This window comes from Carettochelys insculpta, chromosome 9 (genome assembly GCF_033958435.1).
Source record: "Carettochelys insculpta isolate YL-2023 chromosome 9, ASM3395843v1, whole genome shotgun sequence".
NCBI classification, from domain to species: Eukaryota; Metazoa; Chordata; order Testudines; family Carettochelyidae; genus Carettochelys; species Carettochelys insculpta.
In genome coordinates, this window is record NC_134145.1 from 11,223,223 (window position 1) to 11,345,118 (window position 121,896).

The window sequence follows — 121,896 nt, forward strand, 5'->3', positions numbered from 1 at the left end:
TTGTTGGGGGGATGGTGTGCGGGTGGTGGGGGCAGTGGGGGCAGTGTGCAGGAGGCCCTCCAGGGAAGGCCAGGGAGGTGCTCAGGGGTCTCCCTGATCAAAATGGGCCCGCAGGGCCTCGCGGACTCATACCCCCTCGCAGTGGGCCTGGTGACTGGGTACGGTGGCTGGCTGGGGGAAGCCCATACCAACGTCGACTGCCCACCCCTGGACAAAGGCCTCCCCCTTGCTCTCAACAATGTTGTGGAGCGTGCAGCATGTGCCCACAACCTGGGGGATGTTCTGTAGGCCGACGTCAAGGCATGCAAGGAGGCACTGCCAGTGGCCCTTCAGCTGGCCGAAGGTCCTCTCCACCACCTGGTGGGTGTGGTTCAGTTGAGTGTTGAACTGCTCCCGGCTGGCTGTGAGGTGACTGGTGTATGGGCACATGAGCCAGGGCTGGAGGGGGTAGGCCGTGTCCGCCACAAGGCAGAGGGGCACGGTGGTGTCCCCCAGAGGAAGATCCCTCTGGGGGATGTAGGTCCCTGCCTCCAGCTGGCGGCACAAGTCCGAGTTCCTAAAAATGTGTGTATCGTGTGTACAGCCGGGCCAGCCCACGTAGACATCCTGGAAGCGGCCCCAGCTGTCCACCATGGCCTGCAGGACCATGGAGTGGTAGCCCCTCCGGTTGATGTATCATCCCCCACTGTGGTCCAGGACGTGAATGGGGATGTGGGTCCCGTGTAGGGCCCCGAAGCAGTTCGGGAACCCCATGGCAGCAAATCCAGCGACAGCTACGTCCAGGTCCCCAACTTGGACGAACCTCTGGAGCAGCATGGCATTGAGTGCATGGACCAGCTGTGGGGAGGGAACACAAGCACCCATGAGGGTGTGCAGGGTGCCTCAGGCCCCTCCCCGCATGTCCCCCTCCTGGGCACCTCCCCAGGCACCCACCCTCTCTCCCTGGCACCCCTCCCTTCCCAGCCCCACACCCGGCCCCCTCCCCCCACCCCCCACCTCCCAGTGGGTGCATCCCCAGGCCTCCTTACCTCCGTGACAATGGCCCTGACTGTGGCCTTTCCCACTCCAAACTGGTGGCCCACGGAGCGGTAGCTGTCTGGAGTGGCCAGCTTCCAGATAGCTATTGTGACCCTCTTCTCGACAGGGAAGGTGCACAGCATCCTGGTGCCTCAGTGCTGGGGTGAGCCACTGGCAGAGCTCCAGGAAGGTCTGCTGGTGCATGCAGAAGTTCCACAGCCACATGTCATCGTCCCACGCCCCCAAGACCAGCTGCTCCCACCACTCGGAGCTGGTGGGGTAGCTCCAGAGTTGACAGAGCACCCGGTGGGGGAGGAACAGGGGAGCACAGTGGTCAGGGGTGTCCCCATCTACCCCCTGGGAGGGGACCCCTACCAGGAGCTGCTGGGCGGCCTCCCATGCAGCACCTAGCAGGATGCTTGCTCCCTGGGTGACTACTTGGAAAGCTTCCAGGTGCTGCTGCTGCTGTTGCTGGGGGTCCATAGATGCTGTGTGTCGGTCTGTGAGAGTGTGGCTAGCCCTCTGCAGACCTCATGCTGTGCAGGCCAGGTGTGTCTGGGAGGGGCCTGTTAAAGGAGTGGCTTGCTGTTGGCCTGTAAGGGCTAGTCCAGCCTGTGGCCCTGTCTGCGGGCTTTCCTAGCCCCCTATTCCGACAGGGAGCGCTTGTGTGTGTGGACACTCCATGTTTCCTTCCAGGGCGGCTCCTTTTGATGTTCCCTGTCGCGACTTCAATGTTGAACGTCGACGGCAGCAGCCCCAGAGGATGTGTGGATGGTATGCGTCGAAGGAGCCTATTTCAATGTTACTTTGAAACAGGCTACTTCGATGTAGTGTCCTAGTGTAGACATAGTGTCTATGTCTGTCTGTTAGAAGGATTTTTAATGGACTGCTACGAAAGGAAGGCAGTTTCTGAGAGCAAGACTTAAATTCAGCCACTCTGCACAACTCTTAGGTTATGGGTGTTGGAATTGGATGCAAGAAGTTTAAGTGGACTTTTGCGTTTTCCTTTGCAATTAATTTTTGGAAGTTGACACGTATTTTCATAAGTATTTGGACTTTTGGAGAAAATATGTAAGGTGAGGAAAACAGAAAAGCCATTGGAAACCTGGTTCTATCAGAAGAATTCTCTGTCACTAGCATTTTCCTGTATACCAGATTCTGCCACTTTATTCACACTAAATCAGGGGTTCCCAACCTTTTCACTGGTGTGCACCTCCAATCACCCCAATAACTCCCTCAAATCATTCAGACCCCCATCAAAGCCAATTATAGCTACTATGTACATGTAATTAAATGGAAAACAAAACCAAAGAAGATTTTTCAGACAGCAATTAATAATATTAATATGGAATATATTTAAATTAAAAATAATAATTGATTGTAACTTTTTTTTAGCACAGACCACAGGGATCCGCATACCCCAGGTTGGGAATCACTGCACTACATAACATCTTAAATCCTGCCAAATGTTAGAATGGCAGAACTGGGCCCAGTATTGCTTTTTTTTCCTTTTTCCTTTTCAGTTAAGTGAGTTTCCAGAGCAAAAAAGACATTAAAAGTTCCCCTGAAATCAGAGGAAGGAACACAGAACATTTTTACATGCTCTCATTTATCGAGCTGTACAGATAAAAAAAAATGAAAACCAACTACTGGTTTGCAAGATTATCATAAATCTTGCTGTAGTTTAAGAGCAGAGAGGAGAAGTACTATTTGTCCTTGATAGTGTCACATACAGTTCTAGAAACAATTTTTTCAATAGGTAAAAGGAATGACAAGTTATTAGGTTTGTCCCAGAGAGACAGTCAATCAAACTGAACTTCACCTCCACTATCCCAAAACTTCAGCAAGAATTAATGCAATGTTTGAAGCATAAAACTATACAGGAGCCTATAATAATAGTGAATCTGCCAGATGAAAACTATTATGTCTAGAAGGATTTGATATCTGTTGAGTTGTTTAAAAATACTCTTACCCCTTTTGACCAAAGTGGCTAGCCAAAATTTGGGTTCTTTCCATGAGGGAGAGAAAATGAGGATGGAGTCAGGATACTTTGATGCAGCTGTTAATTTGCAAAGAGTCTATCAAGGCTTGGTTCCCTGAACCCTGCAAGAATCAAACAGGAGTGTCTTTCAGCATCTTTCAGTTAGCACTTGACCCAGAAAGTTCTCGCTCCATGCTTTTCTACAGGCCAGCCTTCCAGTTCTTGTTCAGGCAATGTCAAGTTTATTTTTAACTTCTCTCTCCCACACAGACATGCACTCTTCCATCAAACAATATTAGCAAAAACCTTCACCTGAAGAGTTCTAATTCCTGAGTGGGCACAGACGTGTCTCTCTTCTGGAGGGAAGGAGGATAATACGTATCTGTGTTTTAGCTTGAGGACCCTTTTTTTTCTGATATTTGTCCTCAAAAAGGGCAGCTGTTACATTCATCAGTTTCAAAAGGCTTATCCCAGCCTATAATAATGCTTATTCAACTTCTCTCCTGACTAGAGCCGTGTCTACATGTGCACGCTACTTCGAAGTAGCGGCACTAACTTCGAAATAGCGCCCGTCACGGCTACACGTGTTGGGCACTATTTCGATGTTAACATCGACGTTAGGCAGCGAGACGTCAAAGCCGCTAACCCCATGAGGGGATGTGAATAGCGCCCTACTTCGACGTTCAACGTCGAAGTAGGGACCGTGTAGTCGTTGCGCGTCCCGCAACTTCGAAATAGCGGGGTCCGCCATGGCGGCCATCAGCTGAGGGGTTGAGAGACGCTCTCTCTCCAGCCCCTGCGGGGCTCTATGGTCACTGTGTGCAGCAGCCCTTAGCCCAGGGCTTCTGGCTGCTGCTGCTGCAGCTGGGGATCCATGCTGCATGCACAGGGTCTGCAACCAGTTGTCGGCTCTGTGGATCTTGTGTTGTTTAGTGCAACTGTGTCTGGGAGGGGCCCTTTAAGGGAGCGGCTTGCTGTTGAGTCCGCCCTGTGACCCTGTCTGCAGCTGTGCCTGGCACCCTTATTTCGATGTGTGCTACTTTGGCGTGTAGACGTTCCCTTGCAGCACCTATTTCGATGTGGTGCTGCGCAACGTCGATGTTGAACATCAACGTTGCCAGCCCTGGAGGATGTGTAGATGTTATTCATCGAAATAGGCTATTTCGATGTCGCCACATTGAAATAGGCTACTTCGATGTAGGCTTCACGTGTAGACGTAGCCTATATGTGCTACTGGAGGGAAAAACTAAGCTTGAGAAACCTATTGCATATCGACTAAGAGAATAGAACTGACTCATGGCAATATTGCAAGGTCAGCTGTTCTTGTGAGATCTTTGCTGCCTCAGGTCAATTCCAACTGAAGGTGGAAAGTTAATTCATTAATGGTCTTAAAGTGTTTGGAGTGTTCCTCAGAGGGAAGTCACAATACTGGTTCCCACTCTTACATGATGAACTGCTTACTCATACACCTTTTTCAGGCCAACTCCTGTTAACGTGAATAAGTGCTTCACAATCTGGGTCATTTATTAATTATAAGGATATTGATTATTAATTAGTGACGAACTTGTAATATAAAGTCAGTTCTGAATATCCCTCATGTGGGAGATAAGGGGACTCCAAACTCAAACCCAAATTTCAATTGTTGTCACATAGCCATATGAAGTACTGAACCAAACCATGCCCCCATTTAAGTTTATCACCTGGCTTCAAGTTTTTCACTATATTCTTATCTGACAGATTGTTGTAACTGCCTGAAGCATTCCCAGAACCCATTAAAAGCTCAGGCACTTTGGGTTGAACACTGTCTGAGGTAAAGTGTTCTGAGTAGATAAAAGTTTAGAGGTAGCTGTACATGTTCAACAATACAGGCCAATTTTCTTTTGACCTTATAGTTCAGAAAGCCTTTTGTGTGCTGCCCTTTTGACATGCTGCTGTGCATTCTAATGGTTTTTCCTCACATGCAGCACATCAGGAGCATTGGCTCTGTCATTAGGCCGTGCTCCATTATATCTGGTTTATTTGGGCAGTCAGTTATAATAATTAACATAGAGACACCTGGTTTCAGTTCAACAACATAGCCCAGCCACCAGCACCGCTCACTGGCTGTTTCCCCTTAGGTTTGGCTGTGCAGCAACACCCTGCTCTACCTCCAAGCCAGTCAACAGCTCAGCAGGGCTGTCCCTAAGGCACTGTGGAGCTGGGGCAACCCTCTCTGCCCCGCTCTACCTCTGCCCTGCCCCCATTCCATCCCTGCCTCTAAACACCCACCCCCTCCCAAGTGCAATGATGCTGTAGGAGCCAGCAGAGCAGAGCATACTGGAGAAGTGTCACTTTGCTTCCTGACAGTGGGGTAACCCCTGCTGCCAGCACCAGGTTCCCTGCTAATCCTCTGGGCTCCATGTTTCCATGTTCCCCTGAAGCACAGGGCCCCTTCCCCTCCACCTAAAGCATGGTCCCAGTCGAGGACAGTTGCCAGAACAGCTCCACCTATTCCACCCCTTGTTCTGCCTGCTTCCTGCTTCCCTGCAAGCCCCGTTGTCCCCCTCACCCAGCTTCTACCCCATCCCACAGCCCTGAGCCCAGGCCCTCTATTAACCACCGGGAATTTTATGGGAATTATGGATTTGGGAAGACTCGCCAATCTGTCTTAAAAATTTAAAGATTAAAGGTTCACACCTTTACCTGGTTAACTTTATAGTCTGGGACAGAGTTTGCCCTGGGGTTGAGGTGAGTTTCTGGGAATCCCAGTGATTGCACAGGCAACACTTTTAGCAGCACTTATGGTTTGTTTATTCTGGCAGCATGATAGGATCAAAGCAGCAATTCACAGAAACAAACTGAAAGATGTCAAATACAGTCAATATCTGGTTACAGACAGAAATTTTTACTAGGCTACATCTACACTAGCACACTACGTCGAAGTAGCCTATTTCGAAGTAAGGACATTGAAATAGGCTACTTCGACGTGTATCGTCTACATGTCCTCCAGGGCTGGTGCCAGCGACGTTCCATGTCGAAGTAGCGATGGGGAACATCGAAAGGAGCTGCCCTGGAAGGAAATGTGGAGCGTCTACACACACAAGTGCTCCCCATCGAAATAAGGGGCCAGCAAGCCCCAAGCCACTCCCTTAAAGGGCCCCTCCCAGACACACTTGCCCTGCACAGCACTAGATCCACAGAGCCAACACTCAGTTGCAGACCCTGTGCATGCAGCATGGACCCCCCCAGCTGCAGCAGCAGCAGCCAGAAGCCCTGGGCTAAGGGCTGCTGCATGTGGTGACCATAGAGCCCCGCAGGGGCTGGACAGAGCATCTCTCAACCCCTCAGCTGATGGCCACCATGGAGGACCCCGCTATTTCGAAGTAGTGGGATGCAGATTGTCCACACGCCCTACTTCTATGTTGAACGTCGAAGTAGGGCACTATTCCCATCTTCGGATGGGAATAGTGATTTCAACGTCTCACCGCCTAATGTCAATTTCAACATCAAAATAGCACATGGCACGTGTAGATGCGACACATGCTATTTCGACATTGTGCCAGCTACTTCGAAGTAGCTGGCTAGTGTAGACGCATCCTTAATGTTATAACAGCTAATACAGTTCCCTTAACTAACTGCACTTATGGTCTAAACTTATGCTATACAAGCAGGGCACAATACTCACTGACTCCTCTGGACCGCCAAAAGCTGAGGCTTGTTCTCTTTGATCAGCGAAGAAGGTGTTATTGCAGTGGGTGGTATACAAAGTCAAAGCAGAGAAAACAGAGTCTGTTCGAAGAATCGCGATAGCAGAATATAATAGAGAAAGAGAGAGAGAGAGAGAGAGAGAGGGAGAGGTGCTCCAGCAAGGTGTAGACACACCTTGGACACGAGTTCTGCACTGCACACTCGCCACACACAGCATGGGACTCTTATACCTGTTTTACCTCACAGTGCTTAAATACTGTTGCTAAGGCTGCTTCTACAAGGAAGTGGCATGGTAATGAGGCAATTAGAAGCAAGCTAATGAAGCGCTAAAGTGCATATTCAGCTCCTCATTAGCATAATGGTGGCCAGATTGACAGTGTAGATGGTGGCAGCTTCAAAATAAATGCCCCACTTCTACATTCCCTTACTCCCACAAAACTAGATCGGAGTAAGGGAATGTCAAAGTGGGGCACTTATTTCGAAGCTGCCGCCATCTTCGCTTGGAATGCGCGATTCAAAGTCTGCATTTTGAAATCTGTGCGGCTGCCATTATGCTAATGAGGAGATGAATATGCCTGTTAGCACCTCATTAGCCTGATTTGAATTGCTTCATTACCATTTCACCTCCAATAGGAGGTGGCATGTGTAGAAGCAGTCTAAATTAAGCTCCAATTCCTTTGAATCCCCCAAAATACCCCAAGTTACTTGGCACTTAAAAGACTAACAAAATAATTTATTAGGTGATGAGCTTTCGGGGGACAAGACGTGGGTCTGTCCCACAAAAGCTCATCACCTAATAAGTTATTTTGTTAGTCTTTAAAGCGCTACTGGACTGCTTTTTTGTTTTGATAGTATATAGACTAGCACAGCTATCTCTCTGTTACTATCCAAGTTAATTAGTGACTTTAAATTGGGGTCTTCCCCTCTGACTATGCCCTATGCATTGGTCTTTTGGGACAAACTCTGGCAATGGTCAGGGAAAACACCATTATGTGACCTTTACTTGAATTAGGGTAAGGCTATGAAAACCTTTGCAGTCAGAGGTAGGTGGAGAAAGCTTGAACACTAGTTGATAGTGGAAAGTGACTTCAGGTAGACAAGATTGACGCAAATAACTCAAAGTTACTATTTTAACCTTAACGTTTCCTGTAAATGGGGGAAAAGGAAAAATTCTGCAAAAAAGTCCCTTGTCCCAGGTCTTATCAACAGACGACTTGCATTACTGTTAAAGAGAAAAACAGGCCTCCCCTTGGCCTAAGATAGCTGTTCTATAATGGCTTCTTGAAATGTACTTCTACGTAGCACGGCTGGTTTGGGCTCCTGGAAGGAACCCTTCTTGGTCAGTGGGCGGCCACTCTGTCCCACTGCCACAGGTACCCCCAAAAACCCTGAGTGCAAGGTGGGTCAGGCCCAGGCCCTGGTGCAAAGCCCCTGCCTTACTTCAGGCAGATGCTGGGGAAATTAGCTCAGAGTAAGGGCACTTCTAAGTTGTGTGGGTACTTCAAAGTGCCCACATCTACATGACATGCCAACACCTCAAAGTATGAAACTTCGAAGTTGCCTTGGGGAGAATTAGCCTAATGAAGTGCCACATATTCATCACAGCACTTCATTAGTATTCTCCGATCAGGGTGATTACATAGTGTAGACGTAGCCTCTGTGTATCAGGTCTAGCTGGTGTGTTTTGTTTATTTTGGATTAGCAATTTGCTATGATCTGTCTGTTTTCACTTGCAATCGTTTAAATCCTACCTTTTATCCTTCATAAAAACACTTGCACTTATTATCAAATCCAGTGTAAATAATTGTTACTGGGGTAAGCAACAGCTGTGCATAGTCCTCTTTCATTGATAAACGGGACACACCTTACGAGCTTGCTGTGTTTAAAACTTTTATACAGAGTAAGGTGAATTTATCTGGGGATTTGATTCTATTTGGGGCTCTGATTCTGGGTGCTGTCAAGTCCCCAGAGCTGAACCCTCCCAGAGCTGTTATGTGCATCTGTGCTACTCTGCAAGGGGAGAGAGCTTCTGGCCCAGTAGTACAGAGTGGTTGGGCACCCCTGAAGGTAGGTTGGTGGGCTCAATGATATGACTGGCACACTGGGTTACAGTCCCAAGGAGACCTCTGTGATCCAAACTGTCTCTCTCTCTCTCTCTCACACACAGCAGGGAGTAGGTATGCAGGTGCTTGAGCTGCATAGGGAATCACCAGGCCTACTGATGGGGGCAGGGGCAAAGGGGGCAATTGCCCCTGGGCCCAACATTCCAGAGGAGCTCCGGGCCCCTTTAAAATGCCATGCCAGCACGGCTCTGGCTGTGCATGGCTCCGACAGAGCCGGGGCGAGCCCTATAGTCTGGGTGGTGCTGAGATAACTGCCCTTGGTCTCACTCTTTCTCCTTTTGGTCCTGCCCCTTTCAGTGCACAGAGCTGGGCCCCGCTCCCACCTTGCCCTAGGGCCCATTGCAGCTATTAGTGCTGCTCGCCACCACAGATGGTCAGGATTGTTCTGGGGACTGGTGTGAGAACAGTGTGGTCACGTATGGACCCTGCCTACTTGTAGAAACCCCTTGGCAGCCAAAGTGCCAGAGCTGGGAACATCAACAATAAACACGTTTTTCTTTTTTAAACAGTAAGACAGCAGGGCCTCATGTTCTATTTTTGTCAAATGTTCCATGAGGCATCATTTCAAGAAAATCTTTTCAGAATGGCAATTGTTTGATCTGCTCTTTGCAGTCCTGCCATAGAGCCTGAGCCAGAGAGCATTTAAATGAATATTGCATTGATAAATTGAGTGCAGTTTGCTCTCAGTTGTCAAGCGTCTGCAGCAAAGTAATGTCATCCCACATTCAAGAAACACAACAAAGAGACCCTGATTCAGAGGGAAAGATGGGATTTACAATTTCTATGGAAACCTAAGAACGAGACGAAGGGATCAACACAAAAGCATGAGGACAGGTCTAGACACTGAGCAATCATTGCAGGATCTTGGGAGAATGCTTCAAGTTCATGGCAGAGCATTTGACAAGTTGACTGAATGTTGAAAGTTGGACCACTAATACCACACAGATTGCTCCTTGTTTGCACTGGTCAGCTCCCTAAGGGTGACCTAGATATTCTGTGGCACAGCAAGTCCAAGTAGTTACATCTGCTACAAGTATTTGAGAAAATTAGACATGATTTATAGCTAGAACATACTTACTATCTTGTGTTCTTTTTTCTTTAAATACTTTCAGCTGCTGCTTATCAGAGGGATATAAATGCTTGAATTTTCCTTCTCAAATTAGTTCAATTCTCCCCACAAGCCCTCCCCACTATGAAGTTCTAGAAAGATTGATATTTCTCCAGCCTTAAAGACCCAAGCCTGCATGATTTATAGATGACAAAGCCAGAAGGGACTATGGTGATAATCTAGTTGGATTCCTGCCTAATACAGACCTTAGGCCTTCCACCTGAATTTAATTCCTATTGGAACTAGAGCATACCTTTCAGAAAAAAAATCCAAGCTTGAGTTAAACATTTCCAGTCATGGATAATCCACCTCGATGGGTGACACATGGGGGCAGCACATGAAGTCATGTGGCACCCCAGATTTCTTGGGACGGCTCTGGAGGAAATGTCCAATGGCGAGGAGGTAGTGGCTCCCTCTGGCAGCAGTGCTCACCATGTGCCCATGCAGTATGGGGAGGGAAGAAGAAGCAGGGTGCCTGGCTGGCTGTGGACTGTGCTCTGCCATCTGGCTACCAGGGGCTACATCTCCTTCCTTGCTGATGGAGTCCCAGTATTTCCCATTTTGCAGACACTCCGCTGAGGTGAGCAAGGGGGCATCTTTGAGCCTGGGAAGAGGACCTGTGATGTGGTGCTCAGCATCATGCAGCTCAGTGGCACCCCATCCATCCCAAGAGCCCTGGGGTCAACTAAGGGAGATGGGTGGAGGAGGGGTAAGAAGTAGTGGGAGGGCAGAACTTGCAACTGTACTTCTAGGCTGTCATCAAGTCACCCCTTAATGTACACTGATAAACTAAACAGAGCGAACTCTTTGAGTCTGTCACTATACCATGCTTCCACTCCTTGAGCCTTCTCATGGCTCTTTGCTGAACCCTTTCCAGTTTATTAACATCTTCCTTGAACTGTGGATGCCAGAACTAGACACTGTATTCCAATAGCATCCACAGTCGTGCCAAAAATAGAGGTAATTTTACCACTCTACTCTTTTGTGATAGTTCCTGTCTATATATCCAAGGATCACATCTTCCTTTTTGCCCAAAATGTCACGGTTTTCCATGAAAAGCACAGAAGCACAGCCCCAAATAGGACCAAACTTCCAAATAAATCCAGCTTATTCTGCATAAAAAGTAGGATTTAAATTGTTGCAAGTGCAGACAGACAGATTAAAGCAAGCTGATAATCTAAAATAAATAAAGCAAACCACCTTAGCCTAGCACACTAAGAACTCATGTTTAGTTGATTACCCAGTGTAATCCCATCATTTTCAGTCACTGTTTCCAAGGATAGGTCCCACATCCTGTAAGTCTGGCCCTCATTCTTTGCTTCTGTACGTAAGACACTTCATTTGGTTGTATTTAAATGCACATTATTTGCTTATGTCCAGTTTACTAAGTGACCCAGATCACTTTGTGTCAGTGACCCGATTTCTTCATCATTTACAATTCCCCAGTCTTAGTGGCCCCTGAGAACAATCAGAAATGATTGTGTATTTTTTCCAGGTTACTGACAAAAATGTTAAAACAGCACAGGACTAAAACCCAATCCTTGTGCATTTCCATGAACAACACATTCATTCTCCATTTAATTACATCTTAAGATCTGTCAGTCACTTATTTAATATGTGCTGTGTTGATATTGAATGATTGTAGTTCCTTAACTGAAATATTGTGTGGTACCAAATAAAATATCTAATATATTGTACCAACACTGTTACTTTTCTAAAGCAAATTCATAATCTCAAGAAAAAAAAACCTGGTTCATTTTCCATAAACCCATGTTCACTGGCAATAATTATATCAGCCTTCTTTAATATATCAGTCAATTCCTCTTTTTTAAAAAATCTCTGCTTCTCTAAGTCCAGTCCCCAGGTGCTGGAATCCAGAACATGAAATCTACCATTTGTAACTTCATTGGCAAATTGATCAGAAGGATTGAAAACTGATGCTTTGGTCATGGAGAGAAAATTATTTTCTCAACTTCTAGATATGGTCTGTCCAGATTAGAGTTGAAGTCCACTGGGGCAAGGTTGGGTACATTTTATTGTCCCATACACAAATACCTCTATCCCATGCTCAGGCTGACCTTAAACTTCTTGTTGCCAAAAGGAGAACACAGGAGTGGATCACTGCAGCTATCCTGGTTTGTACATTTCCCCTGAAGGTTGGGTACTGGTCAGGTACTGGCCATTGTCAGAGACAGAATAATGGTCTAAATGGACCATGGTCTGACCAGTCTGGCTGATTTTATGTGTCTTTCAGTCTAGATACTTTTGCTTCATCTGAAATAAAGTACAGAAAAAAGATCAGACTGCATAGCAACCCAGACATCCTGCATCTGAACCTAATCTTTAAATGGCCACTGCCTTACATCTGCGTCTGTCCCTGATAAAGAGGCACATCCCATTTAAATGTGCAGTAACCAGAAAACAGAATAACGCCTTCTTTCAGTGTGAGGAAGTGTCACTGCTGCTGGCTCTCCTCTGTCCCTGCTCTGTGGATAAACAGTGGATTTTAACCTCCAGGAAAGTTAAGCTGGCAAAGGCCAAGTTGATTAAATTCACATAAACCATCTTCATCTGCAGTTTAATAACGAACAGCAGAGCTGGGGCAGAGAGATGCCAAGGGGCCCTCCTTGAGCTTGGCTAACACATTGCTTGAGAGGAGAGATTCACCCCTTTACAGAACAGCTTAAATTCTTGTGGATTTTATCCTGATTGCCTCATCTGAATGATTATTTATCGTTGTGGGAGTCCCTAATTGTGATGGAGGTGGGATGCAGAAGGGAGCTTGGGGTAGGGGGTTGGGGTTCAGGAGGGAGTGTGGAACGGGGAGCGGCTGTGAGTGAAGGGTTCTGATCTGGGGCAGGAGACTGGGGGGCAGGAGGGAGTATAGGTACAGAAGAGGATTTGTACCGGGGGGCGGGTAGTAGAAGGAAGTACAGGTTCTGGGAGTGGGTTGTGATACAGGGCATAAGAAGATAAGAATGGCCAAACTGGGTCAGACCAAAGATCCATCCAGCTCAGTCTGCTGACAGTGGCCAATGCCAGCTGTCCCAGAGTGAGTGAACTGAACAGGTAACGATCTCTCTCCTACCATTCATCTCCAGCCTCTGACAAACAGAGGCCAGGGACACCATTCCTACCCCTACTGGCTAATATTCATTAATGGACCTAACTGCCATGAATTTATCTGGCTCTTTTTAAAACCCTGTTATAGTCCTAGTCTTCACAGCCTCCTCTGGCAAGGAGTTCCACAGGCTGACCACATGCTGTGTGAAGAAGAACTTCCTTTTATTTGTCTTAAACCTGCTGCCCAAGGCTCAGGGCTGGGTCACTGAGAACTAACCACCAGTGTTGATGAGAGAGTACAGGCGCACACACTGGGCAAAGGGGCAATTGAGAGAGTTAAACCCTGTGACACCCATGCTAAGGCTCAGTAAAAGAGTTTCGTGCAGATGATCTACTTGGGGTGAAGATGGAACATCCCATAGGAACATGTCCTTAAAGATTGAGGAACGTTATTGCTTCTACTCGAGATCCTAGTCTTACTGTCTTTACTTGAGCAAAACAATTGATTTCATTGGGGAATTTTACAGGAGGAAACACTACAAGTCATAAAAGAAAGTACACAATCTTTGCCATACAGAGCTGAACACTTCCAAGGTACATACTATTTATATTGCAGTGCCCAGAGGCCCTAGTCAAGGTTGGACCCTCATTTTGCCCTCTGTAAAATTTGTGTGAAGACTTAAGGCCTGATTCTCATTGCACTAAAGGTACGTTCAGGCATTGCAGCAGTTTAAATGGGTGTAAATATAATTCACTGTGCATACTTTAATCAGGCTAGATCAACTGATGCATGAAGAAATTGGTGGACAGAGCAGGTACCAATGTTCCCTGTAAGCTGAATGCTTGGGCAGCTGCCCAGGAGAGATTCAGGTGCCACCCAGCACAGTGCCCACAGCTACCCACAGTGGGCAGCATGTGTTTCTATTGCTGGTTCACACCTGCACATGCCTTCTATTTATTTATTTATTCCGCACAAGGATGGAAAAATTTAGAGGGAACGCTGGTGGGTACACCTGCTACACAGTTTCTTCTGGTTTGTGTTAGCCAGACACCCATCTTTGCAGACTTCCTCAATCTTCAGATGCAGTTTAATCATATTTTTCTCCTTTCAAACCCATACAAACCCTTTCATCATTAGGCAGTCACCAGGCTGTAAGTGAGGCAGAATGTGGTTAAAAAGTGAGTAGAGTTGCTTTGCTTTTTAATTCTATCCACAGGCTGAGCAGTGCAGCATGCTGTGCTTTCTCTTTGCAATTTGCAATGAGAAATAGCATCTATATTTGCTTCTTTATAATTCAGTAGTCTGGGCATAGAAAGTACATCATACATCCCCATCACCACAAATTCATCTGAGTCACACTCAGGAACATGACCAAATAGATGAGAAGTGTTCCATGCTCTACAGAGCATGAGAGTCTTTCTGAAAGAAAATTCCCCCGAGTTATGCTAAAGGTCTAGACTCTTAATCTTCCAGTTATATCTGCTTTCCAGTCTACTGCTACACTGGCTTCAGCTTAGTGCGCAGTTACTGAATCAGAGAAATAAGCATTGTTCTTTCATTCTTAAACATTAAGGAGCTTTTACTAGCCTTATCTTTAGCACCATATTCCCCAAGACAACACTGCTTCTTCTGTACATAGTGTCTTCCAAGGAAGGTGAGCCAAGTGGGAAGCTTGGATTTCACCTCTGTGCAAAATTGTTGGCTGTGTCCCACTGAGTGACAGGTGTCTTTGCTTACTGCTGGATGCCATTTCTTTCCCTTGTTGCTATGCTGCTGCTGCAGTAGACAAACTGCGCAAGGCTGAGCTGCATTCTGAGAAAGGAAGGGATCATGGGCTTTCCCAAAGGGCAAGACTTTGGGTATGTCTACACTTGGGAATAAAGTTGAATTTGTTAGATTTTTTTTAACACTAGGTTTTATAAAGTCGAGGCTGAGTGTCCTGACCAGCTCAGAAACATGATTTAATGAATCCCCACAAAGTTGCCTAAGTCTGACTGTGGAAGCAGTGCATTCTTGGCACCCATTCCCCAGTGCCTGCAGCTCCCGTTGCATTTTCCTCTGGTGTCTGGGTGGTGAAAAAGACACTGCAAGTGGTTCTGAGTTTCTGATGTCATCATCCCAGAATACATTTCCCTCACTTCCTGCTTTCCAGCTGGAAAAAAAAATGGCATTTTTGCATGGTTTTTGTATTGACTGCCAGCTGCCATTACAGGCACTAACGTGGATCCCGATATGCTTCAAAGTTTGATGCAGGGTTTTGTGCTCAGTTCCTACACTGTGATGCGGTATCTTCTGAACATAATGCCCATTACTTCTGGGGCCATTGACAGATGTGAAGATCTTGAGAGAAGAACCGAGGAGTTTCTGGCAGCCCTGAAAGGACTGTACAGCATGTAGCACAGCTTCTGGAGCCATGAAACCAGCACAGACTGGTGGGATCACATCATTTTGCAGTCATGGGACAATCAGCAGTGACTGCAAAACTTCCACATGTGTAAGGCAACTTAAAAAGAACTTTGTGAACTGCTGTCTCCTGCCCTGAAGCGCAGTGTCACCAGAATGAGACCTGTTCTGGCAGGGGAGAAGTGCATTGCAATTGCTACCAGACAGCTACTGGTCAGGGGGAAATCAACTTGATGTGGGCAAATCTACGGTGGGGGCTGTTGTCATCCAGATAGCCAAGGAGATCAACAGGCTTCTCCTCTGGAAGACAGTGACTCAGGAATGTGCAGTAGATAGTTGACAGATTTGCTGCCATTGGGTTTCCTAACTGCAGTGGGGCCAAAGATGGGGCGCACATGCCCATCTGGGCATTGAACCACCAGGCCTGCGAGTACATTAACTGCAAGGTGTACTTCTCTTAGTATTGCAGACATTGGTGGATCACAAAGGTCATTTCACCGACATCAACGTGGGGTGGTCAGGAAGGGTGCATGATGTACGAATATTTAGGAACTCTGGTCTGTTTACAAGGTTGCAGAGTGGAACTCTCTTCACAGACCAGAAAATTAACATTGAGGGAAATGCACATAGTGATTTTGGGTGACTGTGCTTACCCCTTGTTCCCTTGACTCCTGAAGCCCTACACAGGCGTCCTGGATTGCAGTAAGGAGATCTTTAACTATAGGCTCAGCAGCTGCAGAATGGCAGTAGAAGGTGCCTTTGGCCATTTAAAATCCAGATTTAGATGCCTTCTGACCCACTGAGACCTTAATGAAGAAAACACTATCCTTGTCATTGGGACCTGAGGTATTCTTCATGACATCTGTGAGGCAAGGGGGGGAAAACATTAATGCCTGTGGGGGGTGGGGGGTGGGGGGGCTGAGGCAGAGCTCCTGGCAAGAAATTATCAGCAACCAACCTCAAGAGAAAACAGGAAAGCCCAAAAAAGGCACTGAATATCAAGGATGTCTTGAAAATCAAGTTTGTGAATGAGCATGAAGGGAATTAACTGGCATCCCACCACCACCCCTGCTGTTTCCTTGCCCTTTATGAAACTCTCTCCAACCATGAGACAACCATCACCAACCACCCAACCCCAAAGGATGTTAACCAATAAACAAAACTCTTTTTGGAAAAATAGTGTTTTTATATATGGAGGCACTACTGGAAGAGTGGGGAGTATAGGGAATAAAGAATAATATGGTCATGGTTAGTTGTTAAAGGTTAGCCTTCTGGTGGGTGTTGATTTTGTGGGGCTATGAAGCAGGGGTCTCCGTGGCCTTCTTCCCCCAACCCCAAATGTGTGGGAGGCTTCAATAGGATGAGGGATGCAGAGCCAGGAGCACAGGGCTGGGTTGACTCGGTTGAGGGAGGTCTAAAATTATGGTGCCTAGAGTGGCTGGGAGATGCAGTGCCCCATCCAGAGAATGAAATGAATGGGGTAACGGTGGTAGGTATCATTGGTACCTGGAATGACCTGGTGAAGCTGTACCTCTAAAAGGAGAAGGTAATGTGTATGGAGAGGGGGACATGTAAAGGGGCTTGTGCTGGAGGGGGGTGCATGGTTCACTGACTTTTTCTCAAGCACAGTTTCAATTAAGGCAGAAGTCACTGATTGTGATTTCTTAATCAATTGATTCTTTCTGCTTGCTCATAAAGGAGGTGAATGAGTCATGCATTCATGCATGACAGTCTATCATGCTTTTTCTCCATTCTCTAAGCTCTGATTTTCCCTTTATCGATACATCAAAAATTTTTTCCAACATTTAATTCCAGGTCTTCCTCTTCCTCCACATTTGGGGCAACCTCTCATCAGCTGTACTGGGCCCTCTTTGTCTCTTACAAAGGTTGTTTCCTAATAAAATAAATTTAGAAATATTAATGTCATTAGCAACAGCAACTTTTTTATCTTTACTCGGAACAATGACCATACAGATAGAAAGAATGGCCGTCTATCTCTATGGAATAACTTATTGCATCTGCAAGGTCACTCTGCTGACTCTTAAGACTGAGGAATGCATGAGTCCAAGCAGAATGATTTCAGCTCTTCTATGGCTGAGGTTCACCTTCAACACTATGGTAAGCTATCCTTGGTACGTGGCAAAAAAATTATTAAAGCAATGCTGGAGCCCTGGGAGAGGGTCACCACGTGTCCCAGGGATGCTGGTCTGTGGGGGAATGGGAGGCTGCATCATGGCATTCTTAAAGCCCACTGGCCTGAGAGGAAATAGGGGTTTCCTGAACCATGTGCTGCTTAAAGCAGTGCCTGGACTGTAAAGCGGCTGCTCCAGGAGTTAAAAAACCATAAAAAGTCACTGTTGTTGCAAATGTGAACCAGGGAAGGCTGGATCACCTGTCAACCCAGAGAGGAGCTACCATGTGTCCAATAACCCACTGGCTGAGGGTGGGGGCTGCTGTGTGTCTGATCACCTGCCAGACTGGGGAGGGTGGGGGCTGCCTCATGTCTGATCCCCACTGGACTGGGAGTGGATGGAGGTTGCCTGGAGCATGTGCTGCTTAAACCAGTGCCTGAACTTTTAAGTGGCTGCTCCAGGAGATGCATGAGTTTTGCTCTGCACTGCATTGGTCACAGGCAAAAAATGATTAGTGACTCACAAAACGTTCCCATGTGCTCTAGATTGCCAGATGAGACATCAGCCTCATCAGAATAAGAAAAAGGGATAAGAAAAGATTGCTTGTTCTGTCCAGGGACCATGTTGGAAAATTTGCAAGAATGCTCTGTGGTTCCATGCTTCCAGACCACTTACTAGTGGCTTGGCACAGTAAGTTGTCATATCTTGGAGGCAGGAACAAGTCAGGTTTGTCCAAATATCTCCTGAGGAGAATCCAAAAGTGCCTGTCTAAGACCTTCAGTGAGATGTCCAAACAGGATCTGCACTCCATCCCCAGACATATTAACAAGTTGTTCTAAGGGACCCTCCATCCATGATTGTACCATGCTATAATCAGGAGAGGAAAAAAAGCATACTTACCCGAAGTGCCATCTCCAGAATCTGGGTTTGCCTCCGAAGCCACCTCCTGAGTTAAGGGGATGGACTCCAAGGGCTCCAGCTCGACAAACAGCTCCTGGCTTTCAGGATCTAATTCTACTCTGGAATGGACCCCTATGTCATCCACCCCTTCCACATCAGGACGTGCTTCATCATCATCCCAAGGAGCACTCTTCATGAAATTGTGTTGTCTTCTGCGGGAAGAGGTTGCGCCTTCCGCCAGAACAGCATGAAGCTTCTCATAGTATCGGCATTTCTGGGGAGATGCCCCAGACTGACCGTTGGGTTCCTTGAATTTCTGGTATCTCTGCCTCAGCTCCTTGAACTTCACATGGCACTGCTGAGCATCCCTGTTGTAGCCTTTCTCAATCATGCCTTGCAATATTTTAGCATAAATATCAGCATTCCTTTCGCTGGCTTTGAACTGTTGGAAAGTAGCTTCTTCCCCCCACATTGAGATGAGGCCCAAGATCTCCAGATGGCTCCATCATGGGGCCCTTTTGCAATCCTGGGAACTCATGGCTACTAGGTGTGCTAGGTGTGTTGCAGAGATGTGACCCACACTTCTGCTCGCCATGCTGGCCAGAGAGGAAAGGAAATCTAATCAAAATTCCCGAGCTGATGACCACTACTTCCTGTCATCTACTTCCGATTCACCGGGGGAGCAGCAGAGGTGGAGCAATGACCAGAAAGGACACCTTGAGGGGCACTGTGGGACAGTTTCAAAGGCTAATAAAATCGATTTTAACAGTGCTGCCAACTCTACTTGTATATTTAGACACTGCAAATTGAACTTCTCGAGTTGCTTCAAGGGAAAGTCAGTAGTACAAAACTTAATGTTAGAGCCCCTTAAAACTGACCTAATCAGCGCTATGGTATAGACCGACAACTTATAAAATCGACATTAGACCCATAAAATTGACTTAATCTCCTAGTGTAGATCAGGTCTTTATTGATTCTGAAATGTGGAACTTTCTTGACTAAGCTCTTAGTTAGGTTGCGATCTCAAAAAGCCCCATAATGTGTGTGCTGGGGGGATCTCCAGGGGGAAAATAGCTGCAATGAAAGTATCTTGGATCCAACCTAGCAGGTCTACCTCAGGCAAAATTTGCAATGAAACCAATGAGAACTTTGCCTAAGTACAAGATCAAGACCCTTGTTTACAAATGCATCCCAGAACCACTGTGGAAAGAAATATGATCTGCTGGAAGATGTGTAATTATTGTTGTGTTCCAGTTAAATATACCTGAGTATGTTGCTTCTCATATCTAAACATCATTTAAGGCAGCATTCTTCCGCTTTTGTGTTGCTTAGCTACTGTACAAATTCACCTCCTGGCTAAAGTAAGTCCTTATTTATATATCGGAGGGGTGGCTGTGTTAGTCTGGATCCATAACAGCAACGAAGGGTCCTGTGGCACCTTATAGACTAACAGAAAAGTTTTGAGCGTGAGCTTTCGTGAGCACAGACTCACTTCATCAGATGCATCTGATGAAGTGAGTCTATGCTCACGAAAGCTCACGCTCAAAACTTTTCTGTTAGTCTATAAGGTGCCACAGGACCCTTCTTTACTGTTCCTTATTTATACAATATGATAATACTTAAAATACAAAACAAAACTCTCTGTGTCCCAAGGACATTAATTTGACACATACATTGGGATACTTTTAGAATAGAGAAAATGTTTAGAAAGTATGCAGCCTGGCCATTGCAGGGATCCCATTTCTCCCCATAGCTTACATAGCAGTTTTTGGCATAGTCACTAGTTTTTCATTTGTGTTACAGTTTAAACCTTCAGTGAGTCAGTTTTGGAGCCTGCATAGGTTTGGGACCTGCCATCCTCCTGGGATGTGAATCTGTTTTGTTACTGAGCGGTGACACAGACCAGCCCTTGCAATGAGATTCTGAGTCGTCAACATAGTGGTTGATTTTTCAACTCCTATTGCTGTTGTAGGAAGTTTACGATCCAGCTTGGGGTGACCAGATTCTCCAAATATTAGGCATTTTATTTTGTATAGGAACTCATACCCCTGGTATCCCCTTCCATTCCAAAAAAATTTCACGATTTTTCATATTTGCTATCTGGTCACCCTCATCCAGCTGCTGTTTGTTTCAAGACGTGGTTGCCATTTACCTTCCGCAAAAGCTATTCTTTGTTTCATTGTCGTTTAAAGTTAAGAACCATCTTAGCTGGTTTTGCTAAAACCATGCATGTTAAGTTTATTTTGCAGACCTCCCAGTTTAACAAGGTATTCTATGCGTATTAAGGTCTGGAAATATAACTGATGTTTGTCTATATATTCCCAGGCACAACCAGCACAGTCTGAAAGAGCCCTTGTTTTAGGTGAATAGAGCAACAAAACAAGAAAGAACCCAAGTTTCCATATCTCCTGTTTTAGCAAATTGCTGTCTTCAGAGATTTAAAGGTATGATATGCTGGTGGGAGAGGAGGGGAATAAAGGTGACATAGCTAAATACGCTACAATGTAATTTTGTTTTGCTATGTTCAGTCTTTCTGTTGCAGAACCCTTTGACTGTTTATTATAGAAAAGTGCTTTGAGACATTGATGTAAAATGTACTTTGCACACATTACTTGTTGAAATGTATGCTATTCTGTGCCTTTCATAAACACATCAGTCCCTTCCAGCCCTATGATACCATGCTTTTCATTTTGTTCCTCCTATGAAATCTGCAAGGTATAAAAAGAAACTGATCTTAAAAAACTTATCTCAGTATAGTAACAGAGAGAAAGCCGTGCTAGTCTATATACTATCAAAACAAAAAAGTAGTAAAGTAGCACTTTAAAGACTAACAAAATAATTTGTTAGGTGAGCTTTCGTGGGACAGACCCACTTCTTCAGACCACAGCCAGACCAGAACAGACTCAATATTAAGTCTGAAGAAGTGGGTCTGTCCCACAAAAGCTCACCTAATAAACTATTTTGTTAGTCTTTAAAGTGCTACTTTACTGCTTTTTTGTTTTACCTCAGTATATAACATCTCTTTAAAGATCAAAGTCCATTCAACCATGCTATTATCTGTGGTCTTAACAATCTCTAGAAGTTTCAGGGGGCAGTGATTCAGGATCTATCATTCTAATTTATTCCTAACAAGATTTAGGCTAATGTTGCGTATTCAGTTAACTAGACGAGTGCAGAATGGGTAAAATGGCACAATGCAACAGCAGAGGCATTGCTGCTTATCAAGAGCTGCTTGATTATTCAGGAATGATCTAAAGACAACATATAGAAGATTGTTTATGCTATAAAACAGTGCATAACATTAATATTTATCCCCTTCAACTTCTACCAAAGCCTACAATGTTCTAATGTGGCTTCTGCATCTCTCCACTAACAGACTAAAAGTACATGTCAGACAGATAATCAAAAGCCATTTTTCTTTGTGTATGCTTCTTGGTGAACACAGAGCAAGGTTTTGTATTTGTTGTTGCCTGGACTACAAGACTCTTGTGTCTGGCTCCCACACTGGTATGTTGTATGACCTTGTATGGTAACTCAGTCTCTCAGAACCTTAGTTTCCACACTTATATGAGGAAAATATTTCTTTTTCAGGAGTGCTTCAAGACTTGGGTACTTACTTTGAGTTCTTTTAAAGGAAAGCACCACAGAAGTACAAAGTATTTTATTATAAAATCTTCTAGTGGCAGGAAATCAATTTGCATTTCCTCAGTACTGAGATAACTAAATGCTCCAACTACCTAAACCATCAATGATCCAGGAAGCAGGAATATGGGAACTTAAACCAGGATATATGTAGCTCATTTAAATAAATCCACAAACACAATCCCTGCACTATGACATGGCAAAGGACCAGCTGTTGGAAGAGTTTAGGCAAGCGGAATAAGTGATCTATGAACAGTATGAGTAGGGCTAGGCAGCTAGTTCATGTTCAAAAAATGGGTCTAGCACTGGTGCTACCTGCAGGCTAGTAGTAGACAATATTCCTTCTGTCATTACACAGCCAGTCCTCTTGCTTGGGACTGGAGGTGGCCCTTGGATGCTCTCATTTGGAGGGATGGAGGGAGAGAGAACACAACCACAAAGTCAGAAGCTCAGTTTTATTGAAGAGACCCTTAAAATGGAACATTTTGATAAGACCAGGGACACCCTTCAGTGAGCTCTGTGAGCAAGATATAGTTGCCAGTTACATACATTCTTTAGTTTCCACTAAATGTTTTTCAGGATCCTAGCCTAAACTGTTTGTATATAGTTAAATAGTTTCACTTTAGAAGTGGCTGCACTTCAGAAAGAAATTTATTCTGTGTACAGCTTGTATTTCAGTTTGTGACTTGATCTGGACTTCTTTGGGCTGAAGATTGATATATAAATGTGCATGGTTTTCTTTTGATTCCTTCGTTTTCATTAACAGAAAATCTCGGGATTTGCTAAATAAAACCCTTCAGGATATATATTCTGCACCGTACTTCAGTTCTCCTAAAAGTAAAATGTAATGTTAGTAGAGAAATTCCACCAGGTAAGCAAACTATAAAGTATATAATTATTGTTAAACCATTAATTTTAAAAAAATCACAATTTGAAATCACTTCAGAAGATCCCCAAATTTCTTAATTCCACATCACATGGATTTCTTACAGTTGATTTTTCTGGGGAGAAGGATATGAAATACTATTTGTATGTAAGGTGAGCAAACTAAAAATTTCTGGAAGTGGTGAGCACTTGGTAATTAGTGCTATAGTGGAAGAGGAAAATGACAAATTAGACAGCAGATATATTCTGAACGTTAATATAATGACCAGAGGTGTAGCTGTATTAGTCTGTATCTGTACAAACACGGAGTCCTAAGGCGCCTTAAAGATTTACAGATTTATTTGGACATAATAGTTTCTGGTTAAAAACACTTCGATGCATCGTTCAATGCATCTGACAAGGTGGCTTTTAATCATGAAAGCTTATGTCCAAATAAATCTGTTCTTTCGAAATATTTTTTGAAAGCAGGGGCTCTTTTGAAATAATCCATGGAGCATCTACACATGAAATCTGAATTTCGAAAGAATACGGCCTGCCTTCCAAATATGCTCTTCCATTCCTGTTTCAGAAGGACTGCCCCTTTTCAAAAGACTCTTGAAAGAGAATTTGTGTAGCTGCTCCACAGGCTGCTCTGTTGAAAGAGGGGGTCCTCCATGGCACCAGCCAGCTGGAATGCAGAGGCCCCTCTGCCAACACAAGCAGGGCTCTATGGTCTCTGTGTCTGGCCATGTTTAAAGAAACAGGGACCCAGAAACCCTGTGGCAGGAAGCTGAGCATGTGCTGGCATCAGGGAGAACATAAGCCTCCTCCAGCATGCCCTCCCAGCAATGTTCAAGTGGCACCAGACACCCCCCTGTCTCCATGGCTAGTGGCCAGGACCACTGTGCCCCCACCAGAAGCCCCCTCCAATCTGCCCGAAGGCTCCCAGGAACCCAGCCAGGGGCCAAAGAAGAGGCCCCCTCCTGGAGTGAGGCTGAGTTAAAAGCTCTCCTGAGATTGGGGAACATGGGGGGTGAGGAGTTCTCCTCCACATCAGCGGCCAGCGCTGGAATGCTGCAGCATTCGGGTGCCTGTCAACTGGACTGACCTCCTGGGGCTATCTCCACACACTGCTAAGTAGGTACCCTCCAAAGTGAAGGAGCTGCAGCAGGCATACTGCTGGGCCTGGGATGCGGCCAGCTGCTTGGGTGCAGCACCTACCAGCTGCCCCCTCTACAAGGAATTATTTCACCTGCTGGGGCTGAAGGACGCAGTTGAGCCAGAGATGGTGCTGGACATGGCAGTGCCTGAGACAGAGCCCCAGCTGGAACCTGAGGAACAGCTGGGACTCTTGGGTGGGACCCAGGACCAGGAGCCAGGCCCTTGTGCAATGAAGAGGGGACCCTGGTCATAGCAACACTGTCTGGATGCTTCAGCCAGGCACCTTCCACCAGCCCTCCCCAAATTCCTCAATGGACTCTCTGGTAGGTAACTGGTGATTCAGACACCCTGGGCCATAAGAAGTGGGCACCCACCCCTGGCACAGCCAGCAATGGGCTGGCCACATGGCCACCAGCCCCTGTCCAGGCGTATCCCCCAGGACACAGAGCAGGCCACATGCAGCACTCAGCACCCTGGACAGCACCACAACCTGCCATGCCCGGGGAGTGAGAAAGAGGGGCAGACTGCACCCAGCACGTGCCCCACCCCTGTGGGGATCCGGGGAAGAGGGGAGAGTGGACGGTGGGGTGGGGTGGGGTGCCTGACCACAGGGATGGGGCCAGGTGACAGGACTGATGGGTTGTCTCTCTCTCCCCTTGTCTCTGCAGCTCTGCCGTCTGAGGGCTTGGTGAGCCCCATCCAGGGACAGGGAAGCCCTGCACCAGGTGCTGAGGGAGGCTGGGGCACCCCCATCTCCCTTACCCAGGCAGGCCCATGCCCGGAAGCCACACCATTGTGACCACAGCTCACACAGCGGCCATCTGGGCACAGAGTGCCGTGCTCCAACACTGGCTAGAGCTTGAGGAAGCAGACATAGCTTGGCTGCAGGAGGCCTGGGGCAAGGTTGCTGTGGCCCTCCAGGCCCTCATTGGGTGGTCACTGAGCGGCTGCCCCAGCCTCCTCCCCCAAACTCCCCGCAACCTCCTTGCTGGCCCCTGCAGCCCCCCCCCATAGCCCTTGACCTCCCCACAACTGCCCTGATAGAACTGGCCCAGTTGCTTGTGGCCAGGGCAGGCCCTATGGAACCAGCTCCCCACACCCCACCTCTCCCCCCGCATGCCCCCTGCTGAGCCTGTGACTGCAGCACCCTTGCAGCGCCCCTAACTGCCCATAGTCCTGGCCCTGTCCCAGCCCCAATGGGGACCTCAGATGCAGAGTGGTAGGGGCCTATGCAGCTGGTGTGGGTCATGGCCCTCCACCCCCATGGATGACTAAGGCCCCCCACCTCAACGCAGGACTCCCCGCTCCAAGTTAGTTGCCCCTGCCTACCACATTGTATATAGTTCCTCCCATTCTCCCCTGTACATAGTCTCTTGTGTAATTTGTAGTGAAAAGAAAGTTCCTTTATATAATTCAACAGTTTATTTTCAACCAACTCTGTGTCTCTTGTGATTGGTGTGGGAACGGTGAGGGTGGGTGTGCATGGGGGGGGGTTGCAGTGGAGGGTGCCTGGGGGAGCGTCATTGGGGCCACTGAGCAAAGGCCTGCTGGAGGGCCTCTCTGACCCCCATCCCATCCCAGTGTGCCTGGCTGCACAGGGCACGGATGAGCTGCTCGTAGCCTAGGCGACACACGGCAGCTTACCCCTGCATGAATACTTTGTGCTTCCTCTCCATAATATTGTGGAGAGCACAGCATGCCCCCACCATGGTGGGCATGTTGTGGAGGCTGACCTCCAGCCACAGTAGGAGGCACTGAAATGCCCCTTTAGGCCCACAAATGCCCATTCAACCATGCTGACAGCCTGGTTCAGGCACTTGTTAAAAACATCCTGGGTCAGGTCAGTATGTCCTGTGTAGGGCCACATGAGCCATGGGTGCAGGGTGTAGGCGACACTGGCCATGATGCAGGGTGGCATGGTCAGGACCCTGCTCAGGAGCTCCCACAGGGGGATGTAGGTCCCCTCCTGCATCCTGCACCCAAGGTAAGAGTTCTGGAAGGAAGGGGTCCGCAGAGGGATGGTCAAATCACAGAGGTAAATGCGTGGTTGCATAGGTGGTGTAGCAGGGAAGGATTTGGTTTCTTTGACCATGGGATTCTGTTTCGTGAACAGGGATTGCTGAGAAGAGATGGGATCCACCTCACTAAAAGAGGAAAGAGCATCTTTGCGGGCAGGCTTGCAAACCTAGCGAGGGCGGCTTTAAACTAGGTTTGTTGGGGGAAAGTGACACAAGCTCAGAGGTAAGTGGGGAAGGAGGAGGGAACAATCAAGTGGGTTTCCTGGGTGAAGAGGAGAAAGTGGGCCAATCGGCCCCTTCTCTAAGATGCTTGTACACTAATGCCAGAAGCCTGGGGAACAAACAGGAAGAATTAGAGGCCCTGGCACTGTCGCACAAGTATGAGGTGCTTGGAATAACGGAGACTTGGTGGGACGATTTGCATAACTGGAGCACGGTCATGGACGGTTATAAATTGTTTAGGAAGGACAGATGGGAGAAAAGGAAGAGGAGTTGTGCCCTGTGTGAGGGAGCGGTATGATTGCTCAGAGCTCCAGTATGAGGAAGGAGAAAATCCAGTTGAGTGTTTTTGGGTTAAGCTTAGAGGTGGAAATAACAGAGGTGATGTTGTAGTTGGTGTCTGTTATAGGCTGCCAGATCAGGGAGAGGAGATAGATGAGGTTTTCTTCAGGCAGCTTAGTGAAGCTTCCAAATCACAGGCCCTGGTTCTCATAGGAGACTTTAATCATCCAGACATTTGTTGGGAGACCAATACAGCAGTGCACAGACAATCCAGGAAGTTTTTGGAAACTATTGGGGATAACTTCTTGGTACAAGTGCTGAAGGAACCGACCAGGGGCCGTGCGCAACTTGACCTGTTGCTCACAAACAGGGAAGAACTAGTAGAAGAAACAGAAGTGGGGGGGAACGTGGGCTGCAGCGACCATGAGATCGTAGATTTCAGGATCCGGACAAAAAGAAGAAGGGTGAGCAGTAACATACAGACCCTTGATTTCAGCAGAGCAGACTTTGACTCCCTAAGAGACCGGATGGGCAGGATCCCTTGGGAAATGAAGATGAAGGGGAAAAGAGTTGAAGAGAACTGGAAGTATTTTAAAGAAGTCTTACTGAAGGCACAGGAACAAACAATCCCGCTACGTAGTAAGAAATGCAAACATGGTAGGCAACCAGCTTGGCTTAACAGGGAAATCGTTAGTCAGCTTAAATTCAAAAAGGATGCATACAAGAAATGGAAACGAGGACAGTTGACTAAGGAGGAGTATAAACATATGGCTGGAGAATGCCGGGCAGTAATCAGGAAAGCGAAAGCACAAGTGGAACTGCAGCTGGCAAGGGATGTGAAGAGTAACAAGAAGGGTTTCTACAGGCATGTGAACAATAAACGGGTTATCAGAGAAGGTGTGGGGCCATTACTGGATGAGGGAGGTAACCTAGTGACAGATGATGCAGGAAAAGCTGAAGTACTCAATGCTTTTTTTGCCTCAGTCTTCACAGACAAAGTCAACTTCCCAATGATGGTCCTAGATGATGCAGTACGGGAAGGTGGAGGGCAGCCATCTGTGGGGAAGGAACAAGTTCTGAGCAATCTAGAAAAACTAGATGTGCACAAGTCCATGGGTCTGGATTTAATGCACCCCAGGGTACTGAGGGAATTGGCAGAGGTCATTGCTGAATCTTTGGCCATTATCCTTGAAGACTCTTGGAAATCGGGGGAGATACCAGATGAGTGGAAGAAGGCAAATGTAGCGCCCATCTTTAAAAAAGAAAAGAAGGACAATCCAGGGAACTATAGACCCATCAGCCTTACCTCAATCCCTGGGAAAATAATGGAGGGAATCCTCAAGGAATCCATTTTGAAGCACTTGGAAGAGGGGAAAGTGATCAAAAGTAGCCAACATGGATTCACCAGGGGCAAGTCCTGCCTCACCAATCTGATCAGCTTCTATGATGATGTAACAAGCTCTGTGGACATGAGGAAGTCAATGGATGTGATATACCTTGACTTCAGCAAGGCTTTTGATATGGTCTCCCACAACATTCTTGTCCATAAGTTAAGGAAATATGGATTGGATCCTTGGACTATAAGATGGATAGAAAGCTGGCTTGATGGTCGGGCCCAATGGGTAGTGGTCAATGGCTCAATATCTGGACGGCAGTCTGTTTCAAGCGGAGTGCCGCAAGGCTCGGTTCTGGGGCTGCATATGGATGTCCTGGTGCTGCAGGGAGGGGGCGAGCCAGTGGCATAGCTCTAGAAAAGTGTGTTTTGTCATCTGGAAGTTCTGGAGCCAGCGGTCATCGTCCCACTCGCCCATCATGAGCCGGTTCCACCACTCGCCACTTGTGGGGCAGCTCCACAGGCACTGGATGGCACAGGGGGTGGGGTGTGGATGGTGCCCCATGGCAAGGGCATGCAGCGCTGCAGCGGGAGGGGTTGGCCACCAGAGGAGGTACAGGATGGCAAGGACCACCATGGCCAGCAGTCAGACCTCCTCATCAGGGATGCTCCTGTCGGGGAGCTGCAGGGGATCCATGGAAGTGTATGCAATGGCTTTGCTCCGGGCTCTGAGTCTGCAGTGCTGTATGTTGCAAAGCAGCCCTCAATGTGTGCAGGGGTCCTTTAACAAAGTGGCTGACTGCAGAGCCCAGAAGGGCTTGTCCACCATGCAACCCTGCCTGCAGCATTTCCTGGCCTGTTCTTTCAAGAGAGTGCCTGTAGCTGTGTGGACACTCTCTTTCGAAAGAGCAGCCTGGTCTTTTGAAATCCACTTTTGGTGTGTAGACATGCTCTTTTGAAAACTGATCTTCTGGAAGATACATTCTGGAAGCTCACCTTTCGAAATTATGCTGAAATGTAGACGTAGCCACTCTGTCTGAAACCAATCCAGGAGCCAATTACTACCAATGCGCCCATGAGTTCTGCATTTCAGTTCAAGAGCAGTGCTCCATTAACAATCCTGTCACTGTTGCTGGAGACAGGGAAATAATACTTCCAAACACTTTCATCATCTACAACCAGGTAATAATATCAGAGAGAAAGCTGTGCTAGTCTATATACTATCAAAACAACAAAGCAGTCAAGTAGCACTTTAAAGACTAACAAAGTAATTTATTAGGTGAGCTTTCGTGGGATAGACTCACTTCTTCCAAACATAGCCATACCAGAACAGACTCAATAGTTAGGGTACAGAAAACCAAAAATAGTAATCAAGGTTGACAAATCAGAAAAAAATTATCAAGGTGAGCAAATCAGAGACTAGAGGGGCAGAAGTGGGGGAAGGGAGAGTCAAGAATTAGATTAAGCCAGGTATGCAAAAGAGCCCCTATAATGATCCAGAAAATTCACATCCCGGCTCAAACCACATGTTAATGTGCTCAATTTGAATATAAAATTGTTCAGCAGCCTCTCTTTCAAGAGTGTTGTGAAAATTCCTCTTCAGTAAAATGCAAACTTTTAAGTCATTAACAGAATGGCCCACTCCATTAAAATGCTGGCTGACAGGTTTGTGGATCAGGAGTGTTTTTATGTCTGTTTTGTGCCCATTAACTCTTTGTCTAAGAGAGTTTGAAGTCTGTCCAATATACAAAGAATCTGGGCATTATTGGCACATGATGGCATATATGATGTTAGATGAGGAACATGAGAATGTGCTTGTGATCCTGTGAATAACCCGGTTAGGTCCAGTAATGGTATCTCCAGAATAGATATGTGGACAAAGCTGGCAGCAGGCTTTGTTGCAAGGAAAAGTCCCAGGACTGGTGTTTCTGTGGTATAGACTGTGACTGTGGATGAGAATCCTCATAATGTTGAAAGGTTGTCTGTAGGAGAGAACAGGCCTGTCACCTAGAGCCTTCTAGAGTGTGGCAAATTGCTGGAAACTGGACAGTGAAACACAGCATTCCCCTACTCTAGTATAAATCAGAACTTTTGACTTGTACTGCCATCTGTTGCCAGCACATGCACATTTTATCTGCATTTCCATTGCATCCTCGTGTGGTGTTTTTTATTCTGTATTAAATATCTCCTATAAAAGGAGTTTATGAAATGGCCCATTCACTTAGATGTTCAATGAGGCCTGATGACAAACTGCTGTAACCAAATCCTCTGGCTGATTTATTATGGTGAATTATCTCAAGAACTAATTTCATTGTACACACTTGTAAGAATGGCAATGGGCCAGATTAATTTTTGGTGTTACTCTAGTGAAATCCATGCAATCTACTTCTGTGATTACTTTGATTCCATATCTTTAACCAAACCTAAGACTCTGAATCCCCAAAACAAATGAGGCAGGGTAAGATGATCTCTTTTTGCTTAATTAGGACACAAAAGCTTAAATGAGCTATGACCACCTTCCCTTAAATTTATGTTAGTAAAATGTCCAGTAGAGGTACGAGACAAGGAGATCCAATATCAACAAGTATCTTCATCGCACATCTGAAGAGAGCGATGGACAAGATCAAGGAAGAGGTAGAAGTGATATCTGTGCATGGGAAAAGAATTAACAACTTGAGGTTCGTGGATGATATAGTTATCACTGAGGAAGATGAGAAGCTAGCGAAAACGGTGCAGGTGTTAAACGAAGAAGGGAAGCGGTACGGACTGATTATGACCATCGATAAGACAAAAACAATGGTATTTGGAGATAAGGAAATAGCAAGGAAGATCAGTGTCAATGGTATTAAACTAGAAAATGTAGAGAAGTTCACATATTTGGGGAGCAACATAACGTATGATCTAGACTGTAAGAAGGAAATAGCAACTAGAACAGCGAAAGCAAGAGCGAGTTTGAAGGTGATGGATAAGATCTGGAAAAGCAAAGCAATTAGCTTAAGAACAAAGCTGGGCATCTTGAAAACGTGTGTATTCAGCAGCATGTTGTATGGATGTGAGACATGGGTGATAATGAAAGATTCGAAAAGATGAATATTGGCATTCAAAAGGAGTTGTTATAGAATGATTCTGAGAATAGAATGGATGCAGAAGGTCACCGATGAAGAATTATATGGGAAGATACAGCCAAAAGAGAACTTGCTGCAGAAGGTTATAAAATGGAAGCTACAACTATTTGGACACATTTGCAGAATGAATGACCAACAAAAAATCAAGACTCTAGTATTTGGCATAATGGATGGCTCGAATAGGAGAGGCAGACCCCACAGAGAATGGATAGATGATGTAGTAGATTGGTGCAGAGCTAGTTTACAGAAACTAAGCCACTCTGCACTGGACAGGGAAAAATGGAAGGAAATAGTGAGAGAAGCATCAGACACCAATGAGCACTGAGCCCACGGTTATTGATGATGATGATGATGATGAAAAAGTCCAGATTCAGAAGTTGACAGAGAAGCAGGAATCTATTGCTAATAGGTTGTTGTTTTTCTGCTTTGCACATAATTGCTGTTTGTGCATTCACAAGAACCATACAATAACCAGTGCATAAATGATGTAAGATGGTAAAGTGGAAAAATAACATCTTTCTGTTTGACTACAAACCCATATAATAATAAAACTTCTTTAAAATGCTGACCCATAAAGGACAGTATAGCACTAGACTCTTGGCATATCTTCATTACAGGGAAGATCAACTCTGCTGCAGTTAATCTTCCAGAGTTTGATTTAGTGCAACTAAACACTAAAATGAATTTACACAGGCTCTCGAAATCAGAGGGTCCTTTTGAAAGGTCCCCAATTACACAGGCGGCATGCATGTTGAAAACAGCACTTTTGAATCATGCACAGCCACCATTATACTAATGAGGCACTGCATATTCATGTCAGTGCCTCATTAGCATCTTCTGAAATCCCTCTTTAACATGCCCCTTCTGAAAGGAGGGGGCTAGTGTGGCCACACCCTCAGTGCATCTAGTCACTTTTGACTATCTTGGTCTTTAGATATGAGAGGCAGAACTAGTAGCATAGAAGGTATATTTCTGATACTACACTGCTTCTGCACTAATGGTATGCCACTGCTTTATCAGTAATTTACACCAGTGAAGGAGAAGTCTCTTTCTAATTTTTGTTAAATACAAAAATACATTCATGTCCTCTTCTAGGTTTCCCCAATGACTCAAAGAAAGTAAGAGGACACACTTCAATGAGAATTCCACAGCACAGCCACTTTTTCCAGCTGAATGGATTGCTCATAAATGGCACATGGGCTAGTGCAGAGATAGCCACAGAACTTCGAAAAGGGCACGATAATGAACCTAATGGAAAGATGCGATTAAGGTGTTCTCATGAATATGCAGTGCCTCATTAGCATAATGGCAGCCACAGCACTTCAACAGTGCTGCTTTCGATCACGCACGGCTTGTCTACAGGGGGTTCTTTTCAAAAGGACCCTGCACACTTCGAAATCCCCTTATTCCTATAACCAAATAGGAATAAGGGGATTTCGAAGTGCTGTGGCCGCCATTATGCTAATGAGGTGCTGCATATTCATGGGAGCACATCATTACCATCTTTCAGTTAGGTTCATTATCATGCCCCTTTTGAAGTTCTGGGGCTAGTGTAGACATAGCTATTGTATTTACTATAGTTACAGTCTTACTAGAGACACTTCCCCCCACCCCACTCTTTGCAGGGGTGGTGGGGGGAAACTGACCACACTTTGCCACCTGGGAGCTCACACAGCAAGGCTGCCTGAACTGCAGCTAGCCCATGGCCCTCAATTTCCCTCACACAGCCACTTTGCAGACCAACCCTGGACCAGCTGGGGGCTCAAGCAGCAAGGCTGCTGGAGTCCCAGTTAGTGCAGGGGTTGGTTAATTTCCCCTTGCAGAGGCTTTGCAGAGTAGCTGGGGGAGGGAAATTGATGACCCCACACAAGCTGGGACTAGGCAGCCTTGCACCTTGAGCCTTCAGCTATGGCGGTGTCTTCTAAGAGTGCTGTGAAATTTCATCAATTCCCCCACCCCTTGGTTCTGCAAAGAGCTGGGGTGGGAGGAAGGGAAATTGATGACATTTCTGTGGTATAATTAAACAGTTCTCGCAGCCCATCGGTTGAAAACCACTGCAGGAAAGCACTCGCCTACATTCTCAAAGTCAGGGTCACAGCTTTGCTCCAAGAAATATTTAATTATTTGTACAAAGTGAAACAGCTTCATCAGGGTAGAGGGACCCATCCCAGAATAACCTAAAGCAGGGGCAGGCAAGATCGAGTCCAAGGGCTGCATCTGGCCCACAGCTGTCCCCTATGGTAGCGGAGGGAGAGAGCTTTGGGTGCTGCCTCTGCTCTGCAGCAAAATCTCTCAGCTCCCATTGGCCTGAAATCAGAGCTGAGAGATTTTGCTGGGGACGGGGAGGGGAGAGACACACAGTGTAGCACAATTTCTCAGCTCCCATTCTCCAGTTTCCAGCCAACAGGAGCTGAGAGATTTTGCTGGGGGCAGGAGCAGTGCACAAACCAGCCAATAGGAGCTGATTTTGTGGGGGGTAGGAACACTGAAGCACAATTTCACAGCTCCCATCGGCTGGGTTCCAGTCAATAGGAGTTTAGGGATTTTACTGGTGGGGTGGGGACAGCCCACCCCTCACAGAGCAGTCAGCCACATGGAACAGCCAGTGTGTTGGGGCTGCTAAAATGAAGACACTAGAGGTTAAGGATGATGGCAGAAGTATGAAATAAAGTAGAAAAGAAGAGTAATGACTGGGGAGGGATTTGCTTCTGAATTCCTTGTGCAGCCAAGTTCCTCAGCAAAGTCAAGCCAACAAGAACCACCTGATAAAAGCCTTCATTAATCCATAATACTGACATTCTAAAAACACAGGACGGTGAACATATGAAGGCAGGTAATTCAAAATAGCTTCACTGCAGAAATTACACTAAAATGTGGAGTTAACTGTAAGTGGAACAGCTCTCAGTTTTTTTAAAATTGGTACCATTTAGGGGAAATAAAAATGAAATGCAGCTTCACCATACAAACCAGGGATATTAAAACAATTAACCAGTTAAATGAGCACAGTTAAAGGGTTAATCATTTTGATTCAGCTCCTGTCACCTGGCCTACCACCCAGCCATGGCTGTGGAGTCCTGACAAGTGTCCCCTGCAAGATGAGTGCTTAGGCAGCTGCCCAGGAGATATTCAGTTGCCACCCAGTTGATTACCAGAATGCCTACAGCCAGTGGGAAGCATGTGTTTCTACTCATGGTGCACATCCATGCACGCACTGGTGCAAAAAACAAAATTTATCCCACCCATGGATGGAAAAATTTAGCAGGAACATTGGTCTCGAAGTTCAGCCTACCATGGCTGGGGCTGCTCTGCCTCACCATGTCTGGCTGATGAAAGAGTTTACTGACAAGTGTGGCTTAGTGTTTCACCAACACTAACTGGTTAACCATTCAACATACCTAATACAAAGACACGCACTTTTATGGTGGTCTCATTTTAAATGAAGAAAGCACTGTAAGCTTTTAGAACAGAAGCTCTCAGGGGCAAAAGATAGAAAAATCCACCGTAGTTTACCATATAATTGTTTTTAATAACAATAGCAATGTCACATTCTTAAGTTCTTAGTTCACTCCAAAATGCCCAATGACTAATATTAAAGTTTTGCTTGAGTGAGGATTTCTTGATTGTGCCCCCCCATTTTAAAAATCATTCAAGTTGTATACAAGAATTGAAGTCTTCAGTAAAACATTGAACCCATTTGTAAGAGATTTAAGACAATCTACACAAATCACGCTTACTTAGTGGCATACAGAGGCATCTATTCTACATACAATTTACTTGACTTTCAAGAAATAAAGATTTATATATGTACATCTGGGTTTTAAAACTTCACTCATCAGATATGTTCCCTGTAAGCTGCATGGCTACATAGCAACCTACTTGGAGTGCAGGACTGTGAAGGCTCTGGCTGGTGGTGCAAGCTCTGGGGTGAGGCTGGGCATGAGGGTCTCCAGGCTCAGCAGAGAGGTGGGGTGGTATGGGGTGGTGAGGATTCAGGTAGGGCTGGAAATGAGGGGTTTGGGGGCAGGCTGCCCCAAGACTGTGGTGGGGAGAGAGGCTTACTGTCATTTAGCTCTTCCTGCAGTAGTACCTACCTAAACGTGAGAGTCTGTGGAGAAACAGTGCTCTAGAGCACGTGTTCCTCTATGTAGCATCTCTTATGTTCCCAGTAATATCCCAAGTAGTACCTGAAATTAGAGACAGTTTTGCATAGCTTGGTCTGAGTAATCATGCACACACATTTTTTGTGTGGGTGTGAATGACTGAAGCCATAAGTCAGCACACAGAATTGCATCTTCAGTTGTAAAAGCTAGTTCCCCCATTCCTTTAAAATCTAGCCCTGAACGTTTGTTCATTTGAAAGACTGTTCTGTGTTAAAGCACTAACTTTTCAAATAATGGCACACCAAAGCATACATGCATCAGGTATGTCCACAAAATAAAAATATGAACATGCAAACACATACACACAGATGATTTTTGTCAGTGCAACAGGTATGGACCTTTTGTTTGTTTGCAGTAAGGTTTATGCATCAATTAAAAGTGCAGTCTTAGAAGTCTGCGAATGATTTATTGAATTTATTCACCAAAAGTTAAGGCTCTAGAGGCTTCCTGCTGTTCTTTATGTAGGTCTCTTGCCCTATTTTTTAAAGCCTCTGCCTTGGCATCATTCTTTTCAATTCCATCTCCTAGTTTGTACATTCGACTGGCATTGGCACATGCCCACACATGACCCATGTCACATGCCTTCAAAGAGTATTTCAAAGCCAAGTTCATGTCCTTTGGAATCCCTGGTGCTCCCTGAAGATATATTGTACTAAGATTAAAGCAACTAGGGGCAAAATAGCCATCACATGCTTTAGTGTAATAGTCCCTGGCAAGCACTGGGTCTGGTTTGCCATCATTTATTTGCCCATCATGTGCTAACAGTCCAATGTTGTGGCAAGCATTTATTGATTTCTTCCCACCCTTTTTACAAGACTTCAGAAAGCAGTTGTAGGCAGTTTTCAAATCTTGGGTGAGGCCACCTTCAGAATTAAAAAAAAAACAAACAAACAAGTTTATGTAAAGAACATACTCAAAATAGCGAAAGGCATGTTTTCTTTCACAGGATTTTTCAGTACTCTTTTGGAAGCATATAGCTATCAGTAATCTATGTTATAAATGTGGACTATACCTCAGAGAATCAAGACTTAGTCTACATTAAACAAGATTTATTCATCTAACTATACCAGCTAAAGACCTCTACTGTTGGTATAATTTATACGAGTTCACTGAACAAAATGAGCTATATCAGCCCAAAGTATTTTTTGCCAGTATAACTATGTCTCTACTAAATAAAGAAAGAAATGTAATCAGATGACAACTCAGCCTAGGTTTCTTCAAGATAGAAAACATGACCATGATTGACTACAACAGGCAAAAGTATTAGTTTGCTGTAGAGGGTGTTTTCCATTATGAATTTTATACATATCAGTTTTCCAACTCCTCCTGTTTTGTAGCCAGTTGATATTAGCATAAGAAGTTCCAACTGTTTCTTCAGGCCTCATCCTTCTCTTAAAGTCAACTACAGCAGCCAAAGGCCTTTACTATCTCAACAAAATGAGTTATAAAAAGATCGCCAAAAATATAAAAGATATGCATAGTCTCTTCAAAAGTTATATCTGGTTATTTTGAAGGGGGACCAAAAACTGATCTGTTTCTTTACTTAGAATTCCTAATACAAGATTTCCCCTGCCATGACAACTGGAAATGTGAGCCATTGAACCAAACTGTGAGCCCTGTACATGATAGAAAGCAGGTCAAACTAGAGGGTGCAGCAACATTTCCAGCATCCCTTGTTCCAGCACACGTGTGCGTGAATCAGCTGTCACAGGCCAGCCACAGATTTTTCTTTACTGCATAGCCATACACTGAGCCTAAGACAAGCCAGAATCCAGGGTTCTAGCCATACTGCTTTGCAGTGTAGATGTGGCCTTGCTACACAAATGATCCAGGAGTCTGGCAAAAGTATGTCATTCTCTGCAGGGTAAAATTTTTCCATGATATTTCAGGGACAAAGAGATACAGTACCCATATTTTGGGGGGAACTAGGAAATCTAGGGTATGGAGGGCTGTAATCAGCCTTACACAATGTAGTGCAGATGCTAGAACCCCAACAATTCCTAACCTGGGGTTATATATAATGTTGATGTTCAAAACAAAGGTTAATAAACCCAGGATCTGCTAACCTGAGTTTTACTAATTTTGGTCTTATGTTGCAGTGTAGAAATACCTGGAGCGATCACCAAAAACAAACAACAATGAGAATGACCAAAAGAAACCTGTCCAAGGACTGAAAGGTTAACTCATAATAAAGTGATGCCTAGGAATCCCAATACACCTTGTCAAATACCAGAGAACTAGCTCACAAGAACAGCCTCAAAACTGCCTTTCTATCCAAGGAGTGGAAAAAGAGACAGAACCAACACTGTTTCTCACCTTTCCCAGTTCCATAATAAGCACCAAGTTTATAGCAACTCTCAGTATGCTCATTCTTGTCACAGTTTTCTTTTAGCACCTTGGCAGCTGCTTCAAAGTCCTTCTTCACCCCCTCCAAATAATCAGCCAGTCGATGGCAACCTGCGAGGAAGACAGGGATTACAGTTTACAAAGCAGACTCTTGCCAAACCATTTCGTGCCGCAACACAAACGGCCCAAGACGCAAAGTTCTCACCCGTCACGTCTTCTGTGACACAAACCCGGGGAAGCCTTAACGTGAGCTCCGAATTTGTTGCCAAACCCGGTTTCCCAGCAGCCGCCCAGGAGCACACTGCAGGCACAGACACATGCCCGGCCCGGCAGAGAAGCAACCCCGGCTGTCTGCAAGCAGAGCTGGCTTGAATGACAACACCACAAGCACGTCCCACAGCGGGGTCGGGGCAAAGAGAGTTGCTGAGGCCCCAGTTTTGCCAGCTTTCCCGACCGGACGCCATTGCCACAAATGACGTTCGCTCGGGAAAGTTGGCACCCCGAGGACGCGGCGCTGACCCGCCCCCCAGCTTGTCCGCTTACCGTCCGGATCACGCTCCTTGTAGCACTGGTAACTGTACTCGATGCCCAGGTTCTCCAGGTAGCCCTTCACCTCCTCCTCATCCTCCAGGTTGATCAGCCCAGCCATCGCCGCCCCAAGGTGACCGGGTCGCGAGACGGGCGCACGTGCCACCTCACCAGCACCCGGAAGGAGATAAGTCCCGAGCGGCCAGGGAGCGGGGCGGGGCGGGGCGGAGCGGAGCGGAGCGCCGAGGAATCGATGAGTGGCTTCCGCCCCTTTGCAGAAACTGCGCGGGCGGGCCAGGCAGCGAGGGGAAAGTGAGGGCAGAGTGGCGGCTCCCAGCTAGTTGCCGCTGCAAGCTGCAACCCCGGTGCTGCCCGCAGATGAGGGTGGGGGTGTCCGAGCTCTCGCTAGCAGCGCGGCTTTGGGGACTAGGCTTTTTCGTTTTCCTTTCATTCTGTCTCTGGACCTTTGGTTCCCATCCCACCCCTTCTGCAGCCCACTTTGGGCCATTTTATTGCTGCAGGAACCTTCACTAAGTTGGCCGATATTATTTGGGTCTGTCTGTGCTCTTTTCCCAAAAGCCATTGGCCGTGGTTACACTAGCCCCTGCCTTTTGAAATAAGGATGCTAATGCGCCACTTTGGCAGATGCTAATAAGGTGCTATCATGAATATGCAGTGTCTCATTAGCATAATATTAGCCACACGTTTTTCAAAAGTGCCACTTTTGAAATGCATGCCACCAGTGTAGACAGCGGCTTGTCGAAAGGGCCCCCTGGATGTTGAAAGCCCCTTCTTCCTAAAACCAGGAGCAGGCTGAGCATGAAGGGTTGGGGGGCAGGGATAGAAGGGGCAGAGAATGGGTGGCAGGTGAAGGCACACCGAGGGAAGGCAAACTCAAGACCTACCCCTTCCATCCCAAAGTCTTCCCTTCTGCACCTCCCCAGGCCCTGCCCCTTACACAACTTTTCCTCTCTCCGTGCCCCCACCATGGAGCCAAGATACATTGTGAGCTGGACACTGGGCTGCCACTCCGTGGCCCCAGCTCTCCTTAGTGGTGGGAAGGCAGGCTGCCCTGCTGCAGCCTCAGCCTTCCCAGGCAGCTGGGGAGCATAGAGTTTTGGAGCAGAGGATGGGGGCCCTTAACTGGCACAGCTCCCAAGGGACACACATGATTCCACACCACAGGGAGAAACAGCAACAACCTGGCATTGCAAGTTCTCATAGTCAAAGCTGTATTCACTTCACTGTCAGTGCAGCTTTTATTTCAGTGAGTTTTGCACAAAGATGGAGGAATTTGGCCTTTGCATCCCAAAGTTCTGCAGCCACTGCTCATTATCCCAAACCTGCATTGTTGCACAAGTGGCTCATCATACTGGGATAACTGTTACCCCCTCTCGGCCATTTGTGGGGGCCAGAGGTGAACATAAGCAGATGTGTGGTGGAGCGCAGTTCAGGCAAGCGCTAGCTGAGCCGCAGCAAAAGCTAACAGGGAGCTACTTAAAAAGTGGTCAGGGACCTAGGTGCAATAGGAATGGATCTGTAAGAAATTTTAAGTCACTGTCACCTCTGGAAAAGCAACGAGGGGTCCTGTGGCACCTTATAGACTAACAGAAATGTATGTGCATAAGCTCATACATTTCTGTTAGTCTATCAGGTGCCACAGGACCCCTCGTTGCTGTTGCAGATCCAGACTAACCCGGCTACCCCCTCTGATACTTTTCACCTCTGGGTGGGGTAAACCCGTGTACAGGGGCTGGCAGCCTACCTCTCCCCCGCCGAGTTCCTCCTCCAGCCCCTCTTCTGCCTAACCGTAAAGCTGCTTGAATCTCCCAGGCCAGTTTCCGCCGCTGCGCAAACCCGGCCCATCCTCCCTGCGATTTGTCCCTTTGTAATGCTCGCAAGGAGCAGACTCTGAACTCACGTTAAGGGCAGAGTGAGGGCAGCAGCCACAGCAGCTGGGACTGAGCCTGCGCACATGGGGTGCGCATGCTCACGTGTCTCTCCCCAGTGAGTTGCGAGACCGGCTGGTGGAGCGCGGCGCCTTTAAGGGAGGCGGGACCAAGGCCCGGCCGCCCCTTAGCCGGCTGCTGCCGATTCTCTTCCAGGTCGATGGGGCGGCCCTGTAGCCCAGCTCGCAGCTGGGTGACGGAGCTGGGAGACCCGGCGCAGAGATGGTGAGTCCCTTCCACGGAGGGGGGCGGGCGCGCGCGGTTAAGGTAAACTCTCCGCTGGCTGCCGCGGCGGGCGGAGAGGCCCTCGCGGGGGCGGACCAGCGGGGAACGAGGCAGCCCCGACGGGCCCCGCTCGGGACTGACCTGCGGTCGCCGCGGTGCGGGCCAGTCCGTGTTTCCGGCGGGTCTCCCGCCTGAGGAGCGCTGGGGGGCTTGGGGGTGGATGTGCGCTGCGAGCTGCTTGTAACCGTCGTCAAGGCCGGGAGGGGCCGCGCGCTGTGAGGCGCGAGTTACGCTTCCCGGCAGCGGCGCGCTGTCTCGCGTGCCCTGTCGGAGCCGCCTCGGCGGCCGTCTGGAGGTACCGGTACCGGGCTCCTGCCCGCCTGCGGTCTGGGGAGCGGGCTGGTCTCTGGGCCCTTTTTCCCTCCCTGCCCAGCGGTGACCATGGTGGGCATGTACGGGTCTGTAAGTCGTTTGGTTTCAAACAACCAGCCTCCCTGGGACGGTGAGGTGGGTGCAGAGCCCGCGTGTCGATCGTCTCTCCCCCTCAGAGCTCCAGCTCGGGGGACTCCTGTCTACCCTGCAAAACGGAGTCACCCGCCCTAGAGCCCCACAGCTGTAGTTCGCTGACGGGAAGTCAGCTGACAGGGGCCAGCCAAGCGTGTTCGCGTGCAAGGTAGCTCCCCCGCAGGGCTTTAGTCTGTAATGACTTTGACTTACTCTGTGATACTAGCTGGGGTTCTGAGGGGGTGTTGACACTGGAATAAAAGACCTCTTGGACCCTGGGTCATCTGGCTCAGGCTGGAGCCTAGCCTCTGCCACTCTTCCCTCTGATGGGGTCTTAGAGTTTAGGCTGCAGCCCGAGCTTAAACGTCTGCAGTTGTGCATCTTGAGTCCCATGAGCCCAAGCTACCCACAAGTGTTTACTTGTGTAGATATACCCTGAGACAGACCCAACTTGCTGGGATTAATTGCCCCAGTATCAGCTCAGGTGGGAATGTCTACATTGTTATTTTTCGCATCCTATATTGAGTTCAAGTTTGTAGACTCAGGCTCTGAAATGCACTGGTGGGGTGGTGTTTTTTTTCCCCCCCTTCAGTACTGGTGCTGTTGAAAGTGCAATCCTGAGTGGATAAGACATTGATCTTTGTCATCTGAACAGAGTGAACAAGTGCAGATTGCACGGATTTGATTAGCTGCTCACTTTTCCCTCTGGTAGGGTATTAGATTAGGTTATATGGAGTGGAAGACAAAAAGTAGAAGGGGTGGGGGAGGAATTGTTTTCAGATTTTCCTCACTGCAAAAAGATTGTAGATTACATGGAGTGTTTCCACAGCTACTTTAAGGGCCTCCTGGCTCCCAGGTGTTTCAGTGAGACCAGCAGCTCACTTCTACAGGTTTGAATGCTTATGGGGGCATCACAAGATTCCATGTTTCACATCTTTTCTGTTGGGGCATTCAGGTCAGACCCCAAAGAGGCATCTGTCCCCTCACAGCTGCAACATGTAGTGTTCAGGTGAAGCTAGAACAAAGGAGGAACTAATGCAGAAAGTAAAAGGACTACACCAAACATCCAAAAGAGGCTATAATAGGAAAGTGAATGCAAACAGAAAATGGAAATACAGTTCAGTTGTGCAAGTCTCATGGTATAGAAGGTGTCTATCGGTCAGCTGGTTATAGGGGCAACAAGGACTTTACAAAAACATCTGGCAAATGCTGCTCTATGTTTCATAAGCTTTTTCAGAGTAGCAACAGTTAATTATCTTTAAAGCACTATTAGTTTAACAGTAGGATGAGTCATATTCCCTGTCACTACCAAAGCATTACAGTAGAAGAGATTGTTGACAAGGAAATACCTTTCATTTGTTAACTTGTTGCCTTTTTTTTAAAGGAGAATCACAAATTTCTCACAAGTGGGAATAATTTTTTAAAAAAAACAAAACCCTGAACTATACACTTTGCTTTTTATTATATTTAATGAGGCTTAAGCATATAGGTTACGTCTGCACTAGCACAAATCTTTGAAATTGCCATGCAAGTGGGCATTTTGAAAATTACTAATGAGGCGCTGAAATGCATATTCAGTACCTTGTTAGCATGCTGCTGGTTGTGGATCTTTGAAATTGCTGTGTTTGGCTGCCAGGCGGCTTGTCCAGATGGGGGTCCTTTTCGAAAGGCCCCACCAACTTCGAAATCCCCTTATTGCTGTCTGCTGATAGGAACAATTCTAATTGTAGAATCTGACAATGAGCCATTCCCCCCCTTGTCTGATCTGACTTGATTTTTCCTCTTTTGATACATACTACTGATAATGGGCCATTTCCACCTTGACTGAATAGACCTTGTCAGCTCTGGCCCTCTCTTTTACTGGGACCCCACTCTTTAAATACCCCTGTGAACCCCCCCCACTCGTGCATCTGATGAACTGGGTCTTTGCCCACGAAAGATTATGCTCCAAAATATTTATTAGTCTATAAGGTGCCACAGGACTCCTTGTTGTTCTCAAAGATATAGACTAACATAGCTACTTCTCTGATTATTTTTTTTTTAAGTTTTTCATTTAATTGCTCCATTTGGAAAGGTTTAAACTAGGAATGTAAAATCTGGTTTAATTTGTTAACTGGTTAAATGATTAAATGGGGGAGGAGAGGGGTGGCAGGGGAGATCAGCCCACCCTGTTTGGGCTGCAATGTTGTCCCCCTGCCCTGCTGTGGATGTGGGGGGTTGTTCTGGCCAGGTTGGAGCACCCCTGCCCACAGGGCTCCCGAGCAGAAGGCAGGGGCTGCTCTATCCATCACCAGTTAACAGTAACCAGTAAGCCTCATCCATTTAGGGTGAGGCTCACTGGTGAACCAATTAAACATTAACATTCCTAGTTTAAACTAAACCCAACATCACCTGAGAAAACCCTTTTATTTTGGGATAAGAGTGATCACACAGGCTAGAAGTACACTGTAGCCCTAGCTTGAAATAAGTTATGCAATTTGCACAATGCAAATTGTGTAGTATATTTTGAGACATCTTTTTTCAAACCTCGTGCAGGCTACTCTGCACCAGAATTTGAAATAAGTGCTTACTTCAAACTTCCTGCTAACCCTCGTACAGCGAGGGTTACTGGGAATAAAATACCACACTCAAAATAGTCCTGATATTTCGAATGTGGGTTTGGGTTTCTATTTCGGGATACAAATGTATCCCGAAATAGAAAGCACAGTGTAGCCTTACCCACAGGGAATTATACCAAAACAATTGGTAAAATTGGTAAAAATTAGCATAGACAAAATTTTAGTCTGAGGTTTAAAAAAAAAAAGTAGACTCACATTTAGAAAATAGTGAATATGATTGATTAAGGAAGTAATGGTAATAGGTCATGATGTTTATGGCCATGATGTAATATAGTTTTTAAGTAGTTCTGAGGAAATTCACCTATTAAATATTCTGTACATTCAAAAGCAATTTAAAAAACTTACAAAAAGACCAGTTATTGATTCTTTTTTTCCCTGACTATCCATCAGAAGTAGTAAATATCACTGTTCTGTAAAGCACTCCTTGCTTTCCTCTCCTTCCCTTTCACTAGCTCATCATCTTGAAAGCTGGGGAAAGCAGATGGATCTTGCATAGTGTCCTGAAACAGAGAATCAGTTTCTGTTATACCAAGATAGGTAAACTGGTTCCAGAATTGAGGGTTATTCACTAAATATCCTCTGCTAAGAACCCCTTACTTACATTTATACCAGAGGGCTGTCTGCTTCACTTTTTCAGTTGGCTTGGTATATCATGTCAAGAGAGCAGTACCAGTTTGGGCCCTTGCCTTGTCTTTATAGACTAAAAGAAACACTTTAATATTAAAATGACTTGGAGCAGGGAGAAATTTAAAAGGCAGTGCATTTTTACGTGAAAATCTAGTTTTGGGGAGTTGGAAGTGAGACAGGTCTTATCCCTGTAACTACAGTTAAATATCTTTTAATTAAATCTTCATAAACAGTACCAATTATAGTATTTGGCCTAAACTGCCAATGCTGCAAAATACATGGTCAATGAACTGATGTGCTGTTAATATGTACCTCTAGTTCAGAATTTTAGGTGCATGAATATACACTACTTCCCTTCATTTCTATGTTAGAGATTGTTAACAACATTTGTTTTAAAATGTTGGGTGAATTTCAGGACTTGTTAACATGGTGCTTCAGTTTTAGTACATACTAGCTGGGATGTAAGTTCTAGTTTATAGCAGGGTGTCGCACGCTTACTAGCCCCATGGTTCCTGCTGAAAGTTCCCTAATACACATTAACATGTTACTAATCCTTCTCTTAGTCCTACAAAATTAGGTTAACGTAAGTCCACTTAAACCAGCCTATTATGCGTGTCATCTCTGTTTCTGGGTGTGCCAGGGATCCTTCTCATTCTCCACACATGGTGTGTAGAAAGTGAGGCCCCACAGAGACTTAAAAACGCCTTGCCTATACATAGCCATTACCTTAAAACTTCCCAGGGTCACAGGTTCCCTGACCCCATGGGGGTGGGGTGGGGTGGGGTAGTCTGCTGCCACCACCCAAGAGGGAAAAGACCCCCTCACCCAGGAAGATACACTCGGGATGTCTTCCTGTGGGGTACCACAAATTCTTAAACCTCCCTCAGGAGAGGGCTTAGAAACAAAAAACAAAAAAAAAAAAAAAACCCCACTAATTCAGTAGCTGATCATTCAGTCTAAGTCAAACAGCAGAAAAGAGAAAAAACAGAGCAGCCAGGTCCAACCAAATTTAAAATAAAACATAATCTGATTGTGCGTACCTGTATGTTTCCCTTGTACGTACACCTCTATGGCTGATTTTACAATGGTCAGGATATTTATGGGACTCATTTCGATTGCCTCCTTCTCCCTCCCATCTTTCTCTCTGCACTTGTGCTCAGTTTAAACAAAGCTACTTCTCTGCTTTTGGCTCACCTGTGATTTAGGTTACCTCAGGGAGATTAACCGCTTCCCTGCACTCATTCATGACAGCGTGCAACTAAGTTCTAATCACAAATGTTTCTGAGCACACCTCCAGTCCCACAAATCCCATATCAGTTACTCCTAAGGAAACCAAATGTAAAGTCACCTTTAATGTGCAATGTAGAGGAAAATAACTTCTCTTTTTAGACAGCGCTCAAGGTCTTCTGTGTATAGCCGTTACTAGGGGAAAAAATTTTTACTGTCACAGATGTGATTGCTCTTAAATTTTTGACAGTATGCTATTGAAAATGAAGAAGGGAATAAATCCGTGTCCTTGGATCGAAGGTAACGAACCAAGGTAATTCTGCTGTGTTGGAAAGTTGATTTTTGTTATCTCCTATTTTAAAAAGTACTGTGCTATTTATGTTTACAAGTGACATAGAGCACATCCCCTTCTGTAATGGAGACCGAGAAGAAGCAGCAATCATAAGGCATTTTTGGCTAGAGAAACAAATTGAGCTCTTAAAGTTGATATAGGTTTCTCAGGAAGATCCATATCTCCCTATTTAAATTCTATCAGTGTTCTGGAAAAATCTTCAAAGCTTTTACGCTGATTCATAAAATATAGGCTAATTAAGCGAAAGCTACTCTTTATTTTTCTTTTTCCTAGAAAGAGTCTGAGATATAAGAACTTTCAATGAAGCAAATGAATTTGCAGTCATTATTGAGGATAGTGAAGCTAGCCTTTTTTTGTTGGTTAGGCCAGAGCAGTCTGCTTGATACAAGATGTCAGATATACTTGTTGGTATAGTGTATAATGAGCATACAGCAAACCCTCAAGTTACGTGGGGGGTTGCATTCCTGCAACCCCCGGGTAACTCAGATTTTTGCACAAGTCAGGGGGATATGGAAACCAGGCTGCAGCCTGGTTCCCAGCTCACCTGGGCTAGCAGGAGCCAGGAAACAGGAGGTAGCCTGATTACTGCCTCCCTGCTGCTTGCAGGACTGGGGAAACTGACCAGCTAGCTCCCAGCTCCCCTCCCCTTGCAGAGCTGGGAAACTGACCAGCCCTGGTCCTTCCACAGCCACATATTGGGGCAAAACAAGGAGAAGGGGCTCTTAGCATGCCTAGCTACCTGCAGTTGTGGGCAGCTAGGCCATCTGACAGCCACAAAGCAGCTTCAAGTTGTGCCTAAATCAAGGTTAAAGTGAGTTATGCACAACTTGAAGCTGCATATTTTGGGGGCTTACTATATGTGATTTGTGGTTTGCATACTTCTGTTTCAGAAGACATTCAGGAAAACATGGTTGAATGTTCTTGATAAAGTAATCCTCTTTATTAATCTTAAACTAATACAAGACTGGTTGGATTTAGGAATCAGTAATTCAAGAATGTGAAGTAGCCCTTTATAAATTATACTGTCTGTAAATATAGAAACTTCATATACGACAAAACACTTCCTCTTTAATAAACAATTTATTGGGATATGGTGGGAAGCAGTTTTAGGACGTGTTCTGTTTTATTTGTTGGGGAGAGAATTCTGTGTGTAGTAAACCTGCCCAACACACTCCTTTACGTGCTTATAATCAGAATTTGAATTGAAGGAGGCATTGCGCTTCAGTCTATCATATCCAGTAGGAGGTTATTAGATGCTGAAATTTATTTTAATAACTTACATGTACTAGTAACAAAATATTTTGTAGTTTTTCATAGTTATTTGTGTTTAATAAAACATTTATTAAAATAGTCATTTCTAAACAAAGGTTTTTTAAAAAGTTATAGAAAACTATTCTACTTTTATAAGGGAGAACTATAATCCCAGTATAATGGTGTTCTGTATCTCACGTACTAAATGTGTCAGTCTTTCAAAGGTACAGCACAAAAGACGCATGAGGTCTGTTTCTTTGCCTGATTTTCTTGTGGCTTTTATGTAGTGACCTTGACAGGATGGAAAAGTACTGAGATTAAAGGGTCTCTGTCAAGTAGATAGACTTTTGTGTAATAGCCTAAATAATCTAATCACAACATACGGTAGAAATATTTCTATATTAAATGGCTTTTGTTCAGATTTAAACAGACCTAGGCAGTGCTTACAATTTGAATGTGGCAGTACTATATTAATGCATGACAGTGAAATGAATCAGAAGCAAAAGTAAAACTAGTTCATTTCCATTTTCCAAGTTAAGTGAAATGTAAAAACTTAATCCTCTAAATAGAGGAGTAGAAAAATTATTTCTCTAACACTACACGCGTGCCAATTTGTCACAGATTTAAAGAAGTAGTGTGCACAGTTTCGCGCTCACTGTGGTTGGAACCAATGAAGTTCATGAAAGATGGACTGGGGTGTGTGTACAAGTAATTGGTGTGAATGGATACTGTTGGATGCCCTTCTATAGTGAAGAATAAGCATTTTGAACAGATTCAGGCTGGAGATGGGTCAAAGTTTTAAAACTTTCATTTGAACTTCCCTGAAAATTTAGGGATGTTTAGATCTAAGGTATTAATGTTGTCTCACCTTTGATCAGACAACTTTTTAACTTGTACTCCTGTCTACACCCCACCATCAACTTATGCCTCGATTACAACATGCAAAAGATACATTTCCTGGACGCTACAGTACTAATCAAGGATAGCCTGATCAGCACCACACTGTATCGAAAACCTACTGATCGCTATACTTATCTACACCCTTCTAGTTTCCATCCTGCACATGTGACTAGATCCATTGTTTACAGTCAAGCTCTTAGGTACAATTGCATTTGCTCTGATCCAACTGACAGAGACCAAAAACTACAAGAACTTTACCAAATATTCATAAACCGGAATTACCCACCAGGAGAAGTAAAAAAAACAAATCGACAGGGCCAGATGAATACCCAGTGACCAGCTACTCCAAGATCAGCCCAAAAAAGCCATGAACAGAACACCACTGGTCATCACCTACAGCCCCCAACTCAGACCACTGCAATGAATTATTAAAGACCTACAACCTATCCTTAATCAGGATGCTACACTCCAGAAGGCCCTGGGTGACATGCTTGTTCTCCCCTACAGACCACCTCCCAACCTCATGAGGATCCTTACTAACAGCCACAGTCTATACCCCAGGAACACCAGTCCTGGAACCTTTCCCTGCAACAAAGCCCGCTGCCAGCTTTGTCCACATATCTTTTCTGGAAATACCATCACTGGACCTAACCAGGTTACTCACAGAATCACGGGCACTTTCTCATGCTCCTCTACTAACATCATATATGCCCTCATGTGCCAACAATACCCAGATGCTTTGTATATTGGACAGACTTTTAACTCCCTTAGACAAAGGGTCAACGGGCACAAAACAGACCTCAAAACACTCCAGATCCACAAACCAGTTAGTCAACATTTTAATGGAATGGGGCATTCTGTCAATGACCTAAAGGTATGTGTGTTACAGAAGAGGAATTATCGCACCATTCTGGAAAGGGAGCTGGCTCTTATATTCAAATTCGGCACATTAACACATGGTTTAAATCGTGATGGGAACTTTCTGAGTCGCTATAGGGGCTCGTCTGCATACGTGGCTCAATCTAATTCTTGACCTTCCCCCTCACCTCTCCACACTCTGATTTGCTCACCTTGATTATCTTTTTCTGATTTGTCCTCCTTGCTTACTGTTTTTGGTTCTCTGTGCCTGAAATATTGAGTCTGTTCTGGTCTGGCTATGGTCTGAAGAAGTGGGTCTGTCCCACGAAAGCTCACCTAATAAACTATTTTGCTAGTCTTTAAAGTGCTACTTGACTGCTTTTTGTTTTGATCCTGTCTTCCAGTTCGTTTCAATTACATGTCAATCAGCAAAGCCTATTATTGGTGTAATTGATACACAAAAGTACAGGTTGGACCTCCCTGGTCTGGCACCCTCATGACCAGAGCGTCCCTGAACTAGTAAATTTGTCATACCAGGAAGGTCAGTGCTGGCCGCTAGATTCCAACCGCTGGCCCCAGAGCTGTTCTCCCAGTTGCTGGCCCAGCTTTGTGGTCTGGCAACATCCATGGTCCTGCTATGCCAGTTTTTCTCTGTGAGTGCTTCAACCCTGGAGCACCCAGAGTCCCAGACCGTGTTGGACCACGGGTGTTAACCAACCAGAGAGTCCCAGATGAAAGAGGTTCAAAATTTTCTGGCAAAAAGAGTATAAATTTACCAAGAGCAATTAATTTCACCAATGTTTTGCTTCCAGCAGGGGTTGAAGCAGCAAATTACAAGCACTAGAGTTGATGTCAGCAGATACATTTTTTTGTTAAATGGGAGAAAATTTCATATGCTGTTGAACAAGGATTCTGGTTCTCGATTGAGAATCAGCAGTCACCATCTAGCTCCTTCAAGTATTAAATAATTTTAGGTTAAAGAGACCTCCTCCACTTTTAAAAAGAAGTGATTTTTTTTTAAGTGGTTATCCAAAATTCTGTTCAGAAGACTTTCAGACTGTTTTTATGCATCATGAAAGAAGAAAGACTAGACAACCCAATTTTTTCATAGCAGTGCCTCATTAGCATCTTCCCAGCTTGCTCATTACCATGCCCCTTCTGAAAGGAAGGGGCTAGCGTCGACATGGCCAGGAAGCATCAATTATAATTAATGACTTTTCTGCGTCTTTGCATCAGATTTTCAAATGGATTTGGCACTTAACGTCCTTCAGGATTTTAGAAATAGTATATCTCATTGTGTCCCACCTGTTTTTTATTTATAGATGAGAAGAAGAAAAGCTTTCCCGCTTTCTCAGATGCCGAATAGTTTAATTTTGAATGAACTTGTTCAAAGTGGGAAAATATTCCTCCTGCTGCTGCTGCTGCTGCTAAGCTAGAAGTGAGGAAGGCAAAAGCTTTTGTATACAGAAAATCCTCGAGTTACGTGAGGGTTGCATATCTGCAACACCTCATAACTCAAATTTTCACACAAGTCGGGGGGATCAGGAGAGAGAGGAATCAGGCTGCAGCCTGGTTCCCAGATCCTCTGGGCTTGCAGGAGCTGGGAAACTGACAAGGCCACTAGGGCTAGTCAGTTTCCTGACTCCCAGAGTGTTGAGGAGCTGGGAACCGGAGGGGTGGGGGCTTATGGCTGGTCAGTTTCCCATGTCCCGCCAGTGCAGGGGAGCCCAGAACTAGGCTGCCGGTTGGTACCCAGCTCCCCACCACTTGCGGGACCCAGGAAACTGACCAGCTCATGACTGGTCAGCTTCCCAGTGTCAGCAAGTGAGGAGCCAGGAACCAGGCTAAGAGCCTTCTCCCACCCTTCCCCCAGCTGTATGGATCTCCACATAGCTGAGAGAGGGGAGGGAGAAGGCTCCAGCTGTGGGGCCATGGGGTTTCCCTGCCCTGCGGCTGGGTGCTGCCAAGCCGATGTCCAGGCGCGGGGCTGTGGGGTCTCCCTGCCCCCTCTCTCCCACCAGCCAGGAACCCTGCAGCTGGCTCTGCTGGCCAGGTGCTGCCCAGCTGGCTTCCTGCCACCGGCCTGTGGGGTCTTCCTGCCCCCACTCACAGCACTGCCCTTCCTTCGCATAAAGGCAAGATGTACACATTCAAAATGCACATATTTTGTGGGATTACTGTACAATAGAAATTGAATTTGTTTGCATTTGTGAAATGTCAATATTTGCTCTATTATTAAGATTTAAAATGATAGATATTTAATGGAGTACATGAAATTTTTACACATTTATATAACTTCAGGTGACCTTCCCAGTTAGATGTTTTCCTCCAAGTTTGTATATATTTACAAAAACAACACTGATTAAATGTTGAGGAGAGATCATTATTCCAATGCATTATTTTTGTTGTTCATATGATATTTAGGCATTAACATTGGTTATTTAAAATTTTAAACTTTTAATTCAAAGAGATTGTTTTATAAAAGAAGTATTAAAATATCAGTTTATTTTTAAATAACTATTTTTATTCACCATAACGTAAAATAAGGAGCACTATGGTTTTGTGCTTCAGCAGATGTGATAGACCAGTATCCAACAAAAGCATAGTCTTTACATCATACAGTTTATGGTGGGTGCCTAGTGTTTCTTTTGAATATAGTGGCTTTTAAACATTGTTTGTTTGTTTTTTTATTTTTAATAGAGGAATGGAAAAATAATAGGATCATATTTTATATCTTAACTATATTTAAAGGATGCCATTCTTCTGGTACAAAGTGAGATTAAAATAATTAAAATTAAATATGTAGTAATAGGGTGTCCGCCTCAGCAGATTCTGTAATGCTACCCTTTCCTTTAGTGATGAGAATTGTGCTAACAAAACACTGACTGTGTTTATAAATGGGCTTGATCATTCATGGCCAGTATTTCAGGTTTAATACTAATATCTCAATAATTTGGTTCTGTTTTGCTTCCAACAGGAGGAGGCATCTCCATACACTTTACTTGATATCTGCTTGAATTTTCTGACGGCTGACTTAGAGAAGTTTTGTACAGAAAGACAAGATGGAACACTGTGTTTGCAGGATCCTGGAATGTTTCCACAAGAAGTGGCTGATCGACTGCTGAAGACTATGGCATTTCATGGTAAAAGCTTTATTTTGAGGATAGCAGCAGTAGATTTTTTCCACTAGAATATGATGTTGCAACCCCCACTGGTAAGCTAGTGGGATATGGCACCAGAGCCATGTTAACTCTCTCTTGTATTCTCTTAATGGAAAGAGATCTTTGCTCTTTTGGCTTTGTCACAATTTCTGCTGAAGGCTTCATGGGTGGATAGATAGCTGCCCTCCAGATAAAATGTCCTTTGTCCCTTGTTTATGACCTCGGCTTAATATTTCTTTTTGATTAGACATCAGCACTTCTAACTGTGGTTTTTATTTCTATCCATTCATCAGATTAATTTAACCCTATCTCTTTCTGGAGATGCTTGAAACAAAAAAGCAGTTCAGCAGCACTTTAAAGACTAACAAAATAATTTATTAGGTGATGAGCTTTTGTGGGACAGACCCACTTCTTCAGACCAAAGCCATAACAGAACAGACTCACTATTTAAGGCACAGAGAACCAAAAATTATCAAGGTGAGCAAATCAGAGAGCAGAGGGGCAGAAGGAGGGGGGAAGTCAAGAATTGCATAAAGCAAAGTATGTAAAAGAGCCCCTACAATGAGCTAGAAAATTGCCATCCTGGTTCAAACCACATGTTAATGTGTCAAATTTGAATATAAAAGAGAGTTCAGCAGCCTCTCTTTCCAAATGGCTGTGAAAGTTCCTTTTCAGTAAAACACAGACTTTCAGGTCATTAACAGAACGGCCCACTCCATTAAAGTGGTTAGATATTTAATAAGAATGTCCATAGTGTCTTTCATAGAGTACTTAACTGAAGTCTGTTCCTGCATCTGTATAATTACATTTGAAATCAATGGCTTTAACACCTTCATTCATTTCATGTTAGCCTTATACACGCTGCTTACTGTGTGTTTCTTGCTGAAAAGACAAACCAGACCGGGGACTGCGTTACAAAAAATTGTCAAAACCTTAATATATAGTAAGAAGAAAATAAAGTGTAGCTTTAATGGGTGCCTTCACTCAAATCTGTTTTTGAGGGCAGCCACCTCATTTGATTTATACTTGGTATAATGGGGAATTTTTTAGATCAGATGTGTGTCTTTGTTTTAAAAAAAGCTGTTTGCATGTGAGAACTGTAAATATATTACATTGCAGATTCTCATGAAGTAATAGGCTACGTCTACACGTGAAGCCTACATCGAAATAGGCTATTTCGATGAGTAACGTCTACACGTCCTCCAGGGCTGGCAATGTCGATGTTCAACTTCGACGTTGCGCGGCACCACATCGAAATAGGCTCTGCGAGGGAACGTCTACATGCCAAAGTAGCACACATCGAAATAAGGGTGCCAGGCACAGCTGCAGACAGGGTCACAGGGCGGACTCAACAGCAAGCTGCTCCCTTAAAGGGCCCCTCCCAGACACAGTTGCACTAAACAACATAAAATACACAGAGCTGACAGCTGGTTGCAGACCCTGTGCCTGCAGCATGGATCCCCAGCTGCCGCAGCAGCAGCCAGAAGCCCTGGGCTAAGGGCTGCTGCCCACGGTGACCATAGAGCCCCGCAGGGGCTCGAGAGAGAGCGTCTCTCAACCCCTCAGCTGATGGTCGCCATGGCGGACCCCGCTATTTCGAAGTTGCGGGACGCGCAACGACTACACGGTCCCTATTTCGACGTTCAACGTCGAAGTAGGGCGCTATTCCTATCCCCTCATGGGGTTAGCGACTTCGACGTCTCGCCGCCTAACGTTGAAGTTAACTTCGAAATAGCGCCCGGCGCGTGTAGCCGTGCCGGGCGCTATTTCGAAGTTAGTGCTGCTACTTTGAAGTAGCATGCACGTGTAGACATGGCTATAGTGGAAAACTTGTCTTTGGAGATATTTATAGACTGGATAAAATGCTTAAAATGTATTTTAAAGAGAGTGCAATGCCTTTGTTGTAGCCTAGATTGTCTTAGTAGGTAACTGTCATCTTTTTTTCCTGAATTTTTAATATGGGAGAGTGAAGATGATTCTGAAGGAGAAAAACTATTTTTTTCTAAATGCCCCTCCACTCTTGATATGTATTGCCTAATAATATTTGTAGACAGCTATCCTGACCTTGGACTTCAGCTATTTTGTATTAGATTAATACATATAAACCTCAGTTAATGATTGCAGCTGCATTGTGGAAGGCATTATGAAAGCAAATAGTAAAGAAGACAGCCCTAGTTCCACAGTATTCAGTTTTCATGACAGACATTAGGTAATAGGTGGTTGAAACAGATAAACGGGAAGAAGAACTTGATAGGCTGTGAGAACTGTGACGTGAGCAGTTCAGCAGATAAGCAGAAGTAATTTGATTATTTCTTAACCAAATTAAGTTCACTTAGTTTTTCCCCTCATGGTATTACTGATTTTCTCTTTTGCTTGGTTTAGCAAGCTTCCCCTTTCTTAAAATATACCCATTACAAAATGTTTGTAAAGCTTAGTGTCTGTCTCCATCCCTGTAGAATTAGTTGGATAGTGGTGGAAATCATAAATGATCAACATAACAAATTTTAGAAAAATTCCAGATAAGTTGTAATATTAACGTCCCAGCTTTAATATCCTGCATTTAGTCTCATTGCTTTTTGTAGTTTCCTTTTCTGTGCACTTCATGTTATAGAATATAAACTCTTTGGGGCAGAAGTTTTGGGCTCTTTTCACTCCTGCCTGGTAGCTGGAGTGGAACTGAGGTTCTTGCCCCTGAAAGCCTATAAAGCAGTGGTGGGCAACCTGTGGCCCTCTGGGGATCCACCTGTACCTTGTGAACCCCTTGTTTTTTCCCCTTCTCATCATGCTTCTCATGCACAGGGACACAGCTCAGGGAGGGGGGGCAGTGGGGATGGAGTGCAAATTGGGTGACTTGCGTACTGTGAAAATGTTTGGAGATGTGCAGGGCTCCAGTGCCCCAGTGTGTGCATGAGAGGTGCATGGGGTGGGTGGGCTGTGGGGCTGCAGGTGGAACCGTAGGATGCCGCAGGCTGCTGCAGCCCGTTCATGTGGCCTGCTCACAGTTCGGGGTTGCCCATTGATGCTATAAAGCAATAAGCATGCTTCTCAAATTATACAAGTAAGAAATATCTAACTCTTTCCAATCTGACTATATTTCGGATAGTAAGGAGCTCCCGAAGCAAGCATGATATTTTTGTCATGGTCTTACAGGGTGTTGCAGAGGACAGTGGTCCTCTGACATCTTCATATTTAAACCAAAACTGGATTGTTTTTTTTTAAATGCTATGTTACACTGCATATGACACCGAACTTTTTCTCTCTCTCCCTTCTTCACCCTCCACCCCTCTTTCCTTTCCTGGAGATCTCTTCAATATTTTCCAGGTGTGTTTTTGACACTGAGTCTCTTTCTAAGCAACTGGTACATTCTGAGTGTGAGGAATGTATAATAGAGCTTCATTAGCTTTGTTTAGTATATAGGTCCCACTTAAAAAAGTAACTGTTCTGGGTTTTGTTTTTTATTTTGTTTAAATAGTTAAAGAAGGTTCTTTATTTCTAATATCAGACTCTAAGCCTCCAATATGGACCAGCTGAGAAATGATGGGTGAGAGGAACCTAGGCAAAATGTGTGTGGTTTTTTTTTTCCAAATTTCATTTTTGTCAAATTTCTAACCAGTTTTCATAAGGTTGTGTCAGATCTATATAATTACAGGTTTTATTTGAAATTATCCATCTCAAACATAATTCATCAGTTTTTTTTAAAGATAGGTTAATTACCAGTTGAACTTTTCAGCCCTATAAGAAGCAGATTAGGTTGTTTATAAGTTATAACTAGGGTTCAATTTAAATCATGGCCAAATTGCACATTAACACATCTGCAAAATATGCTATTTATGCTGTGGCTAACCTGGGAAAAATTTGAGATTTCTCCAATGTTTCTCAGATGAGACTCCCAGACCCAAAAGGTGGTCATATGCCTTTTGGGGGCTTCAGTATTTTTCCATTGTTTCATTTACATTGCTGTTGGTGGCCCTGCTTCCTGAGGCTGAGTGGCTATTGCCCAGGCAGCCCTGTCACTATCAGCAATACAGAAATAAGGCTGGCAACCCTATGCCACCCTTATTTCTTCCCTGCTGCAAGCAAGCACGCTGTCTTCAATGCTGAGCATTCAGTCGACAGCTCCACTGTCTTGCTACCCAGCTCTGAAGGCAGAATGGAGAGTGATGGCTGCCAGACAGATGTCCAATTCCATAGGCAGTGCTGCCTGCCAGCAGTAGAGGAGAAATAAGTGTGGCATGGTATTGCCACCTTTACTCCTGTGGTATGGCAGCACTGCCTTGAGACCTGGGTAGCCAAAGACCAGACTTGATGGGGGACATCAGATTTAATAGTCTGTGATGTACTTTTCACCACACTGAATTTGGTAGACCCCTAATTATAATACTAATTGCAAACAATGCATTACGAAACAGTTCATCTTGTTAAACTGTGTCATTTTTCTTCTGTTTTTTAAAAAATAAAATTTGAGCTCATTAAAACTTATTGCTGTTTTCAAACAGGGCTGCTGAACGATGGAACTGTGGGCATCTTCCGAGGCAACCAGATGCGCTTGAAACGCGCTTGTATCCGCAAAGCAAAAATCTCTGCAGTGGCTTTCCGGAAAGCATTTTGCCATCACAAGTTGGTAGAACTTGATGCTACGGGGGTGAATGCAGACATTACGATCACAGACATCATAAGCGGACTTGGCAGCAATAAATGGATTCAACAAAACCTCCAATGCCTTGTTCTGAATTCATTAACTCTCTCCTTGGAGGACCCATACGAAAGATGTTTCAGTCAGTTGTCTGGTCTTCGTGCTTTGAGCATTACCAATGTTCTTTTCTACAATGAAGACTTAGCAGACGTTGCATCGCTTCCAAGGTTAGAAAGTCTAGATATATCCAATACCTCTGTCACTGATATAACTGCACTCCTCACTTGCAAGGATCAACTAAAATCTTTGACAATGCATCACCTGAAATGCTTGAAAATGACAACAACGCAGATTTTGGATGTTTTAAGAGAACTAAAATATCTGAATCATCTTGATATTTCTGATGATAAACAATTCACATCAGATATAGCACTTCGTTTACTAGAACAGAAAGATATTTTACCTAACCTTGTGTCTTTGGACATTTCTGGAAGAAAACATGTTACAGATGAAGCTGTTGAAGCATTTATTCAACAACGGCCAACAATGCAGTTTGTGGGACTGTTAGCCACTGACGCTGGGTACTCAGAGTTCCTTACAGGAGAAGGAAACTTAAAGGTTTGGTTTTTTTTTTTTTGTTTTTTTTTTTTTTTTTGTTAGTCTATTTAGGGTTACAACAAACGTGTTACTTTCAGAATGAAGTTATGCATCCATCTCCCATCATATTACTTTTGTTTAATGGTAGTTGCTAATAAATGTGGCTCAGACCTTCTTGTAGCAATCCGTTGGCCAAAATTTGGGTTGTAGTTAATGCAGAATTGTCTATTTTTCCATTTCAGTCGGTGACTCTTGAAGTACTGCTTTGAGACAGCAAACCTGTGGGAACAGGACTTGAGCACTGGGTGGTCTGAAATAACTTATTGGTATAATTAACTCTGTTTCCTTGGCATGACCAGTAATATAAAGCACTATTATTTCAAAGTCTCATTTGTATTAATGCATTGGCATTTGAATACAGCTTTGAGCAGTTCTACTTAACAAGTAGATTCACTAAAACTTTATATTAAGGAACCACTTTTGTAGTCCAGCTCAGCATCTGTGGTTCACTGTTTCTGCTTTTCACCCAGGCCTTTTATTACATCCAGTGAGACAGCTAAAGAATTTCTGAATGCAGACCCCCTTTTTGGTTCAAAACCTTGAAAATTAGGCTCTTCGGGGGAGAGAGTGATTGAATTTGCCATTTAACTTGTGGGGAGGATCCTGAGCTGTAGAATCTTTGTAGATTTTGTTGGGATTCCTAGCCACTGGATCTGGGCAAGTATAGATTTGGTAAAGCTACTCTTACAGTATCATCCTTCATTCCAATTTACGTGAAGCTTGTGTGGAATCCTCCTGGGTGAATGGTCTGTGTTCACAACAGTAGGGCCTAGGAAGTGAGGAGATTTGTATATCAGGTGATTTCTGAAACAATTTTATTTGACAGCTGCATGAATTCTAGTGCCATACAACCGTGGCGGAGTACAGAGGGTATAAAGCTTAGCAAGTACAGACTGCAGAGGAGATGGCTTACAACTTGGAACGTAGTGTAGTTTGGATTTGCTTACATGCATTTATTTTGCTGAAGTAGGCAAGTCCTTCCATAATACAAGTAAATCATGGTGGTTAGAAGGTGTTCACCATCCCTAAAGAACACAGATTTATTTTGGAACAACTGGATGACTGTAATGCCTAATCTTATGCCTATGTATATAGGCTGGCAGAGGTTGATGGGATAGATTAATAGGTCTCTCAGCAGTTTTAGGCTGTGTCTACACGTGCCCCAAACTTCGAAATGGCCATGCAAATGGCCATTTTGAAGTTTACTAATGAAGCGCTGAAATGCATATTCAGCGCTTCATTAGCATGCGGGCTGCCGCGGCGCTTTGAAATTGATGCGCCTTGCTGCCGCGCGGCGCGTCCAGATGGGGCTCCTTTTCGAAAGGACGCCGCCTACTTCGAAGTCCCCTTATTCCCATGAGCTCATGGAAATAAAGGGACTTCGAAGTAGGCGGCGTCCTTTCGAAAAGGAGCCCCGTCTGGACGCGCCGCGCAGCGGCAAGGCGCATCAATTTCGAAGCGCCGCGGCAGCCCGCATGCTAATGGAGTGCTGAATATGCATTTCAGCGCTTCATTAGTAAACTTCGAAATGGCCATTTGCATGGCCATTTCGAAGTTTGGGGCATGTGTAGATGTAGCCCTAGTGACATAAACGACATCACTGACTAAAGGACTGGTGATGATTGTTCTCACTATGCCACCAAGAATGGGAATGACTGTTATGAGAATAAGGAAGAATTTGCCCAAAAATCCCTTTGATAATGAATCTTACATGCATACTTTGCTTTTCACTTTGAGTTGGTCTAGCATGCTGATGGTGATAGACAAACAATAGTATAGTGATGAAGTGACAAACTTAGTATCACTGCCAGCTTCAGTCTTGACTCAGTATGTAGGTGAGTTGTTGGCAGTCATTTGACATGCAGCTTTCTGAATAACCTTGCTACTTTCTGACGTGATCACGTTGGCTGAAAGACTGAATAGATGTATGTTAAGTGTAATGTATGAGCTACTTTAATAGGCATTGTGTGCATGATATTAATATAATCAAAAATGGGTATTCTTACATGGAGTGTGACGTTCAGGGTTCCTAACCCCGTTCTCCAGTTGTCACATGCCCTTGGAGTTTTGGGTGCAGGCCATGCTACAAGCTTCATCTCTGCCCCGTGCATTCTGGATATGGCATCAGCAGCCTTTTTCTCAAACCCATCAGGATGTTTAATGCTCCTGCAAACTGTGCTCCAGTGTGGCAATCTGGACTTGGTTACTTTTGTTCTGTAGATCCACGTTAATGGTGAGTAACTTATTGACGTGCTGAGCCACCATTTGGAAAGATCTGATCTGTTTTACACCTCATACAATTAATGTAGAATTCTTTTTCTGTTATTGATAATTCTGTTAAGTGAGAGAGAAAATTATGCTCAGAACTGCAATGGGGTGTTTTATTCCTGGTCTGCTTCAGTACATTTAAGACCAGAGTGGCATGCATCAGTTCAATTAAATGCAAACACTTTCTTAAAATCTGGACTGTCCAAAATGGGCGTTGATCTGTTCCCTCATTGTCCGTATCTTGTAAAACCTTCTATTTACTGCATGTCAATGTCAACATTATCACTGTTAATGTGATGGTCAGCCTGCTGGTGGTGGTTATATGGTGTGGGTTGGTGTTTTTTTTTTGGACTTTGTAACACAACCATTACTTCTTTCTTTTCTGTGGTGATTAGCACTTCACTTAAATTAATGTTCTCTAATGGGTGTTTTTCCTTTATTCTCAGAAATTGAGCCTAGGATAGGCAATACTTTTGTGTTTCTTATTTGCATAGTATATCATATTTTCTATAGCCTCTCTGTTACGGTAGCTTTTACTCTTTTAATATGTATACTTTTGACGTAACCTATGACTATAGGACTTCGGTACCTGAAGAGTGACTTCATTTAGCCTCAAAGACCTTACCATGGGAGTATTTCATGCTTTTTGTAGGAAATAATACCAGAACCAAAACATGCATATTAAAGGCTTTTTCATTTTTTGTATGGCTTAGCTTTCTTCAAGGTTATGCTGTACCAGCTCCATAATGGTTTTAGTTCTGCCATGAGTTTAGGTATAATTTCAGTTAAAGTGAAATGTTAGCTGGTAAGTGTGAGCAGCCGTTTTTTCTATTAAAGCCACTTACTGTGAGTACCTACTATTTATTAATTTCTGCTGAGATCAGAACAGTTATATATGAGTCCAGCAAAACATGTTTATTAAATATCTTCTGAAGATGGACTGATAATCCTACATAATGTAGTGTGTGGGACAAACATGAAGCTGGATGTAAGATTTCCAGACAGTGATTTGTGTTATTTTTTTTGTTTGTTTTTTTTTAAACTTGCAATATGCATCATAGTATAGTGATATCTTTCACTATATTTTATCAATAGGATAAGTAGAAACATGTCAACAGCATCTCTCAGAACACTGTAGTATGAAAGATCTTGCTGCCAGACCAGAAAATAATCTTAAAGATTGGTTTGGCTTAAGCAATATAGGATAAAAAACATTGGACTGATTAGTTGACTTGCTCATTGTAAACTATTTTGTTTAAACACATCAAATGCAACGTTCCTGGACAAGAAAAGGAGCCAAACATGAATCTTTTTAAATGTCGGGATGTGAATTAACTTTCTTACCCCTCAGTAAGCAGCAGTCCACTAACTACAGTCAGGGAACACTTTCTTGCCCCTAGGAAACATATGAAGCTTACAGCTTACCAATAAAGAATTTAAAAAGCAATGGCATTGATAATGGGAGTGCTCTCTGTAAGATACCAGGAGAGCAAGGGAAACTTTGTAAAGGTACCCTCCAAAGCCTACATCTGTTTGTTTTTGACTTCCCATTGCCCTTTCTCCCTCCTCCAAAAAAGTGGTCTTAACTTGAGTTTTATGGACTCGTAAATATGTAGGACTGAAAGGGACCTCAGCTGATCTAGTTCAATCTCCAGCTCTCGAGACAGGACTAAGTACTCACTAGACTATTGCTGACAGGTACTTGTCTAACCTGCTCTTAAACAGCTCCCAGTGACAGAGATTCTACCACCCCATTCAGTAATTTGTTCTGGTGCTAAGTGAATTAACTCAAGGTAAATTCTAGTGAAGGCATTTGTTTTGTGTTTTGCACATGAGCTATCCATTTTTTGTTCCAATCTGTGTTTTGAAAAATGTCTTTTTCATGTACAGTAGGGAGAGAGAGGTGTCTGCTGACCAGGTGTCCAGTACAGCCCCGGCAGCCGCTGCCGCCTACCCCAGGGCCCCAGGCAGGGACTGGCATTTGTGAAATTCGGCATTTGTGTGAGTTCTCAACACGGAACCCTCGCAAATGTTGAGACCCTACTGAATTTGTAAGTGGTAGAGGACCTCTGTTACTTCTACTGGGAAGCTACTGTTTGAGCTAGTTAGTAACTAGTAAGAAACAGGGAACTACCTGTAGCTGCAAAAATTGCCTCAAGTATATTGGCTTCAGCAGCAATGTGTTCCCATCTGTGGTAGATCATGTGACTTGCTGATCAGGCAAAAAATGGGTACAAGCAACATTAATTGGTTATGGTGTGATATTTTCTTGCCTGATTGGTTACCAGGTGCTCTGGTCAAAGACTGGATTGAAGTTCAGTTTTGCTTTATAGGTAGGGCCCTACCAAATTCATGGCCATGGAAAAAGGGGTTATGGGCCATGAAATTTCGTCTTTTGTGTACTTTTACCCTACACTACACAGATTTCTTCGGGGGAAGACCAGTGTTCCTCAAATGAGGTCCCAACCCAAGAGGACTGTAGGACTTTGGGAGAGAGTCACAAAGTTTTTGTAAGGTAATTGCAGTAATACCACATTTTACTTCTGCACAGTCTCCAGAGCTGGGATGCTGGAGAGTGGTATCTACTGGCCAGGTATCCAGGTCTCAAGGCAGTGCTTTTCCAGTCAAAGTGAGGCTATCAGTACCATACCATGCCACCTTACTACTGCCTTCAGAGTTGGGCCAGGATTCCTACAGTTACAACACTGTGAATTTTTTTTATTTTAAATGTCTGGAAAAAAATTAAATTTTATGATTTTTAAAATCCTATGACTGAAACTGACCAAAATGAACTGTAAATTTGACAGGGTCCTATAGATTGTGTACAGTGTATGCTGTATATGGGGAAGGTTAAAAGGTGTTTAGCCCTAGGACAGTGTTTTTCCCAAAGTGTGGTAAGTGAAAAGATTTCAAGGAGTAAAGGTCAGAAAATAGATTACTAAATATCAGGAGATAAGCACTGGGAGAGGCGGTACACCAATACAACCAGAGTCCCCAAAGGGGTATGCGACTGGTTTTTAAATTTGGGAAATGCTGCCCTAGGTGACTATAGACAAATCATGTACTATGTAAATAGAATATTAAAAGCGTAGGAAATGTAACTTTCTCTGTCTACTCAAAGGTGTCTGGAGAAGCAAATGAAACTCAAATTTCTGAAGCACTGAAGAGGTACAGTGAACGGGCATTCTTTGTGAGGGAAGCACTCTTTCATCTATTCAGCCTTACGCATGTTATGGAAAAAACAAAGCCTGAAATTTTAAAGGTAAAACAGTATGCTTCTGATAAGAAATTCTTATCCTGTTTGAAAACTTATCTTTAGATGAATCTCTGTAAAGCCGGTTATATATTGAAACCTAGTATATGTTATGATGTAGCTTTCATCTGCCTGTTTAGTTGCTTGATATTGCATAAGAGGTGTAGTGGACATTAACAAAAGCTTAATGGTTTCTATGTGAAATGGATAGATGTGGTAGTGCTGTAGAAGGTGCAAAATAGTTGATTATCCTGAGAAAGGAGGCTCCTAACCAATTCTGCAGCAGTACAAATTAATTTTACAAATAAAAATTTCAGACTGTTTTAGAACACTCTCCTAATTTTGCATTGTGAAATGCTAACTGTTGAACAAGTATGTCTTAAAGACTGTAGGACTTTATACTAGACTAATAGCCTGTTCCCAGGCCACTACCTTTTGTATCATTGGTGCACCAGAGGTAGTTCAATCTTTATCATTCAAATGGAAGGAGAGATCAGGGAGGTTTAGTAGTCGAACAGAAAAGTTCATTGATCAAGATTAGATATTAAGAAACAAAAACATATTCTGAATACTTTATTTACCAACAACAGCAATATTGTACACTGTAAACTTATACTTTATTTGCTGTGTTTGTTTGTATTTACTCTCACTAGGCTGCACTTACAGAAAATGGAACTAAAATTTACTTTTGGTTAGAATGCCAGCTATTTGAGAGTTCTGGATATGAAAGAGTTTACTGTAATACTAAGATTGCTGTGATTACTTACCAGCAGGCCAAAACTGTATCTTTTCTAGGCTGCAGAATTTATCCATCTCATTATTGCTACATAAGTGTGTTTCTGTTCCTGTGCAGCAGCTAGGGGTATAAGAACTGCCGCAATGTCTTGCAACATGTGCTACATGTCCTTTTGAGTAGGGTCAGTGCAGCTGCAGCAGTCTCCTGTTTGTGGCTGGCAGGAGACTACCTGTGGCCAGCAGGTAGTGCTCTCAGGCAGGGCTCAGGGGCAGACACACAGGAAGCCAGTTGGAGGAGAGACTGCCTGCATGTGAAAGAGGGTTGGGATGGGGGAGGGCATCACCCCTCTGCATGTGCACCCTAAAGCAGCATTTTTCAGTAGGGGGTGGAGTCTGCCAGCCCTTTCAGGCTATGGGTCTGAAGCCCCAGTACCTGGCATTCCCCTGCCTCCCCACATTGAAACTGGGAGCTGAATGCACAAGTTGGTGACCCCATAGGGCTGAGGACAGGAACTGAGGGCTGAAGCACTGATCCCTGGTGTGCCTGTGTGGTGAGACACAATTGGAATACTTTTTTATTTAACAAATGCTTTTCTAGCTTATCAAATGCTGAAAAATTAACAAGTATCTAAATCAGAGGCCCCCTTTGAGCTAGAGGTCAAGGTTAAATAGTGTTTCACCTCCCAAATTGTCCCTGATAGTGGGAAGGGTACCACATAGTTCTGATTGCCATTGAACTGGCTTGAATTTGAGCAATTTTACCAGGTGTCCCATATTCATCGTAAAGAAATACAGTCACCCTACCTTTTAAGAGATTGCTGCAGCTGGTGCAAAGCCTTCTGGGCAATGTAAGTTGTCTGCTTCAAATCAAAGGTAGACATACACTTTCTGGAAACTGAAAGGTCAATCACTGGGTTGCTGACTAGAGTAAGAGGTAGGAAGGAATGGTAGCATACCAAATCATATCTGCTCCTGGAGCCATTGGATCAAGGATTGCTCTTCAGTATGTAGACGTTTGTGCATAATGTGCATGGTTTTTTTGTCTTTCAGCTTGTGGTTATTGGAATGCGAAATCACCCTCTGAACCTGCCAGTACAGTTAGCAGCAAGTGCGTGCGTATTTAACTTAACCAAGCAAGATTTAGCAGCAGGCATGCCTGTTCGACTGCTGGCTGATGTCACTCACTTACTGCTCAGAGCGATGGAACATTTTCCCAACCATCAACAGGTACAAATATTGGGTTTCTTTTTTTCCTGTGGATATCTGATCGTAATAGGAGATCTAATAATAGAAAGACAGCCCAGGTGCAGTGATGTTTCTGCTTTGAGAATACTTACATTTTAAGATTTGACTGTAATCTCATCCATCTTGTAAACTTGCCGTAGATCTAACCATCCTGTAGATGTTGCAAAACAATATGAACTTAGCAAATGAAACAAGGTTTGACTCAGTGATGGCCTTGAATAGCTATGTCCAAATGTTTGTGTACAATATGCGCACCTGATATATAGTAACTTCAAAGGCTGCTCCTTGTGACAACTTTAGACTCATTATCATCAACAGCCATGGGCTCAGTGCTGTTGGTGTCTGATGCCTCTCTCACTATTTCCTTCTATCTTTCCCTGTCCAGTGCGGAGTGGCTTAGTTTCTGTAGACTAGCTCTGCACCAATCTGCTATATCATCTACCCATTCTCTGAGGTCTGCCTCTCCTATTCGAACCATCCATTATGCCGAATACCAGGGTCTTGATTTTTCGTTCATTGTTGATTCTGCAGATATGCCTGCATAGCTGTAAGTTCCATTGTATAACCTTCTGCAGTAGATTCTCTTTCAGCTTCATCTTCCTATATAAATTCCTTATTGGTGAACTTCTGCATCCATTCTATTCTCAGGATTTTTCAATAACTCCTCTTAAATATCAATATCCTTCTCTTTGAATCTTTTGTTATCACCCATGTCTCACATCCATACAATAAGCTGCTGAATACATGTTTTCAAGATGCTCGGTTTTGTTCCTAAGCTAATGGCTTTGCTTTTTCAGATCTTATCCATCACCTTCAAGCTTGCTCTTGCTTTCATTATTCTAGGCCATATTTCCTTCTTATGGTCTAGATCATATGTTATGTTGCTTCCCAGATACATGAACCTCTCCAGTTTGATCCAGTCTACCCTGATCTTCCTTACTATTTCCTAACCTCCAAATACTATTGTTTTTGTTTTGTCAATGTTCATAATCAGCCTGTACCACTTCTCTTCCTCGTTTAGCACCTGCACCATTCTTGCTAGCTTCTCTTCATCTTCAGTGATAACTGTATCATCCACGAACCTCAAGTTGTTGATTCTCATCCTATGCACAGATATCCCTTCTACCTCTTTCTTGATCTTGTCCATTGCTCTCTCTAGGTGTGTGGCAAAGATGCTAAGCAATATTGGATCTCCTTGTCTCATACCTCTACTCATTCTAAACCAACTTCCCAACTCGCCGCATGTCCTCACTGCTGCCTCCATGTCATTGATATCCTTCAATAACGGTATCAGTTTGCTATCCACTCTGTACAATTCTTAACACTGCCCAAGTCACTTTCTGATCTATATTGTCAAATGCCTTCTGAAAAAACACTGAAGCAATTGTAGATGTTCTTGTTGTTTTGTCAAGCTTTTTCTGCTATCAATCTTAGTGCTGATATCTGCTGTATGGTACTTCTCTCTTTCCTGAATCCCTCTTGCTCATCTGCCAGATGTTCTTCTATCTGCAATCTTAGTCTCTCCCTCCGCATCAGCACCAGTACTTTGTCTAAATGATTAGTTTGGGCAATCATTCTGTAGTTCTTCCACTCCAATGCACTTCCTTTCTTGTGTATTTTCACTAGCATGGATCTTGTCCATTCCTTAGGTGCCTTCTCTTCTTTCCATGCTATATTACATAGTCAGTGTATTTCCTGAATCATGTGTTCTCCACCATATTTGATCATCTCTCCCCTCCTGGGCAGGGAGAAGAATCTTTGGGACATGCTGGGGTGGGGCATGGGGGGTTGTTGGGGCCTTGCGGGTGTGGGGGAGGGCTTCAGTCTGAGATTGGGGGTGTTAGCATATGGGCCTGTGAGCATACAACAGTTGACATTCTTTTATTTGCTGCTTCTTGTCCTACTCTGTTCTTTAGTCTGAGTTCAATAAAATAAAGTCTTAAAGCCATTCTAAAGAAATACTGCTTCTACAAACAGCACTCCTACAAGGCAGAGGGTTCAACAAGGAAGTGGCTCCATGGAATGCAAAACATTTCCTTGCACAACAAAAAAACAAAGAGCCAGAACAGAAAGACACACCACATACAGGAGAGATATCACTATTAGCTATCTGAGAGCTGTGGCCCAATTGTTATTGCCATGTTCTCATTATCCAGGCAGGACTGAGTAAATGTATAAGTCCTGAAGTGATTGTTGTCCTTCACAAAAATAGTACTAAAGTTCCTTGTAGAGGATTTTGTATATGTGAACCATTTTTCTCTCTCTACATGTTACCTGTGGGTAATTGCTCAGTAAAGCATGACAAATGTAATTGTAATGGAAGGGGGCTTCCCTCCAAAGAGGAATGTGGAAATTTTTTGTGTAGTCCCTGATTACAAAACTCCTTTTGGATGATGAGCAGCAAAATAGCAGAGGCCTGGCAGGATTTGCTTGTGTGTTTCAGAGAGAGTCAGCTAGCTGAAACATGTGGTAGTTGTGAGAAATGAATGCCTACCTTCTTCCAAAAATTAGCAAATGTCTGATATAATGGAGGCTGCCATTCTCAGAAGTATTATTTTGAGGGAAATCTTATGATCGAAATATGTCAGCTTTAAAGACTATGTAGTACAGACAAATAAGTCTTGTTTTTAATATCTGGTACAAGACTACAGTACAGCCAATTAGGTATGGCTAAAGAGATGTATTCACCTTTTTTGTTAAGTTGTTGATCCTACCCATTTAAAGGACAATAATTGTAATTCGTAAAAACATAAACCGGCATAGTACAACTTGATACCACTTTCACCCCCCAAAAAAAGCCTTTATAGTTTTGTATTGGGTAAAGAGACCATGCAAAACTTGACTTCCCAGTATAGTATGGCACATTCTGTAGTGAAAAGAGTGTTATAGTTGTGTAAAAGACCTGTGGCTTTGTTCTTGAAAAATTACATGTTTTTGTTAAGTCTCTCTTGTTTGGAAGTATAACCATTTCAGTGTGTGGTGCATCAAACTTTTACAATTTTTGTGTAGGAAGGAAGCACTTGGAAATTTTTGTATCTTTCTGCTGACTCATTTTCCCCATACCCTCCCCCCGCCTTTTTTTTTGGCTTTATGCAGCTCCAAAAGAACTGCCTTCTTTCACTATGCAGTGACAGGATCCTCCAGGATGTTCCATTTAACAGGTAAATTTCATCTCATTATATAAAATGGGATATAGAGTGACATCAGGTTGTTATTTTTAAATTATAGCATTTCTCTGAAATATGCTAATTGTTGTCTTAGTCGCAGGAAAAAGATACGTGTTGTCAATTTGGAGACCTGTTGTTGATGCAGAGGGTTAGATTCTGATCTCAGATCCTGTATATAAGAATTCCTGAGACCCATTATTCACAGTTAAATGGATTGTAGATCTTTTCTACACAAGGCGATTGACTTCAGTGAAATTACTTAACTCTAAACTTATGTAATGGAGATCAAAATTTAATCCTCAGTTTGCTGACCCTCTGAAATTGTGGAGGTGAGTTTTGTCGTTCTTCAGTGGGTCCTTTTATTTAGAAACTTGGTTGGAAGGCTTTGGAGGGTTCGCATCCAACATACCTAGGTGAGATGATGAAAGAGAAAGTGAGAGGTAAGCCAGTTCTCCTTCAGCTCTCTACAAAAGAAGACCTTGTGCTTTTATTTTACATTTTTAGTAAAAGAAACACTGAGGGACCAGTCCTGAAATCTGAGTAATCCCTGTGTGCTAGGCCTAACTGAAGATTTTGTTTTCTGTAGCAAGCTGGCAAACTGTAAGATCTTCAGGTTTTCAGTAGACAGACTCTGTTGGTGGTTTCCCATGGTTTATACAGTAAAGAAAGTTTTAAGAGCTGGTATCAAAGCTTTTCTGAGGGTTGTTTGTGGCCTGAAACTAGCTTTGCTTCCTCTTAGTTCCACTGTTCACTTTCACTTACTTGGGACAAAGCACCATGTTTCCCAACTTTTACTGACTCTGGAATCCTGGTCTGATGTGTGGTGTGTAATTTTTTTTTTAGAGCTTATGTAACTTCTGTCCTGAAAATGAAAACTGTTAACTTTCAGATTTGAAGCAGCCAAACTTGTTATGCAGTGGCTTTGTAACCATGAAGATCAAAATATGCAGAGGATGGCGGTGGCTATAATCTCCATTCTTGCTGCAAAGGTACAAAATTTATAAATGTGGTTGCACTAAAATATAATTTCCCAGGTCCTGATGATTTTTCTGATAGTCACTTAATTTTTTTTTGTTTATAGCTTTCAACTGAGCAAACAGCTCAACTTGGTGCAGAGCTCTTCATAGTTAGGGTAAGTTCAATACTGCATCTCTTAGAAACTGCTTCCCTTGATTCCTATTTTAAATAATTTTGAAAGTGGCTACAGTTGGGCATATTCTATTAAACAAAGTAGTAATTTTTTTTATCTTCTGTCATTACTTCTACTGGGAAAAGATTAGCACACCAGACTGCCAGGGGGGCAGTAATTAACCAAGTTAATGAGGGTTGCCTGTAGGCCCAGCTAAATAGAAACCAAAATAAATACCTTGATTGTATCAGGAATTAAATTACTGCTGTATGAATCAGAATTGCGTTTCCATCCAAACTTTTTATAATTTACCGTGACCTTTACCTTGAAAACAAATTTTGCATGGATATGTTTATCTTGACGTGCAGTATGGTAGATAGGGCCACTGTGGTGTCATCAGGCTGCTGCAATACATACTGATTAAATTAGGCATCTCGCATTTAAAAAAGTTTTCCACATTTCTGCTGCAATTGAAATAGAACTGACACCTAGAAAAAACTATCAGAAGTCATAGTTCCTGGGAACGGTTTTCAGCAGCTGTCTAATGACCTTAACATCAGGACAGGAAAAATGCACATTTCAGAGATAGCGCTCTCAATTTCTAGAGCAAGACTATGATGCAAAACACATCTCTGATAGTGCATTCTTTATTACCATAATGTCTGTGCAGCATTGATGTTCAAGTGAAAGCTCTTGAACAGCTTTAAGCCTTAATTCTTTTAGTGGAATTCCTGTCAGAACCAAAAAAATCAGGATCTTGTTCTGGTTCATTTGATGCTAGTTGTTTGAAGTAGTGGCTGCTACAGTAAAAGCTGTGTTTTCTAGCACTTGGATAACTGGCGCATTTTGTTAACAGGCATGCCTGGCCAGGGCTGCCATCAGAGCAGGGCTGGCATGCAGGATATATCATAGAGGTTGTCATATCATAGAACTGGAAGGGACCTCGAGAGGTCATTGAGTCCAGGCCCCTGCACTCACAGCAGGACCTATCCCTATCCCTGACTTTAAATCTAACCTGCCCCAGACCCTTAAAAGGTCCCCTCAAGGTATGCACTCACAACCCTGGGTTTACAAGGCCAATGCTCTAACCACTGAGATATCCCTCCCCCAAGATAATAAAGTTATGCCGTAGTTGTTAAATTCCCAGACAGAGAGGCTTAAATGAGTATTTAATATTTTCTCCTAACAACCTTAGTTTAATGTGTTCTCTTTTTAAAAATATGTAATGGATGTGTTAGGAAAAAATTGCCACTGCTTGCAACAATTAAATGGAGGTAGTAGTCTTGCACAGTTGACCCATTACAATCTTGCAAAAGGCTTAAGAGGTAGAGAAATGGAAAAAAGGCCAAAAGCATGTTGGAACAAAATTAAAAAAGGCCAAGGTACAAAACAAGATTAAACTAGCTAGGGTATGAACATAAGTTTAGGTGGGGTAGGATCAGAGGCTAAAATGCAGAAAGAACGAGTGAAGAATTATTTAGACAAATTTGATGTCTTCAGGTTGGCACAACCTGATGAACTAGATCCTAGACTATATAAGGAACTGACTTAAGAGCTCTCTGAACTACTAGAGATTATCTTTGAACTCATGGATGATGGGAAAGATCCCATAATTCTGAAAAAGAGAACATATAGTATCTATCTGTGAAAAAGTGAATAAGGACAACTCATGGAATTCTAGATCAGATGGCTTATTATCTTTCCTGGTACCGATAATAGAGCAAATAATCAACAACCAGTTGGTAGAACAGAGGCAGGCAAGATACAGCCCATGGACCAGATCTGGCCCACCAAGACCTTTTACCTGGTCTGTGGCCACCCCTGCAACAGGGTGTGGCACTGCCCTGTTTCACTCTCTGCTGCAGAGGAGGAGGGGAGGTCTTTGTGTGCTGTCCCTGCCCAAGCGGAATCTCTCAGCTCCCATTGGCTAGTTTCTGGCCACTTTCCAAAATCTTGGAGTGTCTTCAGAATCACATATTATTGTCCACCCCTATTCTAGAAGATAAATGACAGTCAACAGTATTTATGAAGAAAAAATCATGTCAGATTTTATACCTTTGTACAAACCTGTGGATGAGGAGGGAAGGGATGAAGCATTTATGTGACTCAACTTTAGTAAGAAGTCTTGTGGTACCTTATAGACTAACAGATATTAACAGATATCTGTTAGTCTATAAGGTGCCACAAGACTATTTCTTGTTCTCGAAGCTACAGACTAACATGGCTGCCTCTCTGAAACTTTATAAGATTTTTTGATGCCATCCCATAAGCAAAGTAGGGAAATATGCCCTGGAAAAACCTACTCTATAAGGTGGATTCACAGAGTGTAGTTATTAAGGATCCACAGTCAACCTGGAAGCAAGGGATTTGTACTATTCAATTAATGGATAATGGAGAATAGAAACAACAAAGTCTTCAGAACAAATTTATAAATTGTATGGACAATACCAAGCAGGAAGGGGTTGCAAGCACTTCGGAGGACAGGATAATAATTCAGAGTGATTTTAGCAAACTGGAAAAATGGTCTGAAATAGGATGAATTTCAGTAAGGGCAAATTCAAAGTATTTCTCTTATGAAGGAAAATAAATTGCATGAATACAAAATAGTAAATGACTGCATTGGATGGAGTACTGTAGAAAAGGATCTGAGGGTTATAATGGATCTCAAACTGAATCAGTCAACAATATAATACTGCAGCTTTTTTTTTTTTTTTGCTGGCAAATGTCATATTGTCATTCTGGGATATACTAGCCGAAGCATTGTAAGTAAGACACAAAAGGAATTCATCCACTCTACTCAGCACTGCTAAGGCCTCATCTGGAGTATTGTGTCTAGTTCTGGGCACTGCTCTTTTAGAAGAAAATCTGGACAAATTTAAGGAAGTCCAGAGAAGAATAACAAAAATAATTAAAGGTCTAGAAAACATGACTTGCAGAGAAAGATTGGAAAAAAGTGGGTTTGTTTAGTTTGGAAAAGCTTGAGGCCAGGGTCGTAAGTCTTCAAGTATATAAAACTTTGTTTCAAAGAGATGATAAACCAGTGGTGTCCACTAAAAATTCAAACCTCGCCACACTTGTGGCTCTTGTCTTTCCATATGCCACGTTACATTATTCAAAACTTTTTAGTAATATTATAAAAATACCTTCTGGCCTTTGAATTCACATGAAACTGTGAGATGATGTAATAATCACAGACACAGATATGGTAACACCATTCATTGCAGCAAAGAAAGGCTAACTATAGAAAGGCTGTGAACCCTGTGTAGTCTGTAACAACCACCCCTCAGCCTGGCTGGAAGTAGCGTGGCTGCAGCTGTTCCCCACAAGTAGTGCGCAGACAGTGGTGCTACCCCCATGTGTTAGAGGGTGATACCAAACCCCCAGACTTGCCATGCCTTGCAGTGTTCCCTTTCAGCATGGGTGGCATCAGTGCCCTCAGGGGTTCCCAGCTGGCTGGCAGGCTGCTTCACCTGGGTGAGCACTTGTGCCGATCACTTTTGAATATGTGTGACTAATTCGAAGAATTACTATTTATTGAGTTAGGTATGCATGCATTCACCACAATGCCATGTCTTATTCGCCATATGTGGCAAGTAGCAAACATATTGGACACAATGGTGATAAACTGTTCTGATCCAGTGATGAAAAGACAAGCAGCAATGGCTTAAATTCTCTGCTTCAGTATACTGAACTGGATTACGTGACCTATCAAGATCTCTTCTGGGCCTACATTTCTTTGATGCATTATTTTATATGATACGAAGCGCATTCATAACAAGTCTGAGTATGTATAGGAAAATAATTACTGAAAATATACAGAAAAATTGTGTTAATCACTAAATACATAATTCTCCATTCTAAGCAGAGATGCAGTTACTCCTTGCCCTGCTCTGTGCTTAAGAACAATGACAATGCTATAGGAACAAAATACACAACTTCTTCAAAGCTAACTTTCCTTTTTGTTTTTCCTTTTGCAGCAACTTCTACAAATAGTTAAGCAAAAAACAAATCAGAATCTAGTGGATACTACACTCAAGTTTACACTGAGTGCACTTTGGAATCTCACTGATGAATCTCCAACCACATGCAGGCACTTTATTGAAAATCAAGGGCTAGAACTCTTCATGAGAGTCTTAGAGGTGAGGACTGTGGTTTAGGGAGTGGATTGTGTTCCGTGATTCTTAACAAACCACCATTTTGTGGCTTACATAAGCTATATTTCACTTTGCAGTCATTCCCATCTGAATCGTCTATCCAACAGAAAGTTCTTGGCCTTCTGGTAAGAAGAATCGGAAATTTTTTATAAATTTAACAAAAATAAAAATTGTTCTTAGTTTCTGTGAGAATTGTCTTAAATGATACACTGTAAATTATATTTTTATTTCTTAATTTTTAATCGTACATGCTGGGCTTTTGTGAACTATACATTTGACATATGATTTTTAGATTAGGTTGCCTGTGATCCCAAAGCATCATCTTATATAGGAATAGCTTTTGCAAAACTCAAGAGTAAAACAGGAAGATTTTCAAAGGTAAAATTGGCAGCTAGGTGCCTAACTCCCATCTGTGGCTTTGAAATGTACCTTTAATATCCATACATATGTTTGAATGAAGTTAGACATTCATTAATATGTTGTTATTTCTATTTATATGTTTTCAATTCTGTTTTTCCTATAGAACAACATAGCAGAAGTGAAAGAGCTACATTCTCAGCTAATGTGGAAGGACTTCATAGACCACATCAGTAAACTGTTGCACAGTGTGGAGGTGGAAGTCAGTTACTTTGCAGCTGGGATTATTGCTCACTTGATATCTCGAGGAGAGCAAGCCTGGACATTGAGTCGCACTCAGAGGACATCTCTACTTGAACAGCTGGTACAAAAATGGCTAAAAATATTCCATGCTTTTGTGTTTATATCCATGTTTGTCTGTCGTTGGCATTAAATACTACAGCGCTCGATTCTCTGTCTTTCAGCACTCAGCCATTTTGAATTGGCCAACACCAGAATGTGAGATGGTGGCCTACAGGTAACTATTGCCTTCATTTAAAGTTTGGGGAATACTAATTCTAACATCTTTCAGTTTGCTGTAAAATTACAGGGCTGCGCCTAAAGCATTGCATAGCTGCTTGCCAAGCATTGTCCCTATAAACAAAAATATGCTTCCTGGCTGAATCCTCTAGTTACTAGCAGATGTCTTTGGGGCTGATGGGAGAAATGAGTCAACCTGGGTCTCCTTACAGAGACCAAGATAGTGGTGGTGTTCTCCAGTCTCCTAGTACAGCCCCGCTTACCTCTTTAGATAGACGTTGGGATGAATGTTCAAAGGAACATATGAAGGAGCTAAATAGCATATTAACTGTTGAGCTACAGTGATATAGGGTGGTATTGTATGCTATAGATTCATGGGGTGTAAGGCGGGAAGGAACCATTAGACTATTTTGTATGACCTCTTCTATATCGCTAGCCAGGTACTTTGGTCTGTTAAGTAATGTGAGGCACAAGATGCTATGGCTTAGAGTACTGATTTACTAGTAAATAACATTTTGTAAATTATCTTAAGCACTGGGAACAAAAGTCAAATACTGCATCCAAAAGTCTAACATATTACAACTGTCTTTTTTTTTTATCTAGATCCTTAACTAAATAGGTTGCCAGGTATGGTCTTGGTAGTAATAGTATCCAATATTCCAATTAATTGTTTTTGGTTTTTTTTATATGTAGGTCTTTCAACCCTTTTTTTCCACTCCTTGGCTGCTTCATGACACCTGGGGTTCAGCTGTGGGCAGTATGGGCCATGCAGCATGTCTGCAGCAAAAATCGTATGTACTAAGATTAAAAATACATTTAAAGTCCTACCTCTTAACATAAGGTCTATCAGAATGACAAAAATAACCCATGATTCTTATCCATAAATCCAGAATCCATAAATATCTTATTTTGAAATACCCCCTAGGGTAGGTGTAGCCCAACAGGAGTTGAAAAAAGAACTAGATAAATGCATGCAGGATAGGTCCATCCATGCCTTTTAGCCAGAATGAGCAGGAATGGTGTACCTAACTTTTGTTAGTCAGGGTTGGGAATGGGTAACACTTGATGATTACTTGTTCTGTTCATTCCCTCTGGGGCATCTCTTATTGGCCACTGTCAGAAGACAAAATACTGGGCTAAGTGGACCTTTTGGTTTGACCTATTATGGCCATTCTTATATTCTTAATGTACACTGTGTCTATTTCTCAGGTGATTTAGGGACATGTGTCCTCACTACTCTCTACAGTGTATGCATATATTAGCTCTACTCCCAGAGATCAATGAGTTACTTTCAAGCTGTGTGTAATGCCATTGACAGCAATGGCTTTGTGTCTGCTGCTATCAAGGCTAAAATCACTACTACTACAATGGAAAACTCCATTCCTTAGCTTAGCAGTTGGGGCAGGCGCTTAGTGCTGTATAAATATTCTGCAGGGATTTTCTCCTAGGGGTGTTCTAGTTCTAGGTCCAGGGTAACCAATCCAAAATTGAGAGATGAGCTGACAAAGCTGGGTTTATTGACTGGACTGAAGACAGTGGAGTGTAACCTAAGTAGCAACATTAAACTGAAATTGCACAGCAGGGAGCCCAGTCTATCCCAATCATTTTCCCCCTCCTAGGCACTCCCACTACTCTCAGTTCAACATAGTGATTTATTAATTTTGTTTTGTATGTTCTGATCTAAATTCCAAATTTTTCATGTGGTGCACATATTTGAATTGAAAATGAGTAATGGCTGGATAGAAATTGTCAGCATAAGCAAAGCTGGAGAAATTGGTAGCTAGATAACAAACATAGCAATTACCATACAGAATCAAACCAGTAATCTTCCTGTTCCCGCATGTTGTCTCCAACTGTGGTCAATACCTGATGCTCCCAAAGGCAGATGTGATGAAACCCCATGATAAATAGCTTTAAGATAACCTTTGTAGAGCAAGGGCAGGCAATAATTTTTGAGGGGGGAACCATTCCACATTTTGATATGTGGCTGAGGGCTGCATTCTTCTGTTGAGGGGACTGCGGGGTCTGGGACGTAGGCTAAGTGCAGAAAGGTGTTCAGGGCAGGGGACTGGGGATGCAGGAAAGTGTGGGGTCCAAGAGGGAGTTTGGGTGAAAGCGAGAGTTGTGATCTGCGGCAAGGGATTAGGGCCCTGGATGGGGGATATGGTTGCAGGAGAGGATTCTGTCCTGGGAGAGTAGTGTAAGAGAGGGTACAGGGTCTGGGTGGGAGTTGTGCAGAATTTGAGTGGTGACCTGGGTCAGGAGTGGGAGGTGACTCAGGACAGGAAGCTGGGGTATGGGAGGAAGTGAGGTGTCAGATGCAGGTTCTGGGAGGGAGGTGCTTACCTGGGCACCTCTTGGCCAGCAACCCAGGGAATGGTCTGGCAGGCTCAAAGCATTTGGCTGCTGGGGCCATGTGCCACTCTGTGCTGGGGGGCAGGAAGGGTGACCTCATGCACTGTCTCAGCTCCCACCACAGTCCTGAGAACTCCCACTGGCTGGTTTCTGACCAATCTGAGTGCTAAAGATAGTACATGGGGGCAAGGGCAGCATGCAAGGTCTCTCTTCCTCCCCACTTATGGGGAGAGGGCATTTTGTGGTGTCTAGAGGCATAGGCCCCAGTAGCTGGCTTCTTTGAGTGCAGTGGGACTGCACCAGGCAGGGAGCTTGCCTGGGGTGTCCTGGAGGGCCATGAGCCAGATCCAGAGCCTTGGTGGGTGGATTCAGCCCACATGCAACATTTTGCCTACCCCTGTTTTAAAGGAATCTTTGCAACTTATTATTTAAAGATTGCTCTTAAGCGGGAAGGTTCACTTGGGGAAGCTTAGAAGCTTTTAATTACTGATATCACAGAGGTGACTGGGGCTCTTGATGTTGGGAAGGGAAGGCATTTATTTTCTTGCCAACTCCCTTTTGGGTGGGGACAGAACTTTAAATTTTGGAGAAGCAGTACTTAAATTCCCTCCCTTATTGACTACCTTTGGTAAGACCTGGCTGCCCCTCTACACCATGTCCCACATAACATCCAGAACTGACAACTAAGTATGTTGACTTTGTTCTGCAAAATTTGATCAGCAGTGAAATAGTTAATGTCCATGCCTAAATTGCTAACCTCTGTGTCACTCCACTGAGGTGAATGGGATTAGTTTACACTTCATGGAGTTTTTATTTTGTGGACAGATGCATTGACAGGTATTTATAGGCAACTGTCACTCCATTAAGTGATATTAGGCTCATGATTTGAAAGATTTTTTCATGACCATGAGAGTTCATTTCTAAAAATGAAAACTCAGATTCTCAAGCTAAGCTATGCTCTGGGTTAATGGTGCATTCATCTATTGTAAATGTGGCTCCAGATATGATCAATGCTCCTGAATGATGACCTCCTGAATAATTCAAACGTGTTACATAACTTTTTAAAGTCAATAATATAAACAGTTAGAAATATGGAATAGTCTGTTTAGGTGCTTACATGCCCATGTGATCTATGTCAGTGACAAGAACATTATTGTATCCTTACAACACAAATGTGTGAGAGAGGGGGAAAAAAGGTACTGCCTACATTTTATAGGGTGTCATGGAAGTCAGTGGTAGAGCTGGAATTGAACCTGGATGGTATGAGGATCTATTCTAAATTTTTAACCGCAAGAGCCGTCTTTCCCATTACAGTAAAAAAAAAAAAAATTTTCCTGAATGACAATACAGTTTTGCAGATGCTTTATAAAACTACCTAAATATTGGAGGGAATTACAGTGTAAACTCAACACCTGAATGTGTTTCACAATTGATTTTTTTTCTCTCCAAACAGTTAACTTTTTTCTTTCTATCTCACTTCAGCGGCCAGATATTGCAGCATGTTAATTGAAGAAGGTGGATTGCAGCACTTATACAACATCAAGGAAAATGGCCAAACTGATCCCGATGTCCAACGAATTGCAATTGCCATTCTGGATAGCTTAGAAAAACATATTGTACGTCATGGGAGACCACCTCCATGTAGAAAGCAGCCACAAGCCAAGCCAAACTGAAAGTTGCTGGTATAAGTAGGTACACTATCCTGTCTGTAGTAATCCTTTATCACGTGTGTACTTGGAGTTACTTGTACTACAGTGATCACCAGTGAAGTTATTTGCGAACAATTATACTGGATACCACTTGTGATAATTGGGCAAATGTCTACTGTCAGCTTCTGAGGAGATCTATGATCACTGCTTGATCTAGTCATACTTATAAGATTACTGATGACTACAGCAAGGTGGGACTTCAATAGTTTGGAATTCACACTCAAAACCAAACCTCTAGGAATATCTTGATTTTTGGAGACAGAGAGCTTGCTTCATCCCTTTTGTTGTGGAATGTAGAACTGTTTACCAACTCAGTGTTTAAATAGAACTGTCTGCAAGAGTGGTGAATCTCACAATCTCAGCTTTAAACAAAAAGTATGCATGCACACATTAAAAATACCTTGTGTAACTAAGGTAACCAGAATGTCCCATTGTTTATGGATTCTCATAAGCCCAACTGAGTCTTCAAAATGCCTTGTCATGTGATCTGGCAAATGTCCTTTTTCTCTCCAGCACTAGACTGCTGTCTTCCAGCTGTGGGCTTATCTTGACTCAGCAAGGTTAGGATCAGCAGTGCCTTTGTGCAAACAGGACACACTGTATTTGCTGCTCTGGAGAAAGCAGTAGAGGTACAGCTGGAAGTGGTGCATGGTGGAAAGCTAGAACTACTAAGAGGATAAACTGAGTTTTAATTTTAATTTTTGAAACTCAGGGTTTTAAGGAACTGGTAGAAGAAGGAGGGAGCTCTCCATCAGAGCTCAAAATGTTAGTTGAAGTGGGAAAACTCTTCTCATCACATGAAGCTGCTTGCCCTGATGGGAGAACCAGGATATTTGGTTATCTTATTTATAACGGATTGCCTTGTCATTCATTGTTTTTTATTTTGTCAGCTTCGTGCAGTGACTTGCATTCCCAATGCATTACAGTGCAAAATATCATGCAAAATCTCATCGGATCCTTTGTAAATTGCACTGTTGCCCAGAGTGTGAAATTTTACATAAAGTTATCAATTGTAAAATCTTTTTCTTCCTCTGTAACTTACAAGTTTAAAATTTGTGTTGAATTAAATGGAGATTCCACAGCATACAGATGCTTGATTAAATACAAGTGATGGAAGCAAGCTACAACATGAGATCAATTTCCCTTTGTTTCAGAGTGCTGTTTACTAATTCTGCTTGTACTACCAAATGGCCTCTTTGCATCTCCCTGCCAAACAATTCTACTATTAAACTTCTGAGTGTTTAAATTCCAATTGCTGAAGAGAAAGTAGCTGTACTGTGTAACTTACCAGAAAGGGATAGCGTTCACACTGTGTGTGTGTGGGGGGGGGGGGGGGCGGGGGGAGAGAGATTTGCTTTAGTAATGTTACCACTGCCATATCTTATGCTTTGTTTTGTACTCAAGGTATCATCTGGGTAGCATCATTCTTCTACATACATCTGAATGTATGTAGTTTCCTTGATCCAAAAAGAACTGAAAATTGTCAAAAATTTAAAATTATAGTATTTATTTAAAAAAGTTCTGAAGAATTATGTTTTATGGGCAATTACTTTTACCTTTTACAGTAGAGAAGTTTGACTTCTGCTGTGAAAAGTCCAGAGAGGTAATATGTTAATTTAAAAAAAATGGAATGTTGCTTTTTCCCAGTAAGATGGCTGTTTTCCTAAGTACACTAAATTAAACTATACAAAGGCTGATATGGCACATCACCCGTAATGGAATGGACGGGGCACCAGTCTGGTTAGCTAGGGCATCAGTTCTTGAGGTTATGGAACAAGCATAATGCAACCACACACAGGTTCCAGCAATGCATTTTTTTCTTCACCTGTAACATAACTTACTCCATGATACTCTTCAGAAGTCCCTGATGGTATATGCATTTTGGGCATGACTATAGCACTAAGGGTATTCTGCACTGCTGCAGTAAGTCAACCTAAAGTAACTCAAATTAGGAGTTGATGTACCTTTGGTCAATTTACTGTGAGGTCTACAAAATGCTTGGTTGACAGAAGACATTCTCCTATTGACTTATCTTACCCATTGACCCCTGTACTCTACCCCGATGAGAAGAGTAAGATATCTGCAGTCAGTTTGGTGAGGCTTCACTAGACCCATTAAGTCAACCCCACATTGCATCGTTCTCTGGAGCAGAGGTTCTGGGTGCAGTGGAGACATAGACAGTATACTGGTGCATTAAGAAAATCATTCAAAACGGGAAAATATTACAAATGAAAGACATTTTAGGCTAACTTGCATGTTTCTGTAAATGTTTCTGTACTGCTTAGGTTACCTTGCTTGAAGTTAAATGAGATGACTTACAAACAGATCTAAAGAATAGTGAAAACTGTTTCTTTCTCAAAGGCTGATGGTGTGCATGAGAAAGTGGTTCTTCAATCCAGTGTAGATTTATCAGTTTATAAATTAAACTACATTCATAACACATAACAATTAACTTATTTTCCAAAAAGTAAATTCCTTCTAATAAAGAAACCAGTTTTGGTTTAGCTGACAGCTTCTCACTGTATTAAGTACCCTTAATTAGAAACTGAAAGAGAAATCATTAGCTTGTCTGCCTATCTAATAGTATTTCATAGTATTTTGAAACTGCTGTGTTGGGAAGGTGATAGTTATACTTGGAACAGGCTTTTGGAATAACTGCTTGCATGCTAACAGTTCAAGAAGTTTTTGAAAATTCTGTAACTTGAGTATTTAATCACTGTACATATTTTAAATTTAAATGATACTGCTCAAGCTGTATATTTACCCTGTTTAGCGCATGAAACAGTTGGGCCTAATTCTGCCTGGAGTTTACATCCTTGGTGCAAAGCTTATTTTCGGTCATCGTTGTGTTTGAGGATTTTTGTTTGAGATATCCAAGCTTGAATTGCAGAATTGACTGGAAAGAGCTGTGTATTTAAAAATCATTTTTAGCCTTTATTAGGATCGTTGCCATGGTTCTTCCCTTACTATCAATCTTTCAGGTTGGCTTCTGCTGTGTGACGGTTCTGGGCTATTAGGATGGCATACAAACAGAAGTAGCCTCTTAATTGTACAGCTTTCTCCCTATAAGCTTGCTAAATCAGTTTCAGAACGTTACCTGGGCAGTGCTTACCAATGACTGTAACTTTCAAGATTAACTGTACTTAAACAGGAAGACTGTTCATATGGGAATGATGTAAGATCTGTCTGTATTCAGTGAGTGCTATACGAAACCTGAATGAATGGTGCACATTTAGTCTGTTCACTGTATGTGATGTTATTCATTCCTCCTTATGCATTCTTAAATTATTGGATCAAAGTTAGGCAATAAGAAATGATTGTCTGTAATGTGTAAAAGGAGGGGACTGCTCAATTTCCCTGGAAATAACAGAAGGGCTTTGTAACAGGTTTAGTTTTTTGGCATCTTTTTTCCAAAGCAAAGATATTGTTGCCATATAGCACAATATGACTTAAATGACAGTGCATTAAATCCATTCATTGATTGATGATGACAACAAGAAAAATTACAGAGATCAACAGCTCAGAAGGTTGTTATATCAGAATTTGTGGAAAATCCATGTTCTCATTCAAATTATGAACTGAGGTGATTTATTTTTTAGTATGTATTGGCAAAATCTGGCATTTGTGTTAACAAATTGGTTATGGTAATGGACAAAGTAACAGAGCAATTGATCCTTTATGGCATGAATCCCTGAAGAAAGGAGAACATAGAATTCCAACATATATTCTGTCAGCTGGTGGAAAGAATAGAACAACATTACTTATTAGCATAAAAGCTTAGGCGAGATTTACCAAGAAACCATAATTGTTTCCCAATGTGTACCTCAACCTTTTAAACAAAGTAGCTTTTTTTAAACTACATGCAAGGTGTGAAATATGTTTTTTCTGTTTTAGCTGTGATGCACCAGCATAGTTCTGTAATATGTGGCAAATGTTCAGTAAATGTAATTGTTGTTTTTTTTTAAAAGTCTTTATCCCTACAAAAAATGCTGTTTCCCCATGGGTCCCAGGTGAGTGGGGTAGGCTGCATATGGATTGTCATGTAGATTTCTAACCAGTGCTTTATTTGTGCACTAATTGTGTATGTTAACTATAGGCTTTGTCTAAATAAATGTCTGTACATTTTTCCTTGTAGAGTATTGAATATATATGTTCCATGCCGTTTGGCAGAAATGAGAGAGGCGGGCTGCATCGGAACCTGCCAAAACAAGTCTGTAAAAATACCTATTCATCCATATAAAAGTGTATTATTTATTAGTAAAATGATAAACAAGGTGCCATCATCAGTGAACATAGAAAAATACTTTTCTTTGACTGTTGCTGTCTTAAAATGAAAAACAGTGTCTTACAAGCTTACTTTGTGACACATGCATGAACTTTGTTTTCAATAAGAGCAGTAATCACTGCCAAATCTTAGGAATACACCAGAAGAGGGCTATTTGATCGATGTCTTTCAGTTAGGGAGAATTTTAATATATCCCTTGCTTCTCGTAGAGCTTTTCTATTTTTTCTTCACTAAATTTGATTCTTCAAGAAAATGGTTCTAGAGTAGTAAAAACTTTCTACAAACATTGTTTCCATGTTTACTTATGATCACTGAAATATATAAACATTCGCTGGTGAGAGCAGTTTTCAGTTTTTGTATTTAAAAAAAAAAAATAAACCAGAAGTGAGAAAATGTTGCTTTTGTTCTCACTGCCCTAAAAATGGAGATTTACATTATGCTAATATATTAAATAAAATATGGAAAGGGGAAAAGTACTTGGTATGGATTAAGAAACAGATACTTTGCAAACTCTTATGAATAGAGTAATCACAGTAGATGGTTTGTATTTGGATATAGGACTTTCATACCTTGGCTCATACAGATGATAGCAGTCAAAGTATTGCTGTGTGGTAAGTGGCTTCATGGCCTTTGTGAAATTAATTTTATGGTCTCAGAACAACTTCCACCACAGTTTGTCCATTACCAGAAACCACCATAGTTTGTACCAATTAACCTCAGCATCCTTATTGGAAGTCAACAGTTGTAAGACTGAATGAAGAACTGTGTTTTGATAAAGTGGTAATGGTTTAGATTAGACAAGCTCCCTCAAACTCAAAATAAGTGACCCTTGGCATTGCCTGAAGAAGGATGGAGAACTGAATCCTTCACTTCAGAATTACTTTGGGCCTGATTCTGATCTCATACTACCTTTGTACATTGGTAGGCATACTGATTTCAGAAGGGCTACTCCTTTAGCGTGAGGCGACAGCAAAATCGTGGCATTGGTTTATATAGTGCTTAAACGCTGTCATAACAGACCCAACAGAATCATTGTAAAGAGACTTGCTAGTCAAGCCTTGTTTCAGATTTCTTTTTTCATGGTTGTTTAAAATGGACATTAATATGGATTTCAAAATGGAATCTGTTGGCTTATCCTCGACACCCACTATATGTAGTGTCAGCTGTACCAGAGCTGATGATGTAGAACAGGGGCTCTCAACCAGGGTCCCAGGGGTGGGCCATTAGCAGATTTCATGGGTTCTGTGAAGCACAGCTGATGTTAGATTTACTAGTGCCCAGGACAAAAAGCTGAAACCCCACCACACGAGGCTGAAGCCTGGGATTCTGAACCGTGTCAGCCATAGGTTAAGCAACACACCTTTATGGGCATGTGGCCCCAGTGAATTGCCCTGCTTACTACCTCTTAACACTAGCCCTTGCTTTTATGTGTAGGAACCCTGTTGTGGCACAGGTGGGCCATGAAGTTTTTATGGCAAGTTGGAGTGGTGGCTCAGAAAAAAATGGTTGAGCCTGTGCTATAAAAGCCCAAACCAAACGTAACTGTTTTTTTCAAATCCAATAACCTTGTTCTCTAGGTCAATGAATCTCAAATTAAGGGGTGGGCCTCTCAAAAGAGGCAAGGGAATGTGTTTAAGGGACATCTGAGTGGTGTGTGTGTGTGGGGGGGGTATTTTTAAGAGCTCTGGCTGTCAGCCATGGGGGTCTGGGGCTTTTGCAGCAGGGCTACATGCATCTGGGAAATGAACAAAGGAAAAAGATATCTAAAAGAACTACCTTTGGGGCACCAGACTAAAAGCTTTGCTTATTTACAGCGTGACTCTCTTCAGCTGCGGGGATTATGTATTCCTGTCTTGGTGAAATTGAATCTACTTCTTCGTTTTACCTTTCTTTGTAAACTGTTAACCCCCTTAGAATTAACAGTAACCTTTTTTTTTTTTTTTGTACCAGTTTGTGTAGGAAGAGAGTTGAGCCTACTCCATTTACTGCTTGTGTGTAATCAGAATTTTATTTAGGCACTAGGCTGTGTCTACACTTAGGAAAAACTTCAAAATGGCCAGACTAATGGCCAAATCGAAGAATACTAATGAGGGGCTGCAGTAAATATTCAGTGCCTCATTAGCATGCTGCTAGCCATGGCTCTTTGAAAGTGCTGCATTTGCTTGTCTACATGGGCTGCAAACAGTAATAAGGGGGTCCTGATGTTTGTGGGGTCCTTTCGAAAAGATCAGCTGCATGCGAGTGAAACACGGAACTTTTGAAGTGCTGCGGCTGGCACCATGCTAATGAGGTGCTGAATATTCATTTCAGCACCTCATTAGCATTCTTCAGTTTGAAAGAAATTAGCTATTTCAAAGTTTTTTCTAAGTGTAGACGTTGCCCTGGTGTTGATAAGCTATTTTCCATTTTAGCCCTCCAACAGTGATGTAGTTGACAGAATAATTGAGCTCATTTGAACTAATGTGCTGTAGCAGTAGAATTATTTAGGAAGTTTCATGGACTCTTGTACCAGTCCCCTTACTCTCAAAGCAATGAGGAGGGGTAGCAGCTGTTAAGGACATACGTTGATGCCAAAAAATCTCTTTACGGGGGCAGCTGTACAGAAAAGAAACCTACCTACTTTGATTTGTAGTTATAAATTGAGCTTCTAGTATTACTATCCCTTGTTAGTGGTAAACCCTGGGTTTTTAAAATCATGAAGTTATACAAAACTAGTAGATGTTTTTATTTGCCATCTGCAGGGGCTACCTACTTCACTTTTTGAAGTCTTCTCTACTCTCACAAAGGCTTGAAGGAACAGATAGCTGTGCTAGTCTATATACTATGAACCAAAACAGCAGTCTAGTAGCACTTAAAGACTAACAAAATAATGTATTAGATGATGAGCTTTGGTAGGACAGACCCACTTCTTCAGACCATAGCCATACCAGAACAGACTCAATATTTAAAACAGAGAACCAAAAATAATCAAGGGTTGACAAATCAGAAAAAGTATCAAGGTAAGCGACTAAGAAAGTGGGGGGGTGTCAAGACTTAGATAAAGCTAGAAAATTGTTATCCAGCTTCAAACTATGTCTTAATGTGTCAAATTTGAATATAAAAGAGAAGTTTTAGGTAAATAAAAGTTAAAGGCTAGAATCATCCCTGTCCACTTGTGCTAGGAGCAAGGGAATTAAGGAAGCTAGTAAGTACCCTACCCCCAGGAAGATCTAACCCGGCTGTTGCTCAGTGAGGGCTTGTCTACACTTGAGCTTTTGTGCAGGGGGAAAAAAAACTTTTTCAGGCCAAAAAAAAAAACCAACGGGGGTTCACTGTGCAAACCTTGTTATGCTAGAATGACAGGGTGTTTACCTGACGTAGGATCTCCACCACAACCATCGACTTTGCTGACCCTACTCCTTTCAATTTTGAAATTGCCTCGCTGTGAACTAAGTAGAGGTAATTATGACTTAATTGCCCTCTAGGGATGCATCTCCCCCATTGCTCTTCTTTTGAACTGGGCCTTCTCCTGTGAACACAATTTCACAATGTTCTTGCAGGGTGAATGCTCTTTCCAGAAGTAACTGATGTTACACTAACAAGAAACCCTGTGACACCTTATAGCGTAACATATGATGTTACAATGACACTTAAAAAGTCGAGTAAGTTAACTGTGAGCAACCCAGCAGCACGCAAGCACTCTAGGCGAGCCAGACGCCTATACGCTGGGCCACTTTCGGCTTCACTTATTTCAAACCCGATCTCCTATACGATGGTGTGTACAACTGTGAGCAGCGCAGCCGGGCTATGACGCCAGGCCCCCCTCAGCCCCAGGGGCAGTTTACCGCCGGAAGAGGCGGGCTCGTACGTCTGCCCATCCATTGCTCCGAGCTCCCTCACGTTCCCTAGCGTGAGTTCTATCAGCCAGGCCGGAAGCGGGCAAGGCAGCGCCTGCGCCGTTGGGGGCTTTCCGGAGTGGGTGGTTGCTGGCTGCGAGCGTCTGGCTGGACAGAGACAGGGACAGGGACAGGGACAGGGAAGCGGGAAGCGGGAAGCGGGAAGCGCGGGCTGTGTTCCGCTCCAGGCCCTGCTCCCTCAGGCTGCCCGCCATGGTCCGGTTCCTGCACGTCCAGAACCGGCAGCGGACGCCGCCGCCCATCTGCAGCGACTGCCCCGTTGTCCAGGTGCGCAGCTGCGGGGGCGCTCGTCCTGCGGTTCGGTGCCGCCCTCTGAGGGGAGGGAGAGAGGGAGAGGGGCTCGGCTCCCGGGGGCTTCTTCAGAGCGATCCCTGGGTTCGAAGCTAGTCCGTTTCTTTCTGAGCTGGGGGAGGGATCTGGCCTCGGAGTCTGAGGTGCGGGTGCAACAATACACCCGTCTTGGGTGCATCTGTTTACAAGAATAATTTGCTCCGCTGAAATAGCGGATGAGGCGGTGGTCGCGCAAAGTCCAGGCTCTTGCACGTTCCGCGTGAATATCGAACAAAACGAAGCTCGAGTCTCCGAGGGGGACGTGTTGGTCTGTAACTGCATAAATAACCATCAGTCTTCTGACACCTTAGAGACTAACACGTTTATTAGGACATGCGCTTGCCTGGGGAACACCCGAAAGGCTCCTCAGTTAAAGTAGACTGTTCAGGGGCAGAGATCAATACGTTGGAAATAAGAGTGGAGTGAGGATGTCTGGCTTGTATTGGTATGTAGTTTGTGCTGTCTGGCAACTTATCTGGAGGAGAATCCACTGACAAAAAGTAGCCCCAACTGGATGCTTTTGTGGTTACCCAGCAAGAGAATTTTCTGTTTCTGAATGTCCAGGACCTTTACATAAAATTTTTATTGATGTCAGTGTGTAAGGTGCTTTTAAGTTTCATTCCTTGAAGTCTGATGCCTACCAAAATAGGCTGCTGTCTAAATCTCTGTAATACTCCCCTTTTGTGACATCTGTTGAGTTATATCATTTATAGTGGGGTTAGAATGCTTTCCTTTAACATGAATTAATCAATTTGGCCATATTTTGGTTGCCTGTAATTTGATTTAAAGTCTTAATACGTGCATTATTAATTAGTGTTTTTTATTTTGTTATGCCAGGCTGAGGCATCTCCATACTCTTTACTTGACATCTGTTTGAAAGCGCTGACTGCTGACTTAGAGAAGTTTTGTACTGAGAGGCAAGATGGAACACTATGTTTAAAAGAATCAGAAAGACTTCCACAAGAAGTAGCAGATAGATTGCTGCAGACTATGGCATTTCATGGTAAGACAATTGTCTTAGGAGCTGCAACTGTTGATCTGATCAAAAACTGGAAGTTGGGCATTTTAGTCATTTAAGTTGTATTTTTAACATCTGAAATATTTCAGTAATACTACCTCAAACTTGCCTAGATGTCATTTCCCTTATATTGATTGCATCTTGTTTCTGTTATTACAGATTTTCTTCTTCTTTTTTATTGGAATTGTATAAATATGAAGATAACATTTCAAGATTTTAGAATACTTTTATCAGCATGCCTGTTCTTTCTTAAACAATGAGAAGGATAGAAACTTATTTTAAAAATATTAGCTTACAATACTTATTTTAGTTCTTTCTTGGATTTGATGTTCTGGTGAAAAATCTGGGAAAGGCAGGGAATGCAGGGACCAGGCGGGATAGACAGTAACAATAGAGTTGCTCACACCACCACAAATTAACAATATTATCCTTTTAATGTATTTAACTCTGGTTTTCCTTTCTTTTTTCTTTTTTAGTCCCTCTTTCAAGTAGAGGTGAACTCTGTTCAAATTGGCCGTGGCTACACTAGCCCTGCCTTTCAAAAATGCTAATGAGACACTGCTATGAATATGCAGTGCCTCATTAGTGTAATGGAAATCACATGCATTTTGAAAGTGCCACTTTCGAAATGCATACCATGCATGTAGACAGGGAACTTTTGAAAGGACCCCTGGACTTTGAAAACCCCTTTTTCATAAAACCAAATAGGTTGGGAACCGCTGATATAGGTTGTGTTTTGTAAACGAACTCTTGGAAGGATATGATTTGAAGAGCTAACCATCATTGGGCCTTCAATTTAAGGCACAGCTAATAGATCATTAACTTATTTTTATCCATGTCTCTTGCTCTTCTCACAAGCACACATTTTTGATTTTTAAGGGGGAAGGAATTGTTATGCTTCTGTTAGCTCTCTAAAAAGCTGGAATGTCAGGATGCATAAATCTTTACCACTTAACATGAAAATAGAACATCAGGGAATTTAAATAGTAACATGGAGGTAGCTGCGTCAATCTGTATTCTAACAAAACAAACCGCCCATCATGTAGCACTTTAAAGACTAACAAAATAATCTATGAGGTGATGGGCTGGACCTGACGAAGTGGGTCTGTCCCACAAAAGCTCATCACCTCATAGATTATTTTGTTAGTCTTTAAAGTGCTACGTGACTGCTGGTTTGTTTTTATCAAGGAGTTTGCATTGCAAGTTATAATATGTTTTTACGTACGGGTATTTTGTATAATGAACAATATGGAACAATTAAACTTTTTAGTGAGAATAGACTTTAGCACATGTGAATGTAGTAGCCCTGTTTCCACCAAGGTGAAGTGCCCTGTATCCAGTGTGAAAGAGTGTATTCCTTGCCACGTACATGTTCAGAATGTAAAATTGTGGCGAAGGCAACAAGACTTTCAGTTCACTGCCATAAGTCTATGTGAGGATTCAAAACACAACAAAGGAGAAACATCTCTCAAAAAGCTAATCCAGAAAGAGTCTGCCAGCAGTGAGCACAGCTGCCAACTGCAGATTTACATTTAGGACAGGCTGGGTCAATTCCCACTAGTGTCCTGGCAGGAATGAGAGGAACTTGCTGCATGATTTTAAATTGAGGGTTGAATGTATGAGGTTCCAGAATTGTTTTATGTTCCCCATTTCTTCCTTTTTTTCCCTTCTCATTACCTGCTCATCACTTTTGTTGGTTTCTTAGGCTCTGAGGATAATCCTTAAATCTTCCTCTTGTACGACTATGATTCTGGGCTTACATGTGTAATTTAAGGGATGAAATAGGAGCACTTCCTGTTGTTCCATTAAGTTGGTGTCTACTGTAGCAGACTTATTGCTGTTTCCCAACAGAGCTGCTGAATGATGGAACCGTGGGCATTTTCCGAGGTAACCAAATGCGCTTGAAACAAGCATGCATACGGAAAGCAAAAATATCTGCACTAGCTTTCAAAAAAGCATTCTGCCATCATAAGCTAGTAGAACTTGATGCTACAGGCATGAATGCGGACATTTCTATTGCCGATATTGTCAGCGGTCTTGGTAGCAATAAGTGGATCCAGCAAAATCTTCAGTGCCTTGTACTGGACTCCTTAAGACTTTCCTTGACAAATCCATATGAAAGGTGCTTCAATCGATTGTCTGGTCTTCGTGCTTTGAGCATTACCAATGTTCGCTTTCACAATGAGGACTTAATGGAGATTGCTTCACTGCCAAGGCTAGAAAGTTTAGATATATCCAACACCTCTGTGACTGACATAACACCACTTCTCAGCTGCAAGGATCGGCTAAAGTCTCTCTCTATGCACTATTTGAAGTGTTTGACAATGACTACATCCCAAGTCTTGGATGTCGTAAGAGAACTAAAGTATTTGAATCACCTTGATATTTCAGATGATCAGCAGTTTACATCTGACATACCTGTCTCTCTACTAGAGCAGAAAGACATCCTACCTCACCTTGTGTCTTTGGACATATCTGGTAGTAAATACATTACCGATGAAGCTGTAGAAGCATTTGTGAAACAGCGACCTGCAATGCAGTTTGTGGGACTGCTAGCTACTGATGCTGGCTATTCTGAATTTCTTTCAGGAGAAGGAAACTTGAAGGTTTGAGTTAAAACAAATTACACATTTGCACACTAAAGGAAGTGTGATTTCCTGTGTCGGGTGTAGGAAGGAGAGCCAGAAACTGTGAATCCTAATCCCAGCGGGGCAAAGAAAAAGTTCAGGAAGAGGAGCAAAGATATGTTACTGGGCACTTCTTTTGCCCACTTTTCTGTGACTAATATCATCCTCTTAAAGTAACTTTGAGAATAAATCTAATACAGGTTGAAACAGTTTACAGTTAACAGTTGAGTTGAATATTGGGAATGGAAAAAAAAAGTTTAAAATTAATTCAGTCAGAGGCAAGAAACTGTATGTTAATATTACTAGTAGTTTTTCAAGCTCTGTTCTCCTACCAGAACGGTAAATGGCCAAGAAATCGAATTGAGAAAGACAACTGAGTTGTGGTGGGATCAGTTTTTTTTTAGTGGTCTTGGCTAGATGCAGTTATCATTTCTATAGAGTAGTAACAAACTGCTGTGTTGTAATGAATCTATTTCTCTGGTTCTGGGCAGAGCTTGGAGAGTGCTCAGGTTTAACATTTTTTGGTCAGGAGACTCAGACACAGTTCAAATAATTTATCTGGAGAATTTTTCTCTGTATATTCTTAATTATTATGTGTGAGTTATGTCATAGTTAGATGATAGCTTGTTCATTGTAACCTCATATTTTGAAGGGGTTTGGTTAAGACTTACTTTAACAATTTCAAAAGATTTATCTTGTCAAAGGCAATGTGAAAACTTCCAGTTAAATTTCACTGTACTAACTCTGTTGTGCCCCTAGGTATCAGGAGGAGCAAATGAGATTCAGATTTCTGAAGCTCTGAAGCGTTACAGTGAACGGTCATACTTTGTGAAAGAGGCTTTCTTTCGTCTCTTCACCCAAACATGTTTTATGAGAATAACTAAGCCTGAAATCTTAAAGGTAAATATAATTGTTCTTGAGAAATATCAATACACAGGGGGAGGGTGTCCGTTGTTCTTGAAGTCCACTAAATTGGGGTCCATAAAATCTAGGGTTTACTGTATTTCTTGGGTGTAGGTATGTATGTGTAAAAGTCTGATAGGTGTAACTCATCAGATACACATCCCAAGTGCTTCTCCCTTCCTTTGAGTTAGGTAGTATGCTGAGCGAGATTATTTCAGAATTACACTTGCAGAAGTAGTCAAGGAGTGCGTCTACACTAGCTGGCTACTTTGAAGTAGCTGGCACAACGTTGAAATAGCATACGTCGCATCTACACGTGCCATGTGCTATTTTGATGTTGAAATCGACGTTAGGCGGTGAGACGTCAGTTGCTATTCCCGTATGAAGATGGGAATAGTGCCCTATTTCAACGTTCAACATCGAAGTAGGGCATGTGTAAATGATCCGCGTCCTGCTACTTCGAAATAGTGGGGTCTTCCATGGTGGCCATCAGCTGAGGGGTTGAGAGGCACTCTTTCCAGCCCCTGCGGGGCTCTGTGATCACCGCATGCAGCAGCTCTTAGCCCAGGGCTTCTGGCTGCTGCTGCTGCTGCAGCTGGGGGTCCATACTGCATGCACAGGGTCTGCAACCAGTTGTCGGCTCTGTGGATCTTGTGCTGTGCAGGGCTAGTGTGTCTGGGAGGGGCCCTTTAAGGGAGCAGCTTGCGGCTTTGCTGGCCCCTTATTTTGACGGGGAGCGCTTGTGTGTGTGGATGCTCCACATTTCCTTCCGGGGCGGCTCCTTTCAATGTTCCCCATCGCTATATCGACATTGAACGTCGATGGCACCAGCCCTGGAGGATGTGTAGATGATATGCGTTGAAGTAGCCTATTTCAATGTCCTTACTTCAAAATAGGCTACTTTGACGTAGTGTGCTAGTGTAGACATAGCCAAGGTGTTACAATTTCTGTTCCTGTTAATCTTAACTGTCACAGCAGGTAACAAAGAGATGGATTTAGAGTGAATTCATACTTCTCCCTTTTAAAACTTTAGAAATTAGGGCCAGTATCATTAAATGGATTGCGGTTAAATGGGGAGTCAAAGATACATTTTGTTTCCTCCATTTAGGATTCTGACTGCAACATAATGAGCTGGCTGGAGCTTATGTAGTCAATTGTAGGTAGAACATGTTGACTAGTCCAACCTGTTAGTTCTGAAAGTATGGATGGCACTAATAAAGTCTGCATCTGATACTTTTGTAGTTAATCAACGGTCACAGATACCATTCCTAGACACTTCTCAGATGTCCCAGAGTGACGGACTGTCCTTGCCATCCCCAATACTCATATTGAAGGTTAGGTGCCATCAAGTGCAGTCATATATTCTGCCTTTTCCCCAAGATGTTCCCCTTGTTAACAATAATATCACCTCCATCTCCCCCAAATTTAGCTTGGGTCCCTATGCTTTTACATCCTGTGAGTAGTAGCACATATCATGGGAAGGAGGGAAAACTCACTATTCTCTGGGTGATATGATTACAGAATAAAACTGATGATAGGAGCACAGTATGATTGTAACAGCTAAGAGAGTGTACTGCAGGGTAAACTTGTTGCTTTTAGTTAGAAAACGTTTAAAAGATTCAGCAGTCATAATGACAAGTGTATTGTAGCTTGCACAATATATTAGTGTGATTGTCTTACAAAATAAAAACAGATCTTCTTATAAGAGCATAACTTTTATGTTTCAGCTTGTGATTATTGGAATGAGAAATCACCCCTTGGACTTGGCAGTTCAGTTAACTGCTAGTGCATGTTCTCTTAACTTAACTAGACAGGGTCTAGCAGCTGGCATGCCTGTTCGTCTGCTGTCCGATGTAATCCATTTACTACTCAAGGCTGTGGAAAACTTTCCAGAACAACAACAGGTAAAAAGGGCATGGAGCACAATTTTAATTCACTTCTAACAAGGAGGACTGTAATATAAAGACAGATTAAGTATGCTTCTGCTTCGAGAAGGCTTACTCAGTATTAATGTACTGATGACATTTCATTTGATTTGAAGAAAACATAGTAAGCAGAAGGCCAGGTTTGTAGAATCTGTGGTTTTTGCCCCAATCTCTCTCTCCTCCTTTGCATCAGTAGAGACCAGCGCTAAGGTTGGATTACTAGTGCTCTCTCTACTCTCATGCAGCTTAACAATTTTCCTCTTTGTTTTACTAATTATGAATTATTTATGCCATTCACTTTAACGTTCACATTCCTCTGCAGTGTTAATTTTGCCTTATGTTTCATCTTTGCTCTGTTAGCCGACTTCTTGTATGTCACTTAATATAGTACAAAAAGTACACTTATTTATACTGAAGAATAAATAGAAATAAGCAATCAGAAATATGTAGGAAAATGTTATATTGAATTGTGAAAATATATAGGAAATTCAGGTTAAACTGAAAAAGTCAGGGTACTGACCGATGTGTTTGTTACAAGGCATGTCCTTTTATTCTTAACCAATATTTGTGAATTGGTGAGAGTGATAAAGTGCCTTAAAAATACTCCTAAATTTTGTAAAAGAACAAACAAGAAACTGTCTGCTTGCAATGTTTCTGGTGTAGACATAGCCTCAGAGACGTCTGTTGACAAATTGTATCTACACGTAAAATTGGATTGATCTTTTGATCTGCTCTGTCAACAGAAGGGCACCCTGGAGCACGTACTTGGCTTTTTTTTGTCGACGGTTTCAGTTGACAAAATATACTTTGTGTGTAGGTGCTCTGTGAGTTTTGTCAACAAAACCCTCTAGTGTAGACATACGCTGAAAGTCTTTCTGGCATTTGGTATGCAAGCAGATGTGGAGCCACCTCAGGGTTAATTTCTCATAAGAAGTAAAACTAAAATCTCATTTCTCACTGAGACAATGGCACCCTTCACAGCTAGGGAAATATTGAAGCAGGTGAAAGGCATTTTAAGGACTGTACTGGAAAGAGGTATAATTAGTCATATATTTACTTTCAGGCTAGCCCTCTTCTGTACAACGTAGACATCTCTTACTGTTTAAAGAGATGTTCAGTATTTTTTGCTGTCGTGTGGCCTTTTATTATTGGTATAACATAATGAGAATTATTAGAAGCTTGTCAGTCAAAAAGTAGGGGAAATTGGTCTGGCACAAATTCAGTCATTATTTCCTCCAGATCAATTTGATTGCTTTAATTTCTGTTCAGAGGCAAGAAGTGCAAGTTCAACACTCGTAATGCCACACTGAGAACTGATAGGTAGTGCTGTCTGTGCAGGCAACTGAATGTGTGGTGGCTTGAGTTCTCCCACTTACAAGTCAAAAAAGCTCACATGTTTAGGAAGGAAGAGCTAATAAGAGAGTAAATTTCATAATGCCACAATGTAAATCTATGGTACAGACTCTTGTGGAGTATTGTGTGCAGTTCTGGTTGCCCCATCTCAAAAAAAGGAGAGAGATGTGGAAAAAGTGTAGAGAAGTGCAACAAAACTGAGTGTATGTGAAACAGCTTCCACATGAGGAGAGAGTTAAAAGACTTGAGTGAGACTGTTCTACTTGGAAAAGAGATGACTAAGAGAGGATATGATAGAGATCTATAAGTGGTTTGTGTCGGGAAGTGTTATTTATGCCTGCACATAACCCAAGAACCAATGGCTACCCAATGAAATTAATTGGCAGTAGGTTTTCAAACAAACAAAAGGAAGTACTTCATCACATACCACACAGTTCACCAGTGGAATTTGTTGCTGGGGGCTATTGTGAAACCCAAAATTCTGATAAGATAAAAAAGAATTAGATACATTCATAGAGGATAGGTCCATCACTGGCTATTAGCCAAAATGGTCAGACTTACAGCCTCATGCTCTTTCTCCTTAAACCTCTGACTTCCAGAAGCTGGAACTGGATGAAAGGGGATGACTGCTCTTTCTGTTCAGTTTTTTGAAGCCAGAAGATTCTCAGTCTGACCCTTTGTGCCCCTCTTACAATGTTATGAGATTGTGGCCACTGTATTCATGGGCTTTTCTTAGATCCAGTCTGTGCTGGTAGCAGAGGCTGTTAAATAAATGCTTTAGATCCAAAACCATGTTACAGCCAGCTATATTCTTGCAGGACGTTAACAGTCTGACTTTCTAGCAATACTGAATTGATACCGCTGATACTGATCTTTGAGGAGAGGTTAAGGCTGGGTTGGGGACTTGGACTGAGATTTTTACAAAGAAGTCCAATTCTTAGACTTTAGGATATGAATTTAAAAAATTCACAGCTAGTTACATGTTAGCATCTTCCCCACTCCAAAAGCCTCCTTATGTGATAAAGTTAAGGAGCAAAGCGGATCTCATTAATATAATACGTTATAGGTGAGATCGCTTTATCTCTACTGAAGAAGACTAGGTTATTTAAGATTCTGTTTGTGTGTCAAGTCTATCGTTCACTAGTTTAATTGTGTCTAATAATAGAGTACATGGTTCCCTAATGATTAGTGAACTACAACATTATTCTAAAATAAAAAAGAAGACTTCTGTAACGTCACAAAATCTGTTTGTCTCCCCACAAACAGTTGCAGAAGAATTGCCTCCTTCTACTATCTAGTGTCAGGATCCTTCAGGATGTTCCATTTGACAGGTAGGTGACAACTCCAGTAAATAGAACGTCAAGTATCATGTCAAATCTTTAAGAAAAGAGAGAATCAAACTTTTTGTTCTAATCATAATTTTCACCTTTAAACTTTTTCTTTTGTGGCTCCTCATTAACTCGGTTTTTGAATTGTCATGCAGAAAACATAGGTTTGCTTCCCAGGACCTGAGTCTGGTCTTGCCTTAGATTCATAAATTGAAACTAACTACACTGGAGCTGGTGGTGTTACATTTGTACAAAGCTGGAGGGAGATCAGACTGGCAGTAAAATCTTGGCCCAATTCAAGTCAATGACAAAATTCCTGTTGACATCAAAAGAGCCAAGATTTCAAGGTTTCTAGCTGCCAGGACATGTTCATCTGATGGAGGGGTAGATAGTTTATTTGGATATCTCTGCAGTGATCTTTCTTTGTGTAGAATTGGTGTTAACAGACTACTGATAATGTTACTGTGTGTAGCATTGTGGAGCTGTGGCAGTCCCAGGATACCCAGAAGACACGGTGCGTGAGATAATACCTGTTGTTAGACCAGCTTTGGTTAGATACAAACTTTTGAGATACACAGAGAATACATTAAGCTTGCATCTCAGCAACAGAAGTTGTTCCAATAAATTATATTACTTTCCTTGCCTTGTCTTTCTGTTATAACATTAACAGTTGACTGCCTGGATGGAGGAATGGGTGAAGGAAGCAGAAGGTACTAGTGGAGGAGTCTTTAAGCTTTGACAGGAAGAATAGGAAATATTTTTTTCAGATGGGGAGAGTAGGTTTGGTGATGTTTCACCTGTTGGCAAAAAAAGGCATCATTCAGGCATTAATAATGAGTTATTTATTGTTGCTCACTTACTTATTTTTCGATAACCTTTTAAAAGTATTGCATTCCTCCTAGTATTTTTCTTGTGGTATGATCAAGGGTTGACTTAACTTAGTTTTTGTTATTGGGGGTAGGTGAAGGATATGCAAAAAACAAGCTTGTGCTTTCTATGGAAACTAAACTGTTTTTTGTTGTTGTTTGTTAAATATGGAGATATACCTGTCTCATAGAGCTGGAAGGGACCTTGAGGGATCATTGAGTCCAGTCCCCTGCCCTCTGGGCATAGCAGGACCTATCATCATCCCTGACGTGTTGTTTGGTTGGTTGTAAATCTGTTTGCCCCAGATCCCTAAATGGTCCCTTAAGGATTGAGCTCACAACCCTGGGTTTAGCAGGCCAATGCTCAAACCACTGAGCTATCCCTCCTCCAGTTTCCAGAAGTTGATATGAGGATCCTTGAGTCTGAGATGTAAGGTGAATTTTTTTTCTGACTCTCTTGTCATAATCTAGATTTGAAGCTGCCAAACTTGTTATGCAGTGGCTGTCTAACCATGAAAATCAAAATATGCAAAGGATGGCAGTGAATATAAGCTCTATTCTAGCATTGAAGGTACGTGACTTCGTTTTGGAAATGTTCAAACTTCTGTTTCCTAATTTCCAACACATATTTCAGATACTCATCTAATGTTTTCTGTTGCAGCTTTCATCTGAGCAAACAGCTCAGCTTAGCGCAGAGCTCTACATTGTTGTCGGGGTGAGTTGCATATCTCTGTGTTTTTGTTTTTTTTTATCATTGGATATTAAACCAACATCAAGTGAGAAATTACTTTGTGCTGAGCAACCCACATTTTGAATGGCACATTGCATGATGAAGCTGTAAGTCTTTGGGTGCTCTTATAATGTAAATAATATGAATTGCTGCTAATGGCTGCAATTGGAATTAAAGCTAATATCTAGAACCTTACATTTTGCTTTTCCTTTACAGGAACTTCTAGAAATAGTTGAACAGAAAACAAATCTGAATGAAGTAGATACTACTTTCATGTTTACACTTAGTGCATTGTGGAATCTCACTGATGAATCCCCTATCACATGTAGGCACTTCATTGACAACCAAGGGGTAGAACTCTTCATGAGAGTTTTAGAGGTGAGGACGTGACTGTCTGTGGTAGATTGCTAGCGCACATTAAAACTCTGTAATAATTACCTTTGTTTGTCTTGACAGTGTTTTCCATCTGATTCATCTATACAGCATAAAGTTCTTGGCCTTCTGGTAAGATTGGAATCAAGTTCTGTTTTAAAAGAAAAATTAGTTTTTCTATTGCCTTTTTCTATTTAACTTTTAGTTAAGAAATGCTTTTAAAGAATATTCATTCAGTAAAATATTTTCTCCCTTAAAATTTGAGTGTCAGCTTGTACCTTTATACACCAAGTTTCTCAGCATCGTTTTTACGTTAAACTGATGGTTTTCTGAAAATCAGTTTGCAGCATAATGGATTAAAATAGGAATTAACCATTCAATAGTCAACACATTTCCTTCAGTACTTCACCAGAGGATTAGGGGAGCAAGTCCGATGAGTACAAGTACAGTACCTTTAGTACCTGTACCTTTAGTACAGTACAGTTCTGCTACTGCTGAACTTTATGGCAAAACTCTTGCTGAATTTTGGATTGGATTCAGAATTAGTTACTGTAACATAATATGTACTGTAGGTTTTTTGCTTCAATTAGATTTTTAGGCATTGGAACATCCTGAGAAAATGGGAAGAATGAGCCCATCATCCGTTAGAAGAAATTAATATACTTATCATAATGCTTATGAATGTTGCATAAGCTATTTGTATTTTCTTCACGTATTCTGTTTTACAGAACAATGTAGCAGAAGTGAGAGAACTTCATTCTAGTCTAATGTGGAAGGACTTCATAGACTGCCTCAGTGAATTGCTGTGTAGTGCTGAGATAGAAGTCAGTTTCTTTTCGGCTGGCATTATTGCTCATTTACTGTCGAGAGGGAAGCAGGCCTGGACACTGAGTCAAACCCAGAGAAAATCTCTGATTGGACAACTGGTACGCTGGCTAAAACTGACACCCTAGTTTTATCCACTATAGTGTTTTGAGCTGTTCATTGTAAATATTATAATATTTTGTTTCATATCTTTACAGCATTCAACCATTTTGAAGTGGCCACCACCAAAATGTAAGATGGTAGCATTGGTTGCCTACAGGTAATGAACTTGGAATGATATCTTGAGAACACTTAATGAAAATATACTGTTTCTGAAGTTTGTGTACTTACTGTATTTCTGCTGCTATCAGCCTCTTCACCGTAAATGTTCTCCTTTCTCATGGACAAGTTGGACAAGGCAACTTAGGGGAGAAAATTCATTTTGGAGCCTCCTAAAATACTGTTCTGAGTAGTTTTAATGAGCTAAAATAGCAGATACTATTCTCTGAAACCACATTTGGTTCCTGCACCTATGTCTTCAACATCCCAAGTTTTTTTTAAAGGAGTATATGAATTGCTATACTGCATTATACCAGTGGTATATAGTCTCATATCGTATCTGTGAAAAGATCAGTACTACCAGATGTTTCAGCTATAAGCAAATTCCTCTGAAAATTTACAGGAGAAATTGGCCAATTAAAAGATGTTTCTGCCAAGTTTTTCTCAGGTGGAAATTGGCTTAAATCCTGATGCATGTAATTCTATCTCTTTAATGTAATAAAAGCCCCTAACCTAAAGTAATTTTGGATGTTCCCATTAGCCATGAGGCTGTCTGAAGTTTTATAAATTTTCTTAAGGCTCTCATTATATTCCATAGGTAACTATTGTTAAATTTTTCTCAAATCAGTATTAAATGTAATGGTTTTCAGTTTTGTCCCCTTTTTTCTTATTTAGAATACAAATAGGAATGTGATTTTTTTTCACCCATATCCAATTAATTATTTTATATATCTTTATTGCTTCTTGTTCATTTACAGTCTAAACTAAATAGTCCCAATCTCCCAGTATGGTAGTCTTTCCATGTCTCTTGTCATTTCTTACCTATTTACAGAATCATAGAAAGGTAGAGCTAGAAGGAACCTTAAGAGGTTATCTAGTCCAGCCCCCCAAAATGGGGCAAGACCAAGTAAACTAAACCATATCTTGTAGGTGTTTGTCTAATCTGCCTTAAAGATCTCCTTTTCCAGATCTTGAACTGCCAAGGTTTTTGCTAATATCTAATGTAAATCTTCTTTGCTGCAGATTAAGTCCATTACTTTTTCTCCTACATTCAGGTGGACATGGAGCACAGTGATCCACCATCCTCATTACAATAGCCTTTAATATATTGGAAGACTGTTATCATATCCCTCTTCTGTCTCAAGATTAAATGTGTCCACTTTTTAAAATCTTTCTCATATGTCAAATTTTATAAACCTTGCATGATTTTTGTTGCTTTTATCTGGACTCATTCCAGATTGTTCCATAGCTTTCTAAAGTGTGTCTAAAACTGAATACAGTAGTGCAATTGAGGACTCGCCAGTGCTGAGTGGAGTAGGACATGTGGAGCTTAAAGTGTTTTTTTATTTTTTAAATTACGATTTGAGCAATTAGGTAACTGAGCCAGAGGGTAGGAGCCTATTGCAGAAATGGGTGGATGAGGTTGTGTGGCCTGCAATGTGCAGGAGGTCAGACTAGATGATCACAATGGTCCCTACTGGATTTAAAGTCTGAGTCTATGGGACAGTTACGTTAATACATTCCAGCATAGAAGCTTTTTTGAATCTGTGACCACATCTAGATCACATTTCTTTCAAGTGCTTATGAGAATGTCACATGGGACTGTATCATCTTGATTTTGTAGTGTCTACTCCCACTTGCACATGCACGACACCAGTAATTGTGTCAAAGAAGGAAACTAAGTTGGTTTGGTACAACCTGTTCTTCTCAAATCCATGTTGGCGATCATTTACCTCTAGATGCTTACAAATCAATGGTTTAATTCTAGTATCTCTCCAGGTGTGTGTTAGGCTGCTCTATAATTCTCTGGATCCTCTTTGTTTGCCCTTCTAAACATGTTTGCCGTTTTCCAGTCATCTGTGACCTCACCCATCCTCCTTGAATTCCAGAAGACAGTTTCTTATGAAGCACTAGTATTTTGTCTCTCTAAGGCTAATGTAGCCCTTTCTTGAAATAATTTATACATTTTGCGTTGCCCAAATTGTGTAAGTTATTTCAGTATAACTTCCCACTATCCCTCTCACAAGGGGTAGCGGGAATGCATACCATGCTTGGAATAGCAGTGTTTGACTGCAGACTTTCCATTTCAGGATACAAATGTATCCCGAAATAAAAACCTCAATGTAGCTTTAGCCAAAGAGAGTAACTATAACTGGCCACAGTATCCCATAAGAGGGTGTGCCATTGACTATATCTTCAGTATTTCCTATCCCATTTGATATACAGCCTCCCTTGTTATAGTCACCTTTTTTGACTGCTGTGCTTGAGTATTTCTTGAGTGTTGAATGTGTAATGTAGAATCAAATAATGTCTGAGAATACCTAAAGCTTAATGTGCAGTGACAACATGGTTACTTTGAAATAAAGATAGTATCACCATGAGCCCACTGAATATATGTCAGAGAGGTAGCCGCGTTAGTCTGTATCTTCAAAAACAAGAAGTCAGTCCTTTTGGCACCTTATAAACTAACAGATATTTTGGAGCATAAGCTTTCGTGGGCAAAGACGTGCTTCATCAGATGATCACGAAATGCCCATGAAATCTTATGCTCCAAAATATGTTAGTCTATAAGGTGGTACAGGACTTGTTTGTTTTTCACTGAATATATTTATCTTTTTAACCCATAGGTCCTTCAGTCCTTTTTATCGACTACTTGACTGCTTCACGATATCTGGAGTTCAGCTGTGGGCAGTGTGGGCCATTCAGCATGTCTGTTGCAAAACTCGTACGTATTCAACATCACAGCTTAATCTTTTCATAGAAAATTGGATGGTTTTCGTGTTCATCCTTATGCCTTTCTTTGCTGCAGCTGTGAATTTTTATGGAAGTAGCATTTATTTTGGATAGTAAACAGTAGTCTCACGCATTGAGTAACTCAAAACTTCGTAACAACCGGAGTATCTTGGTTTTTAAATTGATGTGTTTGGGCACAATAGGACGCTAAATAAAATGGTCAGTCTTGTAAATTCTGTAGCTCATGAATAAATGACACAATTCTGCAAACAGAGCCACCTTTTGAAATTGAAAATCAGTTTCATAGAGGTGAAAGCTATATTGTAACTAACGAGACTCACTGATTTATATCTGTGAAATAGTGACCCACCCCTCAGTGGTTAGAGCATTGGCCTTGTAAACCCAGAGTTGAGTTCAGTCTTTCAGGGGGCCTTTCAAGGTTCTGGGGCAGGTTCGATTTTTTTTTTTTTAAACGTGTCAGGGATAGGTCCTGCTGTGAGAGCAGGGGACTGTATTTGATGACCTCTTGAAGTCCCTTCTGGTTCTGAGATAAATATGTGTATCTCCATGTTTCACCTCTATAACAATTTTGTTACTCTTAAGGATGTTAATGCAAAAGCACTTGGTGTTAGCCTTATTCTGCCCTCAATTCATCATAAAAGTAGTATATAGAATCCTATGTAACATTGTGCATGACAGTTTAATTGCATCAATAATTATGTAGTCTAAATATTGGCTGAAGAAAGAGAAGCATACCTGAGTTAGTTAACACTTTACTTTTTCTTCTAATCTAATAGATTATTTTGGCAGTCTTGATAAAGACACTAATAAAGATGCTCTCTTACACCTTCATTTCAGCTGCCAGGTACTGCAGCATGTTAATTGAAGAAGGTGGATTGCAGCAATTATATGACCTCAAAGAAAACAACCAGACAGATCCAGATGTCCTGCGAATCAACAACGAAATACTAGATATTGTAGAGACACACATGATGTACTATGGGAGACCTAAATGTTTAAAGACACCACAGACCAAATCAAATGAATAGCTGTTGGTATAACTTTAATTTTTCCTTTGTTATAACTCTTCACAAACTGTCCTGGGAAGATCTCCTACTACTGCTCAGTGCTTAAGAAGGTCATTCCAAAAAGATTTCTGTGCTTGCATTGAGGGCTTGTACATCGAGAGATCTCATACACCAAGACACTTTGTGGAATGACTCATTTTGTGACTTTACCTCTGAGGCTGGACATCAGGCATTGAGAGATCTTTTTTTAAAATACTGAGGTGCCTAAAGATGCATATAGGTGTGGAGATTCTTCTGAAAATCTCGCTAGATACTTATCTACATCTTCAGGTGCTATAAATACTTTAAAAGTTTGATCCTTCACCCCTTCAGTTACTGTTTGGAAGTTGCCCCATTTGGTTCACAAGGCAGGGCTTGAGTGGACCGTTATATACTTCCAAGTTGGCCTTTCTGTGCTCAAGTCTTCACTTCACTCTGATCCATGTGTGCCAGTTCAAGGTTCATCCCCCAACTTAAGCCTTCAATATCTTGTGTTCTCTGTAAGCTGTGTCCCTTTTCTAGTCTTGCCCCCAGTGGACCATAATCCTGCTCTTTTCATGCTGCATCAGTGTTTGAAATTACACTTGTGAGTCAAAAGGAGTAACTGGATCTGCATCGCTGGAATTATTTACTAGGAACAGGCAGGGGAAACTTTAAAAGTTACTCAGAAGCTAGGAGTGGAGAACCTCAGCAAATCCCCTCCAACATAAAAGTCTGTGTAAGGAAAATACCTGAGATTACTTGTTACATAATACCAAGATAGTTGCTCCACTAACAAGCAGACTAATGGTTGCTTTACTGTTTCCATACTCTCTCTCTTTAGCAGTGCTCACCCTTTCCCACTGACACTAATGGGAGTGGAATATAGGTCATGGGAGGGTAGAATCTGTGCTGTGCAGTGAATTATATCCCCAAAGAGTTACAGTCCAAAGTATCATCAACATTTTGTGTAAATCTCATTGCTATGAAATTGTAAATTTTAAACCATAATAGGAGTCTTCCAAAGGCTTTTTAAAGTTTTCATAAAATATAAAAAGCTGGTCTAAGAATAGCAAATGTATGGAAATTGGAGATCTGTTGAAAGAGAGCGAGCATGTGCAACATGCAAATCTCTTGAATAAAATGTAATTGTTGAAGTAAATGATGCCATGATTTCAGAAACCTATTGTGTCAGCTTTCTGGAAAGATGTGAGTGGGAGCCCCTAGGGCAGGAGTCTGCAACCTGTGGCTCCAGAGCCGCATGCAGCTCTTTAAGGATTTCTTTGCAGCTCCTGACAGTGAACATCTAAAAGCCCAAAAACGAACAACTCGTATCACTTTAGCAAATGATATGTGATCTTGAACTGTTGCATAACTTCCCCTAGCATCCTCCAGAGGGAGAAGGTTTGGGAGTGAAAGTTGGGAAGACAATGGTACAAACATGTAAAAATGTGAGGAAATGGAATATGTAAAAAGTTTAACGTCTTGCGGTAAACGTATTACATTACAAATCCTGTTTTAAAGTAGGGGTTACTAAAAGTATGGTTTGACATTATTCACATGCATTGTGGCTCGACTTAAAGAAGTTTTTACCAAATTTGGAAAAAAATGACTTTTTTTTGGTTGCCCACCCCCCTGCCTAAGCGTTGCTGTGCACTGGTTAAGTATTTGGAAATTCCAGCATGGTTCCCCTTCATTTCAGTTCGTTTCTCCTTTTATTTAATTCACATCAAAGTACTGTAAAAAATCCATCACACTTACATGATGCTGGTTTTGCATATTTATTCAAGGTAAAGTGAATTATCATATTCACTTGCTGTTTCAGATAAGTCAACTTGCAGATTGCTACAACTATTACAATATTATTAGTGTAAAGCATTCTTTAAGTGATTTACAGTAAATGCTTTCATAGTTGACAAGCCCAAACTGCAAGGTTGCTGGATATTCAAATATTCTGGATAACGAGTGGCATACCTTGCAATGCATTACACTAAAGATAAACAGAATCAGATATTAAGAAAAACAAATGCTTTATTTAGCAACAGTAGTATTGTACACTGTAAACTTATTTGCTATATTTATATTTACTTTTAATATACTGTACTTATGGACTGCATAGCTAAAATTTACTGAGGGTTAAAATGCCAGTTTGAGAGTTCTTGATGATAGAATTCCAGATACGAAAGTTTACTGTATTTGAAAGATTCTTTAATTTTTATTTAAGGCACAGTTTTTAAAATTGCAGTGCTCTGCTCCTAGAAGCTATTATATGAATTAGGGAAGGGGTGTGCAAAGCGGGGCAAACACCCCCCAGATGGGGCACCACATACTGTAAGGGTGGGGGCCCACAGTCCAGTCGGCTCCACCACCACTCCCAGCTTCTGCTGTATTCCAGCCCTCTAATGTTGCCCCTGCTGGTTGCTGATAGTGGGGGCAGCTGGTGACTTTCTGGCTTGTTGTTGAGGTACCCTTTGAGTCCCTCCTGGGTTCCTTGCCTGAGCACCCCTCCCCCTTCAGCACCTATTTTCCTCTCACCCACACACCTCACATCCCTTCCTGTTGTCCTCCCATACATGGTGGGGAGGGCTGGCTAATTGCAGGGCTGAAAAGAGGGGAGCAGCCTAAAATGTTTGCAAACTGGTAGTTCCCTAATTCAGTGGTACACAAAGTCTTTTTTCCCCTCCAAAGCCTTGTAAGACAGCTATCTAGCTTACTATTAATTATGTATTCGGGTTCTTGTCTCCTGTATTTTAGGGACAATGTACCCTATGTTTCTAGCTAGCAACCTCACACTGAGTAAAGTAGTACATATTGCCCTTGCCCCATTAGTATTTTCACCCCCCCCCCTTTTTTTTTTAAGGAGGTATTTACATGCACACTTCTGGTTGTAAATATATCATAGCATGTTACTGGTTCTTCCTAGCATCAAGTACATCACAACAAACCACACTATGTATTAAGAGAGAGTTTTTGTGGTTTACTTGCAAAGACAATATACAATAGCTTTGCATTCCAACAATTTGGTAATGACAAGTTCATGGATTTAACACTCCCAGACATCACCTTAGGCTAGATCCCATGGCCAACAGCAGTATATGCTTTAAGGCATCAACTCTTACATGTACTAAGCATGAGGCTAGTTCAGGCATTTACATTTATTTATTCATTTCACTTCTGTTGTTACAAGCACGCATAATGCCCCCTTAAAATGACGTGAGACTAAATCCTTCCCATTAGACCACTCTGATTTTTCTTTCAGTGAACGTATTCTGGATTTGGATAAGTAGCAAAAAGTTCTCTCTCTCCTGTCCCTCATAGTATATAATCCCAATATGATTTTAATCATTCATAGCTTTACCAGTCTAATAAGCCTTAATTTTTATGATGAAACTATTCAGCACCTTAATTATCCTTTAAAACTGCCTCCTGTGGAATTTAGCAGTGTCCTTAACAATTAAGCTTGTAGAAATCAATATTTAATAGTTTGTGTATTTTGTGTGCCATTTTATTTCCTAAAGAATCAAGCCCTGAAATAAGGGCAACCTTTGTAGAGCTATTCCCCAATAAAATGGGGGGGACGTTTCTCTCTGAAGGCAGCCATCCCTTCCTGACGGTCTCTTGTAGGAATGTTCTGCATTTAAAAAAAAAAAAAAAAAAAAAATATTAGGCAGTCAGCATTGAGTTAAAATAACTGTCAGTATATTTAGTAGTACAGGCTTTTATGGATTTTAAATCAACATCTCAGGGGCATGTAGATCTGCCACATTTTACAAAAAGGAAAATGCAAAGTTCAAATAACTTTACAGGTCTAGCACCTGAGCCCCTGATGCAGTCTAATGGACAGTCCCATTGAATTTATGGAAACAATCCTCCATTATATATAGTAAGATCCATATGCCCACCGTAACTCATTTCGAGGATACAAAGAAATATTCCACTGAAAGAGAAGTCTTGCATGCTTCTGAAATACTGTTTTCAGCCTAACCAGAAAGTTTCTGATACACACAATGCAACATGAATCTAGCATCCAGCGCAGCCTGCCCCTTAATCACCACAATGCAAGGGTACAATCTGGAAACTAGTTGAGTACATATATGGCAAATCCACTTCTTAAGATAACTGAGTCAGTTTTAGGGTAACAGAAAGGTAGCTGTGTTAGTCTGTACTCCAACAAAATAAAGCAGCAGAAATTTAGCGCTTTAAAGTCTAACAAAATTATTTATTCTCATTAACAACATGATTGACACTAACCTGGTATGAACAGAGACATCAGTTACCTCACACATTACAAAGACTGCTTCCCTTCCTTTGATGCTTGTAATTATCTCAGACAGGACAATTAACATCCCCCATCCCTCACACCTTCCTTTAATCCTATTTGATTTGTCAGTTTTTATTGCAAATTTTTTTTGGTGCTCTGTATTTATAAATGTCAGTCTGTATTGGAAATGAGATTGATCTGATAAAGTGGGCCTGTCCCACAAAAGCTCAGAATAAATCATGTTGTTAGTCTTTGAAGTACTACATTTCTGCTGCTTTGTTTTGTTGGAGTACAGACTAACATGGCTACCTCTCTGTTACTTCCGAACTAGTTGAATTAATTCAGAATAAGTTTCCGAAGATGAAAATATTGCAGGATAATTACTCTGCAACAGCTTGAATGTAGACAAGCCCTAAGAAACTTAAGTTTTCAAATGTGTGTGTTTTAGCAGTTAAGCTTATTGCCTCATGGAAGTTGAGGCTTTTCACAGAATTGAGATGTACAGCTGTGATTTCAGAGTTTAAAGATGACATACCTGTGCGTAACACATTCCCTCAATAGCCATCCCTGATGCAATATCCACCTGAAGGGCAGATGCGATCTCTGAAGTACACAGAATTCAAACTGCAATACACTAACATTTAAACCATGGTTTTCCAAACTGAGGGGCATGAAGCAATTCTAGGGGGCGGGGGGTGTGAAGCTACCCAGCCCCCACATCCATGATTCCCTCCACCCAAAGAAAGAGCGGGCCTTTGCTTCCGGCTCTCAGCCCTTGCCATTTTACCTGGATGACCCAGAGCAGCCGCTATAAAAAGCGGGCAGCTGGCAAAGACCTACATGGAGCTAGCTGCCTCCTGCAAAAGTAATTGAGTGTGGGTTGCGAGGGTGGGCTGGGGATGCCTGGCACAGGTGAAGGGGTTGGGGATGGGGTAAGAGCAGGGGGCTGGTGGTGCCTGGTTTTGTGGGAGGGGAGGGGCTCAGCCTGGCACATGGGTGGCTGGCCCCAGCATGGGGCTTGGGTAGGCAGCTCGGGCAGCTGGCCCACAGCTGAGGTGGGTGGCTGGCAGGCAGGCGGCTGGTCCCAGCAGTCCAGGGCTCAGGTGGCTGGCTCAGGCAGACAGCAGCTGGTGTGGGCAGCTCTGGCACAGGGCTCAGGCAACTGGCCAGTTAGGGCTGCACCAGGCACCCGCAAGGGGCCAAGAAAAACTATTTTAAACAACATTTTTATATCAAGTTTGTGTTTATTTTAAATTACAAATTTATTTTTTTGTTAAAAGGGGGGTTGGAAGATGGTGAAGAAAAGGTGGGTGGGCATGAGGGTTTCTCAAAAATCAAAAGGGGGTGTGATGCCAAAAGGGTTGAGACCCACTGATTTAAATTAACTCTAACCCTAGTATTACTGTTACAGTATTTACTGCTAATGTGGAGTCAGAGTCCTACTCTGCCAAACAAACAATTTTGTTCATGCCTCAGCAGCCAGCCCATCTTAAAAGGAAGCTAATCCCTTATTGAAAACAAGTTAGAATCTCATTTACAGAACTGACTCTGAGTCTTCTAAACATCTATTACTGCAGTGACTCTTACTTTTTTCCACTGAACACTTCAAAAACATTCTATTGGAAAAAAAGTTACCTCTATCCCTCTGTTTATTGCCAGTTTACCCATTTTCACAGCTATGGGAGCCTTTAAAACAAAGATAATGGAAGTCACTTCAGTGTACAATAAAGTGAAGTAATTCATAGCTTTCAACAGCAGAAGAGTTTATTGTGATCTAGTCTGACTTCCTGTATAACAGTTGACAGACTTTCTAAAATTGTCTTCAAAATTGAGCAGGGCATAATGTTTTGGCACACTGTTCCCAGCAAAAGAAATGCAGATTTGGCAGCAACAAGAATTCTTAGAATTCAGGTATAGGTTTGGTGGTGGTGGTGTTTTTAAGCAAGGAATTCCTTGCTCCCCATCCAAAAAAATTAAAATTTCATTTTTAATGATTGAAAACTGTTTCAACCTCTACCTTTTAAAAAAAGTCAATTTAAATCAACTTTAAATTGTTTTGACAAAATGTTTGGAATTCTTGAAAATTTCACTTTTTGAGTTAAAGCAATTTTTGGGTTTGCCTCTTTTTGAAATTGTCAAAAATCTGAAACATCAATTATTGCCTTTGCCAATCTCTTGTCTTCAGGAATGTGCAATAAAGCTAATGCTATCTATAGTTAATTAAAGCTGCCTACAATTTCTAATACAATGTACTTTGAAGTATTTAAACAAAAGTTTTCAGACTTGAGTCCCTAAATATGCATGCTTGCTTAACAACATGGCCTGATCTTCAGAGGTGCTGAGCACCCAAAGCTTGCATTGAAATGGCTACTGTTAACAGCTATAACTCAAAAAAAACTCGCTTTGGATGTGCTCTGATTATTACTTTTAGGCCGTGTCTACACTAGCCCCAAACTTTGAAATGGCCATTTCAAAGTTTACTAATGAAGCACTGAAATGCATATTCAGTGCCTCATTAGCATGCGGGCGGCTGCGGCACTTCGAAATTGATGCGGCTCGCCGCCGCGCGGCTCATCCCAACAGGACCCCGCCTACTTCGAAGTCCCCTTATTCCCATCTGCTCATAGGGCACTTATTCCCTTATTCTGATAAGCAGCATCCCTTATTTCCATCTGCTCATTTGCATGGCCATTTCGAAGTCTGGGGCTTGTGTAGACATAGCCTCAGAGCTGAATGCATACACTGTCACCACTTTAAGGAGAGCAGTCCTAGCACAGTGTTATTTCAAAAAGTGTATGATCATGCTCATTTGGTGTACAGAAAAACCATGTTCTATGTTCTAGGAACCATTAGCTACACCTCCCATCATTACTAATAGAAGTAAAATACAACAGCTAATAGAGTGGGAGAACAGGAAGGCTATTTTGATGGAGTCATTCAGATTCCAATCATTATTAGTAATACAAAAGCAAGCATTCTGTTTCCTACACTGAACTTCAAAGTTTGCCTCCTTTTTGCTGGTGTAAGTGATGACACATTTAGAGGTCTGATTGTGCCCACAAGTTAGTTTGTTCAATGTCCATATTGCCTCATTTGCACTGATTTGAATCTGCTAAGAGAGTTTGGTTTGAAGATGTTTTAAGAAAAATAAGTCCCACAATTAATATTTCATGGAAAGAGGTAAGAAGCTAGCCATATCCCACAAAGTAACCAAAACACTTTCTAGACATGAAATGAATGAGCCAAATAAACATTACTGACCTGAGGAAGGATTTCTTTAGCTAAAGTTAATGCTCTCTGATAAGCAGCATCCCCTTCGTCATTCTGTGGCACAGTGTGGTTTACTAATCCTATTGAGTGCGCTTGTTGTCCATCAATCTGTCTGCCAGTGAAAATGAGTTCCTTAGCAAGACCTACTCCAATACAGCGAGGCAGGCGTTGGGTTCCACCTGAAGAGAGTTATACCACATTATTTCTTAGAAAACCATACCCAAACCACTCTAAAATATATTTACCTGTTTATACATGTGAAGGTGTTTTAGAAGTTGCAGGAGCCATTAACTATAGCCCCTAACATTTTTCCATCTTAAGTCACAGCGCCTTGGTAGAATGAACAAGTATTCACACATTGTATGAATGAGAGATGCTGAAATAGTCTGCCTAAAATTACAGGAAGTCAGCAGCAGAGATCAAAAACTCTGGAATTCTGACTCCCAGGTTCTTGATCTTAACTAATAAATAATGCTTCCTTTTATATATACACACAAAGATTTTCACCAAGTCTCCTAGGAAAAAGGGCACCTGTTGCTGTGAAAATATTAGGTTTAATGATGCTAGATTACCTGCACCAGGAAGAAGTCCTCTGGTAGTCTCAATCAAGCCCATTATAGCTGATGAAGCTATTTTTTAAAAAAAATATATTAACGTTACTTTCTCATACCAGATGGAATCTGTTAACATTGCATTAAGACTTTGGCTGAGAGACCTTTCTCTATCTAACATCTTAACACCTGCTGGAAGGTAGCTCATTGTAAAGCAGATGTCTAACATTCATTCATTCTGGACCAGTGGTTCCCAGCCTTTTCAGAAATATGGCACATTTCAATGAGTCAAAAATTCCATGGCACACCTACATTTTTCAGCTGAATTCATAGCTCAGATGTTACATTTACTATGGTTACAGTCTTGCTAGAGAAGTTTGCAACACAGAGGTGCATACAGAAAAACTAAACAAGGATCAAATGTATTAATGTTTCAACCCCACCACAGAATACACCACCTTCTACAGCTAGTATAGACACATTTTCAAAATCTGCTCAATGACATGCTAGGGATGTTGAGTAAACAAGTTACCACTGAGAGCAGGCTCCCCATCCCCCACAGCCTGTTGGAGCCAGGAGATGCAGTTTAAATGCCGTGACATCTCCAACAGGCTCCTGCCTGCCCGCCCTTTCCCATTTCTCCAGTGGTGGAGTGGGCACTCCACCACCTTGATCAGGCTAGGAAGCAGCATTTCAGCTACCTCCCAGCAGGACTGAAGCCCTGCAGGGTTGGCATTTCCCCTCACAGTGGCTTTACAGACAGACACTGTGGGTGAGAATCTGACGATCCTCATGCCAGGTGGGACTCTGGCAGCCTTGCCAGCCCCAGCTGGTATGGGATCAATTTTCCCCTGTGGTGGCTCTGCAAAGAGGACCAGCAAGGGTAAATTGACAGAATTCATGTCACACTTGTGCTGTGAGAACTGTTCACTGGTTGAAAACTGCTGTTCTGGACATCCTGGAGCTAGACTCCCCATTCTCAATTGAAGAGCATCCTCAAATACTGGTTCTTACTGAATTTTTTTTAGACAAACAGCATTCAGGTGTCTGTTGTACAGTCAGAATGTTTTTAAAACAGCATTAAGATAAACTGCTATCTTGGGAGATTTCAGGAATCAGATGGGTCAGGTTACTATATGAACTTCAGGCAGCCAGAAAGCATGTGTACTGCAGTCAGCCAACCCCAGCTAAAAGTTAGGCGGTGATGAGCCTGGATTTAAAGTGTTCTTTGTAATGGACTGCATCCAGGAAATCTGGCTTTCTTCATACCACACCCTTAACCCCTTTTTCCTGGGAAAGGGATGACGACTCAGATGGGCAGTACGAGTTAAAACATTTTTTAAAAAGCTCTGCCACTGATCTATATGCTGTATTTCCTAGCAATATTAGCATTTCCATTTTAAGCAATAAGAAGGAAATCAGATAGTACACAGAGTTGTGGGGGGACTCTTAATCCAAAGGCAGGGTGCACGGAAGAAGCTACATTATCTCACTGGACTGGGATCTTCTAGAAAAGATTCTTACTTTCCCTCAAATGGATACAAACAGAGATGAGGTTTGGCTTTTCTCTGATTTGGGCTTGGAACTGCCCGACATCAGACTTGTACAGACCAGGTCATTAGGAGATGAAGTGAAATTGTCATAATTCAATTTGTCATATGATGGCCGTGTCTACACTAGCCAAAGACTTCGAAGTTTACTAATGAAGTGCTGAAATACATATTCAGCGCCTCATTAGCACGCGGGTGGCTGCGGCACTTCGAAATTGACGCGGCTCGTCCAGATGGGGCTCCTTTTCGAAAGGACCCCGGCTACTTCGAAGTCCCCTTATTCCTATGAGCATATGGGAATAAGGGGACTTCGAAGTAGCCAGGGTCCTTTCAAAAAGGAGCCCCGTCTGGACGAGCCATGTCAATTTCGAAGTGCCGCGGCTGCCTACGTGCTAATGAGGCGCTGAATATGTATTTCAGTGCCTCATTAGTAAACTTCAAAATGGCCATTTGCATGGCAATTTCAAAGTTTTTGACTAGTGTAGACATAGCTGATGCAAGATAATGGAGCTATTTAGAAAAGAAATACAATCTTTCTGATCCTGTGCAAGTTCCAGGTTCATAAGGATGGTCCAGGTCCAGGCCTTTCTAAAGGGTACTTAAGATTTGTTTTTTGTTTTTTATAACAAATTGACAGGGCCAGACGAATACCCAGAGACCAGCTACTCCAAGATAGGCCCAAAAAAGCCAGGAACAGAACACCCCTTTACTACATTACCTACAGCCCCCAACTCAAACCACTGCAACACATTATTAAAGACCTACAACCTATCCTTGATCAGGATGCCACACTCCAGAAGGCCCTAGGTGACAGGACTGTTCCCTCCTACAGACAACCTCCCAACCTTATGAGGATTCTCACCCACAACCACAGTCTATACCGCAGGAACATCAGTCCTGGAACTTTTCCTTGCAACAAAGCCCGCTGACAGCTTTGTCCACATATCTATTCTGGAGATACCATCACTGGACCTAACCGGGTTATTCACAGAATAATGGGCATGTTCTCTTGTTCGTCAACTATCATATTTGCCAACAATGTCCAGATGCTTAGTATATTGGACAGACTTCTAACTCTCTTAGACAAAGAGTTAATGGGCACAAAACAGACAAACACTCCTGATCCACAAACTGATCAGCCAGCATCTTAATGGAGTGGGCCATTCTATTAATGACTTAAAAGTTTGCATCTTAATGAAGAGGAATTTTCACAACACTCTTGACAGAGAGGCTGCTATACTCTCTTTTATGTTCAATTTCAGCATATTAACACATGGTTTGAACCGGGATGTGAATTTTCTGGGTCATTATAGGGGCTCATTTGCATACTTGGCTTAATCAAATTCTTGACTCCTCCCCCCTTCTGCCCCTCTACTCTCTGATTTGCTCACCTTGATCATTTTTTTTCTGATTTGTCCACCTTCATTACTATTTTTCGTTCTCTGTGCCTTAAATATTGAGTCTGTTCTGGTGTGGCTATGGTCTGAAGAAGTGGGTCTGTCCCATGAAAGCTCACCTAATAAATTATTTTGTTAGTCTTTAAAGTGCTACTTGACTGTTTTTTTGTTTTGATAGTATGTAGACTAGCACGGCTCCCTCTCTGTTACTAAAAAGAATTTTACTGTTACTCATACTGATACCTCATCTAACATAATTTTACCTTTTAAAACAAAAGACATACAGCTTTCTCCAATAGTTAAATGTCACCAAAACTTTAGGCAAATGCATATTCATTTCCTACGTTATACAAGTTCCTGCCTGAGCTTATTGGGAAGGGAAACAAACAGCCTTTCACTTGCTTGCAAATGTTTGACTAAAATAGCAGTGATTATATTAAATAGCCCATGTTTGGTCATTCACATACCTGCTATTCGAAGATCACATGCTAATGCCAATTCCAATCCCCCACCCAATGCATAGCCTTCTACTGCAGCTATTGTGGGCATAGGTAGTGCAGCTATTAAAGACAAAACAGATTTACAAATTTAATTACACTAGAAGTTTATCTATCTGCGAATGTTTCACGTAACTACATCTCAACTACTTAAATTTGGTATGCTGCCACAACGAGTTCAGTTAGTCAAAAGGTACAAGAGGGTATTCAGATGGTAAAATGCTATTTCCCCCTCCCTTCTGTTTAAAAAATAATTCCACATAATGCACTGAAATGTAAAACAGTTTATTTACTCCAACTAAAATTCTGCCTTCTTGACATGGAGATAATTGGATATTCATATTTAAGGTATTACCAAGAAAGTTAGTGAACAGATTCTACATGCTGAAGCACTCTGCACGTTCTGTGTCATACGGCTGCAAAGGGTCAGTCCCTACTTCTGTCAAATTGTGCCAATTGTTACATACTGCGTTTAGTAAGTTTATGAACCTTCATTATACCACCCAAAACCGGTGTTAGCTAAGTGAGTATTTCTTCCATTACAAAGTTGTGGAAATCAAGGCACCTAATAGTTAAATATCTCTTGAAAAGTAACAAAAACAAACAAACAAACAAACAAACAAACAAAGTCACACTGAGAGAACAGCAAAGTTGGGAACAGAATCCAGAAGTTTAACTTGAAGTTCCTTGCTCTAACTTCAGGTTGAACCTTCTAAGTCAGCAACCCCCAGGACCTGACTGGAGCAGAGTGAGAGACTTTACTGGACCACAAGAGATCAATATTGTCTAGCATATTACCAACACTTCCACTGCTTACCAAGCTCTTAAGACATTTTGGGATAAATTACAGCCAAATAATAGCACAGAACACTGAGAGACAGGACTGTAGCTGAAAAAACAAACTATGATATGTGGTGGTCCAGCTAACTAAAACCAGGCTGGATTATGGATGTTGCCAGATGAGAGCGTCGTGGACTAGAGAGGTTCAGCTTGAACTAATACTCCCTCAAACAACCTTCGGTGCTTTGTAGCAGGTAAGTCCCATATGGGTGTATTTACTTTGTATAATATGTTTATCTTTTTATAACTGTTACTTTGATAGCCTAATCAGACTCATTTGTGTTTTAAATATCTAGCTAAAATACCTCCTGACAGGGACAACACAACAATTCACTAACACAAGAAGAGAATCGATCATGCATATCCACATTTCTTGCCCAAAAAAAGAGGAAACATCTTCAGAGGCTAATCCAACCAGGAAACTGACTTTGAGTAATCAGTGACCCGAGATCCTTTTCTATATAGGTTCTTGTATCAGACCAAAGTCTGTAGTATCTGAGAACCTTTCAGTATGTCACATATGTTTCATTTATATCCTTTCCTAGGGCAGAGGAGAATTGTGTATGCGACGTTGTGGGTTCTCTGCTCATGGGAACAAGGGGACTTCGAAGTAGGCAGGGTCTTTTTGAAAAGGAGACCCGTTGGGACAAGCCGCACGGCAGCGAGCTGCATCAATTTCGAAGCACCGCGGCCGCCTGCATGCTAATGAAGCGCTGAATACGCATTTCAGCGCTTCATTAGTAAACTTCGAAATGGCCATTTGCGGGGCCATTTCGAAGTTTAGGGCTAGTGTAGACACGGCCAGAGAGAGAGAAAGGGTTTATAACCGATCAATTACCAATTTCGTCCATTAAATTTCTCAGCCTGTGAACAAAGTGTCCAACTTCAGCATCGTTCATTTGTGCCCGCTCCTTTAAGTCAGCGCCTAAAGGTGTGAGCGAAAACAAAGAATTCAGCAACAGACAAAAGATAACACAGGCAGTTGAGCAACAGTGCTTGACATGGCTATATAGGAGAGTCAAGTTCAAAAGCAATCTTGAGATGCCAACTCTCTGGCTTACTAGAGCTTAGGTGATCCCAGGAATTCAAATAATCAGGCTTTAAGAATAGTTGTGGAATGCACTGCTCTGTTGCTGTATTTTGTTAAATAATTCATACAGCAGCACCACTTGCTGTGTCTAAGGAGGTTAGACCTCAGACTTGCAGGGTAGGAGCTCTGCTGTGAGCAGCACAGGGATTTAACAGGGAAGAAATGGTAATATAAAGAGATAAGGGCTAATCTTCAGGTTTACCTTGCTCTGCCTGCTAAAGTCTCCATTTCTAAAGCAGGAAGTTACATAATGCTTACCCAGGACAAGACAATGGTTTCTTCCTTGTTACCGCCACAAAATTAAACTGGTTTCCTTAAGTTTGTTTTTACATCTATTGCTCAGCATAGTCTAATCTGTACAAAATACTTTGAAGGCATCTATTTTTAATAGCAAGTCACAGGACATTTCTTACGTACCTGCACAAAACACGCCTTTTACTTCACTCTTAAACACTACAACACGGATCTTTTCATCACAACGGATACTTTCTAGAGCTCTAAATAGCTAAGAGTTCAATCAAGAGGAGGAGATAAGAAAAACAGAATGTGTCAAGCATATAACTTACAATGCATGTTTAAAGGACTGACGACTCCTATGTTTTGATAAAAGTTTTATTTACTTGATCTCTGTGGGCATACACATCTCTTGGAAAGCTAGCCTCAAAGATGGCCTTTGCTCTACATATGGTTTCCACAAGCCTATCCTGACACACGATGCCCCTCTTCTCAATCCCACCCACACAGGAGTTTCTGCACCCCTGACTGTCCTTTCTTTTCAGAGTTGAGCAAGGCATCCTCTGAACAGGTGAGTCCCCTATTTGACCAGAGGGGTTGTTTACAACTAACAAAAAGTCTACATTTTCCAGGGGCTAAGCTGCCTTTGGACTAACAGTGAATGACACATGTTCATTCATTTTAATATGGAGATATACGTCTCTTGTACAACTGGAAGTGACCTTCAGAGGTCATTGACTCCAGTCCCCTGCCCTCACAGCAGGACCTATCACCATCCCTGACAGATTTTTTTAAATCTATTTGCCCTAGATCCCTAATTGGCCGGCCTCCTCAAGGACTGAGCTCACAACCCTGGGTTTAGCAGGGCACTACTTAAGCTACTGAGTTATCCCTCCCCTCCCAAATTCTACTCTGCTGATTCCAACAAACAGTAAATTGTGTATTTGATTAAAATAATGTACTGAATACAACAACAATTAGCTTTCCAAAGTAAATACAAGAGATTTCTAAAAGCAAGCAAGATTGGACCATTCTCAAGGCATGCACATTTTTGATCTAACAATCATGATAGCATCTCTTTAAGTGGAATCACTTAGTCACGTCTTGCTCCCTATCCTGAAATATTTTTGATAGTGCAAAGTTCTCTTCCATTAGAAGACTAACAAAAATAATTTCTTGCTTTTTTTACTTTTGTGCATCTGTCATTGAGTTCATTTTCCCTAGCTGGTAACACAACATGCTTTAAATTTTAACTCTGACAGACAGGAACTAAGGCTGGAAACCAGAGACCGTGAATGGGGAGGAGCTGCTAGTGCCTGAGATGCGGGGGAAAAAAAAGGACACATTGCAGCTCTGGAAGGGACATCCAACAAAAGCGTAGCAGTGTCCCGATACGTGCAATGGGAGTAACTAAAATCTATTTTCTAGCTTCTTTAGAGAAGTGAGACTGAGTATGTATAAAAATCTTCCCTATTTAAAAAAAAATGCCAAAATAGAAAGTAAATGGTTGCTTAAGTTCTCTCTTCTGCAATTAATATGGCCATTTTACTTCTACCAGATACATTTAGATACTGATCACAATTCTAAATAATGTCTACAACCTAAACATAAACAGCTATACTTACTTCATTAACAAATATTTTTCCCAGTGAATTTCTGGCATGAGCTCTGTTCATCAGGATTTCAGCAATTCCTTTAGTAAAAAGAGCTTAGTTCAGTTACATTTTTATTTGCAATGGTGAGTTTTGTGGGCAATAGCCCCATGCAACAGATCTTCTCAAGACTTCAAATAAAGTAGGCTGCTTAAGTGAGTCACCATGAGATTATTATCACTGCAAATGTAAATAAATAATTCTTTAACTGAAAAGTTGCTCTCTCATTCAACTCGGCAGTTACATGTGTTCTTTGCTTTTGTTTTTAACCTAAGAATAGAATGGATCAGTTCAATTTTGCATTCATTCTGTCTTCCCCATAGTGTCTTCCTGCTTCGATTAATCTTTTACGTATCTTCCTTTAAAGAGAAAGCTGCCTTCCCATACCTACTGCTTATAGGAGAAGAACAGCACAAACTGGACAACATCATGCATCTGATGAAGCGGGTCTTTGCCCACAAAAGCTTATGCTCCAAAATATCTGTTAGTCTATAAGGTGCCACAGGACTTCTTGCTGTTTTTAATCAGTAATGGTTCACCATTCAGTGCCATCTGGAAAATGCATACCCATTTCTCACAACTAAGCCTTCCATGTAACCACTAGTTTAAGACTCAGGGGCCTTGCCTTGCTCAAGGTTTTCAAAGTCCAGGGAAAAAAAAACCAATACATTATTCGTAGAATATTAACATAGTTTCTCCTTGTGCCACGCTCTTCTTGAAAGAAAAACAGCCTCAAAAGTGATGTGCTGTAGTGAAGCCATTTTCAAAGTTCTTGCAGGTGCAGCACAGAGACAAGAATTCCATTTCCAACACCTCACTCATTCTGCAAGGATAGGCATTAATTATGTCCTCATTTATTTATAGGCATTTATATTGTGCTCATTACCTTTGTAGAGGATAAACAGGTTCCCACCATTACAGGATGTGGTAAAGCATTATTATCCCTGTTCTACACCAGGCAAAGCCAAGGTAGAGAAGTGAATTGACTTGCCCAAGGCTATGAAAGAAACAGAACCAAGATTTCCTATCTCCCAGCAACTGCAAGCTGTAAATGTGTATAGTTCTTCTTTTCCTCCTCTTATTCCTAATTTCTCTAGGGCTATGTCTATACTAGAAGCATCTGTCAAGAGAAGTTACTGTTAGAAGAGATGTTCTGACAAAACTTCTGTTGACAGATTGCATCTACACATAAGAGTGGACCAAGCTTTCAATCTGCTCTGTTGAGAAAAGGGCCCCCAGAAGCATCTACACAGCTTTTTTTGTCAACAGTTTCTGTCACCAGGACACATTTTGTGTGTCGATGCTCTGCGAGTTTTGTTGCCAAAACTCTCTATTGCAGATGTAGCCTAGTTCTTTCCACCTCCATTATCCTGTGTCTGTTGTGCACAAAGAAGCACAACAGAATCTATACTGTTAGTATTTTCTGTCCAGCTAGATGTTCACATTCAAACCTACTGCCTTTGTGACTGACTGGCTGGCGTAATACCACCCTGGACCAAATGGAAACGTAAACTAGTGACAAAAACACGCACAATAGCTGGCATAGGTCTATAATAGAAGCTAGCACAATTGACAACTAAAAAAACCCAACAATTTGCAGAAACAACCAGGGAACCGCTTATCCAAATTCTAGAACAAGTTAGTTTCCTTAAAAGCTGGTCCTACTGAAATATTTTCTTATCCTCACATTGACCTGCAACTCTTCTCTAACCCTAAGAGTCTAACCCTAAGGGTTTTTTGTACATAGATCAGACATCAAAAAACTCCAAATACACAACCCTGTCAGCCAGCTCTTTAATGGAGTGGGACATTCTGTTAAAGACCTGAAAGTTTGTGTTCTACTGAAAAGAGACTTTAACAACTGTCTACAGAGGGAATGTCAGAACAAACATTCATATTCAACACATTAACAGGTGGTTTAAACAGGGACAGCAATTACTTGACCCACTGCAAGGACTCTTTTACTTACTTTAATGTTTTATCGAACTCTTAACTTCCCCACTCCACCCCCACCCCACCATGCCTCTGCTCTTCTGATTTGTCAACCTTGATAACCATTTTTCTAATTGGTCAACCTTGATGATATATAAAACACAAAGGTCCAAAAACCGTTGAGTCTGTTCTGGTAAGGCTATGATCCGCAGAAGTGGGTCTGTCCCATGAAAGCTCATCACCTAATAAATTATTTTGTTAGTTTTTCAAAGTGCTACATGAACGCTTTTTTGTTTTGATAGAATACAGACTAACACGGCTCTCTCTCTGTCACTATGGAAAAATTAACCTATCATGGGAGCCTAATTAACTTGTTAGTCATTAAGGACTAAACTCATTTGGTATCTCAATCAATTACTTTAGAAAGGATGTAGAAGTTAATAAAAAACCTCACTGTACCTGTACATTTTTATTAAAAGGAACCAAAAAAAAAATCACAAATCATTCCAGTAGAGTAGATGGATCTGAAATTTTTAAACATCCTCCTAAACTATACAGAAGTCTTGCAAAGTCCAAGATAATTGACATGCAGAGTTCCTTGGGCACAGGGTAAGGTGTTACCAGTTGTAAGGTGCTACAACATGATTATTTTTCAGGGGGTAGTGCCAAGTTGTGTTTGCCCCCACTCTACTATTTATCCATCAATGCACAGATACAGTTCTACAACAGTTCTGGTACAATATTCCTGGTTCTGCTCTGTTACAGAAAAACATACCACAAACACCACTGCGTGTTATTATAATGCAGCCATTGTACGGTTTGATCCCCCCTACACAGACAGGGCAGGGTCAGATCAGATTATTAGCAGCTGTTAAAAAGGCCCCTGTGCTTTGGAAGCGGGGGGAAGCTTTTAGTTTTTGAATTACCCAAACTTCCCTCGAGGATTAGCACCAGCTGCACTCTGCAAGTTTCAGGCGAGCATTTGCCAACTGCGATGTTGGGCTGGTGGGGGGGAGAAAGTACCCTTACAGTTACTTCGTGTAGCTCGGAAACTTGGGTAGCCCAGAAGGAAAGGGGGCGGCTGAACGGATTCCTTCCTGTAGCTACCTCTCCAGAGGAAGGAGCTGCCCGGCCAGCACTCTCTACCCCTCCCTCCCAGCGGAGTGGAGGGGCAGGTCTAGACTCACCGCTGCTTTCCCCTCCATGCACATTAACCAGGATCTCCTTCCCCCCGGACGAGGATCTCGTGCTGTGACCGCTGGCCCCTCGGGAGCGCATTGCAGCGAGCGCCCTGCACTCAGCTGCAGCTCTTGCCAGCCGAAGCATTGGGCTGTTTTTCAGGTCTTTCAAAGCGACAACGGCGGCTGCTACTGCTTCCTCATCCACCTTCCAACGTCCAGATTTGGGGAGAAACTCAGTAGCACCACCCCCTGGCGGACACGCTTCCGGCAGGAAGAAGAAAGCCAGACCCACACCACTCCAGCAAGCTTGCCGGTGGGCTTGGCTCTCATTTAACAGGAGGAGGGAAAGCAGGAATGTATTTATTTTACATTGGTTAGATTCTTCTTTGATTTTTTTTTCTGCCAACTTTCAGTTATTAACTAACCAACACTATTCACAGGGCTGTGCCAAGTGCGGGTTTCACAAGGGAGAATTTTACGCACTATTTGCAGGTATGTCACACCACTGGCCTAGGGAAAGAAATGGGGCTTAGAAAAGGGTATTCATTTATTTAAATGACGGTGGGAAAGTACGATCAGAAATGGCAGAAAATACTGAGGGCTGCAAGGAGAGGTGACAATGACAAGTTACAGAGACCTGACACACTGCTCTGTATAGCTCAAAAGCTTTCGCTCTCACCAGGAGACTGATCCAGTCATCTCACCCACCTGGTCTCTCAGGTTAAATGAGAGTCAGTAGCTCTCTACAAAATCTATGGCTTTGATTTTGCCAAACCGTTAATTTTTAAGCATTGTAGGATTCAGTAAAGACTAATTAACCTGCTAGTCATTAAGGACTAAACTCATTTGGTATCTCAATCAATTACTTTAGAAAGGATATGGAAGTTAATACAGGAAAAAAAACCCTCACTGTACCTATACATTTTTATTAAAAAAGGGAAAAAATGCAGTGTATTATTTTGATGGAAGGAAGAATTAACTGACATGAGCTACAACTCCA

At 42.5% G+C, this 121,896-nt stretch overlaps 4 protein-coding genes across 10 annotated transcripts; 2 read left to right on the plus strand and 2 right to left on the minus strand.

Moving 5' to 3' along the window:
* Positions 1-34,559: 34,559 nt before the first annotated feature.
* Positions 34,560-39,520, minus strand: COA7 (cytochrome c oxidase assembly factor 7). Its single transcript, XM_075002634.1, has 3 exons — positions 38,109-39,520; positions 37,536-37,676; positions 34,560-36,082 (listed from the first exon to the last, which is right to left on the minus strand). The coding sequence occupies exons 1-3, from the start codon at positions 38,212-38,214 to the stop codon at positions 35,634-35,636; spliced, it is 696 nt and encodes a 231-aa protein (XP_074858735.1). The 5' UTR covers positions 38,215-39,520; the 3' UTR covers positions 34,560-35,633.
* Positions 39,521-40,136: 616 nt separating this feature from the next.
* Positions 40,137-79,272, plus strand: ZYG11B (zyg-11 family member B, cell cycle regulator). Its single transcript, XM_075002764.1, has 14 exons — positions 40,137-40,267; positions 51,582-51,747; positions 56,262-57,016; positions 62,445-62,585; positions 64,362-64,538; positions 67,653-67,717; positions 68,613-68,712; positions 68,805-68,855; positions 72,830-72,991; positions 73,084-73,131; positions 73,530-73,727; positions 73,828-73,880; positions 74,576-74,673; positions 77,720-79,272. The coding sequence occupies exons 1-14, from the start codon at positions 40,265-40,267 to the stop codon at positions 77,908-77,910; spliced, it is 2,208 nt and encodes a 735-aa protein (XP_074858865.1). The 5' UTR covers positions 40,137-40,264; the 3' UTR covers positions 77,911-79,272.
* Positions 79,273-86,126: 6,854 nt separating this feature from the next.
* On the plus strand, positions 86,127-104,136 carry LOC142017441 (protein zyg-11 homolog B-like). Of its 2 annotated transcripts, none has more exons than XM_075002280.1 (14): positions 86,127-86,394; positions 87,295-87,460; positions 89,327-90,081; positions 90,862-91,002; positions 92,733-92,909; positions 95,550-95,614; positions 96,949-97,048; positions 97,139-97,192; positions 97,424-97,585; positions 97,664-97,711; positions 98,308-98,505; positions 98,602-98,663; positions 101,290-101,387; positions 102,254-102,908. In XM_075002280.1, exons 1-14 carry the CDS (start codon positions 86,320-86,322, stop codon positions 102,442-102,444), a joined length of 2,292 nt encoding a protein of 763 aa, XP_074858381.1. In that variant the 5' UTR covers positions 86,127-86,319; the 3' UTR covers positions 102,445-102,908. The 2 variants fall into 2 exon arrangements, with proteins under 2 accessions (XP_074858381.1, XP_074858382.1); XM_075002281.1 differs by lacking the exon at positions 86,127-86,394 and adding an exon at positions 86,474-86,502 and having other exon boundaries at positions 102,254-104,136.
* Positions 104,137-104,190: 54 nt separating this feature from the next.
* On the minus strand, positions 104,191-121,127 carry ECHDC2 (enoyl-CoA hydratase domain containing 2). 6 transcript variants are annotated; one of them, XM_075002286.1, is made up of 10 exons: positions 120,642-120,681; positions 117,757-117,824; positions 116,315-116,402; positions 115,646-115,732; positions 113,938-114,030; positions 110,545-110,601; positions 109,964-110,151; positions 108,338-108,388; positions 107,238-107,305; positions 104,194-106,072 (listed from the first exon to the last, which is right to left on the minus strand). In XM_075002286.1, exons 2-10 carry the CDS (start codon positions 117,805-117,807, stop codon positions 105,889-105,891), a joined length of 867 nt encoding a protein of 288 aa, XP_074858387.1. In that variant the 5' UTR covers positions 117,808-117,824; positions 120,642-120,681; the 3' UTR covers positions 104,194-105,888. The 6 variants fall into 6 exon arrangements, with proteins under 6 accessions (XP_074858385.1, XP_074858387.1, XP_074858389.1 ...); XM_075002282.1 differs by lacking the exon at positions 120,642-120,681 and adding an exon at positions 120,903-121,127 and having other exon boundaries at positions 104,195-106,072; XM_075002285.1 differs by lacking the exon at positions 120,642-120,681 and adding an exon at positions 120,903-121,126 and having other exon boundaries at positions 104,197-106,072; positions 107,238-107,285.
* Between the last annotated feature and the right edge of the window lie 769 nt (positions 121,128-121,896).

Bases quoted from the DNA above. Each gene is read 5' to 3' on its own strand.
- COA7 (XM_075002634.1), bottom strand. From the start codon at position 38,214: ATGGCTGGGCTGATCAACCTGGAGGATGAGGAGGAGGTGAAGGGCTAC. The intron at 37,677-38,108 runs GTAAGCGGACAA...TCTTCCTCGCAG, and splicing joins CAAGGAGCGTGATCCGGACG to GTTGCCATCGACTGGCTGAT. The intron at 36,083-37,535 runs GTGAGAAACAGT...TTAATTCTGAAG, and splicing joins TTATTATGGAACTGGGAAAG to GTGGCCTCACCCAAGATTTG.
- ZYG11B (XM_075002764.1), top strand. The intron at 72,992-73,083 runs GTGAGGACTGTG...TTCACTTTGCAG, and splicing joins TCTTCATGAGAGTCTTAGAG to TCATTCCCATCTGAATCGTC. The intron at 73,728-73,827 runs GTACAAAAATGG...TCTGTCTTTCAG, and splicing joins CATCTCTACTTGAACAGCTG to CACTCAGCCATTTTGAATTG.
- LOC142017441 (XM_075002280.1), top strand. From the start codon at position 86,320: ATGGTCCGGTTCCTGCACGTCCAGAACCGGCAGCGGACGCCGCCGCCC. The intron at 87,461-89,326 runs GTAAGACAATTG...GTTTCCCAACAG, and splicing joins GCAGACTATGGCATTTCATG to AGCTGCTGAATGATGGAACC. The intron at 98,506-98,601 runs GTACGCTGGCTA...ATATCTTTACAG, and splicing joins AATCTCTGATTGGACAACTG to CATTCAACCATTTTGAAGTG.
- ECHDC2 (XM_075002282.1), bottom strand. From the start codon at position 121,041: ATGCTTCGGCTGGCAAGAGCTGCAGCTGAGTGCAGGGCGCTCGCTGCA. The intron at 114,031-115,645 runs GTAATTGATCGG...TGTCTTTAATAG, and splicing joins AAATTTAATGGACGAAATTG to CTGCACTACCTATGCCCACA. The intron at 108,389-109,963 runs GTCAGTAATGTT...TTTGTTTTAAAG, and splicing joins CTAAAGAAATCCTTCCTCAG to GCTCCCATAGCTGTGAAAAT.